General features: G+C 42.6%; 2 protein-coding genes and 1 long non-coding RNA gene across 7 annotated transcripts; 1 reads left to right on the forward strand and 2 right to left on the reverse strand.

The window, feature by feature from the left end:
• Window positions 1-803: 803 nt before the first annotated feature.
• LOC106032634 (uncharacterized) lies at window positions 804-18,365 on the reverse strand. 2 transcript variants are annotated; one of them, XR_007164338.2, is made up of 4 exons: window positions 18,230-18,365; window positions 14,294-18,016; window positions 8,990-9,065; window positions 8,359-8,882 (listed from the first exon to the last, which is right to left on the reverse strand). It is a non-coding gene; the product is annotated as an uncharacterized lncRNA (long non-coding RNA). The 2 variants fall into 2 exon arrangements; XR_007164339.2 differs by lacking the exons at window positions 8,359-8,882; window positions 8,990-9,065 and adding an exon at window positions 804-1,078 and having other exon boundaries at window positions 16,305-18,016.
• FBXL4 (F-box and leucine rich repeat protein 4) lies at window positions 18,349-74,528 on the forward strand. Of its 4 annotated transcripts, XR_007164337.2 has the most exons (10): window positions 18,349-18,450; window positions 23,377-23,548; window positions 24,352-24,941; window positions 32,950-33,295; window positions 40,352-40,596; window positions 47,042-47,255; window positions 60,543-60,614; window positions 61,766-62,078; window positions 69,624-69,912; window positions 70,406-74,528. XR_007164337.2 is itself a non-coding variant. In XM_048066637.2 (9 exons), the coding sequence occupies exons 3-9, from the start codon at window positions 24,433-24,435 to the stop codon at window positions 69,785-69,787; spliced, it is 1,863 nt and encodes a 620-aa protein (XP_047922594.1). In that variant the 5' UTR covers window positions 18,349-18,450; window positions 23,377-23,548; window positions 24,352-24,432; the 3' UTR covers window positions 69,788-74,528. The 4 variants fall into 4 exon arrangements, 3 of the variants coding, with proteins under 3 accessions (XP_047922594.1, XP_047922595.1, XP_013031143.1); XM_048066637.2 differs by having other exon boundaries at window positions 69,624-74,528; XM_048066638.2 differs by having other exon boundaries at window positions 24,355-24,941; window positions 69,624-74,528.
• Window positions 74,529-92,893: 18,365 nt separating this feature from the next.
• POU3F2 (POU class 3 homeobox 2) lies at window positions 92,894-94,676 on the reverse strand. Its single transcript, XM_013175554.3, has one exon. The coding sequence runs from the start codon at window positions 94,569-94,571 to the stop codon at window positions 93,186-93,188; it is 1,386 nt and encodes a 461-aa protein (XP_013031008.3). The 5' UTR covers window positions 94,572-94,676; the 3' UTR covers window positions 92,894-93,185.
• Window positions 94,677-144,179: the final 49,503 nt, after the last annotated feature.

Below are 144,179 nucleotides of genomic sequence, written 5' to 3' on the forward strand. Positions count from 1 at the left end.
AAAAAAGTGCATTATACATAGAAAAGAAAAAAATAGCTTAGCTTTTTTTCTTGACATTTTCACACTATTGCTTCCATCCAGCATTCAGACAGGTACACGTGGTGTCTGTGACTGTGTCTTGCTTCTACTTTGGAGTCACCCATGGAGGAGAAATCCACCAAGGGCTGTTAAAAACAAAACACCACCTCTGGTTCAGAAAGACCCTGAGATGCAAATTTGTGGTTGCTAGGAGAGTGTTTGGGGGAAATATCACTATGTGCTTTCCCTATTCTCTTACTTTTCTGTAGACATCTGCCCTTGGATGCTGCTGAAAACAGGGTATTGGGCTAGATTGCCCTTATATTCTTTAGAATCAAAACAGCTAGAATCAGATATAAACCCACACCAGTTTCCATTCCCAAAGTTATTCTGTAAGCAGAAATGTTAGCTGATACTCAGAGTGCATTAGATTCTGATAATAGCATTTTGCTCTTTTCTACAGCATATACTCCTCAGGAGCATATGTTTGCATTTCTCAGAATTTATGATGAATAATCAGTCATCTACTTGGAATATCCTCACAAGGCCCCTTGTTCCTGCCTCTTTTGTCTGGGAAAGGCTAGCATGTTGCTTTTTTTTTGTGGTTAAATCACACCTGGCATATGGCAAATGGGACTCGATGTTCCATGCATGGATTTTCTGCCGAAACTCTGGAAGACAGAAATGGGCAGTTGAAAGTGGTGAGAGCAGCAAGGGGGGAAAAGTTTACTCCTTTGTGAGCAATAATCACTAAACAAGAAATTGAAACAGTCATATATATATATATATAAAATGTGTGTTTTTCACAGCGAGGAAGAGATTATCCAGTGGTTGAGTAACAGTGCTGAGGTTCAGGTTATGCAGCTGGAGTTTCTGCCTTACCCCAGCAACTCATGCACATCTATACTACTAAAGGAATGAAGACCAAAGAAGAAGCTTCCACTCTGGACCCCAGTTATCACCCTCATAGTTGCTTTTCCACTCCTGGCTTGGGTTTGGATCCCAGCAGACAGCTCGTTCAAAGACAAGGCATGGGTACCTTCCACGTTGAGCTCATTCCCTGAAAGACAGCATGAAGGAGACAGCATTAGGTTGGCTTCCTCTGCCCTGCACAGCTTCCCAGCACTAACTCACCCACTTCTCACCTCCCACAACATGCAACGTGGAGCCACAAGTTTGATAAAAACACTGCTCTGGGAAGTCGCAGCACACGTTTCCTATTATACCAGCAGATCAGACTGAAGGAGGGATTCATAACTACATCTAAAGTCTACAAAGGCACCACTTGGCCCAGAAGAGACCCAGCACTGAGACTGGTGTAGTGTGGATGAACTGGAGAGCGCTGGCCCTAGCCACTGCAGAGCCTGAGCTGACCTGTGGTACTTGGTCCAGTCCCTGGCACGGGTGTGTCCTCTTAATGTCTGCAAAATGGAAGGAATAGCTCCTTCTGCTGTCCTCTCTGAGACCTGAGTCAGGAGCTGTCTTTAACAACAGCTTTTAAGCATCTAGATTAACATTGCCATGATCCCAGCTAGAAACTCTAAGCACTGCTCTAAGCTTACTAAATAACAAAAATGTAGCCAGTTTTTGATAGTTCAGTTTTAGTAGGAAATAACAAGATTTTCCTGCACTCCTCCTGAATGTGATGCTTTTGAAGGATGCAGTGGAGGGCTCGTTGATAATGTGTATAGGAATCCTGTTTCAAGGCATTCTCAATAATTTCCTTAATTAGCCATCCATGTTTAATGTACTTGTCCCTTATAATATGTGCTGTGTTACATTTGCTATCTGTAATCTCTTTGTTGATTTTGATTCTCCTGAAAAGCATTTTTCCCTCCAGTGAGAAGTAACCAAAAGGCCTTTCATTCGAGAAAATATGCCCGGCATCTGAAAGTTTGGGATATGTAGGAGTTGTATCCTTTCTGTGCAGTTTCATCTAGTACAGTTTAACTCCTTGCTGTCTCCTGCACAATGAGGCCAGGCTTATAGATGTTACAGTGTAGGTGCTCACAGGGAGGAGAAGAAAAGGCTTCAAGAAAAAGCTTGTTTTTGCACAGTTAAGGATCAGGCCTAATATCTCTTGATTTCCAGTGCAGTTCCGACTCCAGAGTCAGGTTAAAAGCTGTGGAAGTTGATCAGAAACTATCGAGTGCTAGACTGGAAAGAAAATAAACAGTATTTTGATTTTGTCACCTTCTTAATTCTGGATGATCTGTGGCTCACCAGGGCTCCTCCACTCCCTGCTGTTCTGCTTTGACAACCTCGCACACCGTTTCTGGTCTAAACTGCTGTGCACACTTTGCACTTCAAATACCTTTTCTCCCACCCATGATCCACCATCTCCCTCCCTTGGCTACATTGGTGTAACTGAGGCTGTACGGAATAGGCATAAGAGCCGTGTAAATGTAGGAAATGTTGAGACTGCAGCACCGGAGGGTGCTTGCCAGCTCCTGACCTGGCTTAGCATCCATCCCAGGTGCGGGCTGTGAGGAGGCAGGGAGATACAGCGTGCTTGGCGGGGCCCCTGAGGGCACCTGCCCTGTGGCACGGGGCTGATCGACCCTCTGTACCTGGGGAATTGCCAGAGATCGTTACAGGCTTTTTTACTCTGTGAGAGGAATATAAAAGAAGAGAAGGCAGGAACCAGTATCTGGCTCACCGACAAAAAGGTTTCAAGCCAAATGACTCACTTCTGGAGGAGTCAGACAGATCTCTTCAGAGGACATGACTTACAAGGGAATTCAATAGCTGGGATTTATTTATTTTTCAGGGCTTGTTGAGCTTTTTTTGCCTTTTTTTCTTTTTTTTTTTTTTTTTAAGATCTTAAACAGTAAATCAGCATACAGAAAGAACACAGACTTCAGTCTCATGTGGTTTGAAGAAAGACTTCATAAATGGTCATTTGTGACTTACTCAGGGTAGAAGAGAAAGCAAGTTTTTAAAATCATATTGTTTCCCAGGTCTTAAAATCCTGATGTTTACTTATGTAAAGATGGCAAACTCAGCATTTGCCTCTGGTTGTGAACACATCATTTGTGAAATCATTTTTTTTTCCCCTCTGTTCTTCAGCTGATGCTTTTCCAAAGAGGTCGTGGAGACAGTGGCCTCACAAAACTGAGAGTCACCTCATGTACTCATAACTCTGACTGTTACTAAATATATTGCTAGAGTAAAACCAGAGTGGTCAGGAAGAGGCTAAACTAATTTGAACATTCATTAGAAATAGCTAGACACAAAGTAAGGTCATAGAATTACAGAATCATTTAGGTTGGAAAAGACCTGTAAGATCATCAAGTCCAATCATCATGTAAAAAGATGTAATACAATGGATTACTTTAAGCATAATTCGAGTTGCATTACCTTAAAATTCTTCACATTCTCTGCAACAGCTTATACCTTAAGTCCTTCAAGTGTTTGCTGCAGTATAAACTACGTATGCCAGAATAAATCCACAACTTACTCTGGATATCACTGAAAATTAGCTGGGGTGTTGGCCAGAAATCAGGGATATTAACCTATGTGGTAATCCCCATGAAGTGTTTACTTTTGCCATAATAACCAGATGTAATTATATTGGATGATCTTCAGGAAGAACCGCCCCACTGAATTAAGAGGATAGAAAATTGTTTAACATATATTGATATTTCTTCCCTTCAAGAAGTCATACAAAAGAATTTCGGGGTAGTTTGTTCTATAACACTTCACAGCTTCTGAATAACCACTTCCACATGGGACAGAGCCTGATTTGAAATCTGCTTGTGATAAAATTACAGGCTGCATATCATTGCTGCTTCGCTGCAATGTGATGTGAAAGAGTCTAAATTAAACTCTGAAAACAACAGTTCCAGCATGGTGGTTTTGGGGTACTTTGCAAGCCTATTTTTAATTAATTGTTTTGTTATAGATACTATAACTGAAAACAAAACACATTTGAGTTTAGAATTTTAAATCTACTGGTAAAAACCTTGCCAGAGCATTGGCTAAGGAAAAAAAAAAAAGTTGCAGTTTTCTGTTCTGTGAGTGTTAATAGGGCTTTTCTTGTCACTATTTAGAGTGAGGAGCAGAAGGTGATCTAAAGCAACTTCTTATAATCCACCATACTGGTACTTGCAGATGGCACTTTTACTACTACTACTGGCCCGATTTACTCATTTCACTAGGTTTACATAGTGTTTCCATATTTATCTGTTGCAGAGCAATCATAAATAATGCTTGAAGTCTCCCAATTATAAAGAAAAACATACCTAAGGAATTTTTAAAATATTTTACCAATGGATTACTGCTGTATTTTACAATCACAATGAGATGGATGAATAAAATAAAACGTCTTTCTGTAAATAGCTCTTGTTCTGGGACCACAACTCACATTCTGTTGCAAAGTAGAGGTAATATCACAAATACCTGCCTTTTTGCACCTACCCAGTCAGAACAAAAGAAAGCAAAATTGCTATATGAATAAGAAGTTTTCTCTCTCTGCCTCTGGAAATCAGATACAGGAAAAGGAAAATATTTTGAAGGTTTCATCCTGGTGATTAGGAACTGATCACACACACAAAATGTGATCTGAAACTGTTGGCTGCATTTGCTGCTAGGAAAGGAGCAGGATGAAAGACTGCAGTGGTGTGGTGCCCTGCTGAGTGGATCCCCGGGTGGGGCTCTGCAAATTCCTCTCTCCAAAACACAAGGGGTTTCCTCCTTCCTGAATGATGGGTCCTCCAGGGATCCTGTCTCTTTGGTTGGGGTCCTCATCTTCACAGCCGCTACAGCTAGGAGAGGGAGTGTCAGCAATGTCGTCCTGATCAGCACAGTGAAAATGCTACTGTTTTCCTGCTCCTTGTCCCAGCAGGAGAAAAGGATGAGTGGGAAGATGCAAGGAAGGTGCTAGATGCCCAAGAGGCTGAGCTATATGTGCATGGTCCTTATCACCCTCTGTTCCAGCCAGCAGCAGCATGCTGCATTAGGCAGACACCTACTCTGCCTACATCTAAAATGAGCTCTGCCCAGGGTGCCCAGGTTTTGGTGGAGCCGGGATTTTCAACATTTCTGGGTTTGGACACCTGAGGAAGGATCTAGATCCATACCAAAATACCTTTATCTAGGTTTGGCACTCAGCTCACAAAGCTAAGTGACATGGGCACTTGGTGGCATCTTGCTTGCACTAAGCCTCCAGCTGCTGAACCAGAGGAATGTAAGTTGCTCATAGGTGCCAGGACACATCTGCCACAAGTGATAACGTCTTATATACCACAGAACATCTCAACACCAAGTGTTTATATTTAGATAACAAAACTGAGTCTTAGGAGATTTCTACAGGTCATCAATGTACATAAGGTTCCTTTGTAATCTGTGGACATCTGCTCTCTACAGTCAGTGGAGACCTGAGTTCATTCTCCATGGTCTACCAACAGCATTGACAGGGTGTCTATTCACTGAGACAAGAGCTTACCTGCCTGCTATGGAGACATCTAAAAACATGCATCTGTATCTGGAGCCAAATACCATTCCAAATCCTGGTTTATATACTGATTTGTTTTGTTCTCATTGAAACTAGCCATTTTTAATCTTTGTCGAAACTGAGGTGATGTCTAAGATGTATACAGTACAAGATTCAATAATTCATTAAGGAAGTAAGCTCTAAAGTCTATCTTGCCAGTGACAGAAACAGCACAGTCATCTGTGGCATGCTGGCTACGTGGCAACAGTATGATCTACTTAATGCAGAAGACTACAGAGAGCAAACTCTGAATTTAGTGCTAGTGTGCAGGTTCTCCTCCTGCTGACACATAAAATGATCTGCTCTGGAAAGCAGTATTTCTTTTAACTGAGCTTTTACTGCTCTTCATTGCAAGATAACTAGCTTCTTTCAGTCTGCCAGAATGTGGGACTACCGTATAGAAAACATTCTTTGCACCTGGCCATCTGTACATGGATCCAAATAATTGTTTGTTCCTTAGCTCTGTCAACACCAAATCGGATTAGAAATTTTCAAAATGTATCTGCCAAAAATGAATTACAATGGATTTCTTAATTTCTTTCCTTGAGAAGGCAAAAATAAAAATGAGAAATAGTCTATTTCATCTAGGTACTGACTACACATTAAAGAAACAGCAGAAGGAAATAAAATAACACTGTACCGGGCCAGACTTGAAAAGTGTTAGCTGGGTGAGGAAGAAATGCCAGTGGACAAACTTGGAAAGCTGAAAAAAAGTGTGCAATTTATCTAATGAACTTTGTTCGCCTGGACTCAGTTCACAAAGCTTGGCACTTAAATAGGATATATAGTCCCAAATTTGGGTGTTGTAATGGGCAATTATCTCTGGTTGAATAAAAATGAGGTAGAATTTGTGCCTCCTATTGCAAATACCTAGGTATGAAAAGCTGAGTTCTAAATATTTGCCTTCCTGGCTCAGAACAATTATCAGGCTTCATATTTTAAGGAGTATACTTTATAGCTTGTAAACAACAGTCATGTGTTTTAATGTATTTAATTTTACTGGCTTGACTTTCATATATTTTAAGAGCTTTCTACCTCGCATTGGTAGCATAAGGAATTCATCTTGCCAGAGGGGTATAAAGGGTCTATAAATGAAAATCAGGGCTCAGTTATTCTATTTCCAAACATCAAGGTTTTAGGTATTAGGTTGTTTAGGTATTAGGCTGTTTGAGATTATTGTTACCTACCCTACCTCAATATGAAAGTGAAATCATGCAGTGAAGAATGTGCTAGGATAAGTGAAATATTTCCCCCTTCTGTGGTTGTGTTTTGTCTCCTTGCAGTTAAAAGCAGCATAAAATGTGCAATTGAATCCTGTTCGGCTGATATTAAGATAATAATTTCACACACATACCCATACAAACAATGCTGCAATGAAAACTGAATACATTCCTGCAGCCTATGAACACTCAGAGTAAATAGCCCTGCTCTAAATTAAATAATAAAACTTTTCTAATTAGGCATGGTAGAAAGACTAAAGCAGAGTGATGGCAGGAAATACCTTTTGCCTCGTGCTATGGGTTTGGAAACACAGTGACATCATTCCTACTGCCAGGCACTAGAGGAGATCATAATAGGATATAATTGTTGCTTGCTCATTTGATTGAACTCCAAAACTATATCAAATAACACTTAATTATACACATAGAATATCATTACAGAAGAGAACTCAGAACTGAGAGTTCAGTGTAAGCAGAAGCATTTAATAATTATACAATTCCTGTAGATGCAAATAGATATCTTGCTGCTAATTAGTCTGGAGTTTTATGCTTGCAATATCGTAAGTAAATGTAGTGAAAATTAGTTGGGAGTCTGAACATACAGTTTTACTATAGCTCCATCTGGTACGTGCCCTCCGATTACCCAGCACGTTGGCTAGCTGTTTGAGGGACACATTTGATATCTGGCCAAGTTTAAAGGTCTACTGGAGGTAAAACAATGCCCACCCTTTTACAAGGGGATCATTGTTGCCTAACAATAAAGCTCTCTGGCTTATTTGAATGTCAACAATTCAGAAAAGTTGATGTTTGGAGCCATCAAATAAAATGTTTTTGTGAAACAGTTTATTATTTCAGTGGTAATTATTTGAATCATTCATGGTAAAGGATGTTTGCTAATGAGAGCTTGGCTGCTGTAAATTCCAGGGAGACTGAATGCTCTTTGTGCTGACAAAAAGGCCCAAATCACTGGAGAGCGACTGACTGGACAAATCATTCATCTATGCAAATGCCAGCTGAAATGGTCAGATGCATTTATTACCCTCCTCATTATAGTAAACAAGGCAGAAATCGTGACTGGCAGTTATCAACTTGCCCTGAAGTGTGATTTGTTCTCCTACCACTATTTAAATGAGAGGAAGAAAGGCATGCCGCCAGGGACTTTGTCGGTTTATAAAAGAGTAAATGTCACATAGCCCAGTGCTTAAAGACTTTTGATTGACAAATGTTTTATTTGACATATCAAACAATAATGGTTTTCATATCAAATAGTCCATATTTGTTAGTAGAAATTTAACCCTTGAAAGAGTGAGAACTGATTTCTCAGAAGGCTCTGCATCCAGATGGGATGTTACAAGTAAAAAGAAACTCTCTAACTGGGTGGACTGGAAAGACTCACACAGTACTGTAGAAAGATGCTTTTAATGGAGGCTTCAAAAGAACTGTTATCATAAGAAAGTAGCTCACATTGGGAAGGCTAAGTGGCATAAAACAGAAGGAAATAAAAGAGTGTTTTGTTTTTTTTTTTTTTTTCCCTAAAGGAAATATAACAGCAGTTTGAAGAGCTCTAAACAGGATCTGTCTCAACTCCAACTACATTGCCAGGACATTTATGCTTGTACCAGGATGGGCTATAGCCTGCCTTGTTTGAGGAATATGTGAGCTTTGATGAACAGAAATCTTACTGATAAAAGTAAAAACAAGAAGAAGAAGCAAATAAGTACACAAAACAGAATGTTTATTTGCATTAGTAGTGTACATTTGTTGCTACATTTCATTTTAACATGCACAGGCTTTTGTGTTGGTGATCTGCCATTACTGAATATGATTCTATTATTATATAGATGGCTCTAAGACCCCATAGAAATATTTACAAAATCTTATGTCCTCTGGTATTAAACAGAAAAGAAATTACATGTGACTAAATGATGTGTTTCACATCATTTGCTGATGATGTCTTTTCACCTCTGTTAGTTGGTACAAGGACCAGATGGAAAAAGCATGCATGCTCTATTGAAATCTGAATGTAGGGTTTTATTATTTGGGAATGATCTCTTTCAGCTTTATAGCAGTGGGAGGACAAACTTTGAGTCAGGTCCTTTAAGATTTTTTCATCCAGAACAGTAAATGTTCTCAACAATGAAATCCTGAAGCTGAGGAAAAAATAGAGATCATTAGATATTGTAAGAGGAGAATAAACCTCTTGGATCATGAGTTTCTGGATGAAACAAACAAAGAAACAAACAAAACCAGATCCTACCTGGATCCTATATCTTCTAACATAAGCATACTGCAGAACTGAGATTCAGCACATCAGGTAGCCTGGCAGAGAAATACTAAGTGGAAAAGAAGCAAGAAAAAACATACCAGGAAGATGCTTTGGGTTATCTCAGAAATATAATGTGATTTTAATAATAGTATGAATATGAATAATACTGCTTATTAGCTAGCATGATACAGCAACAAATTAAAAACAAACAATGTCTATATAATGCTTTATGGCTCTTGTGAATCAAACATTAACTGATCCATTTTCTCATTAGCTCTGTGAAGTAGCACTATTAATCCTCCTTTGTGATGGGAGAACATCTGCATACATATGTGTGATAGATACTTTAGGTCACTTAGCTGGCAGCAGCAGACACAGGTGTTACTACCTCGAGCATCTGATCGCCACATGTGTGCATGGCCACTACAACATGCTAGGGCCCTGTACAGAGACATTTCCTACGTGCTGAAAATGGATCACCACAGCACTTACTTGCACTGCACACCTCTGCTAGCAGCAGTTACAGGTCCCTACCTGTTAATGTAATAAAAAAAGCACTTCTCATCATCGTAACTATTGCTATTGTCATTAGAAGTACAGGATTTTCCGTTCCAACCTGAATTAATGATTCCTAATTCCAGTATTCAGTATGTGGAGGCAGGCCGGCCTAGCACTTCAGAGTAATATCCTAAGCCAGCTGTGCTGTTCTGCCTTGTATATGGAAGGAAAAATCTCTACAGATATCCCGGAACCACAAGGACATCTGGTGAGATATACATTAGGACAGAGGACTACAAACATCCTTGATGATCACAAAATAATCCAACACTAGTATTTGATTCTGTTACTTCACCCAAAGGTGACTGTCAGAAGGTAATTATTGCAAATGCAGGGAAGAAAATATCCCCTTTTTTTTTCTAGCTTAGCTTCTTTTATTGCATCTAATCGCCCTCTTGCATTCTGTTCCTAATGTAGTCTGAATACACCTATAAAAAGTCATTTGTTACCAGCATCCTCTTTATAGGCATTTTGAGATTACCCTTCTGGCCTGGGATCCAGCCAGCTCTTTATTTATGGGAGTTCTGGCTTCTCCTCCCTCTGTTGCCCCCACATTCCCCTTTTATCACCCTCACGTTCCTAATTCCTTCCTCTGTCTCCCAGAAGACGGCGTGTTTAAGTGCTCCCATCGGCCCACCATTCTGGTGGCCACCAACCTCCTTCAGACCTGCTGCCTCATTCCAAAGCCGTTGCCTCTGCACGTCTTGAGGGTGCTGTCACCGGGGGCTGATTCACCACGGTGCAAGAGGCAGACGAATGGTTAGCTGCAGAGATGGGACAGGGCACTGCAGCCCTGTAAAAGCTACAAATAGTGCTCTTGGTTCTGTGATTTTGCTACCGAAGAAGAAAGGCAAGGTGCTAATGAGGCAGGGAGGAGCACCTGCTCTTCGGTGACATTGCTGGCCTCCACCTTCTCCAGTGCAGGAAAAGTTAAAGGAGTTGACTAATATAGTTCAGGAAGGTTTCAGGATTAATTTTGAGGAATGTGAAGTAATCAACATTTTCTCAAGCAGTTAGTACGTTCAGTCAATAACAATGGCACCTTCAGGACTAAGTATGTGCCCAGAATAAGTGATCGCCAGAAAGCCAGGGACAGGACAACAGTCCGAAGGATTGATTATATGAGGAGAGGGAAAAATCTCACTAGCAATGCTGAATGTCTTTCATGAATGCATGCTGGAAGCTATCAGGAGGCAGCAAAACACTGTTTCGTTTCAGCAGTTAATTCTAAGTAACTCGGTGTCCCCTGCGTGGAGGTGAGAGGGCTGCACAGACATAAGCAGCTTTCTGTGCATCGCAAGCCTCCCTAACTCATACAGGAACTGCAGATGTCACTGCAGCTTCAGGCTTGGACTGATGATCCCTAGCTATGTCCTCCAAACAGCAAGGAAAGCATTTGGTGCCAGGAAGCAGAGAAATCAATTGACAAAAAACCAGCTGAACTGAAGCCTGCACTTCTGGTGAATTTACTGCATTTAAAAGCTAAGAATGAAACAGCTCTGCCATGAAAAGACATTCCAGTGCTCTTAGCAACGGCACCTTGTTACCTTGTTTTTGGATGAACTAATTAATTACAGTACCAGTAACTCACTGGCAAATCTCAGGCATGACATGCTGGAGGAAAAAGCTCCAGGAAGAACTGACCTACCTACGATCTTCCTGAAGTGCCTTCATAATGGGGTAGTTCCAGTCACTTCAAAGGACTTACCCTCAGTCAGAAGTGTATAAATCAGTACGGAAGTAGGCCAAACATTTATATATATTTGTAGTCAAAAAATATTTAACTGTCCTAATTATGGGAAATCATTGGCAGATGTGCTGAATAGCCTGAACCTGAAGGGAGAAAGGAACAAATAAAACAAACTGTGAAGACAGTTTTACATGAAAAAAAATGGTTTCTTACTCAGTCTGATCTGTATCCAATACAAAGATATTAATGCCAGTCTTTTCATTATTCAGAACTCTTTCTGCAACTGCATCCAAATTAACATAACCATCTATTTCCATGTGAGCAGGAATTCATGCTAATTGTACATTAATTCCCAGGATGAATAATTGACGTATCAGATGCAACAGCTCAAAAGCCTAAATCTTGTTTAGTACTAAAGTAACAAGTTCTAAGCCTTAAATTAATCAAGAAAACTATACGTAGGTCTTCATTAACATACCAGGAATCAATCCACAGCTGATAAAATCACAGACCATGCTGGCTTAGCAGTGTGCGACTCTGTCATACTTAACTCTGAACACATCTGTGTGTTTAAAGTTTCACAGCACTGATAATGTTTTAGCTCGGAACTGCTGCCACCCATTATGCTATGAACCCTCTTTCCAAAGTGACAATGATGTGTGGGGCCGGAAAAGGAATTAATTTAAAATGATGCCTATTTTTTCTTGTTTGGGATCAGCTAGCATTTCCTTCCACTTCCCTGAATTTCTCCCTAGCAATGCTGCACAAAGAACTTATATGTAGATGTTCTGTCCTATACGATTTCCCTATATACAAATAGAACATTATGTTGCTTGATATTGCTGCTTATTCACCCTCTCTCTATAAATATCACCTAGATGACAAACCTACTTCATCAGCTATGGAAACCAGCCAAATTCCTGCAAGAAAATGTGATGATTTAAAAAGCTCTAAACATACATAACAGAAGGCAGCTAGCTAGATAAACTAAGACACAAGGGCTGGAGAACTACTTTTAACCATCAGTTACTTTGTTTACGACTAGCTGTAAGATGGCAATAGAGACCTCAGTTCATTAAGGTAGAAAATTACCATGTAATTAGTAGATAAGAAAGAAAAAATTCAGATTCTTGCCTTCTGTGTTCTGTCTGTTTGAATACCGAAGTGGTATCCATGCTTAACGCACAAATGACAGTCCAGTTGTTTCTATTGCTATAGTAAATTCATTCCTAAATAGAGTGTTTGGGTCAGACAACTAGCTGTATTATTTTGTATTTGCACCATGGTGGTAACTTGTGGGGCATTCACAAATTAAACAAATTGAAAGTATTTCCTGCAACTGCGTGCGTGTGTGTGCATAGGCATATTACAAGCATGCATGCACAGTGTGACTTGTAGCCGTTGCCGTTGAAGGGAAGAGGAGGTGGCTACAACCTTCTCATTAGAAGCAGAAACTCATTAAATCTTTCCTGAAACTGGCTGCTACAAGCTTATATATTTAGGGAAGTGTCAGCCTCTTTTCTTGCACGTTATCTGCTGGAAAAAAAAGCAGAAAGAACAAAACTAGAGACTTCTCGCCAGTTATACGCACCCACCCTAGCAATGCGAGTCCCCTTTCTCAATTCATTCTTCTAGTTTGCTCTCTATTCTGGAAAAATACTTCAGTGACAAACTGGGCCAGATGACCTGAAGCCATTTATCCTCCATTCTGGGAGGACTGAACTTCTGCTGATGAATAGACCTTATCTCTTTGAGAAGATATGTTCCTTTTTTTGTGCCCTTGCTTGCTGAAGAGGACTCATTAGATTAACCACGAGGTCAGTAGGTCATTAACTGCCCAAGTTGTGGTAGATTTCCCATAACTTCTCAGGGCTTGTAAACTGTGTTTAGACTAGAGCTCCCAGCCTTTCCTTTGCTGAATTTCAGGAATCATTTTGCCTTAGAACAAGGCGATAAAATAAGATGCTGAATTCTAATACATATTCTGAATAGTTCCATCACAAAATAAGCTTTGCAATGTGTTTTGTGTATTTTCCCTCTATTTTTTATTTGTTATTTTTAATAAAACTGAGCCAGCAGTAAAGCCTCCTTAATTTTTTTGTGGGTAAATTTTCTTATACAGTCTTTTCATATATTACTTTTGGTTTTATACTTGTGTGACATCTTTAGCAGTGGAGAAAGGTCCTAGATAAGGACATAGCTTTACTGTTAGCGTGTTTATATGGCTGAAAGCAGCTTTTCTGCATGTAGTGGATGCACACATTACTTCTGAAAGAAAACTTTAGCACATCTGATCCTTCGTGTTGGAAGCCTAAGACATCGGTTGCAAAGCACCAACAATTCTCCATTCATTGACATTGGTAACAATGCTCCCATTGATCTGACTGGAGCAGTGATATGAACTTCACAGTACTTTTCATAGTTTTCCAGGTTTCTAACCCTTGGGTGGAATCAGCTTACTGTTTAGCTTCTGTAAGTCTTCAGCTCTGCTGAACTCTGCTTTGACTGATCATGCCATTGTGAAATGTGGCAAGAGTTGGATGAGCCACAGACAGCTTTGTAGCCATGGAACACAACTGACCTATAAAAATGTCTCTGGTCACATGAACATATTATAAAGGGTTTAAAATAGTTATGTGATGCTTGATGAGAGGCTAACAATGTCTTTTTGTGAGGCTAAATGACATATCTCTACTGAAATCAATATGGCTCAGATCTGCAAGCACTGAAGTACTGCACTGCAGCTGTATATATATTCCCTTGGCTTTTGTTCTAAAAACACGCACAGTGTGGCCATTACATACTTCTATTTCAAAACTACCAGTCATCTGCTCCTTGATGCCAGTCAGGCTCACGCAGCCATTATGCAAGAAAATATGAAATGGCTGATGTATTTACAAAGAAAAAGTACTGGAGTGACAAAGGAGACTTGAGCTGATTAACAATCACTACCGATCAATATCATAAGCTCGATAAAATACAGAGTCCCACTAATTATAAGAACATTCCTTTCATCATGAAATTACAGCAACCTTTTTCATATGTACCTTGCAGCTCTCCAGTTGTAATGAAGAGAGAATCAATTGTCCCTGTTCCTTGAGCATACATTCCTGTGATACTCTCCTGCACTCCTAGCAGGCTGTAAGGAAAGCCTCGAGACTAGAAGCAGCCGGCGGTGCAGCAGAAGCACTTTGCTTTAGAAATGTGACATTCAGAAGGTTAAAGCTACGGGTCCGGTTTGAAGAATGTAGGTGCTTTGCCAGAATTGCCTCTGGGAAAGTTTTTATGGCATAGACACCTAGAGCATTTACTTGTCTGCTGGAACAGAAAAACGGCGGTAGCCCAAGGGCTAAGGGAATTTCCTACTTATTCTTTCAATTGTTATGCAGGTTTCAGTGTTACTGTATATCTTACTAAAATGTTATACAGGTTTTACATTCCCACTCTTAAATTTCAGCTGAATGCGGTAACAAGCTGTGCAGTGTCAACACAAAAGCTTAATAAGATTGTATCTATCTCTGTCTCTTTAGATCCCTATATGAAGCCTATTGCTGGTTAAAAATTAGCATATTATCCTTACTGGATCCTACTGCTGCTGACAAAGGGTACTGATTTAAAACTTGTCTGAAGGTTCTCACACAACAACCTCCTTGTACACAGTAGTTTTTATTATCTCAGATTCCCTAATCCTCATTAAAAACCCCACGAAGATTTTAGTTAACACATCGTTTCCAAGCTTTAGGATTACTGCTCATGAGTATACTTCTGCAAAAAGATAAAAAGGAAAGATTTTTAACCATGATAAGTCCAAGTAATACTGTATTTTGATAAATTATTTCCTTCTCATTCTTTCTGCTTTTTCCTTAAAGTTTAATTACATACCACGCAGAGTGCTTCCATAAGAACTGTAGTCTTTAGCTATTCAAAAGCTAAAACTGTTTTTATTAAATAATTTGCTAATATGCATTCACATACTTCACAGAAGACATAGCAAGACATTGCCCTTGCCCCAGTGAGTACATTGCCTACAGTCTGTGATCTACCAAGAACCAGTGCCAAAGCAGCAGAGAGACAGTTAGATGAAATACTGCAGCAGTTTATTGTGTATAACAATTAAGCACACACTTGTACTGTGGCATTTTATTCTCTTCATCATTTAATAAAAATACAGGAAAAAAAAGGAAGATAAAATGCACCAAATATGATTAACTATACCATTTGCTGTTGTCAGAGAGCATAGCAGAGGATGCTGTGCAAAATATTGTGACATGGGAAAAAGTAAAATACAGGGAATAAAAAATTTCATCTGAAAAAAAAACCAACAAACCAACAATCAAACACCAGAGGAATTGAAGGGAATACTTTCTCTCTTCAGTTTAAGCTGACACTGAAAGCAAGGCCTTGTTAGGCCTGGTTCATGACAACATCTACAAACATATTTAAATTTACTGAGTGAAGAGTCTCATTGACTTAGAATACTTTCTCTTCCATTTCAAAGAATATATGTAATTTCACAAATCAAAAACCAGTAATGCTGGTCCAAGAGACAGCGAGTTGTTTCCCATGGTGGTTAATATCCTGGGATGCAGAGGAAGCCAGAGAGAACAACTCACACCAATGGTAACAGTGCAGCGCATAAGCGCTCAGTGCAGCTTAGCAGTTAACGCTTGGCTAAGTCTGTTCTATTAAAAATAACCCACTGATTAAAATGATTTCATTATTTTCAGGGTTCGGTTTAACACTTAAAATACAAAGCTTTGCAACGGGATAACAAAATTCAGATCAGTTTCCGGCTGAAAGCAGAAACTGGTGATTTATAAGTCAGGTATTTTTTGCACAATTGATTTATAAATGTTTTCTCAACTGGTATGTTAGAAATTGCAACACGGGCCTCCTTTTTGGCAAACTTCAGGGTTACCCGTGTTACCCTGTTTTCAGGAAGACCCGTATTGTGACTCTTTAGCCCACAATCAGGTAAGCTTCATTGTTTAATAAGCAGATTCTTCATTCTCACTACAAATCCTGATGTTATATGTGCATTTGCAAAGACCACCTTACCTAGAAAAGTGGATCTGGACATCTTCTGTGGGTGCAGAACATAAAAGAACCTTGCAGGTTCAACTGCCGCACACTGCTGACCTCATGGGATCTCCACCTCCTGTCCTATGGAGGTTTTTACCCTGGATATTTAGCAGTCATCACAATGGTGGCTCACGGTGACAATTTAGTTGAAGTTATCTGACTGTGATCCAAGACCTAGTCACTTGTCTTGGGTGATAGCTAGAATTTGAGACAGCAACATAGACAAAAAGGACCCTGTCACCCAATATTGTTTGTTCCCTCTAATAAACACCAGCCTCCATTTAGTTTCAAAACATTACCTGCCCTTCGGCAACCTTTGTGAATATCAGTGAAGTTGGTTCTGTAATCGGTCTTGCCTCGTAACTGTGTGTTCACAAACAGCACGTCCTATTTGCTGTCTGAAAGCCTGGGATGGTCTGCCCTAAGTGCTTGCAGCTCCCAAAGGTGGTGGTATCTTCCCTGTCTCCTAGGCATCTATTGTAGGAGCGAACGGAATAGGCTGAAACACTTGGAGGTATCGCTGTCTCCCCATGGATCACAGAATGTGCCTAGCAGACCAGATCAAACATGTAACTTTCAGAAAGCTAAATTTAAATAAGATGTATCTGCCTAGGATGAACATGATGAATCTTTCAGCTGTGAGGATGTGAGCTGGATCTCAGATGAGTGGATGAGTGGATGAGTGGACTGAGAAAAAAATTTTCATATTCTTCTATCTTCTGCACTAACAGAGAACTCAGTATCACTGCAGCCTTAAAATAATCACTGGATATGAACGATTTGGCCAAACATAGACCTTTGACCAGATATTTGAACTAGTTGTCTGCTTTTTCATTATAGCCAGGAATTGAGACTTTTAGGCTCCTGTTCCTTGGTGACACATTTTGTGCCAAAGTAGAAGTCTCGAATGGATCAGATAAATTGTGCCCTAGAACCTGAACAGCATGCCCTTCTCTTCCACAGAAGAAATGCCCTAAAAGTTGGGGTTATGATGTTATTTTAAAATGAGCGTAAATGGTACAGTGGCGTCTTACGCATGCAACATATGTATTTATGTATTTGCATGTGCACACGCGTACAGATGGGTGTATGAGAGGCCTATACACGAGTCACCCTGGCAGGTCTGTCTGTGGAAAGCAGGGTTGTGCGGAGGCCTGTTTGCCAGTTAGCAGCAGGGAAGCCTTCTATCCTAGACTTCTAGATGTGGAAATTTTTGTACGGTTATAGAACTTGTGTTAAAGCATTATATATAAAGTACCTTAGACAGCAAACATTTTAAATCCTTTTTTTTTTTTTTTTTGTATTTTTAGAGTTTTCTGAACACCTGGTCAAAGTCAGCAACAATATTTCCTGCCGTGAAACGTATCAGGGCAGTGCACACACTGACATGACTTTAGGTGATACTTGTGTAAGTTTGACGTCGTACTGTTAATGTTCCTGTAGCTTAAAGTAGTACTGCTTAAGGACCGGCAGTAAATTAAGAAAACGTGCTTCTAAGGTTTTGCAGGTTTCTGCCAGTCACTGTTTGTAAAAGATTAAATGAGGGGTGCCGAGGAGGTTCCTTGTGGCGAGGCACACCCTTACCACGGCTTGCCACGCGTTTTCCCCGGTACCACGTAAAGCGGAGCGGCGCTGGGGACTGAGGAGCCTAGGGGGACCGACGGCGGTTTGGGTAATCACCACAGGACCTGAGAAGGGAACAGCATTGAGTCAGAAAGCACGAACGCCTGGGCACGCGTATCAATCGAGCGAGCACGGAAGCCGACCGTGACGCTCATTTCGCACCACGCCAGCCGGGCACCCGAGAGGCGCCGCAACCCGCTGGAGCGCGCGCTCGTTAACATCAATTAAAACCGGGGCGAGCCCTGACGGCACGTAGAGCACCGCGGGAAGCGCCTCACCGGGCCGGGACCGCGCTCGCAGGCCGGCTGCGACAAACCCTTGGCGGGGGAACAAGGAGCAGGGGGAATCCCGCCGCTCCCCTCGGCGCCCCGCCCGTTAACGGCCGTAACGGCGCGGGCAGGCGCAGCCGGCGGCCCCGCCCCTCCCCTCCCGGCGGCCCGCCCTCCGCGGCCGTGCGGGGCTTCCGGCGGCGGCGGCGGCGGCTTCGCCCTGCGCAGCGGTACGGGGCCGGTGCGGGGCGGGGGGCGGCTGCTGGGGCCGCGGCTCGGTGGTTCCCCGGGCTGGCGCCTCGCGTCTGCGGCCGGGAGGGGCAGGCGGGGGGCGGGCTCGGCTCCTGCTGCGTGCCCGCGGGGCTCCGGGGGGCGGCTGGAGGGGCAGGGGCAGGAGGGGGGCGCCCTGGGGTGCTCCCTGAGCGCCTGTCGGGGGGGCGCTGCCCGGGCGGGGCGCCGGGGGTGCCGGGCTTGTGCCCGGTTACGCCTAAGGGAGGCCGCGGGGCTGGTCCGGGGTTGTTTTTATTTCTTATTTCCTGCAAGAAGAGGAGGGCTGCGGCGTGGCCGGAGGGGCAGGCGTTCATAAACGGGGTGGCACAGCGCTGCGGCTTCGCGCCGCGCGTAGGAGCTGCGTTGGTAAAGCCTTGCCTGGCGGCTTGCACGCGGTGGGGCACGGCGCCGCGGGCCAGCTCCAGGAGGCGGTGGGCACCCTGACCGCCCCGCCGGTGCCCAGGTGACGGTGGTCTGCCTGGAACCTGGGTGCAAAGCCGCCGCGTCAGGTCTGGGCCTCGCTGCAAGGCAGAGGCGGCCACTGAAGTCATTTGAAAAGCGTGGATTTGGGATGCTTTGGTGCTCATGACAACAAGACAAACAAGGCTTTAAATAGTTTGAATTGCTTAACATCCCATGGCGTCCCAAGGTGCAGGTTTAGAAGTTTCCCCCGTGTGAAATGGCTCTGTCTCACAGCCAGAACATGTCCCACGAAGAAGCACAGCAAGTGGGGCCTAAGCGCCATAAGAGCTTATTCATTTTTAACTGATACTAGCTCCTCACTTCAACAAGCTGAGTGTAGACATTGGCATAGTCTACAAAATTAACAGTGAGAGATGCTAATGTGGTAAAAATACTGTTTTGGCCTCTAATGTAAGGTTCCAGTATTCCTTCTGTGCATTAACATGTAAGGGTAATTAACCGATTTCCCATTGACAGTCTTTTGCCTGAGACACATTTATTAATTGCATTAATCTTTCTTCAGAGATAACATAATCTATAAATTTTGTCTTTTGCAACTTATCAATGTTGCTGTTTCTTTTATAGTCACATGAAAGGAAACTCTACGTGGTACTCCCAAGCATGGGGTTTGCAGAGCTGGTGTAAAGAGGAGTTGCTACTTCTCTGGCTTTAAAACTCAAACACGTTGCATGTGTGACTTTTAGATACAGCATTTGCTTCTCTTGAAACAGTATGAACTCTTCTCTAACATGTATATTGTTAGGGATGGCTCAGGGATGAAATATGCCATCTTCATTTTTTTATTCCTATGTATATGTTACTTGTTATGTCTCTTACACTCATCCTTCACTCAGCAGCCCCTCCAACCCTCGCTATTTTTCTGTGTATTTCCCACGTTTTTGTAGCATTCTGATTGGTGAGTAACTACGTATTGCTCATGTGCCCTGTTTCTGCACTTACGGGAGAAAACCGAATGCTGGGAAGTTGAATTTGCAAAAATAACCAAACTAAATAAGTACAATAACGCTGAACAGGATGGGTTACTTGGAAGCTGGACAATGGATTTATGTACATAAACACCCTGCAAAAAGTTGTAAAGTAGTCCAGAGAGATCTAGGGCTCTTGAATACTTTTGTTTAGTTACTGCCTGTTCCAATGAAATATGTAGAGAAGCCATAAGACATGTTCCTTTATCAAGGAGTGTTTGAAGAAAGGAAATAGTGAATTACAGTCTCAGAAGGCTTTCTGCATGTGTAGCAAGACGGGAGGAAGAGTTCGTCATGTAGAAGAAGGAAGTTTCCTCACGTCGTTGAAACGGTTGTCAATTAAGTAATGATCTGGATAGGAGAGGTTGTAAGTGCCAATAAAACACATGGATTGTGATGTGTTTTGAAAGAAAGTAGCTCTGAGCCAGTACTGGCTTCACCCAAAGCGGCAGCGTGCCAAGCTGAGCTGGTTCAGGGTACTGAGCTGCTCATCCGGCTGCTGGTGGTCCATGGTGCAGTAGCACCATGCCCGCCTGTGTAATTGTATCTTGAAAAAGTATATGATATGAAAGAAAGCAAAAAAAAAATAAAATAGTATGCTGCTGCTTTGGAGGAGGATAATAAGGTACGTTTAAAAGAAACCTTTATTAATGTGATACATTTAAAAGAAACCTTTATTAAGCTTCAGTTTGTCATAATTATGTCTGTACAAAAGAATGAATAATATGCAACAGGAGTGCTACAGATTGGAAGGTATAGCTGCATAGGCCCAAATGGGTTTCTTAAAAAATAATCAATCAGTTTGAAGAAAGAAAGAAAAAGTTTTCCATGTAAGCTTTGCATTGCTCCAGAGGTGTTTATCTTGATGCTTTGCATAGGCCTGAGTCTGCATCTTTACATTTGCAAAGTTGGATCCCTTTAAGTGGAAGTCACGTTGACCTGTGGTAGTTCCTGAACAAATCTCTACATCATCTAGCCCTACTGATCTATATTTAGTGTAAGTCTTTCAAACTCTTCAGTGGTTTTTCATTGGCCTTTTAACTCCACACAAGTGTTAATGCTTCTTCTAAAATGCCAGAAAAAAGGGTTTCTGTTTGTATTGCAGTCCTAACGCTTATTCATCCTTCTTTCCTGCTTTTATAAGCTACTAAATCCTATGTTAACTTTTAACTCTTTACAAGTAATTTTCCTCCACTTGTATTGTTCAGACTGACATGTTTTTATGACAGCTGTATGTTCTTCCCTGTTTGTTCCCACTTCTCAACTTGAGCCCGTTGGCTGATGACAGCCAAGATTGACAAAGCCGTGTCTGTCTCAAGGTTGTAAGTCTGATAAGAACTTGATGGAAATCATTCAGGTTGGTGGGGAGGAATGACCCAACCGAAGTGTTGCTCCTGATCATGGGGAACTTGGCACGTGGTTGGCATTTACTCATTGTGTCAGACCTGGCGTCTGGCTCCTCAGTCGCCTCGAGCCAGCGGGCGGTCACCCTGCTCTGAGTTGGGGTGACAAGAGTGTGGCTCACTTGGTGCTGCTCCTAGTAAGCTGGGCTCTGAGAGCACTGGGCAGGGCTCGGAGCAAGTTCCGAGTCTTCAGTGCAGGTGTGAAGTTACGTAGGGCACAAGTGGTATGTGAGGTCGGCGATTCACGCCCGCTCATGATGCAGCCCAGCCGAGTGGCTCTGGAAGCTGAGCTCTGTAAAGCCCTGAGTCGCGTGGAGTGGGCTCCAAACAGTCTGAATCAGTGCAGCTTTGAGTTTTGGGCTTGTGGCTGCACTGGGCTACATGTGATGCCAGGGCTTGACGGCAGGAAACTTGCTGAAGTTTAATGTCTGCTCGCACACTTTACAAAGAGATCTCATTTAAGAGGGGGGAAAAGCAGAAGAGGAAGGTATTTGTAATCTTCACTTACATCTTATGGCAGCTCTGTGCTGAAAACATCTTTTTTATTATTATTATAGAATTATTTGAGTTGGAAGGGACCTTGAAGATCATCTAATTCCAACCCCTCTGCCGTGGGCAGGGGACCTATTATTTTTGTTATTGTTTTAATTGTTCTTTTAGAGGAAGAGGTTGGGGAATTTGCTGCTATTTTCCCAGTGCCTTTTCTAAAAGATGGTTCAACAGGGTGTTTGGGGGAAATGTGACATTATTTGGTTTTGGCATTCCAGCAGAGCTTAAAATGAATCCCGAATACCATCTTACGCATTTCCTCCTGCACTGAATGTCAGGAGCAATTCATGTTGCTGACAGCTATGTCAACATGTGAAACTGAATGAAGGACAGGAACTAAACAAAAAGCTAATAATAGAGGAGGCAAGAAAGTGAGAAGTGAACACTTCATTAGGAAACTTTCTCGCTGTCATGAGTAAGAGGACGGCATAGTGCAGCCTGCCTTATCTGTTACTGCATGCGCCGTGTTGACAGCGTTCAAACGGCGAGAGCGGTTTGTATGTGTGTTTTGTGAGTATGGGAAACAAGCAAGTTACCCAAGAAATATGCACAGTGGACTTATGTTTAGGCATACAAATGCCACTCTGATTCCTCTCCATCTTGCTTATTTATTTATCGTAGTTTAAACTTGTGCTTTCAAAAGATCTGCAAGGTACGGCCCGACGTGTACCCATTTCGAATGGTAAATAAGGTGGTTTGTCTCCCAGGCAATGAGAGGCATCGTGTTAATTGCTGTTTGATGCATCTTCTGCTATTAGAGAGTCATTGCTGATGGCTCAGTGGTTACCACAGGATACGCACTGTGGTATGTAAGTGTATGCTGGTTAGTGTAAACTAACCGGCAGCTCCAGTAAGGGCTGTTGGAGATGTGTTTATTCTATTCTGAGATATGCTTCGTCATCCCTGTTCTGGCCTGTAACGGGTTACAGGCGCCGCTCCCTGTTTTTCCTAGTAGAGCTGGCAAACAAGCTAATCTGGAGGCCAGCAGAGAAACAGTCGGCGTACTGGAGGGGATGATTCTGGAGTGCTGTGTTACTGCCCGGGTGCGTCGTGTACCGCCAGCAGAAATCAGAGAACGCGGTCCCGGTTCTGCTGTGTGTGGGTAAATCTGACTGTTTGCATCACGCAGGTATGGAGTGGCTGCTAAATATGGGACAAGCGTATGTAAGAGGATCTCTATTAGCAGGGAATATGATACAGCACTTCTGTGTCCTGAAAAAAATGTTCAGCTATAAATATTTCTTTACCATTGTAAATAGAAAACTTTAGTAAAGAGGCTCATATATAGTTTGCCTTTTTCTAGTAGTTAAACCTGCTGGTTTGTCTTTTACTTGTGATTCAATCTAGGCCATATAAAACAGGTTGATGTCTTTAATTATTAGTACATTTTGTGCTGATTTTTTTCAGGGTGGATGGCTGTGCAGATCTAGTACATCTTGTGTATAACTGAATTGTTACATAAATTAAAATATTTTTCTCTTACCAGAATTAAAATGCTTTCTACGGGGACTTCTGCTTCTGATGCCAGGACTCTTCTGAAGACTTACTTTGTTGTGTGGCTTAAAGGAAGATGATACTGTTAATGAATTGTGAGCATCCTTCAGGAGGCTGGTGACCCTTCAATCATTGGTTAATGCTGTCATGGACAACTTCAAAAGGTAATGACAATATTTTTGTGAAACCATTCAGGCTAGTGCACTGGTATGGGGAAGACTGTGGGATTTTTTTTTTTTGGTTTAGATTAATGCCCAAAGCTCTTTTGTTTCACTCTAAAAGCCATTCACAAAGTATGAGAACAAATTAGAGGAAACAGTTCACTGGAGTAGCTGTCCAACTTCCTACATAAGCTGTCTTTGAAGAGTGTATTTGCTCTCCAGACGACCTTATAGTCTAGATAATACTTGAGCTAGCTTTAAATGAAATAATTTGGTTACTGGGAGCAGTCTTGCTGCAGAATACAAGCAGTGAAGTGACGTAGGTTTTGTTGAGCTGTGTATTGCTGCAGCCTGTCCACGTATCCGAGTACTTTATTTAGAACTTACTTTTCTTTTAATTGTTTTAAAAGTATACTGCAGATTATCATAATTACAATTAACTGTAGTTAATCACAAACTCTGCAACAGTTGTTTACTGCAAGGGCTAGATGTCATTTTATACTTATTTTCATGAGTCAGTACAAGATGTTTTTTGTTCTCAATAAGTCCCAGAAAACAATGCTTATTTTAACTATTAGTCTTACTGTTACTTGAGGGTTAGTTTCGGTTAACATTTCTTCATAGCATTCTCTTTTAAATTCAATAAATTTGTAGGCTACTAACCCATAAATAATTGTCATAAAATGTGATAGTTTATTAGTGTTTTAGTAGCAGTACATTGTTTAAGAGGATATTCAAAAGAGTAAAGTTTGTGTTTTAAGATATATTTCATCTGCTCACTCTGTTTATTCATTCTGTTTCGTCAGCAGTTTTGCAAAACACCACAAGCAGTTAATGCACCTTATAAAGGACTCCTGACCTTTTGCAGCTTCGTAAGTCGTATCTAGATGTCACCAGTGTTTCCCATGTTAACAGTCCTGAGCATGTTTTACTATATGTGCCTTCGGCGCCGAGCTAGGACAGCTACGAGAGGAGAGATGAACAGCCGGAGGGCTATTGAATCGAACACCCGGGCCTTACCTATCAATGTTGAAATAGTTCAGTATGCCAAAGAAGTGTTGGATTTCAGCTCCCATTATGGTAGTGAAAACAGCATGTCATATACCATGTGGAATTTAGCAGGTATACCAAACGTGTACCCTAGCTCCGGTGACTTTACTCAGACGGCTGTGTTTCGAACTTACGGGACCTGGTGGGATCACTGTCCTAGTGCTCGACTGCCCTTCAAGAGGACGCCCACCTCCTTCTGCAGCCAGGACTATGTGGAACTCGCTTTTGAGGAGCAAGTTTATCCCACCGCAGTGCACATTCTGGAAACGTATCATCCTGGAGCTGTAGTTCGGATACTGGCTTGCTCTGCAAATCCTTACTCACAAAACCCCCCAGCTGAAGTAAGGTAAATTTTCCTTTTCTCTGTACTTTAAAGCACTCCTCTATTCTCTAAAATGTTAAATACTACAAATAATGCTGTTTAGCAAACTTTGCTTCTTAGTATTTCTCTATTTCATTTTTACCCACTAACGTTTTCTTTATTTCTGTGTGAATTTAATAATGTGGTGACATGTTTTGAAGAGATGTGGATTTTTCTTCTTGTAGCATGAATTAATGCAGATCCTTATATGAGATTTAATTTGAGTAAGGAGAGGTTTTTTTTTGTGTTGGAATTCTTATGAGCAGTAATTATGTATATCCAAAATCATTTGTGAAATGGCAGTTCTGAGTTCTTTCTCCAATAAGAAAGGAAAATTGTCCAGAAGACTGAGGATTTGTGGCTGCACTATCGTCCTGTCTCAAGTAGCCATGAACTTCTCTCTGCGTGCTCTAGGTTGTGTGTGTATATATATATTAGAATTGGGCACTATACTTATCCATTTGGAAATGAGGCCAAAACCAGAAGTAGAGAATGGTCAGACAAAAGGTGATGCCATTTGTCTGATCTTTATTTTTGGTTGAATCAAAGAGTGTGAGTAGCACTTGATCTTCTTATTTGCTCCACAGGCGAAAAGCAGCCCACTTGGTCCTGTTGTTTTTTCTGATAGTAAGAACTCCTGATCACATTCTGGTTAGGGGGCGAGGGGTCAGGAAAGAGGGGGACCTGGAGAATAGTAAAAGGATGAAGAAAAATGCTGTAAGCGAGGTAGGAAGCTCATCGTGAGGGGGTGTGGAAATAGAAACAGAAAGAGAACCCATGAAAGCACAGAGTTGGGGAAAAAACATTAGCTATCGGTATATGCAATCAAAGTATGCCTAAGGCACACTTCGGCATACTAGACAATTGATGTTTTCTTGTAAACATTAGAAAATCAGGTGTTTTGTATGTATTAAGAATTCTCAATGAATCTGTTTTGTGTGGTTGTGTCATCTACTGTTTAGTAAGTTTGTTTTACAGCTCTCTAATGAATAGATACTGTGTAGCTCTAAAGTAAACGTCTGGATTCGAGGAGCAGCGATAGGTCGAGCTAATAACGATAGGCCTATGTTAGGAAGTAGGAATGTGTTTGGCACTAATACAGAAGTTATTTATAGGATTGTGTGGGTGAAGGTAGCTTTTAAGACTTCTGAACTTAGAACCTAATGTGAAATGACTTTTGGTCAGTTGTTCTGTGAACTTTAATTTTACTTGTTTGATAATATAGTGCAGATTTATGTAGAGATTATTTCTGTAACTTCATAACATAAGAAGATAGTATGCTGCAGTGCAATGCAAGGATATAATTCTGAAAAATAAGCCAATGATGTCTTAAAAAAATGCCTATGTAGTTGTTGGTTCATAAAACACAAATAACTTTTCCCAATTTTGAGTAAAGACCAATAAGTTTTCAAAAAAAAAAAAAAAAGCTTAAGAAATGTTAAATGAAGGAGCTGTTTAGTAAGGTGCACTAGAAATAAAGAAAAATGTTCAGAGAGCTAAAAGAAGAGAAAATACTCATTAGAACATCCTAAAGTTTTTTTTTTTATCCTCTTGAAATGTGGTTAGACTGAGAGCTCAGACTTCCCCTTTTTCATAAGAACAGATGGAATCTCTGTAGGACCCTGCTTTTCTTTGTAGACAGAAGTATTTTCTGTTCTGCTTACCTAGGTTAGTGTTATTTTTGTTTAGAAGGCTAGCAGTCTCAGCGAGCGTTGGAACCAGTTATCCGTTCTACATTTTCAGTAACTTCTGGTCTTGCTGCTAGAGAAGTGCTAGAGGGATTTGTACTTTTCCTCAGTAGGAGTTGGCTGTTTGCAGATGCACCTTTCCTTTGTCTCCTACTTCTGAAAGATACAAATGTGTCTTATCCGTAGTGTGAGGTAACCCTTTCTCCACATGATGTATGCAGTATTTTTTCTCCTTCCTTTTGCTCACCTATAGAGGGGAATATGAAGAGTTACAAGAACCTGTCCTCTCTTCTGCTTAATTTCCCCTGTTTTCCCTTCCAAAAAAATCTGAGATGTCAACTAAGAATAACTTTCTGGAAGTAGGAATGCTGTTGATAATCTCAGGTGATTCAGTGCTTGACAGACGTGTTGAACTTGAACTACCACACCATTTCCTTTCCTTAGGAGGCAATGCCTCAGTTACTCAGAGGGCTTTTAGAGCCTTGTGTTCCTCTTTCTGACTGTTGTGATGCTTTTAAATCACCTGATTACCTAAAACCAACCAGCACTTACAGGTTTTTATTTGCTGGCTCTTGGTCTGTTTCTTTCTGAACACCACCGCAGAAAGGGCAGGTTATTAGAAGAGGTCCTTTTCACCAGCTTGTACTTTGAAATAAAAAGGAGGCCAAATTCTGGAGTCAAACCTGTTGTGAGAGGAAGAAGTCTGAGACTTCTTTAAATGTTATGTTTAGTGAAAACGTTCTGCTTAGTGGATTATACTATGCCAGCTGGATGGTTTTTTTTTTTGCGCAGTATTTAAAACATCAGCGCATGCAAGACTTTGCTGTGTGCAAAAGCTCCTAACCCGCAAGAGGCTCTGTGATGGCTTGGTGTACCACAGTTCTTGCTTAAGAGGTATTTTATATATCCTTGTAGGAAAATGCCTATAGCCCACATAGTTGGCCTGCAGGTTGCTCTGTTGCTTGTTCTGTACTTCAGTCGCGCCAAAAATGACTTATGCATGTGTTCAGAAAAGGGTCTTTAGTGGGGTTCCTCTGGTGGTGGTGAATTGGATATTTCTGTCAATCACAGCTTTTTTTCAAGTCTTTTTTACAGGTGGGATCAGCTCTTCATTGAGTGGGAGAAAGCATTAAATTATTTTTCAGGTTGGAATGCAATTCTGCCTAACTAATGCTTAAACTCCTCAGCTAATTTGAGTTTTTTCATGGTAGTTTAACCACAGTTTCCAGTGAATTGAGTATTCTCTGTCATCTTGTGCTGCTTTAAAAACAGAAAACATTATATCACTCACCTCTGCATAAAACAACTTTTAAAAATCATAACTATCAGAGAAGCATGCATCTTTACACACAGAGACGTTTTTGTGCTTTTCATTAGTGCTACTCATACTTTTGCTGGTGAGAAGTATTTTTAATTTTGGTAATTTCTTAAAACTATATACAACCATATGTTAGTATCCATGTGCAAATTTCTTAAACGAATTAGCTGAGTGCAGAAAATCCAAGCAAAAATTACTGAAGTGAGATTAAGGGAATATTGTAGTGAAGAAATCCCTCTTTTTTTTGTTAGATGACACTACATGATTATGCTGATGCGAGCATGTAGGTTTTGTACTGCAATACGTGCAAATGTTTGGTCTGGGCTTGGTAGCAAAGGTGGTGGGTCCCTCTTCAGCCTGCAGAAGAGGCAGCTCCACGCAGCTGTACTGGGGGCACCGCAGCTGATAGTGGTGTGAGCTGGGCCCAACCAAGGAGGAGACCTCGTGTTTTGTTTCTCTTAGTGTATTAGACTGAAGGATAGGATTTAACTAGCTTCTGTGATGAGGGCAGTGTTTTCTTCTTTTTTTCTTTTTCTTCCTCATCCACCCAGAAGGTTTATTCATGACAATTCCCTAACGGCTTCTTCAGTATCAACCCTTTTGAAACACTCTGATGCTCCTAACACTTTGTTAGCTGCTGTCAGGCAGTAAGAGCTTGTGTGCGTTTAAATAGGAGCTTTCAAGTCAGAAGTAATTTTTTTCTAAAGTTTTTCAACTTTTTCCTTTTACAAAAATAACTTTGATTTTTAAATTTGGAATATAAAAGAAAAAATGGTCCCTGTTCTTCTGTCACGGTCTTTTTTTAACTTAATTTGACAGTTTCTCTTATCTTGTGTACCTTATAGTGACACCACATTCATGTGTTTTTATAAAAGCTCCAAAAACAGTTTCCTAACTCATCTGGGATGTGTGGCAGTACTTGGGGTGATGTTTCACAGTATGTCTTTACTGTTATGCAATGATTGCTTCTTTAGTAGATTGGGATATTTTGTGTTTCGTTGTTGTTGTTTGCTTGTTTTGAACCACCTCCCCTCCCCCGGCTTGTTTTCTACAGATCCTAAATAGGTTGTTTCTCAAAGGTGAGACGATAATTATTTTACTGGCTGGGAGCAGTTCCAGAACTACCAGTGGCACCATTCTGCCTTCTGTAGTCTTGCCATTTACGTCTTTTTAACTTATTTTTTTCATGTTGTTTAGAATATTGCTAGATGCTCTTTTGAACAAAATTCCAAGTTTGATTTTGTAGACGAACAGCCTGGCTCAGTATTTTCAGGCTTAGCTGTGTTAGCTGCATGTGAGGCCTCTTTCTGAAGGCCTTGAAGCCTGTAAAGCCACTGCAACCAGAAGAGAAAGCTAAGGAAGAGGGATGAAGTAAAGGGCTTCTTCTTCTTCCTTTAGGAATTTCATTGTATATAGGAAATAGGCTCTGTCTCTGAAAGCCAAATCCAGATGGGAATGTTGCAGATTTCTTTGCTGGCAGACGTCTTTGATTAAACAAATAAATAAGTCTCCCATTCTGATAAAGGGAGTAAAACTGGAAATGTAGTGTGGTCTTACGGGTCTCTGTCTTGTAGACAGTGGCATTTGGATGCTTCTTCCTGCTCTACCTTTTGTTCCCTGTGAACCTTGGAGGAATGCACCCAAAACACTGCTGATACTATCAACACATTAGAGTGTGGTAAGGGACCTTCAGGGCTGTATCTCACCTATGTCTAACACCCAACTTAAGTTCTAGCCGTTTGCGTCCTTACTTATAACTTGTTTTAACATCTTCAGGGAAAACAGGTCCTTCTTTTTGTCCAGATGACCGTCACAGGTAAGTGACGGTCAGTAGCCAACTCAATTGTGAATTTCTTGGGAAAGGACACTTATTTTTTGTGCTTCAGGATCATGTACTGCTTTCTTTACTTTCTACCCCAATCTCAATTTTATAATGCAAGAAGTCTTCTCAGTAGATTGCAGACAGTTTAATCTTGTCTCACAGGAGAAGAATCTGATTTATTTGTCCTAGGAGCCACTTTTCCAAAGGATCTTTCTTATATATTTTCTTGGGAAGTAACTAGTTCTACTCAGACATAATCATAGCTATTGCCTTTCTGCATAAAAGCTTTCAAACAGCAACAAAAAATAAAAAAGCAGTATTTGTTGGGATTCAATTTCTTTTTGTCTTGGGTTAAATAGATTCTGGAGGATCTTAAGTTTGGAACAAATGCAGGCAGCCTTATTAGTGAAGATAATAAGATACACATCCTCAGACCAGAACTTGGCTGTCAAAATGCCTTTCTTCCAAAGGGTTTTGAAGCGGATGGTTTTAATGAAAAACACTCCAGAACAGCAGAAATGCAGTTCTTACTGAAGCCTCTTGGAAATATTTTTTTCATCCATTTCCAAGTATAGAGGCTTTTCTCCCATTTAGGTTGCATATAGCCTGTTCAGTGTCAAGGTACATTGATACATAGATTCTAGAGGAAGAGACCACTTCCAGTTGCAGCAGCGGATGTATTAAGAGATTGCTTACACTAGGGAAGAATATACCAACCCTGACCCAGAGCAATTACTATGGCCTGTTTTTTTGTGTGGTGCCACCAAGGGAGAGAATAACGTCAGAAGCAACTTTGTGGACTTGAGGCTTTCCAGTTAAACCAGCGGCTGATTCCTTCAGAGAATGATTTGTAGGCTGTTGATGAAAAAAGCAGTTTGACGAGGACAGTGGAAAATAGTCACTGGCCTTGTTGTTCACCAGCACTTGGTTTGTAACATGGAGTTTCACAAGACTGTGAAAAGTGCTGCTATGTCTTTCATTTACTGTTCTCTAGTTTATTACAAAGGCTGGGAGCTGAAGGCAGTACTTGCTGAAGGAGGTTGTTGCTTTGCAATTTGATGAATATAGGCCTGCAGATGCATTTTTTTTTCCAGTGCTGCTGCTAGTTAATCCTTTCTCCAGGGCACCAAAGGAGAAGTCAGTAACTAAGACATGTTCAGTTAAAAGTTGATGGTACAGTGTGTGTTAATTAATGAAAATACAGTCCTGAGTTTCCCTCAGGATGGTTTGAGTGGGTATATGAGAGTGTCTAAGAAAAATATCAGGTGGTGATCTGGGTGTGTTCAAGAAAGGTCATGTGCAATGCCAACATTAGGTATTTGCTTAGGGCATCGACCTATGGAAGAGGGTGTGAGAGTGGGACTAGATCTGTTGTATTTTTCCATGAGTTGACATTCATCTCCTAAACTAATGAAATTTTCATTCGTAGTGTAAGTTTCAGAAAAAAAAAAAGAAAAACTCTTAACCTTATGGCAGAGGTGTCCACTCTAGTGTGTTGGTACTTGCTGACGTTCCATATGTTCTCCAATCCTGCATGTTTGGTTTTAGTTCATTGTATTTTTTTTTCCTTTGACAGAAGACTTCTTCAGGCCTCCTATTCTTCTGTAAGGTATTCATGGAGAGTGGCATGATGTAGGATAGGAAAATTTGTCTGTGCTTACCTGAAAACGTCCATTGTGAAATGGAAGTTTCAGCCAATATGGAATAATTTTCCTATCCTTGAAATGTGAGCAAATATCAAGCTTCTAAGGCTTATTTATACTGTGTTATGTTTAATGGAAGTCCTTTTATATGTTTTACTTTCTGTTATGATGGCCAGAGTTTAGGCATTCGGATCTGGAAAGCAAAGCATGTTTGGTTTTTCCTGTGTGTTCTGCAGTACATGTTAGTGTTGAACAGCACTTGCAAGCTCAGAGTAGTGGCATCTGTTACGGGGAGCAGAGGTGCTGAGGTACTAGGAAGCAGACCCAGCGTCTCTGAGACCTGTGGGATAAGACAGTCTGAGACGCATATTTGAAGCTGGGACCAGGCTGATATGAAAAGGTGGAAGAGATAGGGAAGTGTCTGGGTTTTGCACAGGGAGGGTTCGGAGATTGCTTTAAGTGTAACGTCAAAGGGCCAGTGGCTGCTGGAGGCTTCCTTCTTTGCTAATCAGCTGAACTTGAGGATGAGGAAGAGGGGAGGAAAAGATGGGTATCAGTGACTGAAGGACCTCTAAAATCCACTCACTGGATGAGGACCGATGCACATATAAAGAGCATGTTTCTGTTTTCAGGCCTTTTGACAAGCTTGGGAGCACTCAAGACCTAATGAATATAAGACTTGATTCTCCAGATTACTCAGTTGGCAGCAGGGTTCGCTGTCAGTTACTGGAAGAGATTTGAGGTCTGTGTGTACAAGTGAGGATGTATGTTTGGAAGCTCTGTGCATGCACTGAACCTTCTTCTGTCACTGGAACAAAGAACATAAAAATATTTTAGTTTATCGGTTTCGAAATTTTAATATTCTTTTCAAAAGGCCCTTTTAAAGATGATCTGAAGATCCTATTTTCTCTGATATTTAACCGTAACATTGTACTAATAAGATAATTTGACAATGAAATGCTTCTAAAAATGGTATTTTACTTACCTGGTTAGATAAAGGACGGGTGATTTTTTTTAAAAAGGATTTGTTAATGCTGCAATTTGGACTTCTTTGATGTGAATGAATGAGAGCTGTGGTTTTTTTTTTCCCTTTTGTGTTTTTGTGAAAACCTTGTGAGGTTGGCTGACTGTATTTGAGTTGCTTGACAAGACTGTTCCCTGCGTACTAACATACGATCATTGTCAAGACATCTTCAGTCCATTTGTTGCAATAACCTTACCTGTGAAATGTTGGAACGTGTGTATAACAGTAGTCTAACACAAGTGCATGGCAATGAATGTACCATTTGTTTTGTTAATTAGCAATACAGAGAAAATATGCCACGGTTATGAAGTAGTGTGACCTGGTAAATTCATTCTTTGGATATTTACCAAGGCTAGGGAAAAATGTAACAATTTTCACTTGCCTTTCAACCATGTTTCTTGCTTTCTGAATACTTCTGACAAAAGCACTCTTCTGTGTTCAGAAATTGGTTTAGTTACACTTAATCCCGTACTTGTGCCCAATTTTTTTTTCCCACAGATGGGAAATCCTTTGGTCCGAGGCACCTACAAAAGTGAATGGTCCCCAGGCTCGGCAATTCACACCTTGTATCAAACAAATAAACTTCCCCACAAACTTAATTCGAGTGGAAGTGAACAGTTCTCTTCTGGACTATTACACTGAATTAGATGCAGTAGTACTACACGGCGTGAAAGAGAAACCTGTGCTTTCACTGAAGACTTCAATGATTGATATGAATGATATTGATGAAGATGAGGATGAAGAGAAGTATGGCTGTGGAATGGACACTCTTAACAAACAGTTCAGCATTGTTACCCTCAGGGAATGGCCGACTAATGGGTATTTTGACAAGCTGCCTTATGAGGTGAGAAAAGCATGTTTATACTCCAATACAGTTTTTTAATAATTGAGTGCAAAAGTGCCGTATGCAGTGTACTGACCAAGAATGTTATTTTTTTCGGTTACAGTTCCTTGCATTCTTTTGTGAGTCTCCTGCGGTTACAGTATAGTTATGCCTGAGTTATGATAGTCTGTCTACTTCCGTGGGTGGATATTAACAAGTCAGTTTGCTGGTGTTTGCATTGTTACCACATTTACTTCTCAGGAATCCCTCCACCGATGTACTTTTTTTTTTTTTGCCAGTTATTCTAGCCTTAAACTTCTAGCTCTTGAATTTAGAATCTTCCACTAGTTTTCCAGTAGTACAGACACAAGTAATTTTTAGTCCTTATATTTGACAATGATGTTATAGGGAAAAATGGAAAAAGAATGTATAAATTATTTTTGCTTCCAAACCTTTTATTGGTTTAAAGTTTCTTTTCCTGATCTCTTACAAAATCCTGGAACTGCTGGAAATATGATTGCTGAATATTGTGTGCTGACCTGGAAAGTCTTACTGGAGCGTAGACGTTCACGGAGACTGGTATCATAGAGCAGGAAGGGAGAGATGATCACCTTCACCTCTTCAGAAATAAACTGGGTTTGCATGTAGTGGAGAGGAGTCTTTACTTGCTGGTCAGACCTCAGGACCTGTTCCTACCCCTTAGGCTGCTGCAGTCTGGCAAAAGAAGCCAGTTTTTGTTTTCTGAGGTAACATATCAAATGCTCACTGCTCACGGTGCTTTTGGCTTGAATCAGTTTCACTTGTGAAAGCGAAGGAGGGTGGTGAGAGATACTGTCACTGATTGCAGGGCATTTTCAGAAATATGTGACAACAGTATTTTGTTTTCATTATGTCTTTTGTTTCTAAGCTCCCTAGTTCAGCACGTGAAGGCCATGTTGGGTGCCTGTGTGCTCTAGTAACCTGCAGGACTTTTCTTCTGCTTGGAAAGAGGACAAGAATATGACGATTCTCTCTATCTTCTGTGTGTTTATCTTCTTTTAAAAGCTTCTTTCAGTTCTTGAGGGCTTATTTGTTGTTGCTACAGTGGAATAACAGATGAGGATACCCATCCTCATCGTGACTTAGCACTAGTGTTTTCTTCCTCCACAGAATCCATATAGTAAATATATTTCACTGTTGCTGCTTGTATTGGAGTAAAGAAAGTAGTTTTCTGCATATGCAAGGGCGTAGTTGAGTCTAGAACATCTTAAAATGTGTAAATGTGTTTGAAATCTTTGTTTGTCATTCAAACAACATTAATGGTAGGGAAAACTTGATTCAAATCTGGGCAGTCTTGTTTGAAAAGACTGGATAAACTGCTTTGTAATATAGCTGCCTATCAGAGGCCTATCCAAGATTAATCTTACTTTTGTTCTGCACAATTATACAGATTATCAAGATTATAGTATATGTAATTATAATGTGTAGTCCTGTTACTCCTTTGAACTCCTGCCTCCATGTGCCCTATTGTGCTTTTCTGCTTTCCTTTTTGTGTACCAGCTACCTTTTTTAATCAATTTTTTAACATGTTTGGTTTCATGAATGCATTTATATGGTCTATCAATACCAAGCACATTTTTTTTTATTCTGCTTTGATTTAAAGAACCTGAATGGCTAGAATACTTATCAGAAAACTACAAAGGAGTATTTCTGGACTGGTTTTGTGACAGCAGCAGTCCCAGTCTTCTGCTTTCTTGATCCAGATGGAATGCTTGGGTATTGAAACAACAAAAATGTTGTGCTTTGTAGTATGACAGTGTTTTATCTCATCTGATATGGGAGCAGTACTCTGCATGCTGTCTTCAAGAATGACAAGTGTCAGATTTTTCTGGAAGTGTTTGAATTCTGTAATGAAGTAAGGAAACCACCAACTCCTTCCAATTTTGATTATGACACATTACATGAAAAAATTTTCTTCTCGTAGGCTCATGCTGATTATGAATGTGCAACTGTCCTTAGTATTCATACATGGCTGTTTCTTATTTGAGCTGACTGTTTCAGGCTTCTTCATTCTACCCAACATAATTCACGAAATATGTAAGCCGAATGGTCTTCTATGCTAATCTTGAAGTAGACGACAGTTCTTCCAGTCCTCGTTTTGCCTTCAGTGTCTTTCTGAAAATTCTGTAGTCTATGAAAGCATAATCTATGTTGCTCTTCAGGATTGATTGCTGCAGTGTGAGCTCTAAAAACGTTGTTATAGTCCAGTTAGCTTCTGCCAACAAGAGAATAATGCTCAGCTCCTGGGGTGTAGAATTCCTTAGAAGAAAGTGATGAGCTGGTTGAGAGAATATTCCTTCCGTGCTCATGGGCAGTGTTGACAGATCCTTAGTAGCTGTGGAGTACTTGTGCTCTCATCATCTGTTCTCCAAAATTATCTTAAATTTGAGTAAGGATTTTCTAGGAGCCTCTTCATGTCTGTCTTTCTCCTCATTATCTTTGATCAACTTGCATTGCTTGTAAAGTGGAATGGGTAAGGCCTTAGTTTTAGTCATCTTTACAGGCATGCTTGAGACCTGAAGGCCTGAACCAAGCCTTCAAGAAATTGGAGAAATACCTGCCACAGCATACCTGTTGTGCAGTGTGAGACTCACTAAGATACTCGGGTACCAAGAACTTCTGTCCTCTGGAGGAAAGGCAGGAGAAATCCTGCATGCTGCAGTCCAAAATATATTTTTGATATAAATTTTCAATACAAAAAGGTATAAGTGATGTTTTCATCATTCCTTGAAGCCAGTTTTTCCTGAATCTGCCTAAAAGATTTATGAGCTGTTTTTGTCTACTGGGGAAGTGAGTTTTACCACTAGATATGCATTTGGCACTTACATTCCAGGAAAATTGGTCTTAAATGTAAGACATACATCCCTGAAGTGATGCTTAGAAGAACTGAAGCAATAAAAAGGAGCATTTTTATCACACAATTCTTGCATCTTTCCAGAACAAATATTTGTAGGCTTTTAGATAATTGGTAACATTTTATGCCTCTCTTTGGATTGAGAATCACGCAAGGTCTTAAAAGCTGCTTTAATGGCTGATAACCATGTGGCACAAGGTTCCCTTCGGTCAGTGGCTAATGTACTGCCAGTTGCCGTAGCAGACGAGGCTCTGAGCAGCGGCACATGGAGAAGACAGCTCTACAGCCCTAGCCTTCCTGGAGGCTTGATAATTTGTGCAGGTGGTCAGTATGATGCTTTTCTGTTCTTGGAATCAAGAAGGGGGTTAAAACCTTCACAGCCTTTCATTGCTGAGAAGATCAGAGCCTGTGCTGTTGTGCTGTAAAGCCCATTCCACTGAAGCGTTTTATGTGGGTAGGATGAAGAAAAGGGAGACTTAAATGGAATGTTGCAAAAGAGTTGCAAGGTCCTCTCTTCATGTATTCACATAAGCTATTAAGTGTGTATGCATTTGCTGGTGTAAGCTATGGGATCGTGGAACTAGGGACTACGTTTTTTTTAAACTCTGCTGAGGAATACCAAAAGCCACAGAATGTTTATTATCTACTTCCTGCCTTCTTTCTTTTCCTTTTTGTGCATGTACCCTTCATCCTTTATCTAAGCATGTCATAATAGCAGTTCTAATTATTTAGAGCCTAAGCTGTGGCAGCTCTAGTTGCAGAACAAAAAATTACAAGTAATTTGAGTCTTTCTGAATTAGTTTGTTTAGGCTAACATATTTTCATATTGGAAGGGCTCAAATAGAAGGATTGAGGGAGGAAATTGATAGAAAGCACAGAAATGTTAGGTTTGACTAGTATTAGAGGGCTGTCTTCTGACCACATCAAGTTCTACATTATCATACTATAGCCAAAGAAAGTATATTATTGGATTGAAGTGATTATTGCTTGCTACAGTTCATATTTAAAAAAAAAAAAAATTTCCTGGTTGGTAAGTAGTACTAGAAGCTGCAGCCCTGGTTAATTTTTATCCTGTGCATTGAAGCGTGTGATGGGGATCCTGTCTGAGCTTACAAGCAAACTTCGATGCAGTAGGTGAGATTTGTTTTGTTTTTCAAAGATGTTGTATTTTTGAATTTATAATTCAAAATGTATGTAAATGTTTAAGGTGTCGCAATGAAGGACTGTGGTGATGATTTAAAAAAAAAAAAAAAGGCAGATCAGATAAGACTCAGGATCCTTTTGGTGTGCAGATAGTGCTCTGAATTTGTACATTGTAATTCTCCACAACTCAGCAAATAGTGATTTGGAAGCCTCCAGTTTCTAGATATTATCTCCAACATCTGTTGATCTCATCAGATCTCTAAAACTGGGTATGTGCAGTGTTTCTCCTGGAAATGCGAGAAAGTACTTCTTATTATTTTGATTTTTGATCTATCAAAGGCAATCAGTGTTAAATTAGCTATATTTTTTCCCCTCTGTTTTTCAGTGATCATTGTTTTGACTGAACGATTTATAAAAAAGTGAAGCAATAGTTGTAGTAATTTTTCATAAGTACAGAGTAAAAACAGTTGTTTGCAGGAAGTAATGTTGTGAGATCAATTTTCAAAGCAGATAGTTTTGTGGTGTTCTTAGAATCACCGTGACCACAGCATAACACAGTACAGCACATCACGTCGCATACTCACAATGGTATCAAGTTGTACTTTATGCTAGGATATACCTACTTAAATAGTGCATTTCTGACAGAGTCCAGACTAATAGCGATTAATGGTTATTAGCCTGTAGATTTGGAACCTGTTATATTTGTTTAATCAAAAGCAAGAAAAAATACTTCATTTTCATAGTGATATTTCATTTTTTTCATTCTAGATATTTCATCTTGGGTAGGGTAGGGTTGCAATGTCCTCTATGTTATAAAGTACTCATTATAGTCATCAGTTAGTGTTAAGGAACACTGGTGAGGCATTTATAGTTTTATTCACCATTATCTTTACTGCTCAGAAATCACAAAGTAACTTTATTTTCTGTTGAACACAATTTGTGTTGCTTTGTATGAGACATTTATTACACCACATTAGTTGTAGACATAAATTTAGCTAACTGTGCAGCCTTCATTGCTGAGCTGTTTGTTTTAGAAAACCTAATAAATATTGGACGAATCTGAGGGAGAAAATACAAAATACTTAGTTGGCTTACAGAATGCAGAATATCTGAAAGATTGCAAAACAGTTGGAAAGTGTCTTTCAGAATATTGAAAATTGTTTAAAGCTAATAGGTGATCTTAGACAAATGTGTATGTGTTTAGGTATATCCTACTGCAAAGCCAAAACAGTGTTTGTGTTTTAAGCTGAGGCAAAGCAAAAGTCCAAGCAAAGGAAAAATCAAAATATCAACGTAGGATCATATCTACATTAGCTCCTAGTTTGATGCGTCTCCTATTGAAATGCTGACAACCTAAATGTCAGTTGGGAGCAAACTTTGATTATAATTTGTTAACTGTGATGTGTATATGCAGTTCATTGCTATTACATTGAAATGTCTGCTCTGATCCACAGTATCAAGCTGAGGCAGAGGTAAAAAGCCAGGAGTGTTTTTATGGGCAAGGAAGATGGAGGAGAAGAGAAGGGAAGAAGAAAGTCTTGAAATCAAGCTTGAGACAAACTTGAGTATATGCAAGCGCAATGTTTTGGCATTGGATTTTATGTTAAATTTCTGAAGAGCATGTAGATCTGTGGAGTGTTTGATATCCAAATACTAAATCTGGAGCTGAGTAGGAAGTAACACGTTTCACTTTTCAGGAAATTGAATTGTTTACTTATTTTTTTCTCTTCCAAAAGTAGAGGGGAAGAGGGAAGGTGGAAGCTAGCTGTATAAACTGGTACTGTAGAAGTACAGTCTGCTTGGAAAAAGGCTTCACTTTGGTTTTATGTCAGGCAATTTATTACAATTTTTGGTGGTTTTGTCTTATTTAAACAAATTAAAATGAAACATTATGGTATTTTGAAAGGGCCACAGGACTCTCCTCAGTTTATTTTTTTTTGTTTATGTTAATTCACTGATTTCATTTCAGAGTTTTTTTCCCTACTCTGCTTGAAAGTGCTTGTTCACTTCTAATTACACAACTTGAGTGCAGGTGCTTACAGCTGTTAAAGGCAGCCACAGTAAAGTAAACATTACTTTTCAGATTTCATTTTTCAGGTGTTTTCTCTCAGGTATCTAAGCTATGGGAGGGTGTTTTTTTTTTTTGTTGCAGGATTTTGTTATTTTCAAAAGTGAGTATTTGTGTGTGTTTCTGTATTTGTTAATCTTTCTCTAGAAGGAAAACCAGAGCTTGATAGGAGACAGGATATTTCTTCTTTTCCGAGTGTGAGATAACTCATTAAAAAATGTATATAGCGGAGCTAGTGAGAAGGGCTGGTGGTTATTCTGAAGCTGAGATGATTCAATTTGATAAAGGTAAAAAGGGGTTTTGCATTTCAGATTCGACTCTGGCATAGAACAGAAATGCTCTCAAAATATTACAGCAAGAAAGAGATTACTTCATAAAGGAAGATCTGAATGTGTTGAAATTTTTATCTAGTTGCATAGTCCAGCACGGATGGGAGAAAATTTAAGGTAGAAATCAAAACACTTTTTTTTTTTTTAGAGCAGAGGAATAAATCTTAAATTGATTCAAGTTGTGGGGAAACTGGGACATGGTATGATTTTCATGTACTCTGCAGATATGCTACCATCTTAAAGCTGAATCCAGAGAAGAAAGAGGATGCCAATTCAGTGTTCTGATCAATGGAAGTGCAGACATTGTGAAGGGAAATATGTAAACATAGTGTTTACATATATATCACTGTTTAAATTAGCATGGGTAAAAAAAACTTCTAATTTGAAAGCTTCCTGTCACTTTCATATGCTGATCTGCTTTTTCCTTTCTTGTTTAATATGTTGTCAAATTGAGAAGGCAGTGCAATCCTATTTAATAGCTAATCAATGATTTATTTGAGAAGTTACTTTTTAAGTAAAAAATAAAAAATGAAAAAAATCCTTTTGTTTGAAGTTAGAACACTTTTTTTATTCCATTGCAGTTTTGCCTTAGCATTTCAAGTGCTATATGACCATCTGACTTTTTTTTCCTGTTTTTAATATAGCTCATCCAGTTGATTTTGAGTCACCTTACAGTACCAGACCTGTGTAGACTAGCACAGACTTGTAAGCTACTGTATCAACATTGCTGTGATCCTCTGCAGTACATTCATCTCAGTTTACAACCTTACTGGGCGAGGATTAATGACACCTCTCTGGAATACCTACAGTCTCGCTGCACTCTCATCCAGTGGCTGAATTTATCTTGGACTGGAAACAGGGGAGCCATTTCTGTTTCTGGATTTAGCAGGTCAGTGCTAAATGTACGAAGTATTTTGACAAGCTCTCATTGTGGAGTTGCTGCACAGGTTTGTCACTAAGTGATTGAAAAATGATTGAAACCTTATTAAAACACAAGAAATGTCTTTGATTTACTGTAAAGCTTATAACTGTTGTTATGTAGAGAAAAACAAAAACAAACAAAAAAACCAAACAGCTAAAACATTAAGAGGTACTAGATATGGAAGCAGAAGTTGTTTCAGCATATAGTTTGCATGCTTCAAACTGCCTGTGACTGAGAGGCATCTTCCAGGGGGAGCAGTGTTTTGCTTTCTTCTGGAATTCTGAAAGACTCCATGACAGCTTAGCTGCAGAAAGTCCATCTTAGAAAGAAAACCTTTGCAGTTGTTCCACATACAGATTGAGTCATCAGTAGGACTGTATTAGAATGGCTGCAGTAATAAACAGATTACAGTGCATGCTTACAAGGTATGGGTCCTAAGTAATCACTGGAGTGCAATGTAAATGCAAATATTTTCATAAAAATGATTTAAAACACTAGTCCTGTTGGGAAACAGGGGGTTTGCAAGTACATCTTCACACTGAGTTGGAAATATGACTATGCTGTAGGTTATTAAAGCAGCAAATACGCAGGGATTCTTCTCTGTATAATGGCTGTGTTCTCTGCTTCCTTAACATATAATTTCTTGCTCTTTTGGTTGTTTGCATCAGTTAAGCAGCATCTATCAGTGCATTTCATTTATACAGAAATTGCTGCTTCAACTAAGTTAATCAGCAATGGCAGGTGAACTTGACCGATTAAAAACCAGAAATGTTTAATATATCTAAACCATAAATTCTTAGCTTTTCTTTCTTTTTTGAATGAAAAGGCTAAAAAGTATTCAAATGTTGTCTTTCCTTTGGTGCCTGGGTGCCTTCCCTGGGGTAGTAAAACGATTTGAAGAAATACTTTGTCATTTCCTTTTTCTAGAGCTTACAGTATAATCCAAGAGCCCTATGCTATGGTCTTTTGTGCTTGTTGGTAGAAAAAAGGAGATAAACATCAATTAATTGAACGGGATACAAATGTTTCTGCTAATTCTCCTAAATTTGGATTTCATATTAGATACATTATGCAGAAAATAAATATGTAAACTTAATTGAGAACTTGATGTCATGAAGTGTTTGCTTTCTGATGTGTAGCTATTAAATGTGTTTTTGAAAACTTAGTGTGACCATTTTAATTACTTTTTTAAATGTGCAGTGCCATTAAAAACTTTGTGCGGTATTAAAAGAAATGAATGTCCAAAATCAGAGAACTACAAATTTTACAATTCTGGCATATCTGGCTTCCAGTTAGTTTAAAATACCTTTTAACTAATTCGTGTGTTTTTTTTTTAACTTCACTGCTGATGTAATAGCAGCCCTGACTTGAAGTCAGCTGTTCTAAAATAATTATATCACCATTATGTGGGTATTGCAGGATCCAGGACATGTTAGTCATGACTTACCACAGTTTTTCCTCTTGGACTTTTAGACATTTCTCATGTGGCCTGAGTTTGGAGAGTTGTCTGGGGAGACTGTTGTTTGTTTTATCAGTTAACTGCTTACGTCTTCCAAAAAACTTGCTCACATTTTCAGATTGTAATTGTCCTTTTCAGAAATGAAATATTTATATATTTGTCTCTACGTGTAATATTAGAGGACATGTATGACTACATTTATTAGTGTAAAATCTTCTCTTGCTGCCTACTGCATGAATGTTTCTGAATCAGTTGGCTGGATTCTCTTCATCCTTTTTGGCTCTTACTTGGTATTGAACCTGGTATTGATGTTCATCTCTCTTTCTGCAAAGGAAATTTTCAGTAAGGCAGCGAGGTGTCCTGTGGAGTAACAAGCTGTGTCTTTTATTTTGGATTTACTTGATAAAAAGTTGTTTCATAACTTGAGGTTGAGTTCAAACTAGCCTAAATTGCTTGTTCCAATACTTCAAGTTTATCCATTTTGTGATAAGCTGCTGTATAAACAACCATGAATGGCTGTCAAGCCACTCAAATGGAGACGTAGAAGTTGTTTTGAAGAGCTCCATTATGTTATTTTTAAGGCCAGCCTATATTCCTCCATTTGAGGAGAAGGGGGGGGGTGGAAGTTATTTTCTAAATTAAATTTATAAATAACTTCACACACACTATAAATTGCTACAATATAAAATCAGGAAAATGCTAAAACCAGAGTAACTTATCTTCAATAGATAACAGGCATTTGACTTTTGCAGAACCTCTTTTTATTTTGTTTTATATATTTTTGCACTTTTTTCTCTGCACTTAGTGTTAAAATGGTCACTGTTGAATTGAAAACCAGTGGAGTTAGATTAATTCTCACAACTATACTGTTTAGCTTATAATTCCTGCTAGCAGATGCTTGTTTAAATGATACTCTTCCTTGAGATTTATTTTGGAAAATATCTTCCAAAATGTTTATATTTGTTTTTTTTCTGAAACCTAAAAGAGGTAATTCGTACTTACATCTTTTAAAGTGACACACAAATAACTGTAAAAAGAAAAATCATTTTTTCTCTTGCAAAAATATATTAAAGTAGAAACTTTTTAAAGAGTAATTTAAGAAATGACTGAAACAAATATTGTGTTATCATGAGAAGATAGAATGCTTCAGGCATATGAACATCCTGAGGCAAAGCTGAAGGTATTTTTACTTATCGATAACATCTATTCCTTAGGGCTAAAAATGACTATCATAATTTTTTCAGATCAACATATAATATAAATTAACTGAACTTTATGATTTAGAGTGAACTAAAAGTATACAGAGAAGTATAAGACAAATGAAATGAATATTTGAGCAGTATCAAGTGTCAGGAATGCAAAGCGACAGGGAATAAACGAAGATTTTGCAGAAGGTATTACATAATCAACACTGTTTCTCATGGCATTAGAGGTGGTGAACTTGTCAATGCAATGGGAATATCAGCATGGTAGGACAAGACGTGTATAGGAGAAGTGGAGTGAGTTAATTGGAGGTAGTAAATACGAAGATGCTGAATAGATGCGCAGGTGTTTAAACACCTAAATGGTGGTGGCAGCTTTAAAAACAGAGTTCTGCATGCAGGTTTCTGTATATCTTTTGTAATGTGGCTTATTTAAGCTGTTTTGCTTGAAAAACCAAAGGTGGTAGGATTTTTATTTGCTTCTAACATTTTATACTGTGAAAATGAATTCATAGAATTTAACTTTCACTTTTGTGATGCAATGTTGACATTTCAAGCATATCCAGAAATATTTCTTTAACAATTGTGTTGTCATTAAAATTTGAAGTCTTTAGTTGATGTTTATTACAGGTGTGCTTTGGCAGCATTTAACTTGGTGATGGTTTGCTATGAATCAAACTAGCAGGAAGGGTAGATAAGTTTCCGCAACATGCGTCTAATAGTCACGGAAGGTAGGAGTATTGTACGACTTGAAAGGGATTCTCATATTAAAACTCCAAACTGTTTTTTAATTTTGACAGTCTTAGTAAACCCTAGGGTTGCTGTAACTGAAACAAAGATTAAATACTGTTTATTTTGCATGCTTTTATTGAAGTAGCTTAATTTGTGTTCAGAAAAGCACAAGATCAGATACTTAATAAGCTCCCTACTTGAATGCAATGTTCTAAGATCTGATGACAAAGTTTAATACATGTTGGATTTGAAAACAACATTTTAATGATTATAATAGTTTAGAGGAAGGGAAGGTGACTTCATTTTAAAAAAAAAAACAACAACAACAACAAAAAAAGTCTTACTTTCATGTATACATACTCACATACACCAGGACAACAGAGATGTATCCCAAGCAGTCTGTCCAGAATGTCGTCTTCCTGTCCTGTGCCTCTGTCCTTCGTCTCCTAATCTGCATGTCCTGAGAAACTGCACATCCATATCTTCAAGGATCTCAGTGACCTGCCACTCTGGCTTCCACCAACGCATGCTGTTCTTCTGACCCTTCTATTTTCTGTTGTTTTTTTGTGGTACTTCTATACCTGTGTTTTCCCATTTGTTCTCTAGTCATATCAGTCCTAATGTTTTTATTATGATTCTGTTCCAGTGCCTAGCAAAATTAAAGTACGTGTTCAGATTCTACTCGGTTGTTTAACTGATCATATTTCATAACAAACATGAAGGGAGTGAAAGGAAATCACTGTAGAAATTGCATATATAAAGCATTGTTAGGAAAAGCAAGACTAAAGGGATGGATGACTATGCAGAAAAGGAGATGTTATAAATAGGATCCAGTCAATCTTCAGTGAGTAAAGGGAGAGGTATGTGAAGAAGTATTGCTTTGGATAGAAGGTGCTTTTGTTGGGGTTGGCTGTTTTCAAATGAGTGAAGTCACAGCCAGGTGTCCAATATCGGTTAAGTCTGAGAAGTATGAAGGCAATGCCACTTTTGTTGGGAAGCCTGAAACCCCATGTTCTACCTTGCCATATGGCTTTGGAGCTCTGCAGGGAAAGAAGTTAGCAAAAACCTCTGCCCCAAGCAGCCTATGAAGTGCTAACAAACTGTGCAGTTTTGACTAATGTGCTCTGTCCTGTTCTGGTTGGTGACTTCCTCAAGTTTCTCCTCCCATTTCTGTTCATTGCTTCACTTCATGCCTGTAATTTTGTTCATGTACCCTGCTGCGTGTCCCTTATTGCCCTTGCCTTTCTTTCTATTTAATATCTCCTGAAGAACCTTTTCCAAAAAGGCAGTAAAGCCGTGAAGAACAAGTGGTGAGCTCATTGCTATTGCTCTGTTTGCTCTGTCTGTGTGTTTTAAGTGTAATGAAATTAAATGTTACGAAGATAACTCTTCTAGCTGGTGAGCTTTGAGCTCTTTTCCAAGTGTAGGAGGTTAATATCGTGTTTCTCTGACCTGGTAATGTTAACTTTTAATAGTGATAGGAGGAGAGAAGTGTTGATCTGTACCAATATTTATAATGGCCAAGCCCTGTCAAATTATATGGCAGTTAACCTAACATCCATTATTGCGATGGAATAGTTCATAAAATATTTATCTGTTAGCAAATTAGAAGCTAGAGGTATAATAAATGGCAATTGACAAGGTTTTATGGAAAATATCACCATTCAAACAAACCTGATAATTTGTTGATGAAAGAAGCTGTGTAAATGTGTTGTTAAAGCACTCATTAAAGAGAAGAATCGGCTAATTGGCAATCAGCAATGAATCCATATGTCTGTACTCTGAGTTCCAGGGAATTTCCATCCTGTGTTTTTCCACAACTGTGTTGAACTCTGTTGCTGGTCTAAAATAGCAGTCTAACGTTTAGATTTCTGGTGTTAATTGTTATGAACTGTCGTGTCACTTTAGCTGTGACATTCCTGTAAGAGCCCACCAGTCTAGCTTACAGGTGAATTTGCTGTATCTGGTATGAAAACAACAAACAGGTGCTTGGTGTTTGATAAACTCCGATTTTTACAAGCTAAAATGGATTCTGAAGAGAGACTGCAGAGTTGCACTAAAAATAGTGGAAGAATCGATTTGAAGGACATACTTAGGAAAACCCCCATGGGTTTGGGGCTTCTGCCTTTCCTCAGAGTCTCTCTTTGTTTCTGTTTGTGTAAGCTCATGGGTATTGGGGACTTCTGAAGGTTGTCTTCTCCAAGCTCCCACCTGAAGCGCTGCTGTCCCCAGCACTAGATCAGGTCGGTCAAGGTCTCCGGTGACTCTCAGAAACTTCCAGGGCTGGAGGATTCCCCCGGAACCTACTTTCCCCTCCTTGTTGCAGAGGATTTGCATAATGAAAGTAAGGCCCAGGAGCTGGGTAATGTGCAAGATGAAAGGAATCAGGAAGGGTGATGACAAATGGCAAGTATGATTTGAGTGAGTAGTGAAAAATAAGGAAAAGGGAAGGTTTGAAAGCTTGGATCTTCAAAGAGATATCAAGTCCTTCATTATTCTTTAGTGTCACTGACAAATGCCTCCCTAAACAAACTTTTATTTTCTCCCCTTGAAATGATGCTTTTGCAACTTGTTTTCAAGGTACAATTGCTTCTTTAAGGCTGATATAGTGACATCAGTGTCCTTCTGTCATGTATAGCATTATATAGCCTTCTGTTTCTGTATGTGGTCAAAAAGTATAATGTCTAGGATGCATACGTTAACGTTGATGAAACAGCCTTGACTGTCAGACCACCTTCAGTTTTTGAATATTGATCTCTAACTCAGTTCATTAATTTGGTCTTCTGAGTTTGTACAAATTTGATTAACGAGTAACTTCTTCAGAGTGGTTACGATTAATTTACTTTAACCTAATCATGTTTTCTGTTAAGTAATTGATGTGGCATAATTGCTGTGGTCTGTACGATTCTTAATGCTGAAGAAAGTATTTCCTGTTTTTTTGTGCTTAAGGTTTTGACAGTATTCAAAGACTTTCATTACAAAGCACATTTATTTTTTTACTTAATGTGATTTATTGCAGGTTCTTAAAAGTCTGTGGCTCTGAACTCGTTCGTCTTGAGTTGTCTTGTGGCCATTTCCTGAATGAAACATGTTTGGAAGTCATTACTGAAATGTGTCCAAATCTTCAGGAATTAAATCTCTCATCATGTGATAAAATACCACCTCAGGCTTTCAACCACATAGCCAAAGTGGGCAGCCTAAAGCGTCTTATTCTTTACCGAACAAAAGTGGAGGTAGGAACAAGTATTTTTTAACTTTTTGATAAGTCTTTTTAGTCCTGGTAAAATTATTACTTTTTCATTGCTGAAGAAGTGAACTAGAATTTTGTATGTGAATTCAAAGGTAAATTAAAAAAAAAAATAGACTCAAAGACCTAAGTATTTTTTTTAAATAACTAATGGATTTAACAAACCAAAAAATCAGCATGAGTGACTTTTCACTGGCTGTCTGAAGCAAGGTAGTAAAATCATAAATGTGAAGGTTTTTCTGGTTCTTTGAAGTGTACTCCACACAGACTGTATTTGGCAATATAATTGGGGAAATTGTCATGTAACTTATGTTACATTGTAATGTAACTTACAGTAATTATCAACATCCTCTGCTTTAGAACAGCTAGCTGCTTGCTAGATTCCTACTGTCTTTGTATATTAGCAGTATTTGTGACATGGAACACACTCTTTAGAATACTTTCCAAGTACAGTTTAAAAATTACTTCCTTACATAATTACTCAACTTCCCAAATCAGCATTATAATCATTTGCAGCATGTTCCCTGTCTAGGATGGAATGTTGTACATGTTAATTGTAAACACTGTTGTAGTTTGCTCAATTCAATGAATGTTGTAACCTACTAAATACAGCAATTGGGATCCAAAGCAATTCCATTATTTCTCACTAGCAGCATTACTCATGTACTACAACCTTACTACTACATGGAAGCTCTCATACTCATTGTGGGTTTTTTTTTGCTGCAAAAGCTGCTGCTTAGCAGAGCTCCAACGTGAGGGGAAAAAAAAAAAAAACGCATCTCTGCAGGTTCTGGGTTAAAGGTTTTTCGGAAGAGTTAACTTGTGTTTATTACTTCTGTTTATGTTTTCATTACACAAAATTGAGGTTTTGACAGTGGGTTGTGTTGGGGTATTCAACTTAGTGCAACAGAACTGGAGCTGAACTATAGGTCATGCCTCATTTTCAGGATCTCTAGGGGGGTATATGAAGTTACAGTTTATTTTGCTTCACTTATAAGTGGTTAACAGGTTAACATAGGTTACAAGGTTAGTTGCTTTTTGTTGTTTTTTTTTTTTTTTGATAAACTGTATGTACTTTTACATCCAAGGTCTAGACAGCTGTCTGCAGTGGTGATGTGGTTAATGCAAGGTAGTTAGAGGGTCAGCTACCTTGAATTGTTGGCATTTGCTTTGGGGTACGTAGGCAATTACTATGAAGCCAATGTCCCTCAATAACTTGTTACTTTATTGTTTGTTCCATGTATTGAAATCTTACATAATTATTATTGTTTAATTCTAACTAAAAATTGGTGAGCCCTACTTTTAAGTGCCTTATGAATAGAACTCTGAATTGCTCTACTCTGGGTGTATCTATTCTGTTTCTAGCTCTCTAGTCTCTCTGTAAGTCTCGGATAAATCTCCTTACATCACTTTGTGTGGGAGCTCTGTAATAAAGATAATTCACACAGCTTTTTCAGATCTGAGAGTCTGAAAAGTACTTTCGTCTATCAGAGAAAAAAGATCATCTTCAACGATCTGAGATTATTGTATTGAAGGTAAAGATTATTCAATCAACAGTAGAAACAAAATTATACAATTGTCTTGATTTTACTCAGGTAACTTTAAAAAAAATCACATTTGTAATAGTGCAGCAGCTGCACTATATTCTGAAAATGCTTGGTAACTTTCATTTCTCAGCTATTGCTTTGCTGAGAAGAATTTGAAATTGGATTGGATGTAGATGGTAAAGATTTCCTGACTTTGAAAACTTTAAATTGTGAAGATTCATTTGTCTTTCATGTGTGTATTTACATGAATCTGCTTGTAGCTGACAAGAAAACTCATTTGTAATGAAACTTACTCAGGGTAGTGCTTTGATTTTTTTTTTTTTACGTAAATATAAACAAAAGCTAACCAAGGAAGATAAATTTTTAGAGAGATAGGTAGACAATTTGGATAGGATGCTTTTGTGATACTTGTTAATCTGAAGGGATTGTAATCTTGTAATTAATCTCCTTGATATAGAATTGGGGTGATATGTTTGAAAATGTGAAGAGGGAATTAATATGGAGAGAGAAAAAGGTAGGTAAAAGGTTGACTGAAATGAGGTGTCCAATGAGGGATCAAAATTTTCTCTAATTGTGCAGTAAGATGCACAAAAAGTCAGTTACTGAAATTGAAACATAGTGAAATGAGATGAAATGGGAAGAGGGATACCTTTTGTGGTTGTTATTAGTCTGACAAATTTATTGTCGTAGCTGATCAACACACAAGTTGAATTATTTAATGGAAGTGATTGTATTTTTGTGTGCCAAAAATGGCAATAATAAAGAGAAAAAAAAAGAAAAAATAGGAATTAAAGCTTTAATTGATTTTTAATGAAGCATCCCTCTCCATGTTATTTGTGATGCCAGTGAAAAAGGGGCATTCTCTGTAGTCATCGGTCTCGGTGTAAAATGCAGTACTGTGCTAGAGCACATCTGCATAAATAGTACAACTTGTGCTTCTAGTTGTGAATTTAGGCGTGTGATTAAATAACATATGGAATATAATGAATATTCCATCCTTGTCAGTGTAGTCATGAAGCTGTTTGTGTTCCTGCATGATGCTTTATAAAAAGTACATCATGAACATTAACATAAAAGAAATGGTATTTTTTCAAGTATAGACAAACTCCCATGTTCCTGTCCAGGTGTAGGATCTCCTTAATCAAACTACATCTTGCTTTCTATTTCCTTTTTTTTTAATGAGAAAAAGGAAAAATATCTTTGAACATTGACACTTAAGGCATTTGTCATACTTTTCTGTTTATATAATTATGACACTCTTGTATAAGTTCTCAGAAGATACTCTGCAGAAAAATTAATGATTGATTTTTACGTATCAGGAGTAGAAAAACAGATTTTGAGGAAAACAATATTGACAATATTATGTAATCACCTGAACAATTCTTATGACAGTTTCTTGTTGTCTTAGCTGTTTTCTTTGAATAGGTTTTGTCTTTTAAAAGCATATTCCCATTGTCTCTGTAATCAGAGCTCCAAATGTTAACTGTATGCTTTCAGCAAAATGGGCAATTGTGGTCTACTTACTGTCTCTAACCTGAAAAGTACTGTGTTAATATTTTGGAAGACAGCTGTACCGTCTTGAAGAGTTTATGATCTTTGGTCCTAACCCTGCTGATTCTTGATTAAGGCCATATACAATGTTATTTCCTGAGTTACTGGGTGCAAGTTTCTGTGTACAAAGTTAGTTTCAAACTTCTAAAGTGTGAAGCTTCCAGCACCCTTGAAGTATTCTACCCTTTCTGTTGCATGGAGTGTTCAGTGACTTTCAGTAACTTGTAAGGCCCAAAACAAGAAAAAAATCTTACATCACCATGCTCCTCCCTACTAAAACAGCTGAAGTTTTCAGTGATTCTAATTCAATTCCGTATCTGCTTGAAATAACTTGTAACTTGCTTTGAGAAACTAATCCCAACGCTTTGTAAATCCAAGTCCTGCTAGCTCAAGACCGCTATTATACTTGTGAGATTTTTGTGCTGGTGGTTTTGGTATTTGCTGATACACGACTCCTTAATGTTTATTCATTAAGAACATACAGCATAATTTAAGCACTTGTTGGCATTGATACATTTAACAAACACAATGAACAAAGATGGTATTATTGTATATAGTAATGGGCAATGCACGTCTTCGTGGTTTGAGTATGAATGTTATCTTGATTTAATGCTTGAAGTATTCCATCCGTATAGACAATGCTGCCAAAATTGTATTTTAAAGAGACCAAAACCACAATTACAGCAGAAAAACGTGAGTCTCCTTATTGCTGACTGTAAATTTTAATCTATTACACATGTAATATACAATCTTATTGAGCGTTCTTTATAATGTGTGAAGAAAACTTTTAAAAATTTTTATTATAATTGACGTAAGAAATGAACTGAATTAAAATCAAGTTATATTGGACAAAACTTTTTGTACGCATTTTAAAGCACGTGTTTTATTTACAAGTTATATTACTGATATCTCTGACCAAGAGCAAATTTGGAACTTGAGCATCTGTTTGGAAACTTAGCACTGGAGGATTTTAGATACCAAGAAGATAAGTAAGAATCTTAGCAGTAGATGTAACAGCCCTTATTTTCTTATGTCATGAGCAATGAGAGAGTTAATACTGCCATAAATTCATTCTACAGACTTTTCAGAAGTAACCTGTTATGGGTGAAGCTATGCTTTATAGAGGTATTGTCTGAGGCTTTTCAGCATGGATAAAACTTCATTGGCTTGGGCACAAATCTTTAGGATTAAGAGTTGCAAACAAATGGTGAAAAATAGTGAAAGCCTTTAGCTAACAAGTAGGTTCTCAGAAGGAGGTTGAGCCAGTGACAAATGGTCAGGCGATGCAGGGCCTTAATGATACCTGCTGATCCCATGACAAGCTCATAGGGCTGAATTCATTTGAGTCTGTAAAGTGAAGGGTGAGAGGGAAGAATGAAGGTGTAAGACGGATCTGCAGACATAAGTGAGGGCATAATTTGACCAAATGAAGCAATCAAAATACAGTAATTGAATCAGCTACAGAGACTATTACTTTCACTGACCTAATTCAGTAATTGCAGTGTTACTGTGTCCCTGGCACTGCCAAATAGCTGTAGAGAACAGAAAGATGCCCCTGTACATCCTGAATCCTATCTTGCAAATAATGTTATGCTTATTTCCGAGGAGACAAGTGGTTTGACTTCTGAAAGGCTTTATCTGAACGCAACAATAAGATTAATTCCAATTTCATTTCCATGTACTCCCTCTCCTCTCTTAACTGATGCTCATACAGTGTTCATATTACGTCTGTTTAAAAACCGCCAAAATTTTGGAGACAAATTGTGTAGCTGACCAGTTACTTCATGATCTCAAAAACAGTCCGATAGTTCAAGTACAGTGTAGTCTTAAAAAAAAAAAAAAAAAAAGACAGAGGGGTAGGGCAGCTACCCTAAGCTGATTTTTAACAAATGTTTTCCAGTTCTCACTCTTCTTATGTTCTTCTCCATGCTGTATCTTCCAAGGAGGTAGCTGATGGATGCTTGAGGCTTTCAGTTCTAATGCCAGCTTATACTGTAGAGGAAAATGTTTTTGAATCTGTAAATGGAAATTGTCTGTTGGTGTCTCTGTCCAGAAGATAGTAGTACACCAATGATTGTGGTGATAAGAGGTGGGCTGGGTGGTTATCTGCTTCTGCAGACATCAGTTGAGAAGGCCTTGAAGGGACTGTCAGCAAGTGTAGAAGACAACTTTTTCAGTCTGTTTGGAGAGGCTATCTGATCTGGGTCACCAGAAATCCCTTCCAACATTCAGCATACTGTGGTTCGGTGACTTGGTGCTGATGGCGCTAGCTGAGGACTTAATACATGAGCTTTGGTCTCCTGATCCGTGACTGGGGTAACAGCCCGTTGCAGGATGCACAGTTTCTTTATGCCTCACGATTCCCATCTTTAAAATTTCTGTAATAGTGCTTTCTCACTTTGCCTGTGGTATGAAGATACACATACTGAAGACTTTGAGATTCTCTAGTATGTGTGGTATATATAGAGTATAGGGTACTCTACATAGGTAGTCTTCTTGCAGTACTGTACCTTAATACAAGCTTTTCTGTGCTTCAGGAAGGTCAGTTAGTTATAAAGTTCTACTTTTTTCTCTGGAAAAAAAAAAAGAAAAGGATTGCCAAGGAAAGGTTGCTTAAGAGTTTCAAGTGTTTTTATGAGCTAAATGACTAGGGACTTTAGTGTACTATCTCTGTTTTGGGACTATATGGGTGTCTTGTTCTTCCCAAAGGCCAGAGGAACTACCTTGGAAAGGAGGAGGTGACCTTTTCTACTTGCTTTCTCATGAAATGAGACAAGTTAGCTTATGCTTAAGCCATTCAGTTCCCTAAAACAAATCTGGCCATCGTTTCATTCTGATTTGGCTATGGCTCCTTGCTATTTTCACCTTGTAGCATGAGTAACTGAAAAGCAACATATAGGAAGGTGAAAATAGATGAAACCAAAAGAAAGTGAACAACTTGAATAGTTTCATTAGGCCTCTAGATCCAGTTTTATTTAGAGAAACAGTATGTTGTCTTTAGTGTGCTCTTGAATGTTCATGTACTATCCCAAGATTTGTTATTTCTGTCAAAAAGAAGATGCTCAGGTTTATCCATAGAACACAAAATCATAATAGTTGTCTGAAAATGAGTGCTTTCTGGGAAGGTGTAAAATAAAAAAAGGTTTCAGGTGTAAAAACTTCCTGAAAACCAAAGCTAACACTGTGTAACTGTCTAATTATTCTTTTTATTTTCTTAACTGGTTAAACCAATGCCTGGCATGTGGTTATGAACACACACATTGTCTCTCTGAACCTTTCATTCCCTCTTGTGGGATCTTTGTTTTTGTTTTTCTTGTGAGGAGTCTTATTAGAATTGCCTTTAATCCAGTTTCACATACGGAAATCAATTGCTATTCCAAAGATACTGTAGTCACGTGTAGTAGTAGCTGTAGTTTAAAATGTGGACTCAGTGATATGCTGCCATGGAGATTATTTCTCTCCACTTTATGCAGGAACGCAGAGCAGTTGCTATTCACTAAGATGTTTCTGGAAGTCCCAAAACTGAGTTAACATTTCATTAAGTGTCTTGATTAGTTTTTGCTGCAGTTAGAAGTAATCATGTTCATTTTCTGAAATGTTTTGGCAAGAGTTGTATATGACAGCTTGTAGTAGGGAGAGAAAGCTGCCATATGAAGGAGGGTAGTTCAGGACGTTCCTTTTAGGAGGAGAGTTACCGGTCCTGTCCGTGTCAGGTCGTTATCCCAGCGGCAGGAGCTGTTCATTTCCCCAGCAGTGGGATGGAGGAGATGCATGCTGCCAGCCCTGCCTTCGGGCTGCCCCCAGGTAGAGCGCTCTCCTTCAATGCCTTTGGGCTCTGCACAGGGTGCACCACAGGACTGCATTCCCAGCAGAGCTTACAAAGGATTTTCTTAGTTTCCTTAGCTCTGAGGTTTTTATTCTCAGAACTTTGAAATTTTAAAACATCAAGCACCGAAACATGAAGCCTTTGGCTTTCTGAGGACAGCCCCTGATGGCAGGAAAGCTCCACCTGCCAGCTGTGTGCGAGAGCACTGGTCCCATGGGAGGAGAGAGGCCTTCCAGATGCTGCACCATGCGTTGTCTAGCCGTTGCTTGAGGTCCGATGCTTTACTCTAACAGCCATCTTCCTTATCCTGTTTTTCTGTCCTTCACCTATGAATAGTTTGACTTTTGTAATCTGAGGACAGTGACAATGATGGAAATGTAACTGTTCAGAAAGAGGCACTGAGGATGTTCACATTAAAAGGTAATGTTGGGTGTTTATTCTTGTAGATGAAACAGGTAAATTTGGTTGGTAATAAAGCAATATGTCTTATTTTTGTTGCTTTTCTTGAGGTTTGGGGTGGTGTATATATGTAAATTTAAACCTTTGGGGAACACGAGGAAAGCTCCTGCCTAGATCATGACTAAAGGAACCTTCTTGTGCAGTTCTGAGAATATTTTGAAGGATTGACTTCTGAGAATGTGGATGCAACTGAAGGGCTGAGAGACGTGGTAGATTTCATTGGCCTCACCTTAGTCTGTAGGTCTCCAGTTCTCCTTTCCATCTTTCTCAGATCCTAAAATTTCAAGGAACAAAACGTTGACTCTGATTTTTATTAGGAAGACACAATGCTTAAGAGTACTCTGCAGAGTTACCTCTTCCTCATCCACTTGCCACACTTACCCTCCTCATTCAGGAAGGGTTGGTTTTTCTGTCTTGGATTTTCACTCAGGTTATTAATTCTTATTAAATAGAATAATGTTGTCAGGAGTTCTCAGATAAATAGCCTTCCAAAATATAACTGCTTAGTATCCCATGTATACTGTCTGATGTCCTATAGTAAACATCTAATTGCTGTATCAACTTTCTCAGCTAAATGTGTTGAGAAATGTGAATTTCAACTGTACACGAACAGCACGTTACAGCTGTTGCTTGGGTACTGGGTATTTGAGGTTCCGTAATTCTTTACTAGTTACCTGAAGAAATCTTTTGATGATTTTCTCTTTCACTTATAAAAAAGTGACTGTTTGCAGAATAAAGTTGTCTAAATGTTAGCCAGTACAACTGGTTAATATAGTCCTAAAGACGCTGATTTTACCCTAAAAGCAAATGTTTTGAACAGTATTTTCCTCATATTCTACTGATTTATGTTAAAATGCTACCTAGAAACATAGGAAAATACTGCGATAGAACCTGTTATTAAATATAACAACCTCATAAACTTATATGCAAAGGCAACTCACTGCAAAGACTCTTCAAGATCCATTTTTAAAGGAGAGATAAGTAACTGAAATATGAGAGAAGAAATTGTGGTCTTTAGGAATGCTGTTATATTAATTCTATGGTATTGTGGAAAAATGCAATATTCTTGTTGTGGTGAGCTTGCAACTATAGGCATGTTATCTGATATCTGCCTGCAACTAATGTTATATAACTATTGGAACGTAAGTGAAGACATCAGGGTTGGGGGCATGGGGCAGGGAGTGCTGGAGATGAGATATCACTTGGGAACAATAAGGAAAAAATAATACAACTTTGTCCTTTCATACAATGCAATTATGGAGGGGTGTGATTAGTCTTTTTTTCTACCCCAAGCTGAATTTTTAATGTTAAAAATGTCTTGCCTAATTTGAAATTTTTCTTGGACTGGTAGTTAGCTGGAGAATCAGTAATTCAGTGATTAAAAATATAGGAAGCAAGGGAAACTTAATTTAAAGAATGGAGGATGCGGTCTTCAATCAGAGCTTGGGGTTTCTTTCTGTCATCATTCACTTCATTGAAAAAAAAAAGGAAAAAATTGCAGGAGAATAAAATTCCTGTAAAAGATTTAAGCTTTTAAATTGTTGCATTGAGGGACTGCAAGAGTTCCCAACCTATTTCAGATGCAGTTCTTTTGAGCAGGCTGTGGTGAAACAGTCTATTTTTTTATTCCCTTCACAAAAAAAAAACTAATATTTTTAAAAGTAGCCTAAGACTTTTTTTCCAAAGAGTTTATAAAAAGGTGCAGACTTTACTTAAAAGTAAAACTTGGTTGATTTCTGTAGTTCTTATTTTAACCTTCCAGAAGCACAATGTATTATACTTGTCTTCAGACTTTTTGTTACAGTACAGCCATTCTATGATATCCATCACTTGTATTTTTAAAAATCTTATGTATTTCTTTTGTCTTGGACTACTTGTCAATGAAATTGCAATGAGTAAATGGTCTGATCCTTGACATGCGTCTTTCACAGCTGAGCCAAGTTACCACGGACAGAAGGGGTGGAGGGTTCAGTTTGGAAGGATATTAAATTCAAGCTCTCTGTTGGATGCTTTCCTTATCATACTGACACAAGAAATAATTTTCACTTCTGGCAGGATCATGGATGCAAAAAATGCTGAAAAAGTTCACGCAGGATTCAGTCTTGCCAAGTGTATTACTCTGACACCAGTATTCACTTTCTCCATTGATGGGTTGTTTGTTCAAACCAACTTGCAGGTCGGAACATACATGTGATGTCTGAAGTCTTTACAAAGACAACCAGGATGCAAGTTAATCCATTGTCAGCTATCTAATTGATGTATACGTAGCACACAAACGTCTTCCAGGCTAGCCTGTATTACAAAGTGAAAGACTTCACGTTTGGGCAGAACTCTCACCTTTCTCACATGGAATAAGTTAAGATTTCAAAAGAAAATCGCCTCTCTCCTCTTGTCCAAGGCATTATGAGTTCTGTTGATGTCCTTTCTGACAGATGTTTGTTCTTAAAGAGTTTAGAGACTTCAGGCAGTCTGCTTCCATTTTTCTGGGGTTTAGAACCAACTGTCATGCCCTAAAATATTTCTGTAATCTGTTCTGTAAGTCTGTGTTAGCAGCAGTATCGTATCCTTCTGTGCAGCTTGATGTCAGTCTTCTCTCGTAAAGCAACTCATGCAGTCTCAGCTGTGTATGTTTCCAGCATCTGAAAACACCTCCATTCCTGGGAATGGATGATAGGATAGGTCATCATCATACTGCGTCTGCTTTGAGCCCCTCTTCCCGCTGTTTGCGCCATTTTTCATGTATTCAGTAGTAACTGCTTTGGCTTGTATGGTAGAAGAAATTTGTACCGCTGAGGCTAGGATGAAAATTACTCCAGAAAGAAAAAGTAACCCTTAGCTTTTTCAAATGTTCATGCTCTTCTTTCCACAGTTTGAGTGTGCAAGAAGGGGAGCAGGTACAAAGCCAAGCCTTACCTTCCCTACAGGAAAACTTCATTCTCAAGCCTAGTAGCCAAGACATGTATATTTGGGAGGCTTAAGTGTTACATGGGGACTCCTTGATTTGACTGCCAGTGCTTGGCTGAGAAAGTGAAACTGGATTCTCTCCAGTTGAAGCTTGCTGATCCAGAGTTTAGGTGCCTCTTTGTTCCTTACAGAAAGCACTCTGACATCTGGGGTTTGGCCTGCCTTGCAGCGTCCAGGTCAGATGATTGCCTTGCACTTCTCCTTTGTGTATGTATAAGTATTATCACTCAGCTTGTATTGAAGGCAAATTGGAGAGATGAATTGTATGGACAGGTGGCTTGAAACGGGCACAGGTTATTACTGTGGTAGTTGTCTTATATGCAGTGCTTGTGGATTCTGGGAGTTGCCATTCTCTCCTGTTATTTTGATGTCCTTTACCATCTGGATTCTCGATTGCATCTTGGCTAGGCATACTCAAAGAAAGGTGGTTTTTTTCCTTGACATATGCAAAAAACACCTCTGTTAGAAAAGAATAGACGTGGCTTCTGAAGAAAGTCTGATTTCTTGTGTGGGGGCACGTGTGCATCCCAGAAGAGGAATTAATGTACTCAGTATAGGTAACATGGAGTAAATAGTTGTTTACTCTTCGATTAGACTTGGCATGCTGTGTGGCAGTATGCCATGGTATTCCACCAAGCTTCCTTCTTATTGCCCACATCTCTAGTGCTTGTTTAAATACTGGTCTCTTTGTTTATTTTAAATAACTCTATAAAAAATAATGCTTTTAGGTATTATAGGTTGTGAAAAGACATCTGCAAATGTGAACTCGATGTGTACCGGAAGAACCCTCTCATACTAGAGGGACTAAAAAAGTATTCTGAGAGACACCAAATTCCTGTTCAAGTTAACACATCAGGTCAGTTGTCTAATCAAGACAACTATGAATATCAGTCTTCCTATTTATTTCACCCTTCTCTGAAGGAGGGGAATTATGGAGCTGATCTTACATCCTACAGACTGCTCAGAGTGTCTCTTCACTTCTGAGCTGTTTGTATCAGTTAAGGAAAGGTATTGCTGCTTCCTATCCTTTCAGGCCAATGTTTAAATTCTGCTCTGGAAACCGTTGCTGAAAAATGTGGAATGCATCAAGGTATTCAGTTTTTCTGTGGAGTCACCAGAATTCCTGCAGAAGTCCTGTCTAGAATTGAGTGTGCAGTCAGACTGACTTATTTAGCTCTATACTTCAGGTTTGTAGAGAGGGGTGTGGGGATTTCGTTTTCAATTTGGGCATCTGAGTCGGTTCTAAAGCTGATAGCTTTCGCAGAGGTAAAGGATATGTCTCCTCCTATTGGAGTTACTCATTTATTCAGGTTTAATGCTCCAAATAAAGCACTTGCTTAATAAGTACTTTAGTTAAAGTGTATTGGATATTTACACATTTTCTAGCTTTAAAGTGTTCTCTCTCTTATAATGACTTTTATGTTTAATTCCCTGGTCTACCTTTTTCTTTAAAAACAAATGAAAGTCGAGCGAGCAGGCAGACGATGGTTTGTAAGACCTCTGCAAAGATATTTGTGAGGAAAGCTTATTCATACCCTCTACTTTTAAGCTGCCTTTGGGAAATGAAATCTCAGAAGGCCAAGCTGGAAGCTGAGGTTCCATACAAGTTAAGTGTTGGGTGTTTCTAATTAGTCCCTGGAGATGCCGAAATTAGATGTCTGAAACGATCTCCAGGACTACTCCAAACCGTGTCCCTGCTCTGTGTCTGCCAGCCTTTCAGTGCAAGACATCAGATAGTTCTTCATGGTGCCGTGACAAAAGGTCCCATTCCTGCCGAGTTTCATTACAGTATAACAACTCGGAGAACTAAGTAAAGTGTTTTACTGTAAAATTTCTGAAAACAAGCAGACTTAAATATAAATATAAGCTATATTACACATGTGTACAAATATTGTTGACTAGTGTTCCTGTAGGAATTCTGCTTATTAGCAGTTATTTTGTCCCTTGTATACTGTTGTTGTTTTTTTTCCTGTGAAGAACTGTTGTATATCCTGAAAGTATCCACAGACTTTAATCACTGATGTGTTGTGAAACTTGTTGCAGTTCTCAAGCTTACAAAATCTTAACCAAGTGGTGAATGTTTCAAGTATGATGCATAGTTATTTGTGATTTGAATCCCAGGCTGTATTCTTTTTTGCACTGGAGTATATTTCAAACTAAAAAACAAAATATGGCTACAGACAATGCAGAGGAGTCTTTTCTCTATCTCAGAAACACAAATAAAAAACTGTGAAGTTTCTCTTGTCATGGAACAGAATAGCCACATATTTAATGTTTTGTAAGATGCATCTGGCATTCCAGTATAATTTCAGGCTGAGTAATGTGCAATACTTTCTGAAAAGAATGGCCACGTTAAATGGCAGAAACATGACTGCGAAGTACACATTATATCTGTTTCAGCCTGCGTGCTGCTAGTGACAGGTGCTCAATGGTTGTCAGCCTCCTTGTCAGCACGGAGACTCCTTTGACATTAAAGTCACCAGCTCCGTCCTGGTGCTGCGCAGCTCTATTGGCAGTTCCATCAGGCTGTGGCCCATCAGCGAATGTCAGAGGCTCTGCTCTTCTGCTGGCATGTCACCAGCCCTCTCTGGTTTTGGTCTGGCCTCGCCTGTTATTTGAACTTGCCACGCTTCTTCAGCAGCTTCCCTGTGGGAAATGAACGGATAGGTCAGGGGTGTATAGGTATCTTCAGGGCAATGCAAAACCACATCCAAAGTGACTCACGTAAAGGTTTGTAATGATTACCATTACTTTAAGGCAATCAATGGGTAGAGTACCTAGGGACTCATTAAGTGGCATTTGTGGTGTCTGTAACGGAGTTTTGAGCTGTATTTCAGGAAATGCAGTGACAGCCTTTAATGCCTAATTGACCTCTTCTCTTTGTTTCGCTTTCCATATTTCCTTCTGATGTGCTCCCCTGCGGCAGCAAACAGCCCTGCTCAGTATCCTGAACTTCTGCTCAGAGCTTCAGCACCTCAGTCTGGGCAGCTGTGTCATGGTGAGTAGTAAGACCTCTCTGTGGGTGTGTATGTGTGTGCACACTGGCTTTGAAACTCGGCCTGGGTTTATGCTTCACAAAGACAGGTTAAATGCTGGGCTGATGTTATGTCAGATTTCAAACTTTTGAAAGGTCCAAGATGAATATGACTTAGTTGTATATCTAAAGATTGTGTCAATTTAGTAGGCCTAAAGTCTAGCTTGTAGTTTTTTTCCATTGTTCTTCAGCCTCTTTCTAAACTTTGGGGCATTTTTTATATACATTTACATATACTTTTTCTTTCCAAAACCAATAATGAAGTTATCTTTTACATTCAGACTAAATCATCGTTTCTGACAGGTCAACTCTGGTGTGTGACACTACAGTTACAAACACAAGAAATGATTTCAACAGAAGTCATTTGAGTTATAGACTTGGGTGGGTGCATACCTTTCTTTTAAGAAAGAATATAGCAATTACTGTAGGGAAGTCATCTGAGCTGTATCGCATGTGCACGCCAGAATTGTATGCAGTGGAATTTAACTTGCTGCTGTCTCTGTGATAAGCACAGCTGATAACCCATCAGGGAAACTTTGTGGACCTTCCTTGTAGTTGAGAAGCAAATGACAAAGCAGAATTGGTTCACCCTTCCATACTCCGACTCATGGACAGAGGAGTAAGGCAGTGTGACTACATTTTTCCAACAGTCCTAGTTTTACTGTTTTTCAATAGTGGATTTTATTCTTTCTGCCTGTAGAATGGGACATCTTGTTTTCATAAGGAGCTGCAGCAAATGATCAACCTAGAAAGGAAATAGACTTCTTTAATGCATGTGTACTTATGGTTGCAGTGCCTATGGTCATAAAGACAATTTTAATCATCTTTTAAAGGAAAAAAAGAGTGTGTTTTCAAAGGAAGTGAACTTCAAATTGCATTTCACTGTTCCTTAATATCAAGTGAATTTAAAAGCATGTATGTCTGGGGGTTGATAGAAAACTTATTTTTGTTGTCTGTAAAAGTAGACCTCACTGTACAATGAATAATTTTCTGAGCTCTTTAGAAATGACAAATGCTTAAGACAGATCTGTAGGTGTGTTAGCAAGCAAATCTTGAAACACCTATGTATGTCTGGAAGGATGGTATATATGACAAAGTGTTTGTTTTCCTTGCAGATTGAAGACTATGATCTTATAGCAAGCATGATGGGAGCAAAATGTAAAAAGCTTCGCAGTCTGGATCTGTGGAGATGTAAAAACATAACTGAAAATGGAATAGCAGAACTGGCTTCAGGCTGCCAGCTTTTGGAAGAACTTGATCTTGGCTGGTGCCCTACATTACAGAGCAGTACAGGCTGTTTCGCAAACCTTGCACGTAAACTCCCGAACTTACAAAAGCTCTTTCTTACGGCCAACAGGTCCGTGTGTGACACAGACATTGAAGAGCTTGCAGCTAACTGTACTCATTTACGGCAGCTAGATATACTAGGTAAGAAAATGTAGGAATATTGGTATACATTTCACTGTGTCTCAAAAGCCTTACAGTTAAAAAGGAGTCCATATGATAAAATTGCTGTCAAGACATTTTAAAATAAATCTTTCTTAAAAATATAGCTTATCATATGAAAATAAAGGAATGGAAGTATTACTGCAGTGAGCTTCTGACACAAAATACAACAGATTTATACCAACTGTGTAATTTGATTGTTTAGCATTAATTGCTTACACTGAAAATTTTGTGGACTTTTTCCAACAACTTTTAATTTCATGATCACCAGTATATTTAACTGAGATCTTTTGACTTTTGACTCTCGGAAGATTCAATTTCTTCTTGTTTCTGCTTTTGTTGTTTTATTTTATTCCTGTGAAGTGTGACAAAGTATATTTATAGTGGGAGTCTGTGACTAATAAACAGATTTTTGCTTTTGCATAATACAGATATACTGAGCAGTGTTAAGAGTATTTGTCACTTTTTACCAGTGAGTGAGTTTGTCTCATTGAAGAGCAAAAAAGTAATTAATAACAAAACTTGAAATGGACTTTTCTCTAGGGTGGGAAAGAAGTGATGAGCTGCAAAAAACGCAGTGAATCTTAAATTTCTAATTCTCTGCAGATTCTATAGCTAAAAGTATTTTGGGAAATCCAAGGTAAATATTCTTGGGATTCCTGAGTAAGGACTTTGAGAATTATATTTTTTTCATGATACTGAATTTATTCTTTCTATGGTGGAATGTGAGGTTTTCTTTTAAAATACTGTAGGACAGCACTGGTAGCTTTGACTTGGTGTAAGAAAATTTATTCAGCCTTTTACTGACTTACTTTCACAGGGTTAGTTGAAAAACAAAGATGTAAAATATTAAAGGGAAGAAAGTAACCACACTGCATATTTTTAATAATAATTGTAATGTGGAGGTATTATGTTTAGGTTGAGAGTGATGCTGTGGAGAAACAGAGCCCTCTACTCAATGTTTCAAGCAAGTTTAAGACTATCATTGGTTCTCATTTAAAAAAAGTAAAATACCAAATGGCTTCATATTGTCTCCACAATATAGATAGTAAACACTCTTACCATGAAATGCAATTTTACTTATCTCTAAATGAGAGACTCACCTTCCGAACAACAGACAAGGAGAAGGCAAAGGAGAATGAACAGATAAAAACTTAACTCCACCTGGTGTATATTGTTCTGGCTTAATGCATAGGTTTGCAGGTGGCAATGTGTTTTTGCTTGTATTTAAGGGAATCTACTTTGTAGCTAGATTATCAAGGGTACCTTTCCCTAGTCAGACACAAAAAGTTTCCAGAAGGCGTAGTGAATACAGTCTTTCAAAAACATGTATGTTCTCCTGACCACCCACTTACATGCATTTCTGTTACAATGGTGTTGTCTGCCCACAAATCAGTCTGACCTTTTCACTACACCAGAGGCTGCGGAATGAATAGCTCAGTTGTGTTAAGCCTGCAGATAGTCTGCTAGTTCTGCTGCTTCTTTGCCAGTACTGGAGGTTTGTTGCCACACTTCTCCTTTAACATTTGAATTCACATTTGAATTCAGTTTAATGTCTCGTTGATGTTTTTGCAGAAAAATGTGTGAACATGGAAGAGGAATTTTGTTCCATTCCCTGAGTGTTTAACAGTATTTACTGAGTCAAGTGGATCTGTAGTTAACACACAGTCTTATCAGGAACGGTTAAGAAGGGTGCTTTCCAGAGGACATCCAGTTGAATTATCTACAACGTTACCAAAAACCTCAATATCCATTCCCAGAGCTTTCTTCCTTTATAGCAGTACTTAGTAGAGGAAAAAGACTGTCTTCTGCTATAAATAAGTCAGTACAAGGTGATACAGTATGTGTGGAGTGACCCAGCTATTTTGGCAACAGTAAGGAAACCATCTTTATGTCTTTGAATATGGGACCCACTACAGTCTGTGGTTCAAAGGAGTTGTCAAGTAGAATCACAACCTTGCTTGGGTCATCTGGAAGTAGAATTGCCAGGTGTTCAAATACAAATGCAGAAGTCTCTGTCTGAACCCAAAACCTAGCCTCTTAAAGTGCAGGAGTACTGAGAAAATAAATCTCCGTGCTCTAACTTTTGGCTGCTGATGTCAGATGAGCCTTCTACTATAAGCTATATAAATGCTTCGTATGATTTTGTCCTTTTAAAGAAGTGTGACAACAGGTCTTAAGCTGTTAGAAGCCTGAGGTCAGTTCTCAACTTTGCAAGACTAACCTTGAACAGCAGGTCTTCTCTATGATGTGAAAGAACGCGAGGTACTCTTTTATATCCTTTGTCATTCCCAAGTAAAGAAATGGCTGGCTCATACCTGCATCGTGAAGGGCATAGAACTATTGCTGCTAGGTTGTCAGTGCATGTGGTGAGGGAGCTTATTTTTTTCTCAATAACACTGTGTAAAACAGGGACTTACCTAAGTAAGGATCAAAATGCCTTACCCAGTAGTATAGTCACCATCACAGACGATACTTTGTTGGTATTTCTCTGCAGTTGGTAGAACTTGCAAACTTGGCAGGGAAAACTTCTTGTTTCAGTTACGCAATATTTACAACCACAATATTTTCAGGACTGAAGAAAATCTAAGGCTCTGAAAGAAAGTTTGTTGAACTGTATCTCTTACATTGTGGTATTACAAAATCAATGTTGTATGTGCACTGGATGCTGTTTTCAGGCGGCAGGTCCTGCAGCTTGCTAACCATCTGTCCTTTCCTTAGTCTTCCAATATTGCTTGGTAATTCCCTTGTTCCTGAATCAGTGGACTTCATAGAAGATGCAATTTGCCAGTTTCTGAGGGCTGCATAAAATTATTGGCCTGTATGAAGTGTTATTTGATGGGTAGCTGGGTTTAAATGGTGTGTAAAGCATACTTGAGAAAGTAAACTTCTGTTAAAAATCATGGTTTGGATCCATATCTGCAGTATTTATAGTACAGCTTGGAAGGGCAAGTATGATATAAGTGTGTCACTAAGTACATGAGGGTGTGCTTCTTCAGTTTTTAAGTTCTGAGGGTTTTTTACCCATTACATACTGAACTGTCTGCTTACAAATATCATTTCCTTTGATGCCCATATCTTTTTCACAGACTGACACAGTGGGTTATACAGGAAATATTCCCCTATTTTTTTTTTTGCTTGAGGATGTCCACCCAGCAGTAGAATGTTCCAGCTATGACCATCTGACAGCTTTGTAGTGATGCAGTATGTCGTCCAGTGCTATAGATCTTGAAGTGGAAATCTCATGACAAGACAGGAGACAACCAGAACTGGCAATGCCAAAAGCTTTTATTGTATGCTGTATTAGCTGCTCAGTTAGTTATGTTGCTGTGGGGCTACTGGCTGCTGTCAAGGATGGAGAATAAGTCATACTAACCTTGCTCCCCAGAAGTCTTAACTGTCTGTCCTGCACAAAAAGAGTAATAAAAAGTAGACACCCTTGTTACTGCAGAATTTATGTACTCCTATCTACATACCAACACCTCCCACACCTTCCTGAGCAACAGAAAACCCAACTGCCCCCTTGCCAGCTGTCAAAATCTTCAGCTTTCTCTTGAGAGCATCAACACATAGTTAGTCAATTCAAACATGAAAATGTGCAGTATGTTGAAGTTTAGAATTCAAATGGTTTGCAATAAATTGAATAAAAAGTAAAGAATAAAAGGCTAGTCTGTCTGGTCTAGGTGAGAAAAGGAAAAGTAAGTGTTTGGGGGAATAGTGATAGTTATTTTCAAGATCTATACTTCTTTAGCCAAGAAACGTGTTCTTTTTCAGTAACAGTTGGAAGTTGTTTTTTTCATGTGTACCCTATTGAAAACTTATTATGAGTGTATTTTTAAATAAAATTACTCAAGTCACTTTTTTTTTTACTTAAATATTCTTCTTAATTATAATTTGTGTAGCAGTACCCTTTGCCCTAGAAACTGGGACTCTGACAGTTTCCAAAGGTGGTACTTCTATAGCTGTTATAAACAAGTCTCCTTAACAGCTCTAGAATTTGAGGACCTTATATATGATAAACTAAATAATTTACAGCTAATAAATATAACTGCTCTAGCAAACAAATCATTAGTCAGTGCCTTTAATGAAGAGGATACCAGAAAACTTTTTTCTTGAAAGTAAACTGAACAACAAAACCCAATAGTGGATTTTAATACACTGGTTATGTATTTACTTTGAGAAATGGGCAATTAGTCCATGTAGAAAATATTTTAGTAAATAGCAAAGGTCCAAAAGCCTCCAAACTAAACCAGAAAGTGTTATGTAGGTAACTAGCATGGTATGTTGGCAATTTTTGAAAGACAAAAAAATGTGCCATATTATTCACACTTCTGCAATGCTTTTGGATGTGCTTTAGAGAAATGTATGCATCATTAATTGTACATTGTATAATCAGAGTAATACTGTGGATGATGTTTGCTAATCCTGTGGTGTGAATATACAAACACCAACCGGATTGGCCTTTTTAGCTTTGGGAAAGGTCTTTCCTAACACAAAATTTTAAGTCTGAGGAGGAAAAAAGGAAGAGGTGCAGTAAAGCATGTAATTTAAGATGACCTATTTCAGTTACAAATACATTAAAAAGTCTTGGTCTTAAATGAAACCACAGGACAGCTGTCAAAGTTCAGATAATTGCAGTATCAATTTTAAGGCTTGGTGGAAAGATGAGTAGCATAATGCTCTTAGAGTTTCAGTTGGAATGTTAGAGCAGATCCTTCTGATAGGGCCGTGGTACTGTGGCAAAACTGTAAAATTATGGTCAAGTAAATATGTAACTAAAGCATATCACAGAATTTGTGTTGGCAATAGGGATTGTTACATCAACCAGTTGACCATTGTGGTGACAGATGGTGTAATGACAAGGGAGTTAAAAATTACGATAATAAGTTTTGATTACCTCTAGGTGAGGTAAAGTACGGGGGCATGATAGCAAAGCCTGTTTACAGATAACATCAAATGATGTCCCAAAACATCTAATCTGAGAACCTATCATAGAAGAAGTGAAAAGCACAATTAGACACCCCCTTGTTTATGCAGAGGAGTACAGGAGATCACTAAAAAATGAGGCGTCTTTCTAGAAATGAGGTCTGTTCAGAGAAGGAAAACAGGAAAATGAATTCTAGGGAGTAAAACAACATCACAGTAAGGCAGAAATGAGGTATTAAGGAACCAATGGCTAAAGGTAAATGCTGAAAATGCATTTCACGTGTTACAAGAAGTTTACAGGAAAATTACGGAGACTGGTAGATGATCAAGATTTGATCTGGCCACTCAGGAGAAGGCCTTTCCAGGAAAACTGTTGTTGCCTCCAGTTGCTGCAAGGGGGATCAAGTAGGCTGCAGTCAGACTCATTCTTTCCAGGAGATTAGCCTGGAAAACTGTCTTAAATTGGAATGCCAATAGAGGAAGCTTTTGAACAAATCAATACATCGAACAATAATAAATTGTTAGGACTAAATGGTATTTATGCAGCAGTTCTAAATGAGCTCAAATACAAGACTGTTGAGATCTTTCTTATGGTGCGTGATTTGTCACATTAATCAGCCTCTTCACTAGAGGAGTGAAGGTTTACAAATGTGGCACTATCTTTTGCGTAGGTTAGAAGCTACAAAACAGTAGGTTTATCTTTTGTGTAAGCTGGTTGCAACCAGCCATACTGAAGAGAATCAGTGGCCATGAGGAATGTTACGATATTTTGAAAGAGTTCCATCCCTATAAGTGTGGTTATGTCTTGCAAACCTAGAATTCCTTGGAGTTTGTAGTGAACGCTGATCCAGTCCATATAGGATTGGACTTTCAAAAATCTTTACCAAGTTTGTTTGGTTTTTAAACTTAGCAGTCTTCCCTCTTAGAGTAGGTGCTTCAGAGACGGACAACAGAGGCTAAGGATGCTTTGTCTTTTTGCACATTGAAGTTCAATCACTACTGTGTTCACCCAGGGTCTGTACTATGGTAGGTGTTGTCTGATCTCTGTCTGATCTGTTTGAGTAGTTCAGGCAAAGGGATGAATAACGCTGTACCAGAGCTTGCCGATAATGCGCAGGCATACAGGGTAGAATAATCTAAAGCTGAAGAATTTGAGACCGAAGATTTGCAAAATGATGCTATGATACTTAATAAGCTGATAATGAAGGAAAAGGAAAACAGTTCCATCAAGCTTATGAAAGACTTAGAAAAAGTGAAATGGGAATGCTCTCACTGCTTCTTTATTTCATTGCCCCTTAATTATTGTAATTCATACACGGTGGGTTTAAAGCTGACTTCCTTTTTGAACACCAAATACGGTTAAACTGTAGAACTAGCAGAGGGGCCATAAATATACATGAGTTCAGAAAAGTAGTAGTAGCATTCATGAAAGGTAGCTTCAGAAATCTCTAAATCAATAATTTCTGTCAGTCGAGAGTATCTACCAGATGCAATGGATTTTTAAAGTAGCCGTTCACTATTTTTGTTGGTTCTGCTGTAAGCATTATTGGCCCTGCCAAAGACAAGATACTAGACTAGATAGCTTTTTGGGGTGAAATTCAGTTCAAGACAGAGCTGTGTGTAAATTGACTTATCTACCAATAGATGTCTACAGTCATGTTGGATGACCTTGATAAGCGATGTAGCCCACCGTAGACATCTAGGCTTGATTTACTTGCCCAGAGTAACCTGCCTGGCTGTCAGCTGTTCCAGTGAGGTGTGGATCTCCTGTCAGTCCTGTGGCTTGTCTGCCAGCTCTGTGTGGATGTCCTGCGTGGTCTAAGGAATCCCAGGTGGCACCAGGCATTTCACTTCAGGCAACTGAGTCATACTCCAGTCAACTGAATCATGTGCTACATTGACTATGCTGACTAGATTTCCATCAACTGCAGTAGATCCATGCTTATGGATGTGTTTTTCTATATTTTTTTATTTCTGACTGAATCCGATGCTTGACCTGACCCAACGTGAAACTTAATAGTTGGTCACTATGGTCATGTTTTTAGTGGGGTAAATAGTGTGTTTTCTGTTACAGTTATCCTATGTACAGGAAAGACTGATAGTACTTGAATTGCTCTTGCATGCTTCTGGGTATAATACTCAATCTAGAGTCCTAGAAGCCTTGCTGATTTATTTATAATGGGAATAGCCAATAATAGCGTGTACTGTGCCAGTCATTGGAATCAGCAGAAGAATCATGAGCAGTTGATGATGAATCAAGGACACGAGTGTAGCATACAGTTTTGCTTGCGGCCAAAGCCTAGCATCTAGATCCTGGATCTTGTGGCTTTGGGTACTTTTGGTCAGCTTCTGTAGTTAGGAATTGCTCTTGAAGTTGCAACATTTCTCCTAAGGAGAAAGTAGTGGACTTAAGCAGCTGAGTTGGGGAAAAAAAATCTGCAAAGATTTTTTCTGAGAAGTTTTTCATTTGAAATCTAATTGGGAAAAAAATTCTTGTATAGCATAATGTTTGTTTAAATTTTTTGATGATGAAGTATTAGCAGCTTTAAAAAAAAAGATACTAACTTTGCTATTTGTTTGTTCTTTTTTGTTTTCAAACAGGGACAAGGATGGTAAGCCCTGCATCTTTAAGAAAATTGCTGGAGTCTTGTAAAGATCTTTCTTTACTCGATGTGTCCTTCTGTTCACAGATTGATAATAGAGTTGTCCTAGAGCTGAATGCCAACTTTCCTAACGTGTTCATAAAAAAGAGTTTCACCCAGTGACTCACTACATATGCTGCTATGGAATTCATTTGACAGTTATTTCCTGTGAATTTGTGCTGACTTTTTTAAGAAGAGTATAAATTCCCTATGAAATAGTGGAGAGTATTAATTATCTGCACAAATGGGTAAAATACATTTAAGTATATTATGCATTTCTTAGAGTTGATATTGTACCTAATAATTGTTTATTCTGTTAACTTGTGGCACTGCATGTTTTTAAATACTTGCCATATGTGTGGTTTTAATGACAAGAAAATGAAAAACATCTTAAATATTCCTTTATAGGGCGTTATAGACAGTAGACTATGTTAATATCTGGACAAAAGAAAATGTTGAATATTTAGCAGTAAGAAAAAGATGGGTGCTTCCTTTTATGTATATATATGTATGTGTGTGTATGTATATATAAATGTTTACAGATATACATACACACATACTGTAGCATTTTAGTTTGTTCTGCAGTGTAAGATCTTATGATCAAGCCTAGAATTTTTTTATTTGAAAAACTGCTTAACATTCTTCTGTAAGAATGGATTGAAGAGACACTTTGTCTTCTTCCTTTTTTTTGGCAATGAACTGTATCTGATACATTTTTCTCCCTTCCTCCATCTGAAATAGATGTAGTGATGTTTTACAGTCCAGCCTAAGCGACACAACAGATAAAAGCAAGAACCTTCCACCTGAACTTATAGCAGAAACGAGAGAGAAAATTGCCAGCTGCTTCTTGGTATTGGATATAAAGTTTGAGCCAGGTACTTAGTATCATAACTGATGGTGTGTAGAAAACTCCACAGCAATTTTCTTTTCAAATTTCTGTCATGGTGAAGACTGTTGGTTTGTGATACATCTGTTTATCATGTCAAGTACCATTTAAAAAAAAAAAAAAACAATAATACTTGAGATAATGTGTTAGCAACTGTCTCTTGCGCTGGAATCAAATCTGCTATCAAGTATAAGAACAAGCATCTTTGTTCGGTAAAACAGCAATGAAAATACAGTGGTTTTGAAACAAAGGCAAATATGATTTAGTGACTTAACTAATATAAGGTATTTGGTTTTTTGTTTTTTTCCAAGAGGTGATAGCTCCAAGTACTGTTGCACTCTCTTTAATACTGTTTAGCTGCTGGAGAAGGAAACTGTGTTGATGGACAGATTATAAAGATTCCTCCTTTTTGTACTTACTTGGATGAAGGTTTTCTTTCTTCTTTAATACCATGGCTAGAGTATGTTGCTATGTACAGAGAGAGTTTAGTGTTTTACCTTTTCTAGCTATTGTTGATGAATATGGACCATGAAGTACAGCCTGTCATTTGATATTGGCTCCACCATTACTGTCACGACGGCACTTATTACCTACTGGAAGAAGAGGGAAAATATTTTGTCTGGCAGAAATGCGTTATTGCACTGAAACATCCCTGGCAAAGAGGACTGCTACGAAATGTTATAGATTTGACAATCTCTGACTCCTGAATGAACACTATGAACTCTTTGTGCTGGTGCCAATACTTTATAAACCATGTCATGAAACAGCTACAAAACATCTATCTGATTTTATAAAAAGACCTTTTTCTTCTGATTTTTTTTTTTTAGTTTTACAGAATCTTTTGGGAATTCCAGATCTGAAGATGGGCATACACAGTTGGCTTTTTGATTTTATTTTTTTTCCTCTACACAGATGGCACTATGGGATTTCCAGCTATATTATGCCATTCCATTTTTTATTAAACTGGACATTGTTAGAGATCTTTAAATTCAGATATTTTTTTCCCCACTGACAGATGTCAGCTTTGGCATGATTCTATGTTGAGACTTCATTTGTTTCAATCAGGTTTGGGTTGATTTATTTTTCTGGGAACTTAACTTTTAATGTTTTTTTTTATCTACAAGTAATATTTTTCATTGTAACTGAATATTAAGCGTTATTAAGCATTGTAGGAAAACACAGGTTCAGATAACAGGAGTTTACAAAGAACAGTATTTTAAAACAAATGTTTTTGTTGAGAAATTTTACTTCTCAGGGTGCATCTGTGTTTATCTCCTTTTTTTCTTAGAGATCTTCCTTGTTTTCCAATGTAAATAGAATAGGATGTGGATGAAATTATATCCGTTGTGCCTTCATACTGGTAAACTAGGTAAATAGTAGAGTGTCACTACTACAGCATCAGCGAATCAAGTTAAGTGTTTTTGTAATCATGTATGTGTAAGTAAAGGATTTTGTTCTCTATTGCATTTTAGGTAGTATAAAGGACATTAAATTGACATTTTTTTCATACTTTTTTTTTCTTTATGTTGTGCCTTCTTTTTGAAGTTGGTTTTGTCAGAAATGTTCTATTTTATCTTGAAAGATAAAGTGAAGTCTGTTCTTTATTTGGACCATTTAAAACTTAGCTATTGATAATGTAATAAAGTCAAATAGCTGAGAAATAATTGGGGAATACTTTCATCTATAGTTGTACACCTTAACCTTCAATCAGTGAGTTAAAAGCTCTTTTAGCTATGGCTTTATACAGGCAAGAAGTCTTCCAGCAAAGCGAGGAAAGACCAGATTTTACATTTCTGATATTTCTAAGAAAAGAAAATAACGTAGTTTTAGACCTTCCTTATATGTCACAATGAAGCAAGAATAGGTCACTGTATTTTTAGTTATTTTATACTTAGATGTGCATATATACCATTTATACATATATGTATGTATATACACGTGTGTGTATATATACATTCTATGTATAAATCTCAAAGGTTTTCATGTATCAGTTACTTTTGTGAAGTAATCATAATAGCAAAGATGTTTTGTAGCAGTTGTGTTTTTAAAACATTGTTTTACTGTACACAGACACTGAGTCCCTCTCCATCTGTGCAACAGGAAAAGCCTGGCCATTAGGTGCCCGGTATTTCCTGTGTTGCTTTGCCACAGTGCCTTTTGTTTGTCTACACATGAAAGATATTACAGGGTATGGTAGAGTGCGAATGCAAAGTCCGATAACTACTGTGGACTCTCTCCATGTGAAGCAGTCATATAGAGGGAAACTTGTTCTAATTTCACTTAATCCAAAATAAATGATGCCAAATCAGTCAGAGGAATTTAATTAGTCTGGAATTGGGTCATCTTCTCCAACAGTCGACCATCCCTCTGTTACATTATCTAAATCCTGCTTTTAAGGATATTCTATTTTTCTTATCTTGTCCTTTGATCTCATCTATCTTTCTGAAGCATGGTAATAGATGTGCTTTGGTGACATGTTAAAAAAATAAATAAAATTACATTGCTAAAATGCCTGGGGGGGGAAAAAAGTGTCTTGTTCTGAAGTTCTCCTGTTCTTCTACTTAAGGGGGATTTCTGTACTATATGTATGAAGTTGGCATGGGCTGTCACGTAGGGAGATATGTCATTCATTCTTCTGGTCATTTAAAAAGTTAATATGAAAATTTTAGCAGTTAAAACATCTTCCCAACTCTCAAAGGTTTTAATTCAATAGCATACGTACTTGTATTCATAATCCCAAATTGTCTGACTAGACTTGATAGCTCTCTGGACATGGATGGGCTGCTTTTGTTTAAATTATGCACTCAATTAAGTACATTACTGAGCTTGACTTTAGAAGAACTGTTCACATAGCAGTTTGAACCTTTTAATACCCAAGTACTTAGATATACAAATTTCAGACCAAAAAAAAAAAACCAACAAAACCAAAAACAAACAAACAAAAAAACGGGAAACCCATTCTATTTATTGCCCAATTCTTTCCTTATGGCTATCACGCCAACTTTTCCAGATGTAAGATGTCCAGCAATCATGGAACCCTGAGTGGAATTCATCTCGCTGAGTGCTGGCTGTCTGAGAGACATTTGGTTTACGGGAGGAATCCGGGCACCTCTAGAGAGCTATTAATCTTCTCCTAAGATAGATATGTAAGGAAAGTAGAATGAATGATTTTCTGGAGAGCCCCTGTGGAGACTGCAGAAGCTGTGATTTTTAGCTCGGGTTAGATACTTCTCTTTAGAATACCAAACGGAGATTAATTCCATCCAGTGTTGTACTACCTGCCTTGGAATAGCAAAAGACAAGACTGGAACGACATCCATCCCCAAATGTCAAAACCTTCTAAAATCTATCCAGAAAGAATTAAATCAGAGATGTTGACAACTTAAAAAATATATATTTTTTTAATTCCAGGATCTGCTTCTGCCCTGAGTCCCTTGCCAATGCGTGTAGTGTGTCTTTTTTTATTAAATTGAAATGCATCCCCTTTCTCTATTTTAAAATTTCATGTACCTAACTGGCTATATGTATGGTTCTGTGAATGCATGAAATTAACTGGAAAAGAGAATTAATGTATTGCATTTATTTTGATAATCTTTCATATTGCTATAATTAAACCTATGACTACTTTAACTGTTCTCCTGTCATCAGCAATGTTACCCACTGTGCATTTGAAAAAATTGTGTGTTCAGTCCTGGTTCTTACTGTGTGTACTTATTGCATCTTATGGGATATGTTTCCCATATTGCATCTGCAGGACTACTAAATTTACAAAAACTAGATAAAATGTAGCATTTTATTATATGGAGCTTGGGGGTGGCTTTATGTATTGATTTACATGTTCATTATTACTCTCTTGCAATGATTCCGTAAATTGTAGCTTTTGATATTACTAAGCGAAAGATTCCTGGTTTAATGCATTTGTACATGCTGTTAGACATGGTCAACATTTTTCCAAAATAAAAGTTTGTCTTTCACTGAGATGTTAATTTCTGTGATTTCAGATTTCTTACTTGACAATGAAGTCCAAGAAGGGCTTTTAATTAAATACTACCACGCATGGGACAAGTTGTGATAGCTGACATCAGGAAGGGTCGAGTCATTAGTCTTGTGTGTGAAGGGCCTCATGATCTTCAAAGAAGGGCCTTGGCAAGATGTCTCTTTTTAAGAAGATTCAGCCTCAGTAATAGCAGACAGTGGCGGTATTTATCTTCTTAGCTGATGGATAAAGTATTGTTATTTTTGTTTGAGTTGTGTAGCTCTAGCTTGATTTGATTTAAGAATGATGGCTGTCATAAGACATCCTAAGTTGGAAAGGATCATTTGTGAAGAATGAAGTTTTTCTCTTGCATGTTTGATTCCCTTTTTCTAAAAACAAGCAAATAATATAAATTAAAAAAAAAAAACTTTTCCTTGGATAATAAATACCAAATACCAAGAAAGCTGAGAAAAAGAAGCAAATGGGACTTTTGAGACAGTTGGTATGAAAATTCATGGAAAGGTGGCCAGACCTATTTACGGACATGAAGAAGGTGCATTCATTGTTCTAGATCAGCAGTTACTTTTCCCAGAAATTTAGTTTCCTGTAAAATGTCACATACTTACATTTCTAAGTCAAGATTCAGCATTAAGACACTGATATTACAATTTTATATACATGCTTGTGCAGTAGTTCCTAATGTCTCTTACAGTTTTGTTTCTTTTTTATGAACTACATAAAAATATTCTTTTCTTCACCTACCACTGCCCACCTGCATTATTTTTTTAAAGGCACATGCACATACAGGCGCATGCAAGATTTAGTTGCTTAGGTTCTTTGCAGTTTGTCCTTTCTGAGGCCATACAAACTGTACTTTTGAGGTAAAAAAAGGAGGCTCTGGAGAAGAGAAGGCTTGGGTGATAGGAAAACCTGATGGAGGGTAATAAGTCAAGGGAGCTAGGCTCTTTACAGTGGTGCCCAGTGCCAGGACAAGAGGCAGTGGGCACAAACAGGCCCACAAGAGGTTCTGTCTAAGCAACAGGAGCTACTGCTGACTCAACTGACTGAGCGCTAGCACAGAGCAGTTGTGGAGTCTCCCTCTTCAGAGATCTTAAGCTACCTGGCCCTGGGCAAGTAGATGGCCCTGCTTGAGCAGGGGTTGGACCTGGTGGCCTCCAGAGGTCCCTTCCTTCCTCAGCCCCCTCAGTGACTTCGTAATCTGAGACATGCACTCTGGTTGTTCTGTTTGTGTCAGGGTACTGATTGGTGAAAGTGGTGGAAGGGAGGGAAAGGAAGAAATCACAGAATCATAGACGCATTTAGATTGGAAAAGACCTCTGAGGTCATCTAGTCCAGCCTTTAATCTAGCACTACCCCATCCACCATTAAACCATGTCATTAAGCACTACAACTATGCATTTTTTGAAGACCTCCAGGGATGGTGATTCAACCACTTCCCTGGGCAGCCTGTGATCCAGTACTTCACACCCCTTTCAGTGAAGAATTTTTTTCCTAATATCCAACCTAAGTGCAATCCTGGTGCAACTTAAGACCATTTCCTCTTGTCTTATCACTTGGGGCTTGGGAGAAGAGCCCAGTCCCAACCTTGCTACAGCCTCCTTTCATGTAGTTGTAGAGAGCGATAAGGCACCACCCAAGCCTCCTTTTCTCCAGAACAAACAACCCCAGCTCCCTCAGATGCTCCTCACAGGACTTGTTCTCTAGACCCTTTACCAGCTTTGTTGCTCTTCTTTGGACACTCCAGCACCTGGATGTCCTTCTTGTTGTAAGGGGCCCAAGACTGAAAGCTTTACTCAAGGCGTGAGTACTCACCAGAGCTGAGTACAGGAGGACAATCACTTCCTTAGTCCTGCTGGCCACACAAGTACCTCAAAAAAAATTGTAATGTCACAAGTAGGCGCAAAAATCTTTTTTTTCTTTTTTTTTTTTTTTTAAGAGATGTAATATTTTGGTTTACATTAGTGGAAAAGTGTAAATGTAACAAAAATTTTTGGTAAGCACAAAAGAACAAAAAAGCACCCAACTTTTTTATGGTAGTATTATTCTGACTCTAAAGTCTGAAAGTTACACCAAGGGCTAAGATAAATGTCTCTATTTTGGGGTACTGGCAAAACTTAGGCTAGCTTCTGTTTAGAAACTATACTACTTTGGGAAATACTAAATTGGGATCACCATGTCTTGAGTGCCATTTTTTTTTCCTGCTTACTCTGTTGTAAACTGAGTATGGTGATTAACTATTTGTAGTGTCAAACCATGAAAATTCGAATGCAGATGAAAAAGAGGACAGTTTATGAAACACTGAACTGTCAGAGCGTTTCAGGGAGGTACTGTGTATGATGTGATGAACTTACCATCCCTTGTGTGATTATTTACCATCGTACCATTGTCAAGAGCTGTTGGCTAAGGACGGTTTTTACTGTCAGTCCGGTCCTCTGCTCACTCTCAGGAGATGGGTTCCCTCTACTGAACATTGGTCTACTTAGACTTACTTTCCTCATGGCTGCACCAAAGACTTCTGCACGATACACGCTACTCTGCATTGAACAGAGGGAAATTAATAAATAGCTGTTTGGTTGTGGTTTGGAAACTAATGGCTAGTCTATGCTTGGAGTTATTTTGGAATCGTTACCAAAAATGAATTTAAATTCAGGAATTAGTGTGTTTGCAAGGGGACCTTGCACTTCCAGATTTAACTTTCACTTACAGACAAGTCCTAATTACCAGCTGTCCCTTGAGCCATCTTAGTGAAATTGATTTGATGGTCTCATTCTAGTTCTTCCTAGTGAGCATAAAACCACTACAACTCTTTAGCATCTTGTGGCTTTTTCCATTTGTCTTCTCAACAGGCTTATAGTACAGCTGGGGTGTGTTGAGGCTGGCCTGATCTCCACAAGTGGTGTGTGTGAATTGCCTGGGGACATTTACTGCCCACGTTTATTTGTGTGAGTGAGAAGGAATGGCATTTCCAGGCCTTCAAACTTAAATACCCAAACACGGCACCTGACTTTATTTAAAAAGGATTTCTCTCTCCCTGTTGCCCCTCAAGTAACCAGCAACAAAATACTTGCACGGTGTTTGACTTAATATTTTTCTCTATTTTCTGCTGCCACAAGGGGAGTTTGACAAACAACAAGCTGCTACTGTGTTACCTTTTAAAGGGACTAATTTATTTAATAGGTAGAAGAGCAGCAATAGAGGGAACAGTCCTGGACAGTATCTGCAAGCACCAAAGCACCACAAGCAAGTTACGTTTTTTCTTCTTTTTTTCTTTTTTAATTACAAATCAGAAGGAAAAGGGATAATTGCCTCTAAGTACATTTTCTAAAGTTGGAGGATATTTGTATCATCTAATTTTAAATATCTAGGGTAGGTACCAAAGTCAGGAAATTAGTCTCAGATCCCTTTGCTCTGGATAGAAGCTGCTTATCCCTTGATGCTTCTTGTTAGCTCCCTAGCTTCTCTTGCTTCCACCAAAGGCCACAGCTTTCCTTGCTTGTTGATTGAACTGTATATGATGCCTTCCTACAAAATGTCTTGGCTTAAACTAAAAAGACTTTTGTTTTCTCCTATTTAAGTGTTTAAAGCCTTTTGGCCTCCCAACTTGGGTATTAAAATGAGCAGAAGGGAATAGGCAATAAACTTCAGTGAGTGTATTACAAGAAGAAGGTTAGAGCATGTTGGTTGTGCAAATGTCTTGTTTTGAATTAGCATAAATGAGGATAGCCACTTTTGGTTGTGTTTTAAAACTCCATAATTTTACATACTTCCTCTCACTACTGTGTCCAAACCGAGGTTGTTTGCTTTTCCCTCATAACGGTGGTTCAAGCCCTAATGCCTCTGTCAGCCTATGAGAACATACGCACGTCCTACTCGGCTTCAGTAATGCTCCTAGCTAAGGTCTCTTGAGAAGCAGACACTGGAAAGTTTAGTTTACGAAAGCTAGTGAGGACATATTGAAGGCATGTGGAAGACTGGTTCGCAACACCAAAAGCAGGAGGTGGGGGGAGCAGTACATGGATGCTTTTTTCATGGCTGTTTCCCGATGTTGAGCTCAGGGGCTGTGGAGCCATGAAGGTAACATCCACTTATCTTGCACAGCTGCAGTCCTGAGCATAGCGAGTATTCCCAGAGCTGTGTCTGGATGTACACTGTTAGATACCAAATTTGTTCTCTGTGCTGTCATTCCATAAGTCGTACACACCCAACATTCACCCCATTTTTCGCCTTGTGCCCCTGTTAGTTTGTACTAGCAGTGTTTACCCCGGAGTGATCTCTATATTTCCTCTTAGTATTCTCCTCTGAGGCTTTTTTATTTTACTTGATTACATTTCAAAACGACGTTTTTTTCTCCTCTCAGTATTCTGCTTGACCAATAGTGAACTGAAGGTATGTTATTAATGTATAATTTTTGTAGAGATTTGACCACTGCACCTTCTCTATGTAAAACCCAAAGGTCTCTGTGCGTATGCAGGCACAGCTCAGGCTCAGCCCCCTGGCTCCTCCTTGTTTGAATACCTTTGCACATACCACTTGACATGTATTTGTGACATAAGGTGTCACGTGGCGAAGGGGTTTTACCTGCACACCTACACAAAACAGAGAAGTTAGCTCTGTATTTATAAGTGATTGAATTTATTATGGAGAAGTCTAATGCCTTATATTACTTGTTCAAAGATGGTTTCTTTTTATTTTAAAAATTGAATTACAATTTACACACCGATTAGTCCTATTTAGTAAATTAGGCCTGCTTTATTCTGATATGCTGCATCGTTTAAAATGTCATAACAGTGTTGTGCAGTTTTATTCTGTCACTGCCAGTGTAAAGAAGTTGGAATCGATGTCCTCGCTGCGTTGTCAGTGTCTGCTAATTCCGAGATGACAGAAATGTGTTGTGTGACAGAAATGTGAATATATATCCAACCTATAGTATATATCTTGCTTTGCAAACTTAATTTGTATCCCCTTGACTGTGTTGCCACATACCAAGTGTACATAAAATAATGAATAAATAAGACAAAAAATAAAATTTTGTTTACATTCATTGGCCTTTTGTGCACTCATTTAAAAGAAAAAAATGGTGAAATCACAAAATATGATGCATTAGAAGAACAGGTTGAACATATTTTGATCCTTGATCGTTTTGAAATATTATTCCTGAATGTTTTTAGATACAAAGTTGTGAGATTTTTTTAAAGTGTATTATTCTTTAATTTTTAGACTATTGTAGCCCTATTAAAGCATATAGATCTCGGTCCTTTAAACAAACAGGAAATGTTTTGCTGCCTGAAACAGCTTCTGATTTAGGTACAGAGCAAGAGGCAACAGACAGATATAGACAGATGGGATATAAAGCAAAATACGGAGATTACAATGTACCAAAAGAGGCCTCCAAGAAAAAAAAAAAAAAGTTGAATTTCTTTCAAGAATAATTTCCTACTCAAACACAAATGGTATTACCATAAAGTATTTTTAATACTTTTAGTTGGGTAGTTAGGTAGTTATGTACTTGTGTCTAAGTGCTGTGGAACTCCAAAAAGATGATGATAGTTCAGCAAAGCTTTCACAGACTTCTGTAGGTTTGCAAATGGGAAGCAGAAGGTGACAGGTTCTCAACTGGACTCGGTTTGTCCAGAACAACTGAGTACTGAACTGGAAGTAACTGCTAGGGTAGATTTTGTCCTCCTTTTTTATTTATTTATTTATTTATTCTCATGATTTGTCTAGAAAGTTTGTTTACTGATCTAGAATTACTTACCAAATTGGTGTTGGTCTAATCAGTGACCATTTTCTTCTAGACAAAGTTTATATTAAGGGTGTTCGGCTGGATTTGCCCACTTAATTGTTCAAGGCAATTCTCCAGCAAAAACTGCTAAAACAAATACTACGCTTTGAGTTGTGTTCTTGTGTCTCTAAGGAAACTTTACTTAAGGCTCCTTTTAATCTCCAGCACCTGCAGAAGCGTCCAGCTTCACTTGTGTGCTTTTGTATCACAACTTTGCCTCAGGCCAGCAGCGCCTCAGACGTGCCGAAACTGTCTTTGAGCACCAGCATTCAGCTGCTGTAGCTTCTGATTACTGAGAAGAGAAAGGACGAAGCTGGACCCTAGTTCTGTGCATTGTGGACAAAGCACAGCTGACTTCTGACACAGGCAAAGTACAGTTTCAGACTTGGTGTCTGTCTGTCCCGTTTTTGGCAGATACCAGTTTCTCAGTGCTGCTTCTGCAGTTTTGATAGCTTGCACACATACAAGTCGGCATATCAGGTGGCTTTTCATTTCTGTGTGGCACTTCTGTTAATGCAAACTGTTTAAAAAAAAAAAAGGTAAATCTAGATTTTAAAATATTTCAGAATTTCCAGGTTTTAATGCCTGAGAGGCTGTAGTACGCTTTATCACATCATTGTTTGGCAGAAGTGCATTATTATTTGGGGAAGCGAAAGCAATTACATGTTCTCAATACTTACATAGTTTTACATGTTATCAGTCTGCAGGGACTGAGGAATGTTTAATGTTCTGTGAAAATGTTCAAAAAGTGTCACTGCGTCTCTGCTACCTTAAGATGCAATTGGCAATCTTAATTGAATATAACTAAAACAATGTAGGTCTGATACCATGCATGCTGCAAATGTTTATTCTCTAGTAGTATCAAGTGTTGTCACATATAACGCAGACATTTGTTATGATAAGCAGATTTTAATGTAACGTTTCCCATCGTGGTCTTGAAGAGGTAGAAATCAAAATGCTCTGACACAGTGGCCTTGCAGTTTCGAGCTGCCAGATTTCTGCGGGAGCTAAAACAATTGCAACCGCATTTTTGCAGCAAGGATGTATCCCTCTCCTTCATACATATTATTATATTTCACTGGGGGGGGTATTTTTCTTTAAAAAAAAAATCTCAGGAGCCATAGCGAGGATTTGCAGACCTCTTTCTTCGGTCATATTGAGGTAACATGGTGCAGGATACCCCACGGTGTTGAAGTGCTGGGAGGAAAGAGAAGCACCCGTGTTTAGGTATGCCTGAGCAGGCTCAGGAGGTGCTCTCCACCTGAAAAAGAAACGGCATACCTAAACATTTCCAGGTCTCCAAGTCCTGTTTGGGACCACTGATGGTCTGTGTGGTTCCTTAGTAAGAAGGATAAATCGTGTTTAGAATTAGCTTTGTTCACGGGCTTCAACCAAAGTCCACTACAGACAAAAAAAAAAAAAAAAAAAGATAGACATTAAATAGTCCAAAAATTACACCGACTGCAATAGAAAGATGTGATTTAAGTTTAAATGACTTAGGTTTTTGTTTCTGATACTTGTATCCGATAGTAAACATAACAACTTGGGCAGGTGTTATTTTAACACGGGAGGCCTTGCATAGAAGGATGGAGAGCACCTTGTCTAAATTAGTCGTATTAACAGTCGCTACAAATTATCAAAGGCAGCTCTCAGCTAATGAAAACTGGAATAGGAATAAAAAGAAAGTGGTGTTACATCTAAGAAGGTGCGATTGATGTGAGCAATTCTCATTCTTGCTTCAAGATGCTGTTGAAAATGGTTTAGTCTGGTGTCTGCTATCGCTTTCCAACACCTGCTCTTGGGGATCTCTTGCTGGAAGCAGCTGTTTCTGACTACAGCAAAGAGTCAGTGCTAAACTGCTTCACTGGGCACTTTGAAAATATCTGACACAATAGCGTTGTGAGATGAACTTCAGAGAACTTAGTATACATACAATATCTGTTTGGACGTTTTCATCGCATTTCTGCAATCACTTCTGTGTAGGAATTGCAAGGTGTTTGCCTGCAAAATTACCTGCCCCAACGGAGGTTCACTGAAGGCGATGGCACGCTATTTTCAGTATTTGTAATTTTTTTTTTCCATACAGTGGACCTGGTAGGGTGATTCGGAGCAACTTTTCTTTTCTGTACACCTTTTCTTTAAGGTCTGCAGCCACCGCCTCGTGCTGAGCACGAGGCGCTCATTTCCAGGCGGTGGGTGAGGGCTAACATCAGTGGGTGGGTGCAGAGGCGTGAGGTGGAAGCCCTGGGCTGCGCTGCTGGCCGTGCAGTGCCTGCCGACTGACCCCGGGACAAGTGACTAAACTCGCAATTCCCTTTCCACCTCTGTGATCGCTGACTGCCTTGCATACTAATGACATCCGCGCAGAGCTGGAGGGTTACGCAAGACTCAATACTTATCTTTGAATTAGCTAAAAGACGGGATTTCAAAGAGCAAGATAGAGTGGGTACTGATCCAACCTAGAGATCTACAGTGCAGCTCTGATTATTATTTTATTTTTTATTTTTTTACTTTTAAATAATTCAGTCTCTTCAGAGAATGACAGCAGCTTTCAAGTTAAGGTATTGATCCACTGGTGTTCTGCTGCTCTCCAGAAGGTGCAGAGGCTCTCACATCTGCATCTCCACTGCCCAAGATGGCACATCTTCAGAAAGAAGCCATAGATCGGGATTAATGATCTACAGCTAACGACCAGGGGCTGCCTGTCACCGGTAACAAGGGGTCGGTTGCAGGGGGTGGGGATGACAACCCACCTTTTTCGTTTCCCTTAGGCATTTTTTGTGTCTTTCGGCTGGCAGGAACTGAGCCTGAGCACTGGCCCTTGGAGCGGCAGCATCAGACCATGGCTCCAGAGTGGAGGCGCACACCAGTAACGTCCTGTCCGTGAGCACAACGCTGACCTGTGGCAAATGTCATCCCGTCCCTCCCGTGTTACCCCGATTTGCCATCTAAAATTGCTGAATGCCATGTCATTGATAAAAGCACTTCTTTCCTTCAACGCTGTAAGAGACTGAGTGAAAATGTGCACTCTGCCCATCGCAAGAAAGCCGGTGTACTACCTCGCTCCTTGGCATATTTTTTTTTTCTCTTCAGAACAACACTGTCTCATAAAAACATTTATTTATTTATTTATTTTTCCCAGAGGTCTCCTGTGGATGGTGGGTTTAAATTTGGGAGAGTAAGGGGACTCCAGCTCCTCATTGCATCCTCCAGTCTCCCAGGTGGTCAGTACCTGTTGCGGCCTCACCCTCGCAGACCAGCAGCATGTCTCACAAAGGCAGAAAGGCCATGCCTTTTAGTCAATAAACACTAGATTTTGTCTTGAAACTGCTAACAGAAATGAGAAAACGGGCCATGTCTGCTAGGGATACTCCTCTGTATGGGCGGGCAGGTTGGGATTCCGGGGTGGGACTGTTACTCGTGTTTTACGACGTTCACTGCTGTCCCAGCCACTGCCTGCACTGCCTCCAAGCAATTCCACTGAGCTGCTTCATCACCTGAACACTTCCCGTCTCCAACAGAAAGCATTTGGGACACCTAAGTGCAAGCACTTCTCCCTGCATGCGGTAGTCCCTGGCAGGGTGCTCAGGCTGGGTGTTTGGGACCCGCACGTTGGTGCTGAGCACCTGCAAACCAGGGGCACTCGGTGGAGCAGCAGTCCCAGCCCCAGGTCAGGGCTCCGAGCACGGAAGCTGCAGAGAAGTGCTTTGCTAAATCTCGCTGTAATTTTGCAGTTCGTTAGCTCACTGTGATTGCTCAGGTAGCTGGCGGGATGTAGGCAGATGCCTGCTTTGCTAAGCCAGAGCGTAAGCTGACAAACTACCTCTGCGAAAGAGAATTATTTCACGTTTTCTCCAGGTGCTCTGACTCTGGCTTCTGACAGGTACTGGCCCAGGACAACCCCGCAGAGACATGCAGGTGTTATGGGGCTGGGGCAGGCGGGAAGCTTGGCTGGGAGAGAAGTGAGATCTGACCCCTCGCCGTGGGACGTAGCTCAAAGTGTCCCAGCCCGTGGTGTGGGGGTGCCTGCGGCTAAAGGACAGGCATTTGGGATTTTAATGAGGGGCTGCTCGAGGTGAGCACCCCGATTCTGCCCTGATTTATCGCTGCCGGGTTTGGGATGGGAGTTAGGCGCCGAGGGTGCTCAGTGAAACTGGTGCACGAGAGGATGGCGTTATCCAGTTCCCCAAACCCATGGACAAGCAACCCAAGCCTCGCTTATCTTCCAGTTCCCAAAGGGTCCCCGGAACAAAGGCAGCTTCTCCGGCTTTCTGCCTGCCCTGGGCTGGGCTCCCTGCAGCCGGGACGGCTCGGGCCGAGCTCTCGGGGGCTGCAGCTGCCTCTTACCTCCTCTGGTGCAGCCGTGGGCACGGGGCCTTGCTCCTCTCCTCCCGACGGGTCCTCGGCTGGTGCTCAGCAGGAAGACGGGCCATTTCCCCACGCCTGCTCGGTGCCGCAGTGCTCGCTGCCCGTGGCGTGACGGCCTCTGTCCTCCGAAACTTAAATCTTTGCTGGCGTTGGTCTGGTTTGTCTCAGCTCCTTTTGCTTGCCGAGCTAGCGGGATGCTCTGCTATCGCGACATGTCGCTCACCCGCCCCCAGCACCCCTCCGGCGGGCCCCGGCCCCCTGCTCCTCACGGGGGAGACCCGGGGCCGAGCCGGGCAGGGGGGGAGAGGCAGCGGGGGGGGGCACAGGGCGCCCACACCCCCCGACCCCCGACCCCCGACCCCGGCCCGGGGCTCCCGGCGGCCGCTGGGGGGAGCCCGAGCTCCACGCCCGGCTCCGGGCGCTGCCCCCGCGGGGACCGGGGCCGGGACCGGGACGGGGCTGGGGGCTGCGGGGGGCTGCGGGGGGCTGCGGGGGGCTGCTGGGGGGCTGCACACGATCGGGGCAATGCACGGCTCCTGCCCGGCCCGCCCCATGCGCGGCGGGGCTCTGCAGGAAGGGGAAGAGCCGGGAGACTTCACCCCGCACGCACCCCCGCCCCGCAACACCGGCACCCCCCCGCCGGGACCCCCGGGCAATGCGGGCAAAACGGGGTCCGGGGGGGCGAGCTGCGGGGCAGGGGGAGCCCCCGCCGAGCCCCCACCCGCCCCGGACCCCGACAAAGGAGGCCCCGAGGCCGCGCCAGCACGACCCCGGTCCCGACCCCAAAAACCGGTCCCGGTCCCGTTTTGGGTCCCGGTGCCGGTGCCGGGCTGCGCAGGGCCGGGGGGGCTCCGGCAGCGGCAGCGGCAGCGGCTCGGAGCCGCTCGGCAGCGGCAATTGGCAGCCGCCTCTCCCCTTTGTGCATCTTGCGGGATTTCTTCTGCATAGGCAATTGGCAAAGGTTAGGAGCACGTCTTCAGATCCCGGGTAATCCCAGGTTAAATATTAAAAGTATAAGCAGCCTAGGCCGAGTATTTACCTATGTAACTCCATAGATTTCCCTCCAGACCTGGACTTCTAAGAATTTTACGGGACTTTTCTTTTTTTTTTTTTTCCCCTTGCTTTTTTTTTTTTTTCGTAATTTTTTTTCCCACCCCTTCGTATTTATTTAACAAAACAGCGGGAAGGGGAGGGGGAGGCAGCAACAACAAAAGCAGCGTCTGTATGACCGAGCGGCAGCCGCTCTCCCCGGCTGTAACGTGAGAGGGAGGCGAGATTCCGGCCCCACCGCCGGCTTTGTACCCGTCTCGTTTTAAGTGCCTCGCACATCGACACAAAAGGCAAAACCGCGCGCGCACACACACCAAAACCCGACACAAAACCTCTATTGGCCCAATAGTGCCGACGCTTGCCCCGATAACCGGGTAACCTCCCCGCCCCGCCGGGGTCCGGCCGCTCCGGGACCGGCACCGGGCACGGCAACGAAAACCCCTCCAGAAGGGGTTTGGGAAAGGAGAAGTCTCAAACGGGATTAAGGCTTTAATTACAATTCCCTACCGAAGGAACGTGTTTGAGGAACTGATCTTATCAATTAATAGCGGCATTAATTTAAATTTTATGAAAGAGGGCTCGCGTGAAATATACCTACGACTCCCTTTTTGGAGGAAAAAAAATAAAAAAATAATAATAATAAAAAAAGGAAAGTAAAAAGGGGATGCTCCAAGCAGAACGTGTCCGAGCATTAACAGAAGAAAATGTGAAGAAGAAACGCGCTGCTTTGGCTAGAAATAATTATTTGCCATCGCCTGGGAAAAAAAAATAAATAAAAAAAAATATATATGCGCATATCTGCTGGGGAAACTATAAAAAATGGAAGCTCTTTTAATGGGGAAAATAGATGAAAGTTTCTGCCCGCCAACGCTATTATTTCATCATATTTTTGGCCCGCACGATATTAAAGAGAAAAATAAGGTAATTGGAACATGCATCAACAGTTTTCCATGAAATAAGAGTTAAAAGAAGTAATAGAACTAATCACTGTCTCCTCAAATCAAGTAGAAAACATTTCAATGCACTAATTAGAGTAATTAGAATAATAAGACTGCCTATATGTGGTAAGACAATGTGTACAAACAACTTTATTTAATGTATACTGGTAATCAGCGATGCGTGCGTGCTTGAATGCTTAGTGCAATAAAATTCACCCCCGTCCGCCCAAACAATCAAATACAAATTAGTTTAATGATTGTGCCTGCTTGAATGTCTTGGAAATCCACAGGCAGAGGGAAATAAATAGCACCATCCTTGTTTGTGCGTCTCCCCTACTGACCAAGGAGCTGATGCCTCCATGGACTTGGCAATGAATGACTGCAGACATGAATGAATCAAGGAGGGAAAAGGGAATTAATGAATGAGGCGGGCGGGCTGAAAACAGCCCCGAACTTTTAGACGAGAGCCTCTTACAGCTCCCGGGACGGCTCCGGACGGCCGGGCAGGGGTAAAAGGGGGGGGGGGTGGAAAAAAAAAGCGGCCCCTCCGCCCGCATCTTCGTGCCCGGAGGAAGAGGAGGAAGAGGAGGAAGAGGAAGAGAAAGTCCGGGCGAGGAGCGGTCCGGCCCGGGGCCCTGTTCACGCTGCCCCGACCCGCTGGGAGATGGGGCAGGATCCGGCCCCGGCCGTGGGGCGCTGCGGGGGACCCGGGCCCGGCTGCGGGCCGGGGCTGTACTGGGGGGGGGGGGGGGGAGCGGGGCTGCCCCCGGACAGGGCCCTTTTTGGGGCCGGGGACAAGGCTGGGAGCGTGGGAAGCCGCGCACGGCCGGGCGGCCCCGTGCTTGTCCCGCACCCCGCAGGGAAGGCGCCCTGGGGAAGTTCTCGGGTTTATTTCAGCCGCTCCGCCGAAGCGCGCTTGTTTTAGGCTCTAACTCGTTTCCCCCAAAAGGTCCGTGCCCTTGGAAGTGCAGCCGAGCGCCTACGGCCGGGGCAGGCTTCCAGCCGCCCTCTGAGGAGCACCGTAGCCCCGACGGCAAAACCTCGCCGCAAGGCACCGGGTGAGCGCCCGCAGCTCCCCAAAAACCCAATTCCCTTTGCGGATTAAGGCCGGAGAGGCACCAACACCCCCGGAGTCACCCCCCCATCCCCTCCCGAAATACAGGCTAAACAAGCAGCCCCCGACGGCGGGGAGGGCACGGCAGAGCCCAGCTTTCAGACAACTTTCCTCCCTTCGCTCCCGCCGCCCTTTCTCACGCGTGGGGACCAAAAGCCTCGGGTGAAAGCCCCCCTCCCGACCTCCTCTCCCCCTGGGGGTCTTGCTCCTCTCCTTTCCTCTCCTCCCTCCCGCAGGAGGAGCAGCCCCGCGCAGCCAGCACCAGAACAAAGAGCCGCAGCAGCCCCACCGACGTGGCTCGGGCAAACCTCGGGGGGCTTCGCGCCCCACACGGGGGGCCGGAGGAGGGATGGGGACGGCGACGGGCTGGGGATGGAGGCTGCGGGAGCAGCCAGGCCCCATCCCAGGCCGAGAGCCGGGGGGGGCACCCGGCCCCTGAGCATCCTCCAGCAAAACCCGAGGGCGAGGAAAAGGCGGCGGGGGGCGACCGGGGCCGCTTTTTCACCGTCGGGGCTCTGCAAAGTTTAACCGGGGGAGACAGCAGCCTTTGGGGGGGGGGGGTGGGGGGGTCGTAATTGGCTATGTCCAGCCCCCCCCGGCCCCGCTCTGCTCAGCAGAGCCGGAGCCGCGATGCACGGCCCTGGGGACACGCAGCCGCCTCCCGGCTTCGGCCGCCGTCGGAGGGAGCGAGCCGAGGGCGCCGCGCTTTTGTTGTCGGCAGCGGAGCTGCAGAAGGAAGGGAGGCTCTGCTGGGAGGAGCGGCCGTGCCCGAGCCCCGCTCGCTGCCGCGCACCCCGACATCCACCTGCAGAAAGTGCGCCCCGCGGCCGCTCCATTTTTTTTTTTCCCCCCCCTTTCTCTTAGAAAGAAGGGAAAAAAAAAATACAAAGAGAGGAGACAAAAGCGTCTCCCGCACACACACGCACAGCCCGGCCGGCCTCCCCTCCCGGGCAGCACACACGAGCCAGCCGCTGCCCTCCGCTCCCCGGGCCAGGAGCATCCCTGCGGGCGCTGCCCCGCGGCCACCCCGGCGCCCATCCCCGCGGCCTCGGGCCTGCCCCCGGCTCACGGCAAGGGGCTATCCCACCGGGAGAGGCTCTTCCCGTCCCGGCCAGCCCCTGCTCGCAGCCAGCAGGGCCCTGCTGTCACAGGCGCAAGGCTCCCTCCGGGCCCCCCGAAGTGTCCTGCAGAGGGCAGAGGCTGCTCGCGTTCCGCAGGCAATCCGGCGGGATATTGACCGAGGGCTTCAAATCCATAGCCAGCTTAAACATTTTACCCGTCAGCACGTCTGCGGTCGCAAAACACTTCTTCTTTCTGTCACTTCTCCTCGAAACTATTGATAAGATCATTTAGCTGAATCTGTTCGGGATGAGCGTGATATTGACTAGGAGTTAGGAAAGATGATTAAATCTAATAAGCCTCGAAACTATCGCGGAAACCGCCGGGGAGGGGGCAGCGGGACACCGTCCTCCACACACCGAGCGAGCCCCGCAGGCTCTCCGCACCCCGACTCTCCCCGCTCCGCTCCCCGGCGCGCCCGCCCCGACGCCGGCACCCCCGCGGCGCAACGCCCGGCTCCGGCCGCTCGCAGCCGGCCCTGCACGGCCCGGCCCGGCCCGGCCCGGCTCGGTATGGCTATGGCTCGGCAAGGCACGGCCCGGCGGCACAGCTATCCCTAGGTACAGCCACAGCACCGCCCGCCCGCCGCAACCTGGGCCGCCGGCCCCGCTCCCCGGCTTTGGACAGCGCTCCCCCGTAGGGAAGCTCCGCCTTTCCCCTCTTTTCTTCCCCTCTTTTGTAATTTTTTTTTTTTCCATTATTATTTTTTAGGAGCCCGATCTTAAACTGTCAAAAGGCAAGGAGCAGAGGAGAGCGGGCTCTCTGCTGGGCCGAGCCTCCAGGCACAGCGCGGGGCTGCGACCGAGCTGCGGAGCGGGTCTCGGTGCCGGCGGCAGGGGCAGGGCCCCCCTGCGCGCCCCCAAAAACCAAACGCTTGGAGCCCCGCTGCTGCGGCCATCCGCGGGGACACGCCGCGAGCACAGCCCCCGCTGCCCTCCGTCAAAGCCCGGGAAGTCAGGGACGCGGAACCTCTCGGTATAGGCATAAAATTTATTCCAAAATTCCATGAGATATAAAGGAACGGCGGCGCTTTACACAGAACTCAGCTCAGTGTATAAGTACTGGGGCGTTCTCCCTCCAAATTTTAAGAGCTATGCAAATCTGTGCTATCTTTAAAAATAAAATAAAGATATTTCAATAATTAGAACAAACTATGAAGGTATTGTGCATTTCTGTTTTATGTAGATAATAAAATATTACTTTAACATAAATATATAAGGATCTCTGCGTTTTTATTTTTCCCCACAAGCACATCCAAATGTACCAAAACAAAGTATTTTTTTAAAGAGACTGAACCAAAAAAAATTACATCCCATATAGATTTTGTTCACCTACTCATTTAAAGCTACAGAAAAACAGTTTCCAGAACCTGTTTGCTTTGAAAGAAATAAATATACATTGAGGCAGGCCACTTAAAAATGATATGAAAATATTTCCCTGGGTAGCATTTAAAAAAAAAGAAAAAAAGAAAAAAAAAGGAAAAGAAAAATAGACAAAGAAAACATTGAAACTATTTCTGCATTTCAAAGGACAAATATTAAACATATATACATAGTGGTAAGGTTTGCGTGGTAACTTTTTTTTTTTTTTTTTTTTTTTAGTAAACCTATTTGGAGTTTGAGGCTTTTCTCAAACCTCCTCTAGACTCCGTTTTCTGACCTTACACACATATTAATAAGCGTCTGAAAGTTCATTTCCTCCCTTTACCACTGGATCTGCCCTGATCTGATTCACTTCACTAGGCGCTAGTCCTCAACACTTTAAATAACAAGCAGCTCAATACACCCAAAAAAAAAAAAAAAAAGAAAGAAAAGAAAAGAGAAAAGCTCGGTGCCCGTATCTTTGTAACAGTTGTTGGAAAACTAGGAAAAAGGCTACTGCATGTGCCTCTCAGAAATCATCATCTGTCTTACCAAGAAGAAAGAAAGAAAGAAAGAAAGAAAGAAAGAAAGAAAGAAAGAAAGAAAGAAAGAAAGAAAGAAAGAAAGAAAACCAAATGTCACAGGCGCTTTAAAAGACAATGAGAAACGTAGCCTAAAGCCTTAGCTACTGAATGCAATATTTATATGATTCTCTGCAAGAGAACGCTTCCTTGTTTTTTCTCCATAATTGTCCAACACTCACCTAAGTAAACTTTTAGCTTATAAAAATGTTTTGCCTATATAGCACCCATTCGTGCTGACTAAATGATCCCTTTATGAATTTATAACTATCATAGTTTAAAGTTCCTCTAATGTATATGTATGGCTGTGCGTGTGCATAAGTACATAAACACAGAGGCACACGCGCACACATACATACGCTGCTCCGAGTTCCCGCTCCTATGCTTCTCTTCAGAGCTTTTTGTTTTGTTTGTTTTGTTTTGCTTTCCCCGTGGGTTTCCCCCTCTCTCTCTCCCTTTCTTTTTTCTTTTTTTTTTCCTTTTTTTTTTTCCTTTTTCCTTTTTGGAAAGTTAACCGTTTCCCATCAGGGCAATGCCACGAAATGCACTTTAAAACTGTTAACGGGGAGGGGGGGGGGCGGGTGGGTGGGAAGGGTGGGGGGAAGACGAATTGAAAATGGCATTTCTTTCCACTTCACTTCATTCCCCAGTGAAAGACACAAGGCTGCCCGAGTTAAACTCGTCTTTTCGTCCAATAAATTACTCCGCAACCCGGACCGGAGGAGGTGGCGGTGGTGGAGGTGAGGGGGGGGGCTGGGGACGAACAGAAAAATAGAGAAGGGGCAGCGCAGCAAAAAGACGGGCGAGGGGCCGTGGGGACAGGGCCGTGTTCCCACGCGGGTGGGACCCAAGCACGCTGCGTGGGCCCCCCCCCGGCACCGCACCCCCATCGCGGCGGCAGGTTGGGGGGGCTGGCGGCACCCTGCCACCGGGAGAGGCCTAAAGGACCCCCCCCCCCCCCCTTCCCTCTCCAGGGAGCGCCACTTTCTCCGGGAAAACTCTGGAAATGAACTGTGTGGTTTCACCTCCCGGAGCTCCTCCACAATGGGCCCTGCTCGCCCCTGCCGCAACAAGCTGGGAGGGCCGAGCAGCTCTTCCCCCCCCCCGCCCCTCCACTGCGCCTCGACCCCCGCAAACACTGCCTGAAAATGAAGTTTACTTTGTCGGCTCCCTCCCTTCTCCCAAGTCGCCTCTGAGCGAGCGTTTGGGAGAGCCAAGCCCCTGGAGAGAGGAAGCTGGCGGTGCGCAGATATATATATATATATATTATATATATTATATACTATACATATATGTGTCTGCATGTACGTACAGGCAGGCGTGCGTACGTAGGCATACATACAGATATATGCGCTCTTCCTGCTGCAGCAAAAGGAGAAAATAAGCATTACACATATTTAAGAAGACTCGTTTATAACAAAAAGTTCACATATACACATAAAGCAAAGGCTAGAACACAGTAACATATCGTGGACCGGTCACTGGTCGACTAACGCTCACCGTGGAAAATGCAAGTCATTTTCAAAACTAAGGTGGGAAAGGAAGAAAACAAAATGAATCTGTTTATGTAAACTTCGATTTCCTTGCAGTGCAAATCGGTACGGTTAAATACTGCCTACATCAAAAGGGATAGCTTCGCTTTTCTCTTCCTTTTCACATACTCATTCCTACGGGGGATCCACAGAAAATAAACACAGCAGCATGTGCCAACCCCGAGCGACGGTCCGCGATGCCACCTGCCTTTTGTGTCGGGGGGGGGGGGGGGGGGGGCTCCGGGGGGCCCGCGAGGTGGCAGCGCCCCCCACCCCCCCACCCCCGCGTCCCCCCCACCCCATCCCCGTCCTCGCCACCCCCAGGGCCAGGGCAGGGCGCAAATTTTTGGGCCGGCGCGGAGCGGAGCCCCCTGCTCGCCCCTGCCCTGCCGGCCTGGGCGCGATACTCACTGCGCTGCAGCGCACGGGAAGGTCAAAATACCGCCCCGCACCTGCTGCCGTCTAAGGGACAGTCCGGTGCAGGTGCTTTGTCTGCTTTGATTCTCTCTCTCTCTCTCTCTCTCTCTCTTTCTCTCTCGCTTATTTTTTTTTGTTTTGTTTCGTTTTGTTATTTTTTTTTCTTAATTTTTTTTTTGCGCGGTTTTTCTTTTTTTTTTTTTGAAAGACGGGAGAAAATTAAAAAAAAAATAATAATAATAAGATAAGGAGGACGATCACCGAAAGTCGGGGGGGGAGGATGAAGAGGAGGAGGAGAGGAAGAGGAGGAGGAGGAGGAAGAGGAGGAGAGGAGGAGGAGGAGGAGCAGGCGGGGCCGGGCGCCCCCGCCGCGAGTTCACTGCACGGGGGTCTGCACCCCGTGGTGCGGCGGCGTGTCCCTGCTGGCCCCGTACACGTCCTCGGCGCCCGGCAGCGTCCCTCCCGGGGGCGTCATGCGCTTCTCTTTCTGTCTCCTGTTACAAAACCACACTCTCACCACCTCCTTCTCCAGCTGTAGGCTGTCCGCCAGCGAGGTGATCTCCTGGGCCGAGGGCTTGGGGCACTTGAGGAAGTGGCTCTCCAGCGCGCCCTTGACGCTCACCTCGATGGAGGTGCGCTTTTTCCGCTTGCGGCCCTGCGCCGCGATCTTGTCTATGCTGGTGGGGCTGCCCGAGGAGGAGTCCGCCTCCTCCAACCACTTGTTCAACAAAGGCTTCAGCTTGCACATGTTCTTGAAGCTCAGCTGCAGGGCCTCGAAGCGGCAGATGGTGGTCTGCGAGAAGACGTTGCCGTAGAGGGTGCCCAGCGCCAGCCCCACGTCCGCTTGGGTAAATCCCAGCTTTATCCGCCGCTGCTTGAACTGCTTGGCGAACTGCTCCAGGTCGTCCGACGTCGGCGTGTCCTCGTCCGAGTGCGCCTCGTGGTGCGGCGCCCCGGGGGGCGCGGCGGAGGGCGGCGGCGGCGGCGGCCCGGCCGCTCCCGGGTGCGGGCCGTGAGGCGGCGGCGGCGGCGGCCCGCCGTGCTCGGCGCCGTGGTGCGGCGGCCCGGGGGGCCCGGGGGGCGGCCCGGGGGGGCCGGGCGGCTCGTCGTGCGCGTCGCGGAGGCCGTGGTGGTGCAGGGCGGGCTGCGCGGCGCCCAGCATGCCGTTGACGGTGAAGCCGGGCGGCTGCGAGTACAGCAGCCCCGCCGCCTGCCCGCCGTTGGCCGCGGCCATGCCGGGCGGCAGGTGCGCCGCGCCGCCCGCTCGCCACGCCGCCGCCGCCGCCGCCGCCGCCGCCGCCGCCGCCGCGGCCGCCGCGTGGTGCCCGCCGCCGCCTCCGCCGCCGCCGCCGTGGTGCACCAGGTGCGGCGCCCGGCCCGGCGGCGGGTGCTGCGGCGGCGGCGGCAGCTCGTCGCCGCGCCCGCCCGGCTGCACCACGGCCGGCTTGATGTCGGGCTGGCCCAGCGCGCCCGCCGCCCACGGCGCCTCGCCGCCGCCGCCGCCGCCTCCGCCGCCGCCGCCGCCGCCGCCGCCGCCTCCCCCGCCGCCGGGCCCGCCGGGGCCGCCGTGGGACAGCGCGGCGATCCACTGGTGAGCGTGGCTCAGCGGGTGCCCGTTGCTCTGCAGCGCGTAGTCCGCCTGCACCAGCGCGCCCGCGTCGCGGTAGCCGCCGCCGGGCTGCATGCCGCCGGGCGGCTCGGCGTGCACCATGGGCGAGCCGGAGGCGAGCAGGCTGTAGTGGTTGGAGGCTGCGGTCGCCATGACTCGCCGCGCCGCACTGAGCGCGCCGGGGAAAGGCGCCGCGCATTTGACAGCTACTTTTGCGCCTCGGGCGCCGCGCGGCGCCCGCGCCCCCCCGGCCCGCGCGGCGGCGGGGCCCACTGCGAAGGCACGCGCGGCCGCCCCGCCCCGCCGCCGCCGCCCATTGGACGCGCGGCGCCTGACGGACGCGGGCGCCCCTGGCAACCGCCGCCGCCGCGCAAGCCCATTGGGCGAGCCGCGCCGAGAGGGCCCGCCCCCCGCCCGCCCCCCGCCCGCCCCCCGCCGCCCGGCTCTGAGGGGGAACGGGGGCGGCGGCGGGGCCGGGCCCGGGCCCGGGGGGGGGGGGTGAGGGGTGAGGAGCTCCGCGCCCCCGCCCCGCCCCGCCCCGCCCCGGGGCCCGCCCGTTAACGGCTCCTGTTGCTCGGCCCGGCGCGGGGAGCCCCTGGCGAGGCGGAGCGAGGGGAGCGAGCCCCCGGTCCCGGTCCCCATTCCCCGTCCCCGTCCCCGGTCCCGGTCCCGGTGCCGGTCCCGTCCCGGTGCCGGCCGCAGGCTCGGCCGCGGGGCCCGCCGGGCGCCGGGGGTGTGAGGGAGGCAGCCGTGCGCCCGCCGCCCGCCGCGCGGGGCTGACCCGCGGGACCCGCGGTCCCCCGAGGCTGTATGCCCCTTTTCTCCTCCCGCACAAAAGCGGGCCGGAGGCGGCGCGGCGTCTCGGGCGGGCGCTGCGGTGTTGCGGTTCGGCTCAGCCCCTCGCTCGCCGTTCAAAGCAGCTGTTCAAACACCCGGGCTGCTGTACTTTGACGGGAGGAAGGTTTTTCAAACGGCCCCGCAAGCTTTGAACTGACAGCCCTCCTTGATATCTCCTTCGCCGCCGCGCCGCTCCTCCTCCTCCGGCAGCCTCGCTCCGCAGCACGGGGCCGCGAGCACCTCTCGGGGGTCCCCGGCGACCCCCCCGGGGGCAAAAGCGACGAGGAGAGGAAAAAAAAAAAAAAAGGGGGGGGGGGAGAAAAAAAAAACCGCCCGAGCCTCTCCGGGAGAACGGCCGGGCGCAGCCAACGCGAGGCTCCCAGGCGCTGCATGCGAAGGCCGGCTCGGCAGCTCCGTGCTCATTGCCGGGGCGCGTTTAATGCACCTTTTGTGAGATGGGGTTGTTTTGATCTCTGCTTCCTTTTTAACCTTTCCCTGTGAAGTATTCAAGCCCGCACTTCTCGTGTGGCTCTCGCCAGCGCTGCTCCGAGGAGGCTGATTCGGAGGCGAGACCCAAGGCATGAATGAAACTTCAACTTTAAGGGCCTGCGGAGAGACAAAACTGAGGCCGGGGCTTCACAAGTGATTGCTTTAAAAAAAAAAAAAAAAATCCAATCTACACAAAGAGGCAGCTGGCTGCTTTAATGAAAACTGCTTAAAGCTGCAAGAACCGCAGCCTCAGGGATGTATTTATAAGATGACTCAAAAGCTACACTTTCAAGTTGCTTCTCCTCGGGGTAGATATAACAAACACATTTAACTAAGAAATCTAAACAAAAAGGACAGAAATTGATAACTTTGATTGCACGAGCTCACATTACCCATTGAAATTAAAATCCGCCGTCCAAATAGATTTCCCCACCTATCTCGAGACGGAGGAAAATCTCCCCGCACATACGTATATATACATATATATATATCCGCACGCACACATACGGAATATCATCTGTATTTTTGCCCCGCTAGAATACCGATTATCCCAGAAGATAGAAAGGTGTGGAATTTAAAAAAAAAAAGAAAAAGAAAAAAAAAGAAAAAGAAAAAGTTCCCGCAAAGTTTGCACGAGGGTTCATTTCCAGCATTCCCCGCAACTCTATTCTTCCGGCCACTTCATTCACCCGAGACTCTTCTATTTTATCTGCATCGCTGTTTAAACTGGTAGGGTATAATGCTCTAAGTTCGGCATTTGAAATTAAATTATTTGAATTCACGGATATTAATCTTTTCCCTTCATCCTCCAGTTCTGAATCTTGTCATTAAAAATGATCCACCCTTTGTAGTCCGCAAGTGAATATTTTATAGACAGACACCGCTATGAAGACTTCTAACACAACGTCAACCAGTCAGACTTGGCTGGTGCAGGGATTACTTTGAGTAATTTATCAAAGGAAGGCTGCGAAATTTTGAGTGGAGAATATGAGGCCTTGGGGGGGAAAAGAAGCAGAAGAAGCAGGAGGAAAAAAAAAAAAAAAAAGACAAATTCCATCAGTCCACGAGATAAATTCTGGCTGGAGTTAATGCGGCTTGTTTATTGAATCCTCGGAGCCAGACCCGGGCGCGATTGGAGTTTGCCTTTTACTTTCCCCGGCCGGTAAAGGAGCGCCCCACGACGGGGCTTTTGGGGCGTTTCTGCTGGCCCAGGAGCAGGTGGAGGGGAGCAGGGGGAGGCGGCCGAGCCCCTGCGGCAGGCAAAGGGGATTTCAGCGGGCACTTCCCAAAGCCTGCAACGGGGAGCTGTGCGGGACAACATATACAAAATAAAAATAAAGGAGAGAGCAAGCTCTCCATCCCTGTGTGATGCAGCTAACGGTTGTTTTCTTCCTTCCTGCAGCGATCGCCGCCGGTGGAGGCGAGCAGCGCCCCGGGAAGGGCTCAGCCGAAGCGCCCGGGGGCACGGCCCTCTGGACCCCTCCGGCCCCCTCCGGCCCCCTCCGGCCCCCTCCGGCCCCCTTCGGTCCCCTCCGGCTTTGGGGCGCTCTGGGCTGGCGGCAGGAGGAAGGTGGCTCCTCTCCCTCCCCAAACACCCCCCCGGGCTCTCCGGCGCCGTGCTCGCCTCCAGGCCGAAGGGATGCCCAGCCTGGGGGTGCCACCGGGCTTTTCCTCTCCACCCAGCACGGGACACGGCTGGGGGCACCCCGGGGGGACCCAGGGCCGCAGCAGCGCCCCAGAGCATCCTCAGCCCGGTGCAACGGGGGCAGCCCCCCAAAGCACCCGCAGCCCGGCTGGGGACACCCCGCTGCCTCCCCCCGGGCCCGGCCCGGTGCCGGTGAGGCTGCTCTCAGAGCCTGCCCCGGGGGAGATGCAGGAGGGGCCTGGGGGGGGGGGGGTCTGGAAAGTTTCTTTGGCTCGGGGAGGAAGAAGAGGAGCGAGGCGAGCAGGAAGGCCGGGCCATTGTCCACAGAGGGTGCATTTTTGCCAGCCTGGCGTTGGTTGCTATAGTGAGGAGAGAGAGAGAGAGGAGGGGGGGGAGGAAAAAAAATTCAAAAAAAAAAAAAAAAGAAAAAAAAAAGCCCGACCAACCCGAAACCGAACAGAGGAGCACAGTTCGCCTCCCTCCGCGCTCCAGCCGGGGCCGCGCCGCCCGCTCCCAACCAAAATAAGAGCGCGGCCGGGGCTGGCCCGGCGGGGACCCGCTCCTGCCCGCCCCGCAGCCGTCCCGCAGCCGTCCCGCAGCCGTCCCGCAGCGCTGCGGGGCGCCCCGGCTCCCGCAGCCCGGCCCTGCTTCACGCCCCGCAGAGCATCCGTGGCACTGCTCCCGACACCAGCTGCTGGGGGGCCTTTGTGGTCTTTTTTTTTTTTTTCTTTTTTTTTTTTTTTCCTTTTTTCTTTTTTTTGGTGCCTAAATAATCTGCAGAAGGGAGGCTGGCTTGTCCCGATGCAAATGAACGGCTCTTAAATTCGGAGAGAGACTCTTATTTTGCAGCAGTGTTTTTTTCTTTCTTTCTTTTTTTTTTTTTTGTTGCCTCGCTATTGAACTTTGAAAACAGTGCGGCGGGGGGAAGGCGATAATGAAGGGTCTCGGAGGCTTAAGATTTAGTTAAGTGAGTGACTCAAGATGGCAAGAAGAAAGTTAGTTACTTAGTTAATTGGGAATTATTCACCTTCCGAGATCGGCGCCGCAGTTTGTTCAAATGACAGCGCGCACTTGGGGCGGGGGGAAGGAGGCAGGCAGGGCGGGGAGGAGGGGAGGACGCAGATTTCACTTGTTTTTTTCCTTTTTTTTTTTTTTTTTTTTTTCAGGACAAGTTAAATTGCAGCTGAAGGAGAGAGGTCAGTATCTTTTCAAATCAATCTCTCTGTCTGTCTGCCTCTGTCCCCATCTATTCCCTGCAAAAGGAAAAGCTCCAACTTTGTTCCTCCATCTGTTCTGTATCGTCTGCAATCGGCAGTTCTTTAGATTGCATGCACTTTTGCTCCCGATGGAGTGAAACTTTAAAGGTGTACAGTCACTTATCTGAAATAGGGAAAAATAAAAGTCGTCCTTTCCAATCATATAGCACAACTGTTCTCTTCCCGTTCAATTGTTAATTTTCTTTCTTTTTTTTTCTTTCCCTTTTTCTTTCGGTCTCATTTTCGAATTGCGGTTGACAAGTTTTATTTAAAAAAAAAAACACTTTACAAGCCACCACTTAATGCATTATTCACATTTTTAAAAATGCTTGAAAGAAATCACGTTAATGAAGAGAACATTTGTAGTAATTTGGTGATAATTATCAGAATCACCAAATATTCGCAAAGGCTTTAACATTACGTGTTGGAAGAAAAGCAAAACACATTATTTTAATAGTCTGATATGCAAACTATGGACCATTCAATTACATGGCTTAATAATGCATACATGATGTGATCTTGTTATTGGGATAGGAAGGGCTGCAGTAATTCACTCCAAAGACCAAGTGTGCTCTTACATCCAGTAAAATCCATTGCCATGGATCAGGGGGCCCTGCCAAACTACATTTAAGAGAATAAAAATTAATGACTGAGAATTTGAGCGTTAAATTAACATTAATTATATGACCTGCCTGCTGGAAAGATTAAATTTCTTACGCCCTAATTAGATAACGTCTCCTCATACATCAAACAATTTCCACTTCCAGATTTCGGTATTAAAATGCAGAACGGGGCGGCCGGGGCCGTTTGGGCTCCGGAGCCCGGGGCTCCCCGGGGCTGGGGGCGACCCTGCCTCGGGCTCGGGGGGGGCTCGGGGGGGGTCAGGGGGGGATCAGGGGGATTTGGGGGGGGCGCCGAAGGGATGCTCGGACCCGGGTTGAGGCTCCCACGCAGGAGCTGCCGCGGGTGGACGGGGCGAGCATCCCTCGGCGCGGGCGAGGCGGATCCGCGTTTCTTCGCCTCTCTCGCGAAGGGCAGCTTCAGCGGCTCCCCGGGGAGGGGAGGAAATCCCTGGGATACCCCTGGCCCCGTCCCCTGCTCCTGATCTCCCTGGGCTCGGCCGTCACCGTCGCGCCTGGGCGGCCGGAGCGCAGCCGGCGTCCGTCGGGGCCCCCCGACGGCGGCCGGGGCCGGACACGGGTGGGAGCGGCGGGGACACGCGGCTCGGTTTCAGGGCTTCGGGTTTCAGGGCTTTAACCCGGCGTGGCTGCCGCTTCGGCAGGGAGAGAAATAGAGAAATAAATAAATAAACAAACGGGAGGGAGAGAGAGAGAGAAGTGAGAGTGGGGGGGAGCCGCGGGGGGTGCGTGGGAGAGGGCGGCGGCAGCGGGGCGTTGTACCGGGGCCGGGGGCGTTGTACCGGGGGCTTCAGGAAAGCTCCTGTGACCGACAGAGGAGAGCCCTTACCGGGGGGCTGCCGGGGGAGGCAGGGGACGGGCAGAGCCAAGGGTGGGCTGTCGGTGCCCGTGGGTCGACGGGTGGAGGCAGGGGGCACCGCAGCCCCCTCCCCAGCTGGAAGGAACAGGGAGGAAGGGGAGTTGTGGCATCGTAAAACGTTACCTCGTTCTCCTTCGTGTCGTGGTACTACGTAGTTGCTTTTTCAACTCAACTGAAACTCGGTTGACGTTGGCGCTGCGTTGCCGCTCCTCCACGAGCTTCAGCATTTGTCTAAAATGCCCCTGCCTTGTCTGCTAGCGTCTCTCGCTCACTCTCTGGACTGTTTTGATACCAAATACCAAATAACATCCAATGCTAAGTTAAGTTACAGCTTCCAGAAAGCGGGTAGGTGAGGAGGAAGCAGTGGAGGAGATAAGGGGACATGGCCTTGTTCCTGTGCTGCCCCCGAGCTGCAGAAGCACCTCTCTCTCCTTCAGGCACGAAGCTTTAGGCCATGCACCCAATCCCTCCTCCTTCACCAGGCCGGGGCTAAAAACGTGCTACTGTTCTCAGGAGAGTGAGTCTTCCTGGTAAACAGCAGATACACTTCATGCTAAATTTGATGGCAAATAAAGTCTGGCTGACAGCGGGCAAGAGCGCCAAGGGCAGCAGGAGTTAGCAGCACGCAAGAAGTCTGTGGGCTTGAGCAGCATCTCCAGCATCGCATCCACACTCCAGAAACAACCACCTCCTCCCAGAAGCAGCTTCAAAACACGTGTAAAGGAAGCAGATCCAGAAAAAGTACAAAAGCATGTTGTGGCAAGAGGAAAATAAACCCTCATCTCCCCTGCTTGCCACTCCTTCAAGCTTGGCAGTAGCTGCTCCTGTAGCAGGTCACTTTCATCCCTGGTCAAATTTATGTCCCTTCCACCATCTCCTCCCATTGCCTTCAGTGGCCAAACTGAAGGGCCTGGAAAATGCATAGAAGAGGGCAGAGTGATGTTGTGAAGCTGTGCTCTTCAGCTGAAACACACCTGCACTTGTCTTGTTCCCTGGTCATTGCACTGGGAGTGTCATAGCCTACTCGTTACAGTAACTTAAGAGTCTAATATTTTTGTATTAACAGGCAGCTACAGGTGACATAACTGCTTCTTCCCTGAAATTGCAGACGTGGATGTAGTGGGATGCCCCCTTCTCCTCACTGTTGCGATATATGGCTCGGAGTTTAAGGGTAATTTTAAATATTTAGAGGCCTGCACACTTTCTCCCATTCTTCTTAACCCAATGGTTTTAAACAAGCTAAATCACTCTCTTGTTTGGAGAGCAGGACGGGCAGAGGCTTTGGCTCAAGTGCTGCTACGGACGAACTGATAGTTGCACTTCTGCAGCTGCACTTGGCTGTCTGGGGGTGCTGACTCTGGAATAGCAGGGATTGCTATGCCTCTCCCACACACAGCCTGTGAAAGGCAATCAGTCTTCATAGGGAACAGCTCAAATAATTCATGTACCATAATAATTGTATATTCCTGCTAAAGTGACACTGAACAGTCAATTCTTCAAGAAAAAAGATGTGCCCATCACCTTAGATAATTGCTAGCGCTACGTATCTAAAAAAAAAAATCCCTAAACACCACGATGGTACGTATATACAGGCAAATTAGCGATGATTCCTGAACCTAATGCTCCCTGAGTGGAATGGGAGGCTCTTTGCATGTGAACTAGTTCGAGGGAATGAGCCTGGACCCCTCTCCTTTGCCTGCTAGCCCCTTCACGTGGTGAGGGCTTGGTTGTGCAGACCCCCCTGTCATCTGCTGCGCAAACATATGGCTGGTGTTTCCTCAGCAGGGAGCCCCCAGCTGAGATTGCACCTGTGGTATAGTGATTTGCAAGCACAACTAAGCAGAGGTAACCCACCTACGTGCATTGAGTGAGACGAGTTTGCCCACTTCCATTTGCTGCTGCACCGCTGGACTGACTGCGCCTCAGCATAAATTGGTTCAAGGTGCCTTGCTTCAGCAGCCGTGCAGGGGACTGGCTTCTTAGTTATTCTGTAACTCAAAGGTGTGCAAAATAGCTGCCTAACTGGGAATAAAATTATCATAAGCGCAATTATGCCTGTGCTGAAAGGACAAGGTCATAAGAGAGAATCCAAAATGTCAACAGGACCAGTCCATGATGGATTGTCCCAGACAAAGCTGTCCAATGCTATACATCACAAAAAGTTAAAAGACGATGTAATTTATATGTTAGACTCATTGTCAATTCACACCAGAACCCGAGGAGCGGCAGACTCATTCGTAGTACTTGTGGCCATATGGCACGTTTGGGGATGTGTGGTCAGGGTGGTTGGCAAAGCACCATTTTTACCTTTGGTGTGTCAGTAAAGGCTCTTCTGAGCTGACAGTAGCTTTTGCATTTGGCACAGACAGTCCCGGGGCACCCTGTGTCGGTCTACTTTCCCTGCCCTGGCTCCACAGTGACTCGGTATCCTCTAGGACGGGAAGGTCTTCATGCAGCCAAGAGGGTCCTCGAGCCAGCCCTTTGCTCCAGAGTCCTGGCAGTGCTGGTTTGCACCCTGTAGACTGGTGCATCATGGTTAGGCTGGGCTGCTCAGAGGTAACTCAGGGCTTTACTGGGTTCTGCCAGCCCCCAGATGTTTCCTGCACAACATCTTGCAGGGAGGGGATCGAGTGCACCCTCAGTAAGTTTGCAGATGACACCAAGTTAGGTGCGTGTGTCGATCTGCTCGAGGGCAGGAAGGCTCTGCAGGAGGATCTGGATAGGCTGGAGCGATGGGCTGAGGCCAACTGCATGAAGTTCAACAAGGCCAAGTGCCGGGTCCTGCTCTGGGGCGTAACAACCCCAAGCAGCGCTACAGGCTGGGAGATGAGTGGCTGGAAAGCTGCCTGGCAGAGAAGGACCTGGGAGTATTGGTTGATAGTCGGCTGAATATGAGCCAGCAGTGTGCTCAGGTGGCCAAGAAGGCCAACAGCATCCTGGCTTGCATAAGAAGCAGTGTGGCCAGCAGGTCTAGGGAGGTGATTGTCCCCCTGTACTCGGCTCTGGTGAGGCCGCACCTCGAGTACTGTGTTCAGTTTTGGGCCCCTTGCTACAAGAAGGACATGGAGGTGCTCGAGAGAGTCCAGAGAAGGGCAACGAAGCTGGTGAGGGGTCTGGAGAACAAGTCTTACAAGGAGCGGCTGAGGGAGCTGGGCTTGTTCAGCCTGCAGAAGAGGAGGCTCAGGGGAGACCTCATCGCTCTCTACAGGTACCTTAAAGGAGGCTGTAGTGAGGTGGGGGTTGGTCTATTCTCCCATGTGCCTGGTGACAGGACGAGGGGGAATGGGCTAAAGTTGTGCCAGGGGAGGTTTAGATTGGATATTAGGAAGAACTTCTTTTCTGAAAGGGTTGTGAGGCATTGGAATGGACTGCCCAGGGAGGTGGTTGAGTCGCCATCCCTGGAGGTCTTTAAAAGACGTTTAGATGTAGCCCTTAGTGATATGGTTTAGTGGAGGACTTGTTAGTGTTAGGACAGAGGTTGGACTAGATGATCTTGGAGGTCTCTTCCAACCTAGATGATTCTGTGATTCTGTGATTCTGTGATCTTGTGCTCCTCCTCTGTTATTTTATTTCTTCCTTTTTCTTACAGTCATCTTTTACACTAAACTTACATATTTATCCAATAAATTTATTTAAAAAAATATGGTCAACAACCACTCTTTATACATTATTTTGGAAGAGGTCCATGTCCACTGCTGCTGGAAAATAAATAAATTTTAAAATCCACTTGTTTTGGTTTTAAGGTTAAGAAGTAAAGACATCACACTTCTTTGCCTCCTATCTGGATGTGCCCTGTTCATTTTAGGTGGGAATGGTGGAGCTGCCTCTTGTACACACCGATACTCCCAGTTAAAAATTCTTGGTTATAATGTTGTTAGATTGTAGGCCAAGATTTCCTGTTGTCAACCAGAATTCCAGCAATGAGAACAAAGGGCATGGCATCAGAGATCCTTGATTCAAAGAAAAGCCGTTACACCAATTTGATAGGACTGGGAAATGGTAGGAAAGCAGACGTGGGCAGAGTTTTGATCTATGGTGGAACAGAGTGGTGGAGTCCAAGGAGTGAAAAACGGAGTGAGAGGGACTGCTTTCAGACTGAGAAGATATCATGGTGACGGTGCTTGGCTGACTGCAGCAGCAGGACTAGCTCATCAGGCATAGCTGGGGTCTTCAGCTGGATACCATATGTCCTGTAGACACAGTGAGGGTGTAAATTGAGGCCATTTGGAAATTATATGCCTTTGGATTGTAAGCACATTGTGAACACAATGAATATGAATGGCTGTTCCACTTCTAGAAAGGTAGCTCTCCTGGACCTTGCACTGGGACATTCTTATTGTCTTTCGCCAGACTACAAAAGAAAAAAAAAAACACATAGCTAGTGCTCTTTGATTTTAATCAAACATCTTCCCTTCCCTTCCCTTCCCTTCCCTTCCCTTCCCTTCCCTTCCCTTCCCTTCCCTTCCCTTCCCTTCCCTTCCCTTCCCTTCCCTTCCCTTCCCTTCCCTTCCCTTCCCCCTTCCCTTCCCTTCCCTTCCCTTCCCTTCCCTTCCCTTCCCTTCCCTTCCCTTCCCTTCCCTTCCCTTCCCTTCCCTTCCCTTCCCTTCCCTTCCCTTCCCTTCCCTTCCCTTCCCTTCCCTTCCCTTCCCTTCCCTTCCCTTCCCTTCCCTTCCCTTCCCTTCCCTTCCCTTCCCTTCCCTTCCCTTCCCTTCCCTTCCCTTCCCTTCCCTTCCCTTCCCTTCCCTTCCCTTCCCTTCCCTTCCCTTCCCTTCCCTTCCCTTCCCTTCCCTTCCCTTCCCTTCCCTTCCCTTCCCTTCCCTTCCCTTCCCTTCCCTTCCCTTCCCTTCCCTTCCCTTCCCTTCCCTTCCCTTCCCCTCCCCTCCCCTCCCCTCCCCTCCCCTCCCCTCCCCTCCCCTCCCCTCCCCTCCCCTCCCCTCCCCTCCCCTCCCCTCCCCTCCCCTCCCCTCCCCTCCCCTCCCCTCCCCTCCCCTCCCCAGGTAGTTTTGCAGCCAGCAGGCAGGCAGGAAGGTCAGGACCACATCTCCTACCCCGAGCGAAGTGCCTGGGGTAAGTATCTCTGACTACGCAGTGGCTGTTCAAGTTAAGCACAATTAACGTGACGCCCTAGTTAAAAAGCCAGTCATTGCCTGTGAAAAACAACAGGCTTTGTGGATCTAAATTTTGAATGCGGTCTCTCCAGAGCCAATTCAGTGCTAACCACATGCATGCAGAAATTTGAGGCAGTATGGTTTTCCTTCGTTTCTGTTTGCCTAGAAGATCAGAGATCCTGTTTGTATTTTGTTGTGTTTCTGCATTTGCGTCAGGGGCTCTCCCATGTTCTGCTCTTTGCAAGGCTGGAAGCAGAAGCAAGCATGGTTACTTTGGAGTCCCAGCACCAGAATAAAGTTACAGCTTTCTACCTGTTCATCTTTGGTGAGGCAGGAAGAAAGTACCTACCTCCATTGCCATTAACTTATTTCAATGGGATCCTGCAAAATGTCTAATGAAAGGCAATGTTCAGACGATTGGGATAGTTAAAGTGGGTTTTGATGAGAAGTAAATGAAGGAATATGTATGCATATACATAGGAATACGTCTCTCCCACACCTGAGATATTTTTTCTGTACTCGTTATGGGTGAGATGTCTTTCCTGCTTGACATTGCTGTCACTTCAGAACATTTTTGGGCAATGGGTCTGTGAGGCATACAGATAAAAAAAAAAAAAAAAAGAAAAAGAAAAAAAAAAGCCTTTTACAGCTAAATTAAGTGTTGGCATCTCTCACAGGACTTTATCACAATTTTTTTTTTCTCCTAAAATCTCCTACTCCTGGATTTATGTAATTAAATGACAATCTCAGCTCTTGTGAGAAATAAAAAATATGGTTTCTATACATCATGATTCTAGAGGGATGCTTTAAAAAGCGATTTGAAGGTACCCTAAATGTGCAGCAACCAACAGAGAAATAAAATGAAAACCACATTTATTATTAGGAAAAATCTTGAAACTTTTAACCATGCTTGTCATTTTTAAAGTTGACTTATGATTTAGATTAGACATTAAGAACAGCTTTCTAACTTTTCAGTTAGAAAGCACAAGAATAGATTGCCTGGAGTGGCAGTGGGAGGATTTTGAAAATAGATTGGACAAGTGCCTGCCAGGCATGCTCTAGCTGCAGCCCACCCAGCCCGGAGCAGTGGGGTGCACGGGTGACCCCTCGTCCTTCCCAATTTGTCTCCTGGAGCAGGGTGCTGCATGGGGCCGGGTTGAGCTGTGGTGCTGCGGTCGGTGCAGGTGGGTGAGCACGGTGCCATCCTGCCCAGGCTGTGTGTGCCCATGCTGGCTGGGGGCTGTCACACCTGGTCTTCACTCCCCACCCGGCACCACCTTGCTGCTTGACTTCCCCAGGCGTATTTTTGGCTATAAGCAGCTCCTCTGGGCAGCCAGAAGCGAGGTAGGGAGTCACCTTCTCCGCAAATGTTATCCATGAATAAACACCTTCCTAGGATTACTTAACCCGAGTCCGCAGCGTGTCTGTTTCCCTGCTGACACGCCATTAGCATCTGAAGCATCTATATTTCCTGAATCGCAACAGAGATAACTTATCATTCCACCTGCTTATCTCAGACCTGCCCTGTGGATCCAGTGGAAAGATTTCCCCTTTAGCACGTAACAACAGGTGCCTGATACTTGCTTTGAAACCTTCCCCCTCTTTTAAAAAAGAAGATTTGGCATTCTTGCCCTGTACTTTTTGCATCTCTCTTTCCATCTCCATGCCCATATAAGCTGGGCTTATTATTATCGGCCCACCGGCCCGTATCTCGCTGGCGGTGCTATCAGTTCCACACGACGTTTGCCCCGGGAAGTTTCGGATCTGTTAGGAGGATGCCTGCATTGCAGTTTCCAAAGCTGGTGTGCCATTGAGAAGTTGGTCTGGAAGCTAAGTATTCAAGAAACTCCTCAGGAGGCTGCTGGAATATAGGGGTAGAGGAACAAGCCTCTGTCTAATTGCCTTTTGTGCTTCTTTTTTCTCTCAGCAGCTCCTCTGGATATCAAGTCAGCACATATTATCTTGCGCAGAGGTTCACGTTCTGCAGAGAGAGTCAGCAGGCAAAAGTGCCTGTAACAATTAGCGTGACAGCCCCTGCGAGCAGGAGAGTGGGAACGGAGATGGGCGCACACAGGAGACGTCTGTCTGCAGTCCCCCTTCCACCGAGGGCAATTCAGGTGCTGGCCTGGCCGAAGAGCATCCAAGCTCAGCCGGATTCAGCATTAATTCATGGGCAGGTGATAGGAAAACGCTCTTCAGCTCCTCCTTGCTCCCTCCTGCCCTGAGTAATTTTGCTGTGAATGAAGGCATGGGGAGGGGATCATCTCCAGCACCCCACTTCTGAGCTGCAATAACACCGGGTGTCCCATGGCCACAGCTGCCACCACGATCCTTACCGCAGCTTTAGGTACGAAAATAGACAAGCTTCAATGGAGGAGGTAGATCAGGGTAAGAAGCAGAGCTTTTTTCTTGCTATCCTGAGTTCTGGTATTCCTAAATCACATGCTTCGTCTTGCCATGAAATCTTATCAGAAGCAGAGGAAAGGTGCACATAACTAACCACGGAGCCTAGATTCATTGGCTGGAGTTTTATTGTAAGAGATACCAGGAGCATGAAAGACACGCTGGTGCTATCACCTATAGATAAATTCCTTGAAGTTTTTCATCATAGGATCCTGCTTCCTCCTGCTTATATAGTTTTGCCATCTGTCTTGATTTGACTGTTTCAGTGCTTGATGTTTTCGTCTAGATCAAGATCCAGGAGACAAGCAAAAATATATAAGCAGCCCATCTTTCATTTCAAAGGAAAAGCTTATGAAGTTTGCAAAGTTGCAAAGTTTGCAAGGAAAGATGCAATGAGAAACCTAAACCACCTCAAAAAGCAAAAGCAGGCACCCCCTTTCACTGTTATTTGAAAAATCATGGTTTTATAGCTAATCTATGAGGCTTTTTGTGCATGGACTGATTTGTAGTTTCTTAATGATTGGGACTGGCAGTATTGTTTAAAGCTTTGCCAGACTTTCAGCAATGAAAGAGTTTTTCTTTTCTTTTTTTTTTTTTTTCTTTTTCTTTTTTTTCTCCCTCCTAGTCTCTTTCTCAAAGCAAACTATCATGGAAGCACTCCATTTGGTGGTTCAATCCTTTCAGTGAATTAAATTAAGGAAAAATTATATATTTGAGTGTCCTAAAAGTTGCAGTTATTTCTTAGGGAAGATCTAGCACTGCATTCTCTGGTAAACTCAGAATTCTTCTGGAAACTCAGAATTTTGCAGGGCAGGGTGGTGCCCTAAACAAAATTCTAATATTTTTGAAAATGTTAGTTTACAGTTGCTTGTTTAGTCTTTTCAGACACAGTCCTTACAGACTCGATATGCAATTAATGTGCTTCAGCCTGTCCCTTCGGCAGTTCAAGACTAGATCACGGATGGAGAAAGAGATCCCAAGCCAGTGGGCTGGGGGAGGATTTCCCTGCAACGTTTCTTTGTGCTAACTTTATATTTCTGTGTTTCTACGGAAGGGAACTGCCCATAAGGATCACTCTCTTGTGGTCTTACATATTTCATTCTATGGGATATTGTCTCCATATTCTATGGGAATATGAAGAGGGGAAAACTACCAAAAATATGGAAAGATGAAGGCAGATTTCAGGTGAGGCAAAAGAGGAGAAAGTAGAATAGGAACTGGGTAAGGTTATGAGGACAAGAAAAGTGTCAGAGCCTGATGTAGGGCACAGCATGAGGCTGAAAGGGGATGGAGTGAGGCCAAAGGGCTCGTGGCCCCCTTGGAGGATCCAGGGTAGGATCCACGGGTGCCACCTTTCAGCACTGGTGTTCTTACTTGCAAATAACCCACAAGCCACATGTGTATTCACATATGCCTCTGGCAAGCACTGCTTAAAATATACCAGCCTATTACTGCCACTAGGTGCCATTAGTAGAAGCAAGTAGTGCAACAGAGCTAACTGTGAGTGAAGCACCTGGTTCTCCCACCCAATAATACATTTATTTTAAAATAAATATTAAACTTTTCTTTCTCCTGAATTTTATCTGTATGAGACTTACAAAGTTTGAATAATTGAGCCCTCAAAAGTTACACCGTGCCATAATCAAGTTTCTCCTCTTGTGTGTATAAGTTAAAATGTGCTTGTGTGATCACATGCCTGGCCCCAGCTGACTAATATTGGGCAGCTGAAGTTGAGTGACCACTTGTGAAAAGTTTGATTAAATGGCCAAACGTTTTTTAAAAGGTTTTAATTGTGTATAGCAATAGTGAATAACTTTTTTTTTTTTTTTTTTTTTGTCTGGAAGTGGAAGAAGGATCACCTTTGTACTTCTTCTTGGAGTAGAAGACAGAACAGCGCCGTGCAATGCAGCGTTGAGTTGTCCTCGCTGGATGCCCCCAAACTTCCAAGCGTAGGAGAGCCACAGACACCAGTTAACATTCAGTTGTTCCCTGACCACAGGAGCTCACCTTGATCTTTCTGGCCCTCCGAGACATGAGGCTGCCAGAACAGTCTGGAGAAGCTTCCGATGACCCAAGCAGTCCGTGGGTACAGAGAAGGTTTGACTGTTTTATCCCTCCTGCTCCTCAGTCCCATTTCAATCAAGCTCCAAAATGACAATCCAAGGTGGGTAGAATGAGAGTAAGTCCTGGGAACAGAGACTTTTTTTTTTCCCTTGCCTTATATGCTTACTAATTTCTAGTGAGGGCACAGAAAAGGCAGAAAGGCAGGTCTTGGTTGCACACTGAATATTGATCAGACTGTTCTGCATCTACTAATTCTTAAATAGAGATGAGCCATTGCTGCACTGAGGAAAAATAGGTATGTCGGTGGATTTACACTTTAAAAATAATCTTACAAAACTGCATTGTCCCCACCCTACCTGGAACCCCTCTACCTCCTTCCTCACACACCATAACTCACAGGCCACCCGGGTTCCTGCAGTACCTGCAGAACATGTGGCGGTCTGTTCAGTTTTGATGAAGAGCACTTCCAAAATTAATTATCTAGAAACAAACATTAAATGACCATTCTATGTAAGACAGAAAAAAAAAAAAGAATTATTGTGGAGGAACGAAAATTTTTGTGAACGTTCCCATTGTGCTTCGTAGTGCAGCCTGCACATCCTCCTCCAGCCCCCTGCGCAAATGAAAATGTAATAGAAGCGAAAGCGACGCTCCTGTAAAGATTTAGATATGTGCCTAATTTCCAGCAGGTGCATAACGCTGGTGATCCGATGTGCCCTGAATTAAGCACGCCTGGAAGTTTTTGCTGAATTGAGACCTAGGGGTGTGTTGTACTGCGCCTGGCAGCGACTTCAATTAGCTCTGGATGTGACTGTCGGACCCAGATCTTGGGGGCTGCCTGGCCTCGTGCCCCTCTGCAGAGCTGCTGCCCGGCTCTGATTTCTCCCGCACACTGGAAGGGCGCTTGTTCCCCTCCAGTAATTCCTCAGCACGCTGTTTGGGATTTGCAGCTATAAAAAGCTAAATAGTAAGTCAGTGTTAAGCATAACATTTTAACTGTTCCCGACGTTTTTTCTTTTAGTAAAAGGATACCCCCATAAAAGAAAAAACAGTTCACTTTAAAATGCTTATGCAGGCAAAACAAGTTTACAGTCTTTTACCCTGATGTTTTATACATCAGTTAAGGTGGGGATTGTATGCATGAATCTGAAAAAAAAAAAAAAAAAAAAAAAGAAATGACAAGAAAAGAAAAATTGAAAGCTGTATGCTGACAGGTGTAGATGTGCTGAGATAACAAGGATTATATTCCTAAATCTAATATGAGGATGGGTTATATCTATCCCTTGCCAAAATTAAAAAAAGGAAATCTGATCAGCATGGTAGGTAGCTGACTTTGACCCAAAGACTTATGGAATAAAGTGCCATTTGCATCCTTTTTCTTTTCTGCAGTCTCAAAGCAGTAATAAATAGTGCAATGGCAAAGAAGTGGCAGTGAAATGCCTCATTTTAAAACTTTTTTATATTAATCTGTTTTCAAAAGGAATAAAATAAGAAACTGAAGGTAAACAGTTGTGTTTAATATATAAAAAGCATATAAAATAAGCTTTAAGATTTATGTTTTTATGTATATGTGTTTATACTTCTTTGATGGCTGTAAAACACATAAGAATGAAAAAGAGATCTTTATTTTTTTCCCTAAGCATTTTATATGCATCTGTTTTTCTAAGGCATCCTGGTGTCAGAAATCACTTGTAATATGCATGATACGGGGCCTTTACCGTGATACACAGTTTTACTAAATAATGGAGTAAATAGAGGGCTATACGTACAGTAAATAGGAATGAAGTGCGGTATTATCCAGTGGAAGAAAAATAAAGCAGTCTGTCTACCTCTGGCTGCAAGGTTTGCCTTACACAATACAATGCCCGATTATCGTTCTGCTGGCCCCACGGACCATGTCAAATCAGGGGACGTTCAGGCTGAGCGACCACGAAGGGCTCTCCATCCCTGGGGGCCGCTTCCAAAGCATCGTCATGAGACTGGGACACGGACACACGCGGCCAGGCTGGGTGTCCTACTGGCTGAGCCACCCCTGGGTGCCATGCAGGAGTGGCAGAGGCTGCCGGGAAGAAGCTGAGCTGGGGTTGTTGCTGCTGACTTCAAGGAAGGGCAGGCTTCTCCTTCTGACCAGAAGAGTCAACACTTATGACTGAAACCTTGGAATAAATCTTTGAATAAAGCTTACCGTGTCCACAGCTACGAGCTAGTACATCCATCTACTTGCCATGCTCCTGTTCATATGTAAAATGATGAAAAAAGCTTGTTCTTAAGGACACTCACAGGCTGTACAATGCTGCGCTGAAGCTTTTATTACATCGATTCAACTACTTTCCATAGGTTATGCAAAGTAATCTTTCTGTATCTCACTGAATTTGCATCCTGGGAGTGATTGATACTCTATGGGTGATGAAGCTGACGTCTATTCCCCACCACACAGGTGTGTGATGAATCCTGGTTTGAGGTGTGCTATTATTTACTGCCAAGGTTATTTCATAAATCCAGTTTCACACTTCTAATTCAGACCTGTATGCTTTCTGAGAGGAGGGCTCTGTTATTAAGTCATCAGTTCTGGAGAAAACTAAACCAAACTAAAAGGCACCAGTAATAGATTGGTTTTATTCCACTCCATAAATGTGTGAAGTATTGTTTTATTATACATTAAAAGTGCGATTATGTGTGATGGTGTCTTTGGATCATGTCAATAGATGAGTGCTGCTTTTCATTGCTAGCTTTAATCAGGGTGTAGATCACTTTTAGTTTTCTAGGAGATTTGTTGGGGAGATTGTGAAAACATTTAATGCTCATATTGGAAAGGGGGAAAGAGTCTCTAAAACTGCCCAACAGGTAGGTACTAATTTTCAGACTATCTGAATATTGGCTTTTATGTATCACTTGCCATTAAAAAGCCAACCCTTCCATTTTCAATTATTTTCCTTTCTAGGGACAGGGAAAAGATGAGGCTTTTTGGAGAGCACATGCTATTACTGCTGGCTATTCAGTGGCAACCACTGGAACCCCTGCCTACGCTTTACAACAGAAAAAGTATTTGCTGTTGGTTGTGGAGTGGCAGAAGCTAGTAGAGAATAAGTGCCTGCCTAACCCCTGCCAAGCAAGAAAACAGGGCAGAAATTTCAGAAGCAGGAGAGACGTCTGTTTTTTTTGTTTGTTTTTTTTTTTTTTTTTTTTTTTAGCCTAGAAGCAGGTTAGAAAGTATGATAACACTCTTACTGGGCTGACTCGATCATGAAACAGCTCTTTTTGCACATTACCCATCAGCTCAGCATAGAATAGCCCGCCTACTTATTTGTTCTTGATTGATCTGGCGCCTTTCAGGCATATGAAGAACAGAATCATCCCCATCTTTTTGTTCTTTGAGGTATAAATTATACAGTATAGTATATATTTTTTTCTTTTAAACCTTTATTTAGAGTGCTCAGGGTGGTCTGTGCCCTGAATCAATGCTCTACAGCAATTTTGTTCCTGTGTTCTCGTTCCCTGTGTGGGCTGTCTCTGTCTGCATGGTCTCTTTCTGGTTTCCCTTTTCCTTGATGGATGTGATGGCAGCTGTGCCATTGCATGGCTCCAGCTGTGCAGTTGCATGGCTCCAGCTGTTCAATTCAAGCCAAGCAGGCATTGCACTGTTTGGATGCTCAAGGCAGGAACGGACATAAAGTTCATAAGTGCTTTTGTCCTTCTGCTAAGTCTGCCCTCACCCAGCATATTTCATTCCTTGCTAAGCTGTATCAAATGCAGACTCCCAGCGATATCTTCTACACAGTTTATTTGGACCCTTAAGACCCTTCCTTAAGATATCATCCCAGAATGTTCAACGAAAAATAATTCATTCAGCTGCTCTAAAAGATAAGATGAATTAAGATTTCAGTTGACCTTCTTCTCTCTTTTCCTCTTTTCCTATGTATTGCTTCAGGCATACCTCTCTTTGAACAGGTCCACCTGTTTTCCATACCTAAATCATACTGGGATCTTTTTGTATGAATACAGAAAATCTGTATTTCCAGCAGCTATGGCTCTCTTGGCATCCCTTCTCCAGAGCCCTTGCCATGAGTAACCTTTGTGGGGACTCTAACCAGGACAGAGGTTACCTTCCATTCATGGTTAAACTTTGTCATGAGTATCTTCCTTTCAGTTTTAGTTCTGTCTTTGCCCTGTTCAATTTGGCTTTTATCTTGTCTTTTATAATAAATTTGGCTAGCCATTTGTTCCCTCTTCTACTTCCCCTTTCTTTTCATAAATATAATAGCTGGACGAGATTTCTCTATAATCTTATTGATACTCTTCCTGATAGGAACATCTGTGGACAAATTATACTGTTAGGATTGACTGCTTTGGAAAATGCTGCCTGTGAATTTTGGAGTCTTGGCTCCCAGCTTTAACATGGTGTAGATGAAACAGGTCCAGCAAGGAATGAGTGGGGAGCATGAAATATCATGATAATGTAGATGGGATGACACTGCTACTTCTACTCCTCTTTGGTCTCCTCCTCCTCCTTAATAGTCTCAGGTGTATGTTTGCTTTTGCTCTCTCCATGACATGTTGCTGCATTTTGTAGTCTCCTTTGCATGCCTTCATCTGGTAAAGAGGTAACCTGGAAAGTGAAATAGCCAGAAATACAAAGACATCTGGAACCCATAATGGGCCATTTGAAATGTGCTGTGGGCTGTCACTTACTGCTTTGCAACCAATCCAACAAATTTTTTAGTTATACATGGTTTGGTGGAGTGACAGCATTACAGCAGGTAAAATAAGAACTTGTCTGCATGTGTAATGCACTGACCCCTGATGCACATAATTTGTGGTAAGGTGTGAGAAGCAAGGAAGCCACCAAGAAGCAAAGATCTAAGCAGGGACTAAACCATTCACCTCTGCCACCATTTCTTTTCCATTGAGGGAAACAAAACCAGACTTCTAAAATTACTTTGCCACTGTCCTCTAAAACCTGTATAATTAATTTTCCAGGTGAAGTATGAACAATATTTTCTTCTATTGACCTTTGTTTTTGTAGGATATTATCTCATGGTGCACACATCTTATTTTAGTTTCTGGTCTCTTGAGAAGGAATCTACCAGTGTTTGAACACCCATTTGTCCTGATGGCAGGGTTGCTCAGTGCAGCTCTCCAAACCAATTTGCTTGAAGCAGAGAAGCCTAATCTCTATTGTAAGGAAGAAGAAAGGAGGAAGTAGTCTAGTTTTCTCCTGCTTTGATGCAAATCTTGAACAGTTCTACATCTGTCTTCAAAAAGCATCATCCACACGGGTAATGAGTTAAGAAGTGGGGTCAAATGTAGACATGCATTTTCTGTACAGATAGTGGGAAACCACACAGAAAAATCAGTGCAAAGACCACTCATTCTGCATATGCGAACACAGCTAATTTGCTGCGCATTTCCCCCCTTTTAAAAAGAGGATACGTGTGGCACTTACTTAGAATGGATGTTTGGCATTGCTGTCAGACTAAATCCATATACTTCCTTTGTATTAGATCACTGTTTTATTTCAAGAGTTACATGCATACAGGATGACAGCAAGCTGATTTTCCAAATTGCTCTGCTTTGTCACTGTTAGCTTCTGGCATTAGGCCATGCAGATACTCTGTTTTGAGATATGTTCTGCCAGTTTCAGAGTTGTCCCTCCAAGTATCTCACCTTTCTGAAGGTCAGTTATGCACCTATGGCTAGTGGTACACTACAAGTTGTTTTTCTTTTTCATGAGGAATAATTCTGTAACTGTATCAAGAAATAAAACCATGCCATCTCCCAGCACAATGCTCTATTGAGAAACCATTTGAAAACAACCTATGATGGACATGGGCCTTGTCACTAATAGCCAGCTTTTTGAGTCCTGTGAATATTTCCTGATACAGGTCTCCTATTAAATAAAGCGGATTTTTGAAAAAAATTCTTCTCCGAATCCTTTTGCTTTTCAATGTGAACCAGCTGGAGTACCAGCCACGACCTATCAGGGTAAGTATTTTTCAAGCAGCGGAGTAGGATGGCTGGAAGTGCTGAGGAGGCAGAAGTACCTGGCCGAGCAAAAATTGGCTTCCCATTTTGCCAATACCTTCTTGGCTGCCAATTTGCACAGAGCTGCAGGTTCTACTCGGGAGTGGAAACTTTCTGATAGTGTTGCACAACTCTGGAGACTCACTGCCACTGAAAATATAATTAGAGATCTGGTTATCCAGCTAGAGGTCAGGAAGCTAGAGTTAATTGCTAACCTGTTTATCCTACTCAAGGGATAAAGCACATAAATACAGTTAGAAACTGCTCAAAGCCTCAGAGATCTCTGCTGAAAGCCTGCTGTAGGCTTATGGTAACAGTTTTGAAAGAGCCTGAGGGAATGAGAAATGTGGGATGGTATACCCACACTTGTGCAGACGGATCCGCACCAGCAGTTTGCAGAGGTCCTGCTTTGGCTACAGCCCTACCAGCACATTTCTCCCTCACATCTCCCTCTGCCAGTACAGGCAAAGCCCCTCTATTAACTGAGGCTGGTGTGACCTGCCCTGCTGGAAGGGGTAGATATGTCCCCGGTGACTTAAGAGGGGAAGGTCCTTTTGAAAATCAGACTTAGGTACTCTTGAAAAAGGTGTCCCAGGCTTTTGTTGAGGCAGCTCAGTCCTCCAAACCTTTACGTGTGTGAATAGTCCTTACCCTTCAGCCTAGCATGGCTGAAATCAATGCCTTTTCACATGCCCCTTTCATGTTTAAATGGCAGTAGCCACAAGTAGTTTGTTTACTATCCTTTCATTACCTGATTTCTACATTAAAAAAACACACACATAACTATTCTGAGTAGGTCAGGAAATTCCTCATGCCTGCACAAGGCAGTCCACTTTCAACTGGAAGATTTTTGTTACCCCACGTTCTTTTTAAAAACTCCTGTGTGCATGAAGGCTTTGATGACAGAGCCCACACAATGCAGCCAAACTGAATGGGATTTCCACAGGGCTGGGGAAGGCTGCTCCACCACTCCCCAAAGGCAATCTTCCTCCTTAGTCTTCGCTCTCTCCTCCAGAACATTCCTGGGCTACAGCACTTGAAAGAAGCCAGAAGACTTATTTTTATATCAAGGAAATGTCATTTTATTTTTAATCTCCTCACACCACAAAACCCAGCGTTTTTATCAAAGTTTCCAGGAACATTTCCCTCCGCTGCAGGTTGAGCATGGTGTTTCTTTCATTTTCTAAATTTTCACCATGTAGAAGTGATGGGGATGGGTTAAGCTGCTCGCCTGGGCTCCCCTACCAGCTGTTAGGTATCTCTGGAGGGCAGCACAGCCTCTCCTGGGAGAAGGGCTCAGGAGAGGTGACGTGGGGTCTGTCGTGCTGGATGAGAGGTTGTGTGACGAGATAAGGCGCACCCAAACTGTGACGATTGAAAGCGGTTGTAAAATGGCAAGGTTTTAACGGCTTAAACGGTGGCTCTCCGCTGAGGAAATACTTCTGCCCCTCTCTTCAGGATAATACTCAAGTATGGACCAAACTGTAAGCGTGGGCTCATTGACTCCAAAGGCAATTAAGAACGTGCTTTGGCCTTGCCCTGAAGCAGGGCCCTGAGCGCTTGCTGGCACTCCTCATGCACTACTACCATCAGGAAGCATATTATTACCACTTGCTTAACGCAAACATGATGGAGCAGTTGATTCATATTATTTAATAAGAAGATGACTGACTGTTCTGCATTGTCTGTTTGTGTCTTAGGAGCAATAAAATGAATCCATTAACTTATTAACTTTTATTTTGAAATCTTTCATGGAACTGTCATGTTATTTTGATTTGAGTAAGTGATTCATCTTTTTTTTAACAACTATTTTTTTGGTCCAGGGAGACTTATGTACTTCTGTTAATAGGTCAGAATTACGAGACGTATCACTCATGTTCAGAATCTTTTTGTAGTGTATAGCTTATTAATAATAGATTTGAATATCAAAATAATGATATGCCATTTCAGCATTTAATTTTGGGGAAACATTCAGAAGATTTCCCCCTTGTACTGGCACAGTCAGTGATGAAGACGGAGGGAAACGAACTGTACTGTAGGTGGGAGCAGAGACACTGCAGCAACTAACATGAAGTTGAGCTTTAAATTTTTATGACAATTCATAAACTATTTTTCTAGCTGAGACCCTGGCTAATCGCAGCCTCTCCCTGACAATTTTCTTGTTCTGATTCTCACGGATTTAATAGTGTTCGTGGGGGGTGAGCCGGGCGAGATAGCTTGCTCTTGTAAGCTGCTTACCCTTGTGTACGTTTTTCTTCAGGAATGTCATGTCTTCAGCAAGCGGTTTGCAGGCGAGTGATTTCTCTCCTCTTAATTCTTGTCTATCTAATGGTTTTACTAGTAGAGGGTGGACATGTGGGTTCAAAGTGATGGCTCTGAAGCCTTTATTCTCAGTGAAACTGTACTGGGATGCTATTCTTACACCCGATAACCCTTCATGCCTTCCCTCAGCTCCTTTCCATCCCCTTGTCCCCCCAGCTTGGGGGTCTCTCCAACAGCTTGCAAAACTCCTCTCATCTCCCATCTCGACTAACGCTGTCTTTTCCTGCGTACATCCACATAGTGATTGTCAACTCCTGGCATCTCCTGCCCTTACTCTCCACCCAGCATCCCCACCACACAGGAAGAAAGAGAAGACAAAACAAGTTTGGTTTAACTACCCCAAAACTTTATTTCCTAAGTGGAAAGCTTTCAGGAACAACTCCTACACTGCAGGTGAGGATTCCTTTTCTAACCCATTTCACTGGTGGGGGGCTACTGGCATCCTCCTAGGTCACTATGCTTCCTTTTGGAGGGCAGAAGGGTTTGGAGGAGGACTGGTGGACACAAGGGCTCATCTCTTCCAGTGTTATGCAATTTATTTGGTCATTTGTCTCTACTTCCCCTTAAATGCATTCCTAACCCTGCTTTATCCTGGAGCTGGGCCCCTTACAGGCACTGGTACCCCTTGGCATTGGTGTTGCTTTCTGTGCTACGATGTTGGAGCAGAACCTCATTTTTAGGTGGAAATAGCTTTTCCTCTTGTGTGGTAATGGTGACCTCTGCCTTTGGTAATGTGCCCAGATACCCCGGGCTAGGATCATCTTTCTGGCTGGTCATTCATATCTTGTCTCTCACTTTCTCCTTGCACCTTGAATAACTGCTGAAGCCCTGCTCTCCAGCCTGTTGAATGCAGCTCTCCTCTCTTCCAGTAAAGATATAGAGCAGTTCCAGTCTTTCCCTGATTACTGTTGTACCTTACTGCAGTGATTCCTGCTTTGCCAGCATCTGCAGTCTCATGGTCCTGTCCTTGTACTTGTGCTTTCTTTTCTGAATGAGCTCATTCATATGTTACCATCTTGCCTCTACAATCCATTCTAGTGCCATTTCAGCTGAAAAGTCTGCAAAAATTGCCACCCACTGATGGCTAGGTGCAAGACCCATGAATATTCTCAATATCTCTTTTATTTGGATGTGCCTTTCAAACACTATTAAATACATCCCTAGCTGATTCAGTATCATCTGTTAGAGCCTATGGGGAGCCCCTCCCACCCAGCAGCCACTCAGAGAGTGAGGGTAGTGGCACAGATGGCCGTTGAACCTGCACAGCCAAATATCTGTGTCCCCTGTTCATTCAAGTGGGAATGTTGATGGCCATCGTCCTTCAGTGTGCCCACTTGGGTGGGAGTAACCTGCAAGTTAAAACATCTATTACTTTAAGCAAATGAGTTTGGCATTTACAAGCATTAGCTAGGGGCACAATGCTTCAATGCAGGGCCTTTTGGTGTATTTATACTCTGCTCCCACCATGGATCCTCAGTTTTGATTGCTGTGTTGACTATGTACTATGAAACACACAAGACTAAAAACTAGACATATGTTTAATGGTCTCAAGTTGCACCAGGGGAGATTTATATTGGATGTTAGAAAGAATTTCTTCACAGGGAGGGTGGTCAAGCATTGGAACTGGCTGCTCAGGGAAGTGGTGGTGTCCCCATCCCTGGGCATATTTAAGAGATGTGTGGACATGGCACTAAGGGACATAGTTTAGTGATGGAACTTGGTAGGTCAGGTGGATGGTTAGATTAGGTGATCTTGAAGGTCTTTTCCAAACCAGATGATCTTGCGATTCTATAAAGTCCATATGATAAACATTGATTCTGGCCCTGAGACCGCAAAGTGTGTTTAGAGGCAAAACAGAGATTGTCCTTATAGCTTTTTTCACCACCCACTGACACTTTTCTCCTGCTGTATTTCTATCGTGCACAGATGCTGTGCCAAATATTCTCAATGCTTTCCCTCCATGTGTTTTACATACATTACCTGTATGATATACAGTAGTGAGCAGCTTTAAGATTTTCGTGTGGCTTACCTCATCCTCTCAACCAGGAATTTCATAAATAAATCACTGTCTTTCAAACCTTTTTGCAGGTTGCATCTGTCTGAAGTGTGTGCGCTTCAATAAGTGTGCCTGACAGAGAAATTAAAAAGAAAAATCATCTCCCAAACAGAAACTATAAGAGGCATGTTGAGCTAAACACTCGCTGCACATTATTACAAGGGGAATGTGATTTGAGAAAGAGTGTTTGGAAAGTAGAGGTGACATTTTGTTTCCCTGAGCTTAGTGGGCCAGAACTTCACCTGGGATAAATTGACATAGATTCATTGAAATCAATAACTGATTTGCACTCTCTGGGACCAGTCCTGTTAAATTCTAGCCATCAGTAGTTGAAGGGCATATTTTTTTCCTAAGAAACTAAATATTTCTTCATACTATGTCTTGCTGTTTGGATTTATTCAGTTTTCTGTGAGTAATTCAAAGAGATTGTCCACAGAGACTTGTTTTTCAATAGAAATGTGGATTTTTAACTAAACAGATTTTTCGAAGCAAAATAAGTATGCTTTTCCTGGAAAAATCTGTTGTGTAAATAGATGAGCTTATGTATACATATAATAAGTACATATATATAAGTTTTTCATTAAAAATGAAAAATTTTGGCTGAAAACAACCCCACATTTGATCTGGAAATGTCATCCCAGTGCCTGATGGGAAGCATAGTTTGGGGGTGTAGAGCCTCTATTTCCTTTTGTATGCTCTATTTCCCTGCTTTGTGGACACATGGTGACCAGGACAGGAGTCTGTGAAATGCCAGGAGAGATGCGGTCTGGTTGGAGAGGCCACCCCATGAGGAGGGTGTGTGCCTGAGGCCTGGCAATGTCTGCGAGGGTTTGCAATGGGGTGCTTATGTTAGTGTTTTGGCCTTTTTTTTTTTTTTCTTTATCTGAAGAGTCACTGGCTTGAGAATTCCCAACCCATCTCATCTTTTTCTCCAACAGTTTTGGGGCGGGGGTTGACAAGAGAGAGAAGGAGGTGAGGTCTTGCCCATCTGCCAGCCCAGGAGCCAGCGCCTGGGCCCAGCCTCCACCTCCCATTGCTCTTGTTGCTTCCCCAACCAGGAACATTGCCCATTTGGGCAGGGACTGGAGGTCCTGTTGGAGATCCCATTTTTTCACAACCTCTCAGATTCCTCTGTGTTTAGGCAAATGGGCCCGGCATTTCCCGGCTGTGCCCACTGCCAGCCTCAGCACATGGGGCCATGAGCAGCTGTCTTCAGCTCTGGTGTTGCCACCTCCAGGTGCTTCGATTCCTGCAGCTTGCCGTCTCTAAACAGCAGAGCAGCGTGTGTGAGCTAAAGGGCAGGCTTTGTGTATCTTCTGGAGAATAATAAACCCTCACGCCATTCTGGTTTTTGTTCCAGGACACTGTGGATAATCTGAGTCTCCCTGGGCCTGATGCTTATTTGCAGTGAGGCCACCTTACACCAGGGGCCTTAAAAAGGCAAACACTAAATTTGCACTCTCTTTAAGATCTTCTTTTATCGCCCAAAGGGGGTAAAGTGGCCTTTGCGGAAAGGAAAGGAGAGTTTATTTACTCCCAAGGCAGTTTTACCTAAACCCTGCAGGAAGGTTGATTTTCCTATATCCAGTTTTGTGTCCAGATTGCACTCGGAAATAGCAGTCTAAATACTAATTGCATACCTACGATGCGCAGCCGGCTCTTTGTTTTTCCAGTGCACACCGCATGGCACGGCTCTCACTGCTTCCCGCTGGAGCCCGTGTCCCTCCCTGGCTCTTGCTTTGCTTCGGCTGTGTGTGAAAAACTATTTGTGTGAACGGCCTCAGGATTACCAGAAAAACAGCACAGTTAAAGAGGGCATGTTTATACTTAGAGGGAGCTTTATTACATTTTAATCTTTGTATGCTTAAACCTATAAATATGTGCTAACACCAAAATCAATTTTGAACTTTTAAACTTGATTTTAAGGCCATCTTTTTTTCCCATTCCTTCACTGAACTGGGGGGGAAAAAACACCACCAACAAAGCAAAAGTCTGAGTAGTGATTGCACACTGTAAGTTGCTGTGCTCTTTTGCATAAAAGATTTTCCATATTACAGCAGGGGGCCTTCCCCTGATATGTCAGTAAGAAGAAAATTCATTTCTTACACCCGCCTGTCATTTGCCCTTTTATGATTGAACCATATACTGCTAGACAACCACAGAAATGTCAAAAGATTCTGCAAGTGAATACATCTGATAATCACAGCGTTTGGCTAAATTTAGGACTATGGCGGTTAATACTCTGCAGTGTCCGATAGAGAGGAAAGGAAAAAAAAAAACCTGTGGAAATCCTATTTTGCAGTCAGAAAGAGTGATTACCTTACATGATCCATCACTTTAAATAGTGCTTCTATTTGTTAATCTTCTAGATTTTAATTTTTAAATTTTTATTTTTAAATACAAACCAGGTCTCTAAAGACTTCAAAGAAGCAGGTATGCTTTGGGCTGCCTTTTCAGTTTATGAATTTCGAGGTTAAAGCAATTCACCTTTTCAGAGCGCCTGCAGAGTGCACACAGCCCCTGGGGTCTGTGCATGCTTTGGGGCATGAGGGGTGGAAGATCTTCCCAAGGAGCAAATTTTCTGTACTGGTACTGTAGGAAATCATGGAAAAGTGAGGGAGGTTTTGCATGTGGAAACCCACCACAGCATTTTTGCTTTATATGAGGGAGACGATGAATGTGCTGCCTCTGGAAATGTCCTGTGCAAGCATGTTCCAGGTGAATGTGTTTGTGTTAGCAAAGAATATTGTATTTATTAAAATAAACCAGATGCAGCATTTTGATGAAATTTAAAATCTAAGTGGGAGCCATATGGTCTATCCCAAAGCTTATTGATATCACTGGGAAGATTCAGCTAAGACTTTTTAAAAGGATAAAAAGAGATTCTGATTTTGATTTTGACCGAATGGTGTTGGAATTTTAATTCCTAAAAATACCTGGATAGTGTGAGAAATAGAACTGTAGAATACTTCAAGGAAACATTTAAGATTTTGATGTATTGGTAAAGTTATTTCACTCAATCAAGACTATTTAAAGCGATATAAACACTCACTGTTAATCTATAGTAATCATTACATGACTCGAATAAGCATAACCTGGCAAAATATACACCACTTGGGGGACCCTGCTCTGCACCTTGCTCCAGTGAGACTTTTTCATCAGTTGTGCGATGCTGAGGCTTTGAAAACGTCACCAGTCTATAGCCTAATACGAATCGATATAACTAATAGTATCAGACCGATATTACAAACAAATCATTTTCTTACCAGAGCAGAAAAATCTTTCCATCAGATCATGAGAGGATACTGAAGTGAAAAATGATTTTGTATGAAGTTCTTTCAAATGGCTATCATCTGTGTATGTAGCTACTTAGGGTTTTCTGAGAGTAGTTTGAAATTCTTGTTATTGATTTGATGCATTTTAATGTATTTTCATGACCTTTCAAAACACATTGTTAAAAATTTTGTACTTACTTTGTTGCTGTGTAAAGACATTGATATAATTAATATTTCGCCTGTGCACCTCTTGTATGAATTCCCCCTTCCTCATCGACATCTTGTACCTATAGCAGTAGGGAGCACTGTCCCCTTCCTTTCCTACTGGAGAGAAACACCATGATCAAAGAAGGATACAGTAAGGAAAGAAAGGGATGAGGGAGGTGGCAGGCACCAGTCACCTTAGAGGAAAGTGCTTAAAAATATTTTTTGAGTTCCAGATATATCTTAGTTTCATGATTATTAATTTAGCGGGAAAGTTGGGTTTGGGAGACAAGGAAAACTTGTGGGTGTGAGTGTACGGTGGGGGAGAAGGAAATGGGAAAGGTGGCAGAACGGTAAGAAGCTTTCTGCCAGGATAATGAAAGATGTGAAATGGCTGAGGTGAGAGAGTAACACCAGAAAAGCAAAACAAAGGAGAGCAGGACCAGATCCAGAGCCCAGTGGGTGAATGATGGGGTTTTTCTGGGCCCAATTACTTGGCACCAAGAAGGGACTAGGAAAGGCTTCAGAGTATTTTTGCCAGTGGGACCTGCTGGGCCACTGAGTCTTATGTCTCCCTCTAGCATTTTCAGATTTTAGTTCCCTCTAAAAAGAAATGATGAAGTACGCCAAAGTATTAACAGAAGAAAATAGAGAACTTCAGTGCATTTGTCAGGATAAAGCTATTAATGGGACTGGAACTATGAAGAAAACTCAACTCTTTGGTTAATAATGGCTGATGATAATATTATTAATACGGATGTTTCACACTTCATTTTTATTTCATATTACATTCTTAAATATTTAAAATGGGCTTTAAAATATGGCTATTATTAGGGCTTATCAGATGTTAAGTTAGATCGCCAAGTCCTTTGGATATAGTACATACATACAGGAGCTGAGGCATACGCTCTGTCAAATTCCCTCTGTGGAATTCAGTATACAAATTACGGGATACTAAGATTTGAAGTAGGATGTTTGCAAAGTAGGGTAGGTAAAATTATTGTTTGGGGAGTGTTTTCTGGAGGTGGTGGTATTGATTGCCCAGGGGATCCCAGCTCATCCTTGCAGCAGTCGCAGGACGGTTTTGCATTACTTGTGTCCATGGGCCTGGGGAGCTGTTTGAGTTTGTGGGAGGGGAAGGCCTGGCTACTCTGAGCTGGCTGCAATGGGCCTTTGCACAGCTTGTCGGCATCAAAGGGGTGACCAGCTGCTGTGGCTTTGACAAGCTAAACTCAAACTCAGCATCTCTGCAGTGGAGTCACTTTTGCTTGTCTCGCAGCCAGCCTGAGCAGGGCAGATGGAGGGCACGTGTCTTGCTGGAGGTCAGACAGGAAGTCAATAGCTTCACCAAGCTGAGATACTGGGACCTTTTATTTTCTCAGAGCCATATGCTCCTCTCTTTTACATCTTCTTGGGGTGGCAGATGGGTAGAAGCCACATCCTTTCAGGGCAAAGGTGGCTGGCGACAGGGTAAATGCCTCTGCACCTTCCTGGAGGGTGCTGCACATTGTCTGTGCCTCTTACACACCAGAGACAGGTCTGGGGAAGATGAGGGTCATTGGGAACATCCATTTAGCTCTGCTTCCAGCCCTGCTTGCACTGCTCAGCCTAACACAGTGCAAGCGTCCTTGTTTTGCATGGTGAGCTTTTCTAGGGGGATGGTATAAGTCCACGTATTAGTAGAACTAATGAACTAGTGGGTGCCAGTCCTGCTCCTGGAGACCCTGGAGGATGTGCAGACGGGTAACCAGAAGATTTTACACCATCAGATCCACAAATCTACCAAATGTCTTGAAGGACACAGTCTCTGCCCTTCTTTTGCTGATGCTCAGTCCCATTGCCGCAGCCACGGGACGGGGCACTGCTGGCAGGTAACTATGCAGAGAGGAGCCCTGCCTGACTGGGGACAGGGTTTTTCTATGTGAGCCAAAACTTTGAGCCTGGGTGGGCCCAGGAGACACCTGAGCTGGCTTAGAGAGGGGATGGGGGGATGCATATCCCCCCGTGTGCCCCAGCTCAGGCTGCTGGTGCCAGTCACTGGCAGAGCACCAAGCGGGGCTTCGTGTCACAGCACAACGGGGTGTCACACCTCCGAAGAAGCAGCAGCCCTCTCGCCTCCTGAACGCTAACAGAGACTTTCCCTGAGAGGGTAGTATTTCACAGGAGGCACGTCAAGTTGCTGTCCTGATTATACAGCTGCTAGCCTAGTTCTGGGAAACGAGCTCATGAAAATGAGTGCAGAAAATGAGCCTTCTAATAAGGCTCAAAGACTTTGAACTTCCCCTATTGTCACTGTAGGTCTTCCCCTACTTGCTTAGCAGAGGCAGAACTATTCAGCTACAATCAAATAATGCAAATGACCTGAAGAAAATTCATCCTAGAGACACTTGCTGGATACACTGCTAATATGGTTTCCTCTCTTTCACTATTCAACCAGAATCTAGGATGACCTTTCCAATGAAACATAAAACCTACAATGTGCACCCTTACTAATGTATTCTAATGCAATTAGTTCATACAAAAGGCTTGTTAAATTTGCAGTATCTGCTTTCACCTTTACAATAATTGCTAGTGATCCCAAACCATAAGTGTGTGTCATTCTGCAGGGCTCCTGAACTGTAAATAAAATGGAAAGTTTATTTGATATCTCTCCTGCCTGACTCCTTAACAGCATTGCTTTGCCTCACAGAGCTGTTTGCATGAAGCATACCAGAGCCTTAAATTTGGCTCAAGAGAGAGGGTTAAATGAAAAGATGTAAACTGCAGTGAGGTGTTACAGCAGGATTGATACTGCCAGTCTGTATCCTTGTGCTTTTTTTGGGGGGGCCAAGAGAGGAAATGCTAAGGTTATAGAGCAGCTTACAACATTGCCAAGAAGTGGCTCTGTTTTTCTGAGGAAGTAAAGGAGCGCACTCCTCCCTTTTTTGGTTTTATTGTGCTGCAATCCCTTCTAAATAGTTTTGTCACACAGAGAAACCGAAGAATATTTACCTCCTCCCATCTTGTGAACCTTGCAGGGAAGTTGCCATCCAAATAAATGTTGCTATCCCAAATAAGCCGTTTAGCCACCTTGTGACCGAGCTCCAAGGGCTTCTGGAGAAGCATGGCACTTCGGTGGGTGGGATGGTGTTATCAGCGAGTCTGTGCTGCCGTTAACCAAAGTGAGCCGTCAGCTTGCTGGGACCATGCCAGCGCTACTTGCTGAGGTGGGTTCTTCCTGGTGGCACAGAAACCACCTGGCGTGGGGACACGGCACTGCAAAGTACCCTGAGCATCTGGGTCTTGAGCATCATGGCTTGAAAGCCGTGTTAGTGATACCACTCCACAATTTCCTCTGTTGGTGATGTTCCCCAAAGTGCCAGAGAGAGAAACACGTATGATCCTGCACTTCTGCTCTGAATTGTTACTATTACATGAATTGCTGCTATCATTTTAGTAAACCATACTTACCCTGAAGTCTTTTTTCTCCCCAAAATAGTTTTGCTACAGGCAGGGTCACTGAATGCGTGATGTACTGAAACAATGCTGTATTTCCATTCCCCCACTGTGAAGTCAGAGGAAACGAGCTTTCCCAAGGGACTGAGATGAGGTCAGGGAGAAATCATTCTTCTTTCAGTTTAGTGGCTTTGTGTGCTCTTGGAGCCAGTGTCCCAAGCATCTCCTGTGAGGCTGAGCGAGAGCATCTGCAGACCTGGCTGGGACGTTCTTTGGTCCTTTTTGGAGCTGGGAGAAATGAGAGCAGGTAGCCAGCTGCAGGAGAGGGCTCTCATAAAGGATTCAAGGCCACTTAGAAAGGTGGTTATTCTATGGTTGGTTCCCTTTTCATACCTAGAAACTAGAAAACTTCTTAAGGAGGAATTTGGAGATTTTCTACATTTGCCAGCCACCTGGCAGCTGTACCGAAACACTGCTAGGGCTGCAAGCAGGCTGTGGGCACACCTGTGTGGGTAAATGTCCCCTGTGGGACAGGCTTGGTGAGTCCAACACCAGACTGAGCGATGGCCCTGCAGAGTCTGAGTCCTGCCACTTGCACTGGAGACTGGCCTGGGGGTTCCCTGCTCAGCTGTTCTCTGGGGATTTCTTCTCCAGATACGTAAACTAACTCAGGAGGGTGGCAGGCATGCTCTGCAGTCAAGGAGCCACCCTGCATGCAGCAGGATGCTCAGGAGATGCAGTGCTTGGTATCTCCACAGGTGTAGCTGTAAAAGAATACACTGAAGATCTCTAGGGAAGTCTAGGGCTGAGCAAGGAATGAGCTGAAATAGTGTTGGACCCTGACAAGTGGTTTTGTCAGTGCAAGACTTGTCCTGCTGCAGCTGTAGGAGCTGAGAAGCAATTCTGCTGAGAGCACAGCTGGCTTGGTGTGCCCATTGTGCAAATCTTGCCCCTTTCCTTTGCGTTCTGGTAGGTTTGGTTTAAGAATGGCAGATTACAGCTGATATCAGGGTATATGTGGGCTTTCCATCCCATTTATTTGTATAGGTTCTCAGTTACAGAGAAATAAATAAATCCAGTAAGCACACAAAGAAGAGTTTATCCTTCTTTGTTATGAGCTTTTTGCTATTCACATTCTCATGTGTCCTGTGTTTTTTGATGAACAGCCTTCTCCTTACTGTCTAAACAGGGAAGTGCCAGTACTTATTTATTTTTTAACAACAGTATTTAATTGTAGGCAGTTCCTAATTATCTACTGCTAATTTAAAATGGGAAAATGAAGTCCTTGCTTTGACAAACTGCCGGCTGAAGCCAAAGGGAAATGCTGTTGTGCAAGAACTGTGACCTGCTGATGATAAGAGATTTTTTTTTTCCTTTGCATTTTCGTTAAGTGTAGTATCTTCAGTGGCTGCCTTTAAAATCACACCTCAAATATATTGTCAAGCAGCAATAACACCAAAATATTTGGCTTGGCTTGCTTTGGTAGTTCCTATAAAAAGAGAGGGAGGATCAGGTTTTTGGCAGGTGAAATGGGTGAAATCATCAGTGCTGCAACACAGCTGGGGATCTGGTCCTTTGGCGTCTCATAAGGAAGAAATTAACTCTTTATTTCTTATCCCCTGAGGCAGGTCAAGCACTGCCTGTCACTATGTTACTCTGTGAGTTTCAGGCTTTACTTCCCCAAGCTGCGTGCGTCTGCACTGCCGGTGGGATCCGCATGCACGCCATGCTCATCCCACTGCCTCAGTTTCCCTGCTTGGCCCTTTGATCCGCTCATCCAAATCCAGAGCCAAAGTGTTAGCCAAAATGCAAGCAAGCTGGGAATTTGAGCTCAGATACAAGTCAGAGCTCGCAAGACTGTGTTGGTTGCGAAAGCATCTTTCTTCTTGATCTGCAGGAGTGTTTTCCTCGCACTGTTCCTTGTGCAGCACGGACAGAGTCGGGATTGCTGTCTGTCAGGCGACAAGGGACTTGGCGAGCTGGCAGAAGGTATGTGATTAGAGAGGACCCTAGGGTAAGGCAATTCCCACAGGGGCTTATAAGGGAGCGCGTCCTGCTGAAGCAGCGCACTTTACTGGCTTCCAGTGCCGGGAAGCCCGGGCTGGCATCACCGCAGACGCTCCCCACCAGTGGATGTTGCTGCAGGCACATCAGAATTTCTTAATGTAGTGAAGAAGAAAGGGGGAAGAGGACAGCAGGGAAGAGAAATCAGGGGAAAAAAAAATGTATAAAAAATTCACTACATAAATTAGCTGCGCTTCTTGCAGCAAAACTAACAGTTTCTTTTGAATGTGAATTCTGTTGCTTCTCTTAACTAAATGCCTAAAGGAATTGTATCACATAATATACAAGGGTAATTATTAAAAATGCATAAATAGTCTTGTAGGTACAAAAAGTTGCAACTTGTCTCCAGCAAAACATTAAAAGGTTTGCATATGTCAATGAATTACAGGCTGTTTGCTTTTAATCGCTGCTATTTTGGGAGTTCCTGTAAGGATGTTTTTAGAAGAAACACATTTGGTAATTGGAGGAGGCCGCCCCATTGTAATGGGCAGTTTGAAGCCCAAAGGAGGCCCAGCAAGGATTATTCAGGGTGTCTAACGGTTTTGGCTCTGGCTTTGGGTGTTAAGTATCGGCTAACATGTTTATGCCTGGCCTTCAGATGTCCAAACACAAAGGCTCTTTTCTTCTGCGGCTGGCAAGAATCCAGGCCAATCTTAGAATATTTGCCCATCCTCCTCTGCTGTATCCGACCCATCATTGAGGACAGTGTTTCTCTTGGAGTTTCATCTGAAAAACACTACAGCAGAGGAATGCTCACTGACCCAGAAGCCCAGTGACAAGAAGAGGGAATTATATGTGTATGAATGTCTGCCTTTGGGAAAAAAAGTGCACAGAAAGAGAACTACAACAAATCCAAAGTTTCTTTCCAAATTGAAACACCTGGATTTTTTTTTTTTTTTAAGAGTCAGAAGGGATAGGGCTTGCCTGGATATATATATATATAATATATATATATTTTTAAAGATGAAATACGGTATTATACTATATTAATGCAACCAGCTTACTAGTACAGCTCTGAGATTCAAGAAATATAACATGCGCATTTGTGTTCAAGAGTGCAGGCATCAGTTCAGACTGATGCTTGGAGATTATCCTGAGCTAGAATAATGTATTTATGACTAGGGTCAAAGGGATTACCCACATGAATAAGACCTAGCAGGATCAGGCTCCACTCTTGCAGATGGGAATGAATAATGTGATATGAAAACAGACTTTTTTGGATTGTTTTCTTCAAGCTTATGTACCTAATTTCTGTTTCTGCTTTAAAATATATTAAAAGCATTTGACGCAGTCTTTAATATTGGTCAATACTTTCATTTTAATTCTGTATTTTGACACCAGTCCTATAGTTCCAGCTGATGGAAAAATAGTTGACTGTTTCTTGCAACCAGCTGGAGGCCAGTCCATGTTTCTAAGGCTTTGCATTACCTGTAAAATAAAGAATGACTAATATGAACATTGCAGGATCAGTCCCAGGGTTTTGTGGTCTGGATGCTCCAATGTGTATATTAGAAAAGACCGGACAGAGAAAACATGCATTCATATAAACCCCCCCATTTCTCAGTTTCCGTAGAAATGCACAGTATCTGTACATATCTTCTCAGCTTAAAGTCTGTTGTGCTACAATGAATGGTGGTGATAGAATACAATAAACGCATTCTACTGGCAAAAAGATGGGAAAGAAAATGAAAGGTATTCCTAAGTCTTAATCATTGGCTTTTGTACTCATGCTTTGCTTCAATAAGTGCAACCCATCAACTGCTTACAAAATGCATTTAGTTATTGAGAGTGTTTGCATCCTGTCTCAATGTCCCTCTAGTCAATGCATTTGTTTTTACGACTTATAAAAAAAAACCCAAATATTTTGATGTTCGTACAACTCTGTCTCTCCTGAAAGAACCTCTCCTCTCGGTCCAGATCTCTGGCCAACACATTTCCACCTCCACACCTTTGGCAAGGAAGAACAGCAGGAGCAACGTTAGCCTGCAGAGCAGAGCTGGAAGACAGGTTGCTCTGACTATGCAGGTAGTGTTTCCAGCTCTGTTGTGCCTGCTTTCTCCCAGGAAAGGGTGATTTGTTAGGAAGACGGAATAGCCATCATGTAACACCCTTACACAACTTGTTCCCTCTCCCTCTGCTGCTGAAGCAAAGGCAAAAACTCCAACTGATTTCAAGAGGAGCAGGATCGGGCCCTTAGGCTGTACATAAGTGTCTGTGCTGGAAAAAAAAAAGTACAATGTTGGATGCTTCTTATAATATAAGATTAGATCAAATCCTTTCAGTGCCCTGAAGCTTTATACCTTAATGCTGGGCTACCTGTGGCAGATAGCAAGTGAATGCCTGTCAGCATAGATCATCCTCTCAGTGTTCACTAAAAATGTGCAATTCTCATTTTGCAGCATTTGAGATCTTTTTAAAAATGGAGTCAAGTGGGAATAGAATGTAACATCAAGACAAGTAGCTTCAATTTTTACCTGATCATTGGCATATTCAAGGTATTTTGTATATAGTGATGCTTGACAAGCAGTCAGTGGACAGCCAGAAAATCAGTGAGTTGATAGTAGTCTTCTCATCAATGTGAATGAAAAATGTATGTAGCTAGTCTGAGGGAACGGCTCACCAGGCAAACAAACTGCTGTTTGCAACACAGGCAAAATATGCTGGTGTTTATTGTGGGAAAGGAAACCACCCCTCCTGTCCCAGATGTAATATGCCCATGAAGAAAACCTTCTGTCTGGAGCATGACATTGTCCTGTGAGTGCTCAGTGCCACAGCAGCACCGAGGCCCATAGCATGTCTCCTTGCTGCTGGTCTTTGGGCTGCGTGACCAGCTCTGGGTCTCCTGGGGTCCTGGGCAGTGGGGACAGTGATGGTGAGCACCCATGGTCAGTCCCAACCCCACGGCTGTGCTGGGCAGCTGGGAAATACGGTGATTAGACTTGACCACAACAAAAGACAGCATGCTAAAGTAGCTACACATTAGGGTGTGTTGCAGAAGTCTCTCTGGAGAGTGTGCATGTCCAAATCTTTCTGGCTTTGGATGGTTCACTGGAGCTTCTCCTGGTGTAAGCCTCTGCTTGAGGTTAGAGCTTTGCCTTTTGTGTTTCACACAGTCCTGCCTCACCAGTACTTTTCTTTTCAGCAGAGGACAAATCTCCTAGGCCTTAGGCCACAGAGGTGAAATCTGAAGACCTCTGCCTCTTTCTCTGACCTGCATTTTATGTAGGAGTTGGACAAAGCTGAAATGGGACAAAGCATTTCCACCCCACACTTTCATGACCGGAATTTTGAGCCATTCATTTTTTTTGGAATTAAAGGCTGCTTTTTAAATAAGTAATATACAATAACTCGGTGAATACCAATTAAAAGCATATTTCACAAAATTAGACTTTCAGTTGCCTGTTCTGTTGAATATCAGTTGGTAATAAGCTTTCCTCATTTCCCTGAGCATGTAATTTTTCCCTTGAATTCTTGAGTCACTGCTTTGATCACTTCTTGATTGCTTAAAGGCTGTGAGTCAGTAATATTTCCCAGTTTCATTGTCACATCAAAGATCTTTGAGGGGCTTTCTCCAACAGAAGGCAGCCAAGGTTCCTGGTTGACATAGTTCATCACCATGCTGAAGTTATGCTACACAAATGAAAATAGGGAATAATGCATCACCTTTAGCCATTCGTGTAATCATTTGAATAATATGTATCACCTTCTTAAATGGGCCAGCTGCTACACAGCACTTTTTTTTTTTTTCTTGAATTTTTACACTTGAAAATATGGAGGGCAAACATTAAACAGGAAAGGTGATTTTCATCCAGACATGCTGATGAATGGAAGCAAAGGCAGTTGCTTTCCTCTGTTTGCAGATTTCTGCACTTCCTTTATTCAGGCATTATGACATGAACAATTCTGGTGCTCAAAAGCCTCACATTTTTACAGAAACATCATTTAATGTGATAATATGCAAAGTATAACAAAAGCCCCGAACAATATAAATAATTTGTACAGTATTCAGACTTGCAGTTAGATACAGGAGTGCTCTCTTGAAATGAGCAATTCACGTCACACAGAGGCAGTTTGTATCACCTGAAATTGCTGATGTACCTCAACGCGGTAAGGTAGATCCTGATGCTCTGCCCTTGCTCGATTTTGGTTCAGGCTCCTTTGTGGAAAAACCCAGGCGATTTTCAAAGAAGCTTTGGATTTCCAAAGATTTCCAAGACGAAGTTGAGGGCCACATCATGATCTTCACCTCTTCACCTGCAAATCCAGTGCAACCTCTGCTGTCCCTTGTGGTTTAAATCACGTGCTGGAGGAAAAAAGCCCTGTGGAGACGGACCAAAAGCCAGACAGGGTTTTCTTTGGCTTGTGGAAAGAGGTAAAACCTGTAATTTTCAATGCTGATGGCTCCTGTGGGGCTGCCAATGGTGTCTCCAGGCTTACATTTTTGGACACCAAACCCTGTTGTGCTGAAAGAAGGGCATTATGCCCAATCCCATCTGCACCATCTTCACTTTCCCCCCTTGGTCAGAGGGTCTGGGTGTGCACAAACACCCCTTTGGGATACTTGTCCTGCCTCCTATAGAGGGAGAAATGGCTAGGAAAGAGCCCATCTGGACACTGCTTTTGGGGAAGGGGCTTGCATAGGTATTACCTGGAAGCAAAAGTTCTGTCTGAGTGTGGAAATGAAATTTTAGCTCTGAACAAGTGGCAAATTTAACTTCTTCAGGAGCTGCAATTATTCCCACTGTTAACTTCATTGCCATCGTTCCTAGAGCAAATAAATTACAAGGGGAAGGGATTTAAAGGGACACTGTCGCCTTATAGATCCTATGCTGCAAACAAACAAATGCCTTTACCTGTGTTACAAATCCCACCTTAATGTTATTAAAAGTGAAAGAATTTTTAAAAATCCAATTTACTTGTCACTCTTTCTGCTTTGTTTACTGGTTGTGTTTTCTCACCGTGGACAATAGAAATCAATGAAGTCAGATTTGCCTGTGTTTGAGTCACTTCCACTTTTAGGTTTTCAGGTTTAGGGCGGAAAGTTCAGGGGAATGGTTATTTCATCAAATGCAATTGTTTTCACTTGCAATTAAAAAAAATCAATGGCAACGTTTCTATTCGGGCATATGTTTTGTAAAAGTCTGCTTCTGTGAAATTTAAACTTTGGACCAACCTTGGCAGTGTCCTTTGAAAGACGTAGCTAAGTAAAATGTGGTGGTAATAAAAATAATGCTTTTCATTATCATGGTAGATGGGAGACCAGTTATGCAGCAGGACTCCATCTTTATAGATATTGCATAAATAGGGGATAAAATACAGACAGAGCCTCTGAAACAAGGCATAGATCCATCCCTAACGAGAACAAGGATAATGAGATACTGATATTCAGCACTATGAGCCATGATTTCAGCAGCCTAAGAAACCCGTTCTTGTAGGTAAGATGGCAAAGGCTGTTCTACAGAGGAATATGAAAGCAGATAAAGCAGTAACTTTGCAGATATTTACATGAGATTCTTATAAGCACAAGGGGCAGCTTTTGATCAAAGGATATAAATCTGGGTGAATCTAAATGTGTTTTTTTCCTATGCTGGGTTTTCCTATTCTGTGCTACCGCAGGAGGGCTCAATTTAGGTCCTCATAATGGTATGCAAGACTTGCAAAATGTATCCCATATGGGGCATGCTCTCTAGGTAAGGCTTTCTTCTTGCTCCAGCAGGACTGAATTTTGGGGAGTTCCTGGAAGAGTGAATCACATTTGGCCTCAAGTCTTCATTTAGCTTTACTAAAGGGTCTCCATTTGTTACAGAGTAGTGTGTACTAATGAGATACTGTCAAATTTTAGTAAAAATACAGCATTTTAATAACTAAGAAATGTATTTGTTTAAAAACATACAGTCAGCTTGAAGAATTTGCGATCTAAAGTATGTTTTTATTCATAACAATTCAGTGGAAACTTCATCGATGCTAAGAAATGAACCTTGTGGTTTGATAATAATTGAAAAGACTAACCGGAGTGCCCCTGCACACCCAAAAGACCCCCACTTCTTCCCTGCTGAAGTGAGAGAAATATTTGCACACAGAAATCTCCACTCTGCTTGACTGGGCACCACTAATAGGCTGGCTAGCGTTTCATGGATATGGACTACTCATGTACAGTGCATCTGGAGTGTCACCTGCTGAAGGCAAAACCACAGAAGTAGGCTATCAGGGACAGATCAGTTCGTTTTCATCTTAGAGAGGAGATGAAAATCCCAAATCCAGGCTCAAAAGAATAGAAAATGTCAGTTCCAGAATTCCCATATCGACCATTGGGAGATGTCTGGATCTGAGTACTGCAACTTGGGCTCCTTCAGGACTGAGTTTCATTTGAAAGGAGCTGTGGTTTTTTTTTTTTTTAGTGTGTGTTTTTTTTGTTTTGTTTTGTTTTGTTAGTTTAAAAATACTGCGAGTACAGGACACCGCTTCCTCAGGATGCTGCCTGCATGCCTGTTGGTCACTGTTCCTCCTGAGGAGCTCAAGTTCTCATGGGCAGCGTCTAGTTACTACAAATGCCTGCAGTGTATTATTCCTTTCTCCTCCTTAATGTAAAACTTTAGCTTTGGAGGAAAGTGGAATCTGCTTCTCTAACATTTCTAAATCCCCTGCTGCTGCCCAACGACACCAGGCAGGGTGGCAGACCCTCGCCTGAGATCAGGTTGCCTCCAGGTGAGCTGGCAAATTGCTCCGAGGGCCCGGAGGGGCCAGGTCCCTCTAAGGCTATAGGTGTCATGGGCAGGAAGCTCCCAGACAGCAAAGCCTCTTGTACTGGCTGGCTGGGAGTTGTTTTTGAAGGGGGGGAGAAGTGGGGGATAAGAAAAGAAGACCTTGTAGAAAGTTCCAGTCTCTATTCACAAGGCTTGTGATAAAAATGACCTCGTGTTTTATGGTGCAGCAAACAGAGCTGAAGAATGCAGTCCTGGGGCCAAGGGAGAGTGTTTCTGTGATGGGTTAGAGACACTTGAATCACACAGTGGCTTATTTCACTGTTCTCTCCTATTCTTGACGGCACAGTGTTTAGAAAGGCTCTCTCCTAGTGGCATTGAGACGCTGAGTCTTTAGTGTGGATAACTCAGCTGCACTTTGCCATTTGTGCACTGCTTTTTGCTTTGCTGAAGGAGGGATGAGATCCTGCCTTTCAAAGACATCGCATAACCCATCTGTGTGTCTGTCTGTCATGGATTTGAGCTATGATACAAAAAGCCCTCAGGAGCCAAACTTGCTGGGGAATTATGCAGTTAATACAAATGCCGTCTTCTGCAATAAATGCTAGAAATGATTTGAAAATACTTTTATTTCTTTAAAAGAACCTGTTGGCATGAAACCTGTTCCTCCCCCAAACACTGTTGTTATTATATGCAGTTACTACGACGCTTAGAGTGACCAATGTCACTTCTCCTCTCTGTCTGACACATTCAGAAACTTTCCCCTTCTCCCATTTTCACCATATAGCATCAGTATCTTCATCTTTCCAAGACCTCTTGAAAATGCATGGACATGTGAGTACCACCTGGATTGCCCAGTTTCTCAGCTCAGCTTCCATCCAAATCTCTCCTAGAAAAAAGAGTTCAAGGGTTCTTGCAGCCAGCTCCAGGCTCTGGGGCAGGAGATGATCATTTGCTTGGTTTCTTGTGAGTCTGGAGATCCAAAACCTCTATCAAAAGTAGCACAGTTAGGACAGAGCAAACACGGCTTTTGGCCCCAACATGTCATCAGGTGCGCAGTCCTTAGGGATGCTTCCAACTCCTTCAGTTTTAACTTTTTCTCAGTTGGAGCATTGCAGAGATCTGCATTGGGGTGGAAATTGCAAAGCTCCTCTTCCTCAGTGAAGGCTTTCCTAACTGCTGGCTCCTGGCTCTTTGTCTGATTTTTTTTTTTTTTTTGGAGAGGCCCTACCCTCCTGTGTAGACATAAGAGATTTCAGCTGAAACACAGGTCTACCCTTTGCTGTCTCTCCCCCCTCTTCCTGAGACTTAAGAGGAAATCGAATGCTGCAACATAAGCACGCGGGTTACACTTGTATTTAGTTCAATGGCCTCTTCTTTCTAACAGTTTACTTTGTCTCTTCTAATTCAAGCATGTCAGTAGCAAGTATCATATCTGTGACATCGATAATAAAAATCCCATTGTAAATGCCGGGGTGTCATTTTCCATTCTGCCTAAACAATCCCGAGCTTTGTACTTCCTGGAGTGGCCTCTGTCTTTCACAGGTGACATTTGCAAATGGGGATCTGCATGTGTAAACCACACAGCTAACCACCTCATTTCCATACATACAGACTAGCATTAGACCCCTCTGTGTCAGTGATGAGGCTAGTCTGGGGAAATTTGGCTGTCGTGTTTACGGCAAGTCCTGCTCCCCTTGGCCAGAGTGCCATCCTGGTGATGCAGCGGAGGCACATGGAGTGTGCCCTGTGAGGTACAGTGGAGCTTCATGCCCTTTGTTTCAAAAGGGAAACTGGGAAAACCATCCACAAGCTTGTGTCCTTTGACTCTAGAATGCTTTTCTTGAGATGCTTTGGCGCAGGGCACCAAGGCAAATTGATACCTGACTTTTGTGGAAAGAAGCCGATGCCTCCAGCACTTCCATCACCCTGGATGGAGCCTCTCTGCAGGCTCTCAGAGACATGGAAGATGCAGCTCCTGGGAGGGCAGGGTTGGTTTTGAGCCAGCCAGGACCTTTTCAGCATTGTCGCTGTGGTTCCTGCTGAGGCAGCACTGCAGCATCAATGCGGAAGGGCTGTGTTCCCTCCTCAGAAGAAGTGAAAGGTTTTCAGAAAACGTGGCCTCTGAAAGGCTCACTTTATTGAGGAGGGGGGTCAAAATTGTGTATTTCTGTGGTATGATTTTTAGAATTCTTCTTAAAATTATACCATTATTTATATATTCTTATAAAGCTCAGCAATTATTCTAAATATGCACCAATATATACCAAAGTAGGTAAAAAGGAATAATTATGAGACCATTTGGCATGGCTACAGCATCTGTGAAAAAGACATCTTTTATGTGTAACACAATTTGTCCAGAATTAATGAAAATATCCAGGGCTGGTTTTATGAAGTAATTTGTCACATTAAACAAAAAAAACCTAAGGTTATGTTGGACATGAAAAGAAACTCCCTGAAGGTCAAAGCAATTAAACATTGGAACAACCCATCAACCCAGAGGTCACTGAGGCCTCATCTAATGAGAACGTTCAAACAGAAGGAAATCCTGCAATCATCTCTACTCATTTCTTCGCCAGGTTAAATACCCATTTGAAGTCCTGGCGCAGTGCAGCCAATGGAAAAATTCCCAAGGGCTTTATTGGGACTGCGTTTTTTCCTGCTGTTTAATAAAATCTTTGTATTTTTAGCAGAACTGGAACAGTTATGAATTTGCATCTTCCATGAATTCCTGTGAGCCAATACACCTGCAAGGAACCTAGCAGTAGCATCTTCGATAGCTTTGTCTTTCTTCCTCTGTATTAATATTAACAACTAACATTTGGCTGTTATGCAGATTCCCATTTCATTGTTTTCGAGGGAATTTTTTTGTTCACAATCTGAAAAGAACTAGCACAGAAAGCAATTTTAGAAGAGTACAATCCAAAAGTAAGAGAATGATCATACAAATCTGGTAAGACTTTAGCATACTTTTAGTATTCAGTCATATCTTTTCATAGTTTGGAAATCTCAGTAATAAAAGGGACTCATCACTAACAATCTGAAAATTTGTGTGCTGCCCTAACCTTCTAGAAGTAGATGTAATAAGATTTATAAATACCTCTACTTTAAAACCGATTTAGAAAAATGCCAGGTAAGCTCACACAGATTTGAGGAAAGAACTATATGGGTCAAGTGCTACACATTTCTTGTAAGCCCTGAATGGGCAAACTGTTTTAGAGCTGGTAATGACAGCAAAGAACAGAACAGTTCCTTGCCATTTCTTTCCTTCTGGGCTTTTCTGCCTTGGTGTTTTTGTTAATACTGCTCCTTTTTTTTTTTTTTTTTTTTTTTTTTTATGGATATCTGATAAGTGTGGTACAATACTAGGTTGTCTGGTAATCATATTTTATAGGTTATAATTTCCATAGGCACTTCCCTGCTTTAGTGCAGGAGCTTTTATTAAAGACAAAGCAAGCCAAAAAAAGGAACCAATGCCTTTATGAAAGATTGACATATTTAATACAAGTTTATATTAGATAACAGGATAAAAGACAAAATGTTCTTGGAACTACATACCGACATCTGTCCATGTATTAAGGTCCATGTGATTCTATTTGGGGACTGGGGGTGAAACCAGTGAAACAGGTTGGAGTTCACTATGTAGTGATAAAACCCGCAGTAGTTTTTCATTTGGAGCAGGCTACGTCTTGATCCTGTTAGATTAAGAACATGCTTCATTTATCAGGCAAAATTTGGTATTTTGTGCTTTTTAGCCAAGTGGGATATAATGCATTCCTGTTTTCTACACTTGACTACTCATCAAATTTTAAATCATATTGAATAATAATGGTATTCTGTAGTGTGGAGGTGGTTTTGCAAGTAAAGATTTCTCTGGTAATCACGGATGCTGATGTTTTATCAGCAATCACCAGATAAGAATGGGAAATGGCTCAAAACACACACTTCATAATGATTCATCCAATACCTCACTAATTCTTCGCTGCAGATAGTGATATTGTTGCTCTAGCCACGTCAGACATCATTAATGTCTTGCTTTTCTTCAACAGTTGTTAAGTTTAAGGGTTCATTTCAATGTGCTTTCTTCAGCAGAACGTCAGACACTTGGAGGGTGGCGACAATGGTGATAGAGCTGTGTTGAAATGTTTCTTTTTCTTCCCCTCCGAAGTATTCTGGATTAGTATTCGTACTTACCACAAAGAGGAGAACAAGCACTTGGAGTTCTGAAATGCAATGGTAATAAGACATGGAAAAATATTCAGGAGTCGGAAAATTCAAAGTCTACATTCTGTTGTACTCCCAGTGTAAGGAGCTCCAACAAACCAGCCTCAGATGCATGTGACCCCCTCACTTGCTCAAAGGGAGGCCTCAGCAACCAAATGCTCTGCTCACATCATCCTCTATCTACTTTCTTAAAGGAATCAATTTTTAAACATAACACAGCCATTAATATTGTCAATGTTTAAAACAACTCAGCAGCATTTTTTTTTTCCAGAGAAGCTGCTTATCTCCTGCCAGTGTTTCTAAGTGACATGAACCCATGGTCCAGACAGGTTTAAGGCAGTGTCAGTAGGGAAAGGGAGAAATTGGGGCAGTTCTGGAGAATTGTTCAGGTGTTTAGCTTTAAAGTGGGTGCTTCATAAGGCTAAATGGCAGTTCCCAAAAAAAAAAAAAAAATAAATCAGAAGGCTCCATCAGATTAAAAACAAACAAACAAACAAACAAATCAACCAACCAACCAACCAAGAACAAAAAACATTTTGAACATTACTTTTTAAATGACTTTAAAAGATACTAATTAATTGTTTGCAGAGCATGACAAAAGGGTTAGTTCATATTCACTCTATCAGGCAAATTTAGAGAAGAGTGGAGCAGGACAGTCCAGAGTGAATATATCCATTGCACTGTGCTAACCTTACTCTACCAGGGATGAACTTGGCCACATCAGTGGCAGAAGGGCTCCTGCCTGATAACAGAAAAAGACAATCAAGGAATGTTTCTTTCCCCCAAGAACTGCTTTCTGCCCCAGATATTGCTTCTCAGAAACATGTCTCAAGAGGGGGCATTAACACTGCTTGTCATCTCCCCTTTAGATGTTTGCAGTGTATGCATTTTCTTCTGAGCTGGTCTTGTCTGTTTTCTGGCAGAAAAAAATACACACTTTTAGGGCATGATTATCTATGGTTACTTGAGGAGAAGCATTGCTTTCTGGTTAAATAAGTCCTTAAAATAAGTCCTTAAATAGGTCCTTAAATAGGTCCTGCCCCAAAGACCTTGTGGAGATCTGTGTTTTCTGGGGCTCCCTGTATGATCCACAAGGCCTTCTCCTTTCCCTCTTTCAAATTTTTCCTTCAGAATTTCTTTTCTGAGATTGTGAGGCCATGCATACTGAAAGGATAAAGTTTAAATGAACACACAGTGACACCTGCTCTAAACCTAGTCTGGACTTTTCACCTGTGTGACTTGTTTTTCTCTGGAAACGACAGAAAAGGAAAGATGGCACACAGTGAAGGTGAGGGGTCCCCCTGCTTTGCAGTTCATTACAACCCAGTATGCAATGTTTCTACATCCTGTATGGCTAACTGAGGAAGCATCAGCTCTGGGGACATGTTTGGGGAGCATAAAGGGGAAGGTGAAGACTTTGAGAGAGGTTCTGTGTGAACCACAGAGGAGGAGACACCTCGAGAGCTCAGTCTCAGCAATGCAGTCCCAGGGGCAGAGCGTGAGGCCAGTGGGAAGCATCATGTTCTGGCTTTGGTTTTCAGTGGGCGGGTATGGAAAGAACTGTGAATTTTAACAGTTTCCTACCACACTAGCACAGCCCAGTTTGTCCCAGCTCTTTTTTAATTTTCTTATTTTTTTATTTTTTATTTTTTTTTTCCTTCTTAGATAATAAAGTCCCCTGTAAAGGGTATTGAATTTAACAGGTGCCTGTAGAAAGGGCTAATAACGGTCTTGAATCCAGGCAGAACATGAGTGCAACCCATGCCTCAAATATTGACAGACAGCAAAAAGTGGTGGGCATCCAGCCCTCCAGGAGGAATGGGGGAACCTGCCTGCTTTCAGAAACTCTCCTCCTCCAAAGTGGAGGAAAGATAATGGGATTTTGTACTAAGCATGGGACTGCTAATAGATACTTGTCTTGCTGATGTTCCTTTATTGAAATTATTACTTGTTCCATCTTACATAGAAGCAAGATTAAAAAAGACCTAGAATATTACTGCTTTATTGGAGCCAGAAATCTATGCAGCACCAGGAGAGAGACAAGGATCTAACCCAAATTGCTACCTACAAGTTGGAGGGGAGTACTAAATTGTCTTTTCCAACAGATACCACTGGACAGAAGTCTTAAGAAGAAGCCGACTTTCTGTTGACAGAGATGGACACAGACATTGAATGATCTCAGGGCCAAAACTAAAAGACGAATGTAGCTGGATCAGCAAAATGTCATGGTTAATAGTATCAAAAGCAACCAAAATAATTAAAAAGCAATAGGTCAGCCACATTGCCACACTCTGATGACTGTAATAAATAATTAAAAATTCAAAACAATGCAGCCTCAGTATTATGGAAATCAAACTGGACTTTAGGGAAATTTTTTGTGACTAGATGGTCAGACACACGATCATCTTCCCCTTCATCCCCCCGATATCCTTTTCCAAGGTCTTAGGAATGGGAGGTGAAAGAGAAGGTGATAATTCAAGATGATTGGGAGACAATGGTAACTTATTTATGATAACTGAATAATAGCAGCACAATTCAAAACAGATAAAGCAAAATTACAAATAAACTGTAGGATTATTCATGTTGAAATAAAAGGACCCAGCACTCACAGAGACATTGATTGTGCTTAGGGGTATTTTGGGTCTTAATCATACAATGCTTCTACATGGACTTAATTTACTCCCCTTAGCTCTGAGAATGTCAGTGGAGTGACTCCAGCACATCAAATTACGTCCGCCTAGATTTGTGCAGGATCAGGCTGTAGGGTACGACCAGAGATGACCAGAAAAGAGAGATGGGATATACAAATAATTAAAAGGTGACAGAAGAAGACAGCGAAATTTTCTGCAGAAGTTTCAGAAAGGAGTTTTGCTGTGTAACGAAAAGAGCTCTTGATCAATTTGAAACAACTTAATAGGACTTGAAGGCTAGCTAGTCTTTCGCCTTCTTAAAGTGACAATGTCAAATAGTTTGGATGCACTGACATCCTATTATACTATATAGAACAAAATTGTCATTTCTTTTTGTTTTATTTTCCTGTATTCAGTTCTGGAAACACAGAAGTCTGAGTATCCCATGAAGGTGGAATGCTGAGCCACTAACATCAAAGACAGCATTACCACTGACTTGCACAGTGCCTGGTGCCTTTCCCTGCACCAGAGAGCAGTTAAATTAGTACAATTCCACTGACCATCCCATAAATACAATGCAAGAAAAAAAACATCAGCAAAGCAACACAGAGCCAGTACAGGCATTATCATTTGAATTTAGTAGCAAACAAATTAATAACATGTCAGAAATAATTTAGGGCACTATTACACTTCCAGACCTGATGGGAATGTGGTGGTGTGGACAGGTGGACCACACACCAAGTGGGTGTTTAGCTGCTGGCCATGCCAGGGTGATCTTCCTGCAGCTCCCATGTACAGGAAACAATTTTGGAAGTCTGAATTTATTTATGGGATTGAAAAAAGCTGCCTGAGTATAGAAAAAATTAGGTTGAATAATGTAGCTCCCTAACATTTGTATAACAATACTTAGTTTTCCTCCTCACCAAGGGCTGCTGTGTTATCCATGTAGTGATTCTGTTTCAGATTCACATTTCTTTTCGGCTTAAGCAAGTTAAGTTTTTTTTTTTTTTCTTTTTACGGATTTTGTTGAGTATTTTTCAAGTCTCATCTCATCCTTCCATATTTCTGCCATCCACATTTTTTTTTTTTCCTGCTGGCCTTATATAAGCTTCACTTCCCTTTTGTAAAGAATCTATCTGGCTCAGATTTTCCTTTTAACACTTTCAGTTTTACTAGGCTATTTGACTTCTGGCTCTTGCTTTATTATTAGTTTATATTATGGGACCTTGCCATCAGCAGCTGCGGTCCAGTCAGTGGGCTGAGTCAATGTATTGCCTCTTTCTACCTACCCACCCACTTTTGCTGCAGCATCCAGCTGCTGGTGGGCTCAAACTGCTCTGCTCCTGGGGTTGTGCTGCTCTCAGGGCTTGGGCTCCACTGACTTCTCTGCTGCCCATCACAACCAACACACAACAGCATCGTAATCAAGGCATGGTTTCCTAGTGAGGTGTATGAAAACTACCTCGTGGCTGTGTATAATGCATACAACAAGAACTGGAGTGTATGATGCGCGTCTGATTCACAGCCCCA

This window comes from Anser cygnoides, chromosome 3 (genome assembly GCF_040182565.1).
Source record: "Anser cygnoides isolate HZ-2024a breed goose chromosome 3, Taihu_goose_T2T_genome, whole genome shotgun sequence".
Classification (NCBI taxonomy): domain Eukaryota; kingdom Metazoa; phylum Chordata; class Aves; order Anseriformes; family Anatidae; genus Anser; species Anser cygnoides.

Bases quoted from the DNA above. Each gene is read 5' to 3' on its own strand.
- FBXL4 (XM_048066637.2), top strand. From the start codon at position 24,433: ATGTCACCAGTGTTTCCCATGTTAACAGTCCTGAGCATGTTTTACTAT. The intron at 33,296-40,351 runs GTGAGAAAAGCA...TTTTTAATATAG, and splicing joins TTGACAAGCTGCCTTATGAG to CTCATCCAGTTGATTTTGAG. The intron at 60,615-61,765 runs GTGAGTAGTAAG...TTTTCCTTGCAG, and splicing joins GTCTGGGCAGCTGTGTCATG to ATTGAAGACTATGATCTTAT.
- POU3F2 (XM_013175554.3), bottom strand. From the start codon at position 94,571: ATGGCGACCGCAGCCTCCAACCACTACAGCCTGCTCGCCTCCGGCTCG.